Consider the following 144,179-nt stretch of genomic DNA (forward strand, 5'->3'; position numbering starts at 1 on the left):
CTACAAAAAGAAAGTGGTGTCAAAAATTTAATGTGCTGCTTCAAAGGAAGTTTGAATTCAAGCTCTTCAATTTTCTCAATTTATGACTGGTGTGCCTGTTAAAAAAAACAGAAAAGAAAACCTAAAAAAACACCAAAACCCTCCTTCCCTCCCCAAGAGAAAAACAACCAAAGCACCCACAAGATCAGTCAATACTTTTCTTAGCAGTTGTCTCCTCTTGTTCTTCAGAAAAAAATTCTCTTTAAAAATCTAGCTAGTTATGAAGACATTTTACATTTCTACCATACAATAATTATAGTTAGCTTAGTTTAACCTTTCTATGTCATTCAGCAACACTTTAACTACTGGAAGGCGCAGCAAACTGAGGCTCTAACAATAATATTGCTCCAAAGATGCTGAATACTTTTTGCTTCACACAGTATTTCTAGTAGACAGACTACAACAGAAGCATGGGCAAATTCCAAGGATTACTTTCTAAATGGGACCAGTAAACTGACAAGTCCATCCCTAAAAAGGCAGTGTGTCTTTGAGGCTTTTCCACACTGAAGAATGCCCCAACCCAAGTTGGCTGTCGGGTCACACACTGCCTGCTTGCTCACTCATAGTACTTTCTGTTCAGACTGCTCTGGTGCAGCAGCTGTGATGCAGACAATACTTTGTATACAAAACTTAAACAAAAAGGACTGGGCCCAGATAACCCAATTGCAGAATATAGAGCTATCTTGTGATTCCAAATTCTTGTGAAGTAAACCACTTTGTAGCCATTCAAGACAAAGCAGTACCCAAAACAGTGCATCTATAATAAATTGTAGTCCTCCACCCCTCCACCCCCCAGCACACTTTTTTCAATTTTCTATTGGAATGACGCTGAGATCTTTTTGCTAACCATGATCAGGGATGTTCAAACTCATCGAAAAATAGAAAACACTTCACCCAAACAACAAAAAAGAAGTTTGATGGGCCTGGGAGTTTTCTACAAACTATTCTGTGCAGTCATCTTCAAACCACTGGAGAACACAAAACTCATTTCTCTTCGCAAACAGATGAAGCAATTTGAAGAGTTGCACTGCAAATGTTCTTATAGGAAAAAAGATCAGTTAGCTGTTTGCTATCAATCCCTCCTCTCAGTAGATAATTCTGCCCAGCAATAATAGCTCTGCCTGCAGCAAAAAAACCTGGACAAAAGTGCAGGAATGAATAAGTAGCTCCTCTCAAAACTACTTACATTTTGTCCTATACTCAAAAGAAGCCCTGCTGCTGCTATAGGCAGTCTTTACAAAGCGCAACCTGTCCCTTAATGTAGTCCCTGCATGGGCAGATTCTTCTGTGGGTCGGGTGGGATCCAGCACAGCTGAACAGTAAGAGGTCACCTTGGAAAACACAGTGCTTCCTTCTTCCATCAAAAGAGGGGACCACAATATCATTTGCAGACTCAACGGTGAGACATTCGATGTTATGCCTAAAAAGGAAAGCAAGCCATCAAAAGTGGAGTGGAGTTTGCAGGAGTTGAGTACACAGTTTTCATCCTTGCTCACCACGGATATAATACTGCACTACAAACTAAGTTAAGATCAGAGATGCAGGTTTTCAGACACTAATTTCTTTTTGCTTGCACAGATTCTCTCTGCAGAGGGCAGCAGAGTCTTTTTAGCATTACTTCATGTCTTAAAGATTAATGAGAAAAGTTAAAAAGGGAAAAACATTATTCCTCAGATCTGATGTTTTAGTATACAATGGATTTCTAGTAAGACAAAACCAAAGAATCTGAAAGCAGGAGAAAGTTTCATTGATTTGAGCACAAATCACTGCCAGGCAAACCAAACCACGCCAGGCATCCCGGGCAGCCCAATGTGAGGCTGAGGTGCTGGTGCTGTGCTGCAGAAGAAAGGAAAACTCAAGTTGCCATTTTCTGACCACAAAGCTTAAAAGTATGAAGGTAGCAATTCCAGCAGAGTCTTTTTTCCAATTATTCTGGAAACAGTGGTGGCTTTAGAAGTAGAATTTAACAGACTTTTTGTCCACAGAAACACAATTTTGTCTAGATAGCTAGAAAAGAACAAGAGCTTGACAGAAACTTTTCATACGTGAGCTGCTTCTGTACTCCACTGGAAATTACAACTTTTCAAATAAAATATAAAAATAAAATCTGTCTACAAAGAATATAGAAAAAGGTGAAGATGGAAAACCTGTAAGGCACACTTGCTAGCAGCCATTTTGCAGCCCAGCATTTGAATGCTTTGCTTTCATTCTGAAAGGAACACAGGCATGTTCCCAAAGAAATGGCACCTGAAAGCAGCAATAATTTCCTTAATGCATAGCTGGTAAGCGCTGTAAAGTGGTACTAATACCTCTAAATGCAGCAGGGATCAGAAATCTTTATATCCAGGATGCTACTGACAAAGGCTTGCAGAGATGGCACTTGGAATCGTTAATGAATATATGTTTCTCAGTATGGATGTTAATCGTAACCAAAGAGGGAGCTCAATAAATGAAAGAAAAGCAGAATGAGGCACTACGTTTAAAATCATGCAAGTAACTGGTGGAAATCACACAGTGTGCAGAGAGTTTTTTATTTGCTGCAACAAAAGATTTAATTTTTGAATCATTCCCTCCACCGCACTGCCAACCATGGCTGGGATTAGTGTAAGGCACCACGCCATTCACTTGCTCTCAGGAATATATGGAAAAAGTAATACAGAACAGTGCACCTGATCAGCCAAGGCTGCAACATGCCCAAGTTTTACAAGCTCACTCAAACACAATCATAGTCCTGGCATCCGTGATACTGCAGAGTAAGCATCTCTGCTTGTTGCAAGCAACTCCATACCAAAGGGCAGCACAGCGTGCAGAGTGTGCATGTAGGAGGTGGAGGGAAGAAGGAAAAGCTGTGAGTTTTTGGCTTGGTGATTGCCTCTGTGCTGTATTCCTCATTGCAAAAACACATGCTGCATGGAGCAGTGCTGTGGGCACAGCAGTAACTCCAACCATCCGCTGCTGTGAAGGATGGACTGCTGGCCTCATGGGTTGCTGCTGCCAAAACACACAGTGCCTCTTGACAACTCCTCTGCTCACAGAATCCGTGCACTAAGCACCTTACGTGGCAAAAACCAGAGCTATAGAAAGAGACAAATAATATGTTTGTGCTTTTGGGTACTTACTTAAGCAGAGCTTTGTCCTTGTTAAGATGCTGGAAGAAGGAAGGCTCGCAAATGAGCTGGCTTTCCTGACAAACTTGTTTACAGGATTTTCCAGGTTCAGCAATTTTCACTTGAAGGGCACTTAGTGGGGGCCACATCACTTGCCCATGACAGAAATCCTGCAGTGACAGACAACATTTCATTGTGATGAATCCAGTGTCTCATTAGCACTTTTCTCCATTAATAAAGTAAGTGATTATTATTACAAACACTCATTTAGAGCTCAGTGTGGTTGCACTAAAATCACTATGACAGAGGATAAAAAGAATTTTTTGTGTGGGCGAATTGCCACCTTTGCTAGTTGAAATGGGGTGGTATCATTATTCCCAAAGCAGTTTCTTTCCCACCTTTAACTAATCACAAGTATCTGAATCTCTCTTTACTTCCACATACCCAACCCATATTGGCTCTGTGACTCCTGTTCCACCAGCTCCTGCTAGCAGAACTATTTTGGTAGCAGCACAAAGTCTAGGAGGAAGGTCCAGGGTCAGCTACCCTGCGAGTGAGACATGTCTCTGTGGCAGGTAGTGAGCCATCTGGGCAGGATCAGGGGAAGTCACAGCAACGCTAAGGAAGTGAACTCAAAAGACTGATGATTTCTATAAGGCAACCAGGGTTCAGAGAGTCTGTTTGTTCTCCTTGATTGAGCTGATAGTCAAAGTGCTCTGCGACAATGAAAGAAACTGGCCCTAATACATGCAGTCAAGCGTCATGTGCAGCAAGAGAGGGAAAGAAGAAATGGTATCCAAATACACCTGCTTGCAAAAAAGAAAGCAATAGTTTTTACAGTCTTGGCATTATAAATGAAAAAAGTAAATAACATTCCATTATAGTTGGCCATTACTTCAGTATTTGGTAACTCTCGTCAGATGGGCATCAGAAAGTTTGGGCCCACTCCATCACCATCATGGTTTGCCTTCTCCCGACAAAGCAAATATTTGTACTAACAGGTCCCAGACTGTGACCTAGGGCTTAGAAAGACAGAACTACTTCAAAATTTAATGAAATGAAACCTCCAAATGACAACCAATTCTTTTTTTTTTTCTCCTCTGTTTAGATTTCCTCTGCTGAAGCAGGAAGCTTTTGTACCCGCAGCTTTAACCATAAATTTAATATCCTAACTAATTTCTCAAACATCTGATAGCACATAGCAGAAGATCACAGTTAGACCTTATCTGTGTTTTATGACACTTCTTCTGATAAGCAATTTCATATAATCACTGTAAACGAACTGCCAGTTTGTACAGCTGCTTTATTTGATATCATTTTGATGAACCAAAGTAGCAAGAGGCACATGTACAGAAAGTCATCTAAGTGTGCCAGAGAAACAAAAGTGCTTCAGGCACAAATTGAGAAGAAACGAAAATTCAGAGAGCAAAAGTGATTTTTCATGAACTCCCATTGGGATTTAATTTTTTTTTTTTTTACTCATATTTGTCATTAATAGGTTGCATTAATTTTTTTGGTTTAGTGCATTCTATAACATAAAAAGAATAAACTTTCATATTTGAAAAAAATTAATTTTAATGGGTATTTTTGGCAGAATAATTTTACATAAAGCAGGTTAACAATAGATGGTTTAAGGTATTTTTTAATGAGACTGTTTCATAAAGGTTGCTTTGTTATTTGGACTCGTGTGGTCTGCTTATTCTGAACTTTTCTAAGTAAACACTTGATGCAGGAGGGAATTTATCTATTGTAAATATTGGATTCATAGTTTGTGAGGGCAGAAGGCAACGTTATTCAAAGACAAGGAAATGTCTTGTGAGCCTTCGCCATTTGCTGGAAACTTCAGCTTGTAATATGTCTTAGTGGAAATATTTCTCTAAATCTAGGCCAACACCAGCCTCCATTTCTGCTCCACAACCTGGTGGGAAGGCTTCCTCAGCGCTGCTGCCCTCACAGATACCAGCACAGAGCTGTGCTGTCAGTGGCTGGTTTACCTATCAACTGGGCAACCTAAGTTTGGTAACTTTGGCCCAGTCTATCTTGTCACACAATCCCACACACATAACATTAAAATAAATAAATGATGCTATTTAAAACCAAAGGTTAAAGTTCAGCACAGCCTGTGGTTATACACATTCTACCTATGATCATCATTTCAAGGTGAGGTGGACTTAGCCCATACAACAAGCTGCTGCTGTCCCTGCTCTTCCCTCCAGCTGAATGCCCTCATCCTGTTCTTTTTGCCAGCTTTGGTGCTCAGCTGGGTCAGGTCAGTTTGCTCATTCAGTAGAGAGCAACCACAAGTATTTTCTCCTGGGTTCCCAAGTACTCCTCAGCTGGACCACACTTCTCCAGGTCAGCGTGCCTGCTCAGTCAGCCCTGCTTGGCTCATCCAATTGCTCCGAGTTTGCAGCAGGGAATCCTGCAGCTGCTTTGGGAGCTGCTGCAGTTCCCATGCTGACAGCAATGCTGATCTGAGCAGTCCTACCCTTGGGTTTGCATCCTCTGCCGCCCTAGCAAAGCTGACACAACCATCTGTGGAGCCTTGGGGCCAATAGAACCAAGGGACCTGCTGAGCTGCTGGTTAGGCCAGGAAGAAGGAAGAGCCTGGAGTGAAAGCTGGATCAATCTGGCTAACGGCGCATTGCAAAGTGACAACGACAGCTCTCAGCAGCTCTCACTCCAGACCATAAAGACCTTCAGTTCAGCTGCTGGATCTGAAGAAGCAGGGAATCCATTATGCCTGCTGTGAGAATACTGTCCTGACCCTGACCCAGGTGGGGAATTACAGACAATTCTTTGAAATCCTACAGTTTCGCTGTCCCATAGGGTGACCTACGTGTTTGTATATCTGCCTTTTTCACATTCGCAAATCACCACGTAGACCACACGCACTTATGCTTAACACACCTTGCGACCTGTGAAAAAGACCAGCTCCTTGTGTTCAAGGCCAGGCTGAATGAGGCCCCAGGCAACCAGATCTAGTGCCTATTCTATGATATATCCATTCCTGTTCAGAGTTTCTGCTTTCTCTGTTCTACCTGTGTCCAACCACAAGCTCTTTAAAACATGGTCTTCACCTCTATTTTTGCTTCACCTGACATGTCAGGCATAGTGCTACGTAAATGCAGGTAATAACAGTACGGAGCATCCTGAAAGCTGTGAAGAAATAACAGCTTTTCACAATTAGTCAAGCAACGAACAACACAATAATGCTGTATTTAGTTCTGAGGAGGTGTGATAAAGGCAAGGTCTTAACCCTGGGGGAGGTGTAGAGGGCAAAGAAACAGCTTAGCATCTTTGGGGCAATCTCTAAATTGACTCTTTCTTCCCACATACTGAGCTCCATACCTCCCTTATTGACAAAACATCTCATTTACAGCTAACTTAGAAGAATCAAAAGAAGCAGAGAGACTTTTACCACGCTACAGTGTCAGTATAGCAACAAAAAGCATATTGTGTTTGTTGGCAGGAAGTTGGACAGAGCTGTGTTATTTTAACTAAACTTTTGATCTGAAGCCATGTTCTTCTTTATTACTACCTGTAATACTGTCATATTTCAGAAATACAGATACAGGAGCCCACCCAGTGTTTCTGAAAGAAATTCCAGAAGTTAATTGGCTTAACAGAGATATACGTTACTCTTATCACTCTTCTGCAGCAGGCAGAACAAAAGGCAAGATGTTGGCCTTTGCAGCAGATCTGGCATTGGGCAGAAGTCCAAGCACACATTCAGTTTCTAGAAATCAGGATCTAATGCAATTCTGTCCAGTTTATTATTCCAACTCAATACGTTTTGCTAATCTCAGCATGCAGTAATGCAAAAGTCCTTTAAGTTACAGGTTCCCAAACCAACTGAATATTTGAAAAAACTTCCAAGAGGTTTTAGCCTAAGTGTAGTTCTACTGCAAAAGCATCTCTGCATTTATTCTTTGTGGTTCAAAGGCTTTTTTTGTATGTGTACACACTGAGAATGCCAGCTGTAAAAGAAGTCACATTGATGCTGAAAAATTACTTTGCTTTTCTACTTCAATAAGTCAGCAGAAGAAGGTTCTTCACATAGATATCTGTCTATAGACACATACACATAATAGTTAAAAAAAAACCCTCCTTTAGCTCATGAAACACAAACAAGTATATCCACTTTTGCAAAGACATATTTTAAATCAGGCATTCACAGATGAACCAGAAAAGCAGAGTGAATATTCTGGTAGTCAGCACTTTGCCTTCACTGCTCGACAGCCTCTGCATGCACAAAAATCCCACTGGTACAGTATCACATGGGAGCTTCACAAGCCAGTGCACAGGTATCCATGCCTGCATCCAGGTGAATCCCATGGGAACCTCATCTGAGCAAGCAATTGTCTACCAAGGGCTGCACACTGTTTCCACCTCAACAGCAACAACATTAGGAGGCTGTAGAATTGCGAGGGTCCCCCCTTCCCAATGCAAACCAAAAGATTCACCCACAATAAAAGCTCATACCTGTCTTTCAATAAATGCATTCATCCTCTGAAGCATTCCCTCGCAGGTAAATTCATAGGGCAAATAAGGGTCAATCTGTTGAAACACAGTGCATTGGGTTAGGTGTGTTTTTGTTCAAATGAGCATTGCAGTGCACTGTGGTAGCTGTTTGTATTCCAAAGACCATATAAGAGAAGCAAATATTAACAAATCACAATTTGACAAAGTCATCAATAGTTTAAGCTGATTTCTTCTCCTTTGCAAAGGCTATAAAAGTTGCTCAATGATCACCTTTAAGGATATGCCAAATACTAAAATTTCAAGGCTTATTGCAAAGTAAGAGATACAAAACTAGCCTGAGACCCTGCTGGATGCTACTTTCAGTCCTGGAATTGAAGTGAAAAACAAAGCATTGAGACAAAAAAGGATGTGATACTTTCAAAAACATCTTCAGTTTTTTTCCCCTTTATTTTCTTCATAAAGTGCCCTCCTAGAATGCCACTCCATAAGTGTCCAGGCATTTCAGGGTTAGTTATGCTAAGACTATTGCATCAGCGAAAAGAGTTAAGCTGGTACTGGACAGCCCGCAATGCTCTATGAACAGCAAGGAAGCCTCAGTGAACGCACAACATATATACTGCTTTATGATTTACAATGAATTTGTATAGAAATGTGAGTTTCATCTCACATTTGTTTCATTCAGGTAAGATCCTGACTTACCCATCCTAAATCATGATTATCAAATACAACAGGGATAGAATGACAGCATTTTCCCCCAATAACCTATGAAGTAATTAAACTAACATTATGAGGCAGTCTACTGACGTTCCATGATATACTCTCAAGTGTTGATATCAAATTGAGAATACGTTTCTCACCTTTTGATTCAAAATTGATTTCACAGCCTTTTCCACTTCAGAAAGATCATGGATGTCTACAGTCCAAACGTGGGGCTTCCCAATGTAAACTTCAGCATAGGGATGCTGAGATGTTAGCTGCAAGGAAGAAATGGCATCGTAAAAATGACAGCGTTAGGATTGCTTTCCCCTCACTCTCTTCACCAGGTTTGGTGAATAAAACACACTAGTAGAATGCAAGAACTCAGCTACAACTGAACAATCAATTTCATTCCTTCTGAGCTCTCTTTCAGATTCTCCATGTTTAAATTCAGAGAGTGAATTGAGTAGGAAAAGTGAAGATCTGATAACAATGCAGCTCATCAGCAACATTTGTACACTTCCACTTGTGGCTTTGCTTCTCACAACATCTAACATTGCAGAATAATTGCTGCTTACATTAATTCCTGTTCGTGCAACCCAGTCTGCCCTCTGTGCTGGGCACATCTCCTTCGCAGAGCAGTGCCAGCTGTCACAGTTTGCCACTGCTGCCAGCCCAGGTTGGACCCGTGTGACTGGCTGCCAGAGCTGGCACCCTTGCCCTGTCTCTCCAAATTTCAAACAGTTCCAAGCTTCTATGAGCAGAAGTGTATAAAAGATCATTTCTATAACTCAGGATGAATTATGACTGCTATTTCTGTTGCTACTTTTACTACAAGCATCATTTGACATCGAGAGTGTTAACTACTATTTTGCTCAACCCTTGGTCAGAAAGCAATTTCAATAAATATTCCAGTAGATATCCAAGAAAAGTGATCCCAGAGATGGCTTGCTAGATTCCTCAGCTAGCAGGATGGCACTGCAAGTGAATTTTGTGACAGCTTTCACCGTCCTTGCTTTCTTTCTCACCGAAACACAAGGAGCTACTCAACTGCCTGAGTTCCTAGGACACTTCTGTTTGAACTTTACACTGCAGAAGCTGCATTTCTATTACTTTTAGTTCCAACAAAAAAATCTTCCACTGTGCCTTTAAAAACACGAGCATCGGCAGTCCTTCAAATTCCACAAAGCCTTAGGAGTCAGGCACTAGACCACTCTTCTTCTATCATCTCAGTAGGCAGAGAACAATGTTACAGCCAGGCCAGATTTGGAAGATGAACAACTGTACTTCCTAGGCTAGTAACTGTTTGAGTATTGAGAATAACCAACGTGTTCCTATTGCAGCAGGCATTCTACACCTGTACTCACAAAAAATTAGAACTATTTCTAATACTGAAATGCTTTAATTAGCTGAGGCTTGATATTTTAGATATTCATCTGGCTATAATTACGACTTATTAGAATACTTCTAAGTAGATTCAAAATTAATTTCTAATTTGAAGTCCTTTTGCTCCCTAAAAGCAGAAGATTATTTCTGTGGGGAAAGAAACCACACCCATCAAACGCATTTCAACTAGACTTACTTAGCATACAGTGCTCTCTTTTTCTTTTTTTTGCAAGGAAGAGAAATGGAGAGGAGCTGCCAGTACTAATACTGGTACCAAAGAAGCTGTTGGAAGGTGAATTTCTCTGTTGTTTCTTTTTTCCTTCCTGTTTCTCTTACCTGGTAGAGTGGAAGCAGGTAACTGCCCACCCCAGATCCGCTGCAAACAAACATGAACTTAGAACATGAGAAATAGCAATTTGCAATGGTTACTTTACTGTAGAAAATATAGAGTTAATTTTCAAATTGGTCAGTGGATAATCAATTAATTTTCAGAATGACACAAATGTTTGTTGTTAATACTTGAAAAAACTGGTAGACGGATGGCAGAACTTTTTTAAACTCAAGAAATCAGCACCAAGATAAGTGGATCTAAATGCAGTTGTGGAAACTAGTTACAACAAAGGTTGCTTTTATGATAGATCAACTGAGCACACGAATGGAGTAACACTGGTGAAGAACGCTCACGGTATTGTTTTGTACTGGAGCTGTCAGTAGGGATTATTCTTCTGTGCAGGTCAAGTGCACAGTATTCCTGTTACAGCTGACAGATGTCAGCAGGATTTAGCAGAGCATTCCATGCACTAAAACTCCTACTAGAGTTAGGTGGGTCACAAGCAGCCTGATTAGTTTTAGTATTTGGGCACAGAACAACTTTTAGAGAGACAGGTAAGGAACTTAGAAGGAAAGCTCTGAGAGGTGCCAAGTCCAAGGAGAAGGTTCGAATAGACTTCTTTTCATTACTGCTATCTCCTTTGGTGGTAGCAATGCAAACTGTGGGAAGGGCTGAGGTATGAAGAGCTGAAAGGTACCTACAGCCCTGGCACGCAAACTTATAATCAACTTCTGTTCATGGCTGTAAATAGGAAACTGTCCTTTGCCCCTCAGCTTGCTGGCACTGCTCAGTACACAGTTTATAAAGCCAAAACACAGCATCAGTTAGGAGATACTGCTGTGCAAGCTTCTCATTACCTAAGCATTCCTTCAGATAATATGTAAAGGAAATGCCTATACACATCTATGATGAAGTTATGGTCACAAGCAAAAGACTTGATATCAGAAAAGGCTACGTGACTACTAAATGCTTGCAGGTGTTGTAGGCTTGTGCCATAGCTGGCTGGCTTGCTTAGCCTTGTTCTTCTCTTAACAGAGGCTAGACACCCTGGCTGTTTTGTAAGCTTGAGGTTTAGTTTTCCTTTTATCTCAAATAGTCAGTTCTCCAAATTCATTCTGTGTTCAACTGCAAATAGAGTGTGTTGTTACCATTAATGGCAGTGCTCAACAGTGCTTGAATAGATTTTTTTCCTGAGAAAAAAAATAAATACAAAAACATATACAACAATCCTACAAAAGCTGTTCTAAGCATTAAGACATTTATTTAGTTCCTGTGAAGAACACAATAATATGTTTCTTCCACAAAATAAAAATGCTTTCCAGCAACACATCATATACGACCTGTTCCAGGTCAGAACATCAGCTGTACAAATACAGTTTAATTTATGGTCTGTGAATAAGAATTAGCAGAACATACACACAGACACAGAGGTAAAGCTTAACAGTATGTGAATAAGGATTGCTAATCCCACTGATGGCTAACGAAAATGACAGTTGTACATGTCTTGCAGTAAATTGTGAGCATTTATGCAACTTCTCCTATATTGTGTTACTAAAAAGAAATCCACACTCATTTTCAATAAAGAACCAATCAACATTAACAAAGCTTACCTCTCGGAGTGTTGGCTTGCCTTTGAAAAATTCTGTGTTTTTGCTACTTTTTGGTGGATTAAATCTTAAATTCAGAAAAGCACATCCATTAGCAATAGCCTCTAAAGGAGCAGGCCCTTCATAGGGAAATCCAAGACCAACAAACAACTGAAAAGCAGAAAAGAAGGTCTGTCTTAATGTTTGTTCTTTACAGAAATTGAAAACTAAGGCCTAACACAAAATAAACAATCACGCACTCAAAACATACAAGCCTGCAAAAAACACTAAGAAGAAAATGTGATTCAGCAGCTCACTCCCTCATACTCAAGCAGTAATGGAATGTCCTGTCAAACACATTTGACAATAATCTTCTGTAATGAACTAAGATGGCTTTTCATGTAGCTGAGGGAACAACAGACCCTTTCAATTTTTTTTTTTTTTTTTTTTTTTTTGGGGGGGGGGGGTGAAATCATTTGGTGATTTGATCGAAATTCAAATGAAACTCCTGAGCTGCCTAGCACGTACAAGTTTTAATGCAGCAACCACACTGAACAGCCACAGTACTGTTTTCTCTCTCTCACACACCAGCTAACTTGCTGAACATGAACGCTATCCTGGCAAGCCGGTTGAGTCTAATTAAAACGGTAGGTGGCAGCAAACATCAACTGAAGACACTAGCCAGCAGAGGTTTGCAAAGGATTAAATGGATTCAACGCCCCAAGGTACACTGCAGGAGGTAAACTGCATCGCAAAGCTATTCCTATAGTCAGCTTCACCACAAAGCTATTCTTATTGTCAGCTGAGATGACAGGTGCTCTAGAAAAAGCAGCGTTTTTCCTCAATGTGAAGAAATCTAGTATTTTGTCAGAGTTGCAAGCATTTACTTGTATCTTGATCCCTTTCTTGGCCTAGCATAATTCCTGAATTAAATGATTTTATTTGAAAGTATAATGGGAGAATGAAAAGCTCTGATGATAACAGCAACGTCTCAGCAATGCTTGGCAACCTTATGTACATACATATGTGTTTATATAGCTACTCATTTTTTCAGAATGAAAGGGAATCTTTGTAACTGTTAGAATACTGGAATTCGTGTATTAGAATTGTGATCAGAACCATGCATTCAAGGAATTCCAATGATACTTTTCTACTTTGTTTTCTGCAGAATGGAAATGAATGGCAGACTCACATTCTAGGAGCTAACCTTACCTCAACGCACAGACCTGTAGTCAGTAGTGCTGTGCACAGGTATTGCAGCATTGGCCCTCTCTGACCCATGACAACAGTATTTTTCTAGGTTGGCCATCCAAAAAGAAGGTTAACCTCACCTTGTTTGAGAATGTACAATTTTCACAGCATGGAGCTGAATGTTGGTTCTTCCGTTTTCAATTTTCAGGTTAAAAAAAGTCATCCACTTGCATAATGCTTCTCAGCCATCTTGCTGAGAAATCTTACAGGAAATGCTCCAGTAGCTGATAAAAAAAGATCTGAACAACTATTTCCACCAAAGCTGGATTGTATAAATTTGGGCTTTATATGTGGCATAAGATATATTATCTTACAGTTAAAAAAAAAAAGGAAAAAAAAAATCTAAATTTCACATCAAAAGAGGTTTAATTTAAAGGAAGGAAATCTTTTGAAAATACTAAATTAGATGTGAAACTATTTCATACAATCTACACGCAGGATGTTTGGCTTTTTGTAAAACTACTCCTTAGCTTAGGCAAAAAACCAGCTGAGAACCAGCAATTAGAACCATCTGAAGCATCAATTCTCCTACGATCCTGTGTTTGCCTGTTATGTAGAGAATGCAGGTTTGTTTCATTTTTCACTTTTTTAATAAGCTGCTGCTGTGCACTGTTGAACAGTTTTGTGTCTGACTGGTCCGTTTACTTAGGAGGAAGCTCCATGGGGAAAGAAACATGTTTTTATGTTTTGACAGCACAGAGCACACAGTCAACACTTAATCTATAATAAATAGCCTACCACCTGTTTCATATCAATTTTCAAGCCTTACTTCTAATCAGCACCATACCTTAATAAAGGAAGATGTTCCTCTAGCTCCCATAAGGCTAGAATGGTGGCCTGGTGTGCGTTGCCTGCTGGCTCAGGGCCACACACTGCAGCCCGGCTCATTCTTGCCTGCAGCCCCCAGCTCCTCCTTTCAGCCCCCTCAACTCTTTCAGCACTCTCCCTCACATCATCTTCATTAGCTCAGCTCAGATCCCCAAAGTGAATCTACACCCTGCTGCTGGAAACTGGCCTTACTGAGGTTCCTTGTTTAGCATGAGATAAAGACTGTGTGGAAGAGAAGGCTCTCACCCACAAAACAGAGATTTAGGACAGAATATATTTCTACATGTTTGTGACATAAAACAACACTGCTGTCTCCACACAGGACTCCTGACTACGGCTCTCTTCCCACACGCTGGGCCTGTGCAGACCCGACTGCTTCACCCTGTGGCTGCAGCTCCATAACGAAAAGCTTCACATTTGAGTGTATAGGCAGCGTGACTGTGGGCACACACCCTGGAAGGCCGGCCTTGATCTTGACTTGCTAGCTGGAGCAAAACTGCTATGCAAAGTAGAATTCCCTTATCCATCACTGGTAAGTTAGTGCTTGAAAGCATTTCATTCTGTATGTGAGCATTTTTCTCAACTTCAAAATGTTTTTGAAAGCCACACCGTCATTATTCACGCATTTCTTTAAGTGGGCACATGCCACAGTAGGCGGTGTATGCTTATACCATATGTAACGAGAAGATTGCCAGGAGGAGTTTACAGTATAAAAGTATATCTACAGGAGATAACAGCAAGATAAATACAGACGTAAAATGATTATTAGCATCATTTTTCTTTCGTTTCCTTTTTTTAAACCACTTCCTTGTTTGCAAGGTCTGGTACCCATGTGCACCTGCAGGTCTGCACAAATAAAAGACGGGGATTCAGATCTGCAATCTCACTTGCACAACTTAAACACACAGGTGTTGAAACCTTTACAGGAGTACTTTGGTTTATCATAAGGTAGGCTCTTCAGAAACCTTTTCTGCCTTTGCAGCGAAATGAACTCCTGCTACAGAATTTCAGGCTCTTGAGCTGGCCAGTGAGCATCACGGCACCCAAAACACCACTTCTCTGATCATAATGTCAGCATTTCTGTCATGGTGCAGTAGCTAAATGGAGACTTCTCTGGCATGATATCTGACATGACAAGTACTTTGCAACCACTGCCATGACAAGCAAATTTAAAATTATGCATTGTTTGAAATCAGTGACTTTCAGTTAACACTAAGCAATTTACCCATGGAATTTACACCAACATATTGGGCCGTTATTAAAATGAGTACTTGAATAAATAATCTAAATCACAGCCCTAAGTATAAAACTAGGGCTGAATTTTTTAACCGTATAATCCCAAACGGGGGAACAGAAATATTTCGTATTTCAGAGACTAAGTGCTGCAGTTCCATAAACAGGAGTGTTTTGTGTTTCTCTTTCCCTCTTCCCCTCCTAGCATCGGTGCACTTCATCTCATTGAGTCTGTTGGGCTGGTAGCTTATTGTTGCTTTTGTGTGCCTCTTTACTGGACTATTTTGTATATTCTTTTCTGAACTATGGAAAGAGAAGTACAGCAAAATCGGTAGTTTACTATCTCAATAGATTTTCCTCATTAATATAAAATGCCTTCTGAAAATTCTGTGCTTGAAATACCTTCACAACATATCCACTTTTTAAATGGCTATTCAGGTGTATTTTGATGAGTCTGGAAGTGAAAAGTATATTACTTCATAAAAGGCAATATCAAAAAAGGTTGAAGTTCATTTTCCTATTTATGCCTATCACAGAATGGCCAGGGTTGGAAGGGACCTCAAGGATCATGAATCTCCAACCCCTTGCCACATGCAGGGCCACCAACCTCCCCATTTAATACCAGACCAGGCTGCCCAGGGCCCCATCCAATCTGGCCTTGAACACCTCCAGGGATGGGGCATCCACAGCCTCTCTGGGCAGCTGTTCCAGCACCTCACCACCCTCTCTGTAAAGAACTTCCCCTGACATCCAACCTAAATCTCCCCTCCCTCAACTTAAAGCCATTAATCCTGCAGTTATCAACCCTTTCAAAGAGTTGATTCCCCTCCTGTTTGTTGGCTCCCTTTAGGTATAGAAAGGCTGCAATGAGGTCACCCCACAGCCTTCTTTTCTCCAGGCTGAACAAGCCCAGCTCCCTCAGCCTGCCTTTGTAGGGGAGGTGCACTACTTTCATTAATTGCCATTCCGAAAGCATAAATGACCGTTTAGTAGAAGAATTTGGGTTCCCTCAAAAATTTGCAAGAATAGGGAGCACAAAGTTGCATCTGAAACTTTCTCAAAAGGAGGAGTGTTTCTCAAAATCTCAGTGCTGGTTCTCTCAGGACAGACTGGTGCCAGCCCAGCTGTGAGCAGGAGAGTTGGCATGGAGGCTGCATCTTGCCTCCTTCTGTTGATCTGAGGTGCTGAATGGCTCCATATCTTCTCAGGAATTGCTGCATCCCTGCAGCTTGTCATACACCACACAGCTGAACTAGTCAAGATGGACGTTGAGTAGCACCCCCTGCTTATGAAGCACACTTATGCTGAAATGTATTGCTTTGTGATGTGCTCTAGGAGAAAATGGCAGCTGCATGCTTTTGAGAATAACTGTGTCCTATACCAAATACCAAATATGAACAAAAGCCTTGTCTGTGCTGTTACTGTTGGAATTTTCTGTTTAAGGGCAAAATAAAGTGCTGAAAAGTAAGCTGACAGGTGTGGGTCGCTGCAGTTGGGTGACTTGAAGTATTATTTAGCTCTGACTTTCTAAAACTAGATCATTTGCAAACTGACGACAAAAATGTGCTACCACAATGTTGAAATCATACACGATGAAAGAATCTTTGCCTTTGGATCTTGAAGTGTATGTTTAGAAAGAGAAATCAAACAGTTTTTGGAAGCTTAAAAGGAAAGTTTGTTGCTTAGAGACAGTGAGCAGCAGGCTAGATGGCTCAAGTGAGTTCTGCACGCACACATGTTGCCACCAGTGAGGTACAGCTCCTGTTGTTCATGGATTTTTAGCACACTATTGTTCAGTGACAAAAACCTTAACTAAATTCGTTATGGGGCCTGGTCATGTTGCCTGGCAATTAAAGTGATTATGATTAAAAAGTGTCCTTGGACATCACTGGATGCGTGTGCACACTCACAGGAAGCTTCTTAGGGCACAATGCTCCCTTTCAAGTCAGCTTGATTTCTGTGAAAACCCTGCACTGACGCTAGCAATTCAATGCCAGGAACTATTGATATCAACATGATGAATTCACAGATGTAGCAGATGGCCAATGGAGACAGGTGAATGGTGCTTTATACTAGGCTATGTTAAAATGTTGTCTCAAAGGAGATCAGAATCAGAAACTGTGAATGTACAGGCAACAAGACGACTTAGATCAAGCGTGTAGATTAACACTAAGAATCAACCATATGCTAAAGCAGAAAAGCCATGGAACTGATGAGATGCTAAACATCAGTTAGCAAAAACTAAAATAAAACCCCAAATACAAAAATCAAACAGGTCCGACTGAAAAAGTGCAATTCGATTAGATGATAATTCTCAGCTTCCACTTTCAGTATCAGATGCCACTGTTTTTATCTTGAGCTAGATATATTGGATCAAGAATTATACAGGGGTAATAACCAAAATTAATGGTGCAGTAAGACATATTTCTTTTCATTATCAGAACTACACTGCACTCTGTTTTGTCTGACAATAAAACAAACTAAGTATTAGGAGAATTGGATAGACTCCTAACTGCATATTATCAGGCCAGAGGTTTGTTGGCCTGGTTACATCTTTTAATTTTTCTGAACCACATCAGTGTGCGTCTTGGCCATCTGATAAAAAGAATGCAGAACATTTTGAAAGGATTTTCCTCAGTGTTAGGAGAAAAGCAAACCGACAATGCACAACAGCATAGAAAATCAAGTGCCTGTAGGACTCTGAAAAGAGTAGAGATTGAATCTACACTTCTCACAGAAATTCAGTTTGTGAGAAATAGACAACTTGCTGATCACAGGAGTACCTTGCCTTCATAAGCTAGTATCCTCCATTGGATCTCACTAGTCAAAGTATGGAGTAAAACTAGACTTGCTACTTCCAATCATAAAAGCCTGTGCTTAACTGTAAAACACACATTATTTTGAATTTGTCCTAAATTATATCTTTATGTTGCATCTTAGCACATAACAAATATAACCACTAACTGGAGGAGTTATCCCAGTTAATAACAAAAATAACATTTTTTAGTATAATACATTTAAGTCAGCTGATAATGAGTTAGAGATGAAGACTTACTCAAACATAACTTGTATTATGAACTGTTTTTTTTTTGTTTGTTTGTTTTTTTGTTTTTTTTTTTTAATTACAAGGACACCAGTAATTCTGCAGGGTTATCTCATTAATTTAGTTTACTATTCTACTCAATAGAACGTATTTGTTTTTCCACAAGAAGTCATTGTTTGTGCTTGGGGTTATTACAATGTCAAAATTCCACCCACATTAGTAATTGTGTTTAATACAGTGATTTCATACTCCACGAGGGTGAAAGCTGTGTAATCTCAATATTATCTGTCATGAATGTAAATGTTGACTTTTTAATCTGCAACATTATGTGTATCTGTATGTATGAAGTACATACACCCAGTGGTTGCCTTTAAAATGTCATAATTTGCCAACAGTTGTCACGCAGAGATGTCAAATTACCATCATTTCCCCCAGCATTCAAAAGGAGTTCTCTACTGTTATGTGGGAAGACTGGAAAATGCATTTGCTTTTCTTTTTTAATAGATTCTTCTGTGGAAGTGCACAGCAAGAAACCATCAACAGTGGAGATTAAGTTCTATATATTTTGCTAACCTTAAACACACAACCCCATTTATTTCACCAACCGAAAGCTAAACATTCTATTTAAATGTAATATACTAAGCATCTCAGTGATGTAAAATGTTCCACAAGGATTATGGGAATGGCAATGAAAATCCAATAGCATTCCAATTGCAGGGACAAAAGCTTATTTATTTAAGTGTATACATTGTCCCTTATCTTGACCTCCCTCGACTATGAAGCCACAGGCAAAGCGTACCACAAAAAGCACACTCTTCTGCTCTCTCTTGTCTCCGCACAACTGGAGCAGAGAGAAGGAAATGAATGGAGAATGAGGGACTTGCCTTTATTCTTTTCCTCCCTACAGAATGGGGTCAACTTCATGTTAAAGTCATTGGTAGGGCAGAGCAAGCATTCCCGTTGTACAGCTTTCATATAACGCTTAACTTTCACATTATGGGTCTAAAACAAAGTATTTTCTCAGCTGATAATCTCTTTGAGCTGAATACAACATTTGGGAAAATGAAACATGAATTTAGCCACGTTTTTCAAGCTCCTTGTTAAATGTATCCCCTAGATTGTCCCAATTTTCTAGTAATAGCTGTCAATCCAAAAAACACGGGCACAATCACAAATGTGTTATTAGCATATGGAAGAAAATTAAATCTCTTTTTTATTGGATCATTTATACTTCCAGTACTTTAAAATTAGGAGCACAGTTGTAGGAGGTGAAGTGCACCGTACTTCATGTACGTGATGCAGAGATACTATCTCTCTTTACCTATTTTTGCTATTTCTCCTTGACAAACTTACCTTGGTTTCTCTCAGTAGAAACTGCAGATCCCGCCCACTGAGTATACCATGGTTTTTTACATAACCAGGAATATAAATCGTGCTTGTCCCATGAACAGTTCCATGGACTTCCATATAGGTGTGAATAACATCCAGATAAGCCTTCTTGTCCTGTAATAGCAACAATAAAATATTTTGAGGCTTTACACATTTCAAACAGAGATCAAGATCAGATACCAAAATGACAGAAAGGGAAGAAGTTTCTCATTCTTACATTTTCTTGCACGATTCCTCATACAATCACTCTTACATTTTCTCTACGCGACTCATACAATATCCAACCTTTCATTAAATTTTTAGTTTTCTTTTTTATTAGTTTCCAAAAAAATGCAGCTTTAATATTTGTAATATATGTAATAAATATATACCAAGGTTCTATTAATTTCTAACTGGATAAAACATAGGTCACCAAGTAGTTGTACACTCAGCACTGCCTAAACAGTACTTGTCTTCAAATTGTGAAAACAAAAAACAGTAAAAATCCCCAAACAAGAAAAACTACAAAGGACTCATTGTGAAATATCAAATTGTCACTCTGATTTTCTTGGAGATGTAACAAAATAATTGTTCACCTTCTTTGTGAAGAAAAGCTCGAATCTCACCTTATAAGCTACGCTCCTGCCAAATGATACATACTCTTACCTAAATGTGTAAAATCTGAGTCTCATGACATACCTGTAAATACTCCAATTACCTGAAGTTTAAGAAGCACTTTGGAAAACACCCAGAATAAATGGATTCATACTGTTGCATTAAACAAAATAAAAAGCCCACAAGAAAACAGTATACCATCCTCATTTGCAAAGAAGAATTACTTTTAATTTTCATTACCATATGTTTTTTTGAGTTTTAAAGACTGCTAGTATTCTAAAAGCAATTAGCTAAAGACTGTATTTACAGCCAGTATGCAGCAGAGATCAGAGAATTCCCCTCAATATTTGCACATAGTCTTAGTAATAACTCTAAAATTAGGCAACAAGTTTCTTAACTTCTTGGCAGCAAGACAGTGTTTAAGAAGTCTACTTCAAATCACTACTTTTGTCATGTAAATTCTGTGCTCCGTTCTTCACAGCCCTGTGAGATAGCTGGCAACAATTTTACCAAAGTTCATTCAAAGGGCAAGTTAACTGGGAAAAACCTGTCTTTTCAATTCTTGGAGAAGCAATAAGGCATCAGGCCTGGAAGAATGATCATCAATACTTCCTAGAACATCCTTCCTAAATGAACTGCTGATATACATTCAAATGCACAGGTTATTTAATGTCACGTAATGACCAGCTTCTTGCTTTTGCTACCTCTGCTGCTAGGACTGTATTTGATGAAGTGAACTGCCCATGTCATTACTGAATCACTCTGTACTGGTAGGTCGGCCAAGACTGCACCATTCAATGTCCTGTGTTAAGCATTATGTTAAATAGGCAACAAATGGAGACAAAGGGTTGCTGTTATTTGTTAATTAATACAAGGCATTTTTTAAAAAATTAGCTTTTTGCTTCTATTTCAAATCTGAAAAGATGTTCCTCCCATTATTAGTAAAATAAAGTAACATCATTTGAAACTTAGAGAAGCACATTTTGTTCACATTTTGTTAAAAGAAAATCAATTCCAAAAGTTTGCATTCTTTCTTACACCTCAAGTCTTGGCTATTTTTGGAGTCAGAGAAGATAAATCTTTGATCTGAACTAGTTCTGCTGCCACCTTCTTCTTACCCATTATCTCATTTTCAAAGACTAACATAAAATGGACTGATACAATTGTCCTGTTTTCACCTCCTGCTTCTATATAATGACAATAAAAATCTAGAGGGTTTCTGAGAAACACCCGTGATGTCCATCACAGATTTTGTTGGAAACACTCTTTGATGCATATAATGGACATTGAATTCATCCTAAAAAATATTTCCCAAATCACATGTTAATAGCAAAGTAAATATTCCTACTGTGTTTATGTGCCATCTTCTATCCAAATTCCAGCAACTGCTTGCTACAAAACGAGGAATGCAGGGTTAAAGAAGGATACATAGGATGAAAAGAGTGGGCTTCCATGCTGTATTTACAGTTGTGCTTTTTGGGGAGTAGGGAAGGTCTTAAATGACAAAAATATTCTAAACACTTAGAACAATGAATTAGAAAATAAGAAAGCATAGGTATAGCCTTCAGAAATACAAGGACTGCAAGTAAATAAAGAAATGTGATGTGCAAACAAAATAAGAGCATTCCTTTCATTGTTAAACCACTTCCTGAATTTGTTTGCTTGAGTATGGATTTAAATTTTCCTTAATCTTAAAAAAAAATAGAAGTAAACTCCTGATTTTTACTCTACCTAAAGGTAATTCAAAGAGGACCAAAGAAATGCAGAGATTATGATCATGGGCTGCTGGCTATTAAAGCAATATCAGACTGCTCTTCACAGTCTGGGTCAAGCTGCATTATTCACTATATTCACTCTCTGCAATGCAATACTTAAGAGCATGAAAGATTATCGCGTCAAAATAGAGCAAATTATTTCTCCTCAGAATCAAAATGGAAGGGTAGTGGTAACGAACAGTCACACAAGTTCTTTCTGAAACAAGTTTTTAGCAGCTAAGATAAATTTGCCATTCAAGAAAAGCATATTTGTTGATCACTGAGTGAAGAACTGTCATTACCGTACATCAGTTATTTCCACCTACCTTCAAAGGCATTGTAAGGCCTTTCTCATCAAAGCAATCAAATGACAACAGGCTGATAAGTCTTTCCATAAGAAAATGCTGGCAGCAAGGTACAGCATGAAGGGCTGAAATTTTACATTTGGCGCATCAAAACGTAAAAGCATAAATGCAACAAAAGTATATGGCAGAAACATGATGCATGAAGAACTAAACTCTGCTTTTTTCTTGTCATGATAAAGGACACCCACATATTACTTTGTGATACACTTTGTCAGTGTAAAGTTTTCATACATTTTTGCAATTTTAGACCATTTGAGTAACCTCACGGAACATCAGAAATTCAGCAAGGAACAAAACCAACCACCACATGCACAGAACTGCAGGCTTATTACATTACACAAATCTTCATTCAGAGTCCCAAACCAGATGAAGGGGTTGAAAGTTCAAACTGTAAAACAGGCCTATAACGAGTCCCATCTTCAAACAATGAAACAAGTCAGAACACAATTATTTTTACACAAGTTGAGAAACATAATACAGAGAAGTAAGAATTACTGGAACAGTTCTTTGTGTATTTCTTAAGTGCATACTGTTAAGTCTCAAGGTTCAAACACCAGAGTGCTTATGTGCTAGAAGTCCAAGGTCAGCCAAAACCCAGTGGTATGTTCACAGTGCATAACTGAGCCTGATGCAAGCATAAGATGCTTAAGAAGCTTTGAAAAAAAAAAATCTTCATTTTTGCATAAGATCCAGATTAGACCATGCTTAGAAGATAGGTCTTAAGAGATCTCAAAAACTGGTCAAGGGATGCTTTATCAATAGGCAAGCAATCAGATAATTCCCTGGGTTGAAAAAAATCCGGAAAGAGAGAGAATATGTAAAGGAAGTATTATATAACCTTGCAGAGCTTTTGTGCTCCCTGAATGTCTGTTTATGAGCCTCTTGTTAGGCACTCGCCTCAAATACCTGTACAAAACATACACTGGCATGTACATAGATAGTATTTGTTTGCACATATATAGATACATATATATATTTGCATAAGGAATGAATAAAGCACTTCAATAAACACCAGTATTTATCTATGTCACTGATCATTTCCTCCATTTATTCCATAAATTTTTTTAAAAATTACATTATTATTTTTATCAGTGAGATTTTTAGAAGATTTGCCAATTTCATTGTTACCCAGTGCTTATTAATGCATAAACAAAGAATTTCCTGCTCTTTGAATACAATTTCCAGAACTAACAATGTGAAGTGCTTGTGCACTATAAGCACTGAAGCAGGAAAGTACAGGGGTACAAGAGAAATTAGCAAGTGAGACCACAGGAAGAAAAAGTTATGTTGGTTTTTTAACATCATTACTAGAGAATGATGTCAATCGGTACTGTAACACCTGACTAGTTTATAGAGCAGCTGCAGAGATCTGAGAAAAAGTGAAGCTGATCACTGACTAAAATGCCAGGTTTATTTCAGCTTGCTAAGTGCCATAAAGGACGGTGCTCCTGGTGCCCAGAGGCAGCAGCAAAGGATAGTTTTAAATGATAGAAAAGCTCACAGTGCTGCTGCAAATTTGAAGGATGAGAAAAAAAAACACTATGAGGTAAGTTTGTGAGTGCACTGAGCAGGTGAGAGAGAAAAGGTGAGAAGGATCTTTTCCCTTCCCCTTATGTTTCTTCTCCAAAAATGAAATGAAACATTCATCCGAAGTATGTTGCTAAATCTGAAGCACAAAAAAAACAATCAGAAGGAAGTGAAATGCAATGCTGCCAGCAGCAAAACACTGATCTTTGCTCATAATAGAAACATTCCCTAGAAGTGTAGTTTTTCCTGGCTTTGCCCCATCTTATTCTTCCCAATTCATCCAACATGGAATACAGCGGGGAAATTACACATGTCACATAGAGTTATAGAAGGGAAAGCTTTGTATAAATAGCCTTGGTTTTGTACTTTCCCAATAAAAACTGAAGTGTAAACATCTCCCACTTACAATTCTTCAAAACTTGCTCTGCAGACATTGCACACTTAGGAATACACATCTTGTCAAGGGGCATTAGCAACAAACATAAATTTGTCTTTCAACATAAAAACATTTTTAAAGCAACTTCAATGCACTGTAACACAATGTTTTACTAAAGCAATCATAATACAAATGTTAAGCTACATTTTTATGAGTATTTTCTCATTCAGGTCGAATTCTGCCCTCTCTCATGTCACCCTGCAAAACTAGAATTTAAAATGAATCTTGACTCTTCTTTCTACAATTGAGAGCCAAGTACTGGAAAAGTATGATGGGAAATGCAGGAAGAACAAAAAAAATAGACCTATAGGAGCTAAGAAGATGTGAAAGGCTTCAAGCACTCCCTTTTAATTGAAATGCTGTGTAATTAAACCCAATTTTGATAATGGAAGCTTATGTGTTTTACTCAGATTTTATTCATTCCTTCTACATCACTTAGACAGACAGAGGTCTCTCTTTATTCCTTAGTATTGCTAGAAATCCCAGATAAAAACTCTAACCTCTGTCTGCAAACATTCAAAACTTGGCAAGTGTTACCCATGATAGCTTATATATAGGGATAATCTTTAAAAATGCAGGGAAATTCTTCACGGCCTCCTATTTGTAATCCTCAACCCACTTAAATCTGATATATTTATCAGAAGGAAGTAAACAAGAAGACATTTCTTACAGTCTCTGCAGCACACATCCTTCTTGACCTCCAGCAAGACATATCTATGTTTCCGCACTGCAAAGTGGTACTAAGGCTACTGGTCTCAGGTCATAGGCCTGTATATTTTTCATACATTTCTCTGTATCCATCAGTGCTGACAGAACAGGGGTCACTATATTCCTCTTTCCACTGCTTATCATTTTTGAATCAGAATTTAACCCCCTAAATGATGTGGCAAGACAGAACACTGTCTGCAAGCAATCTGCTACTCTTTAGCTACAATAACCTTGTTAGTTTATCAGTTTAAGCAGATGGTCTGAAATAGCCTCATCACCTCTGGTTATGCAGCAGAGCTGGGAATAGGAGGATTTCTAGCAAAGATGAAGTGACAACTAAATTGGGATCTTTCTTCTACAGGCTTAGCTAGATGCAAAGAAGGAGCTGCAACCATGGTTATATGATGGAATATTAGTATTTCTAGTCTCTCTCCCAGGGAAAAGAAAAAAAATGAACTCTGAGCTGACAATATGGTCTCCCTGGTTCCATTTCAATCCATTTGGTCCAAAATTAAGCAAGCTATTTGCTACTAATATTCCAAAAAAACCCTTTCAATTTGGGAATCAGAACACTCTCCCCTTCACACTGTGCTTCTCTAATGACTGACCAGAACCAACAGTGACACAGTGGAGATTACACTTCTTGTTAATTGGCTTCATTCAGTATAAAGACAAGTAGCTGGACAAACAGATTAGTCTAGTTCAATACAACCATGGCGGCAGATGAAAAGAGCACTGAACAAGGAAAATGAAGGAAATGAGAAATAAGCAAATTACACAGACACAAGATTAATTCAAGCCCACTGCTGATGACAAGAATTGGATTTTGTCCATCCAAATAAGACATCCCACATGGTCACCAATTCAAACCCTGTCTTCAGTGATTGCACTCCACGTACCAATGTGGGCATGACCACAGTTACAGTTAAGATGTGCTTGGTGTACCAAGCCATCAGGAAGCAGTTTAATATGGCCAAAAATTAAGTCCCACATTTTTGGAGAAACAAGGCAGGCAATACTAATTGAAATGGAGCAGTGAGTTGGAAAGTAGCATTTCTAAAAAAACACGACGTGACGATCTTGGACGATAATTAATCTGAACAAAAGTTCCTAATGGTGAAAAGGATGTGTATAATAATGCATACAATTTTTGTTTTTTGTTTTGGTGCTAGTAAAGGGCCCAAATGCCCTTTGCTAGCATTCACATTTCTAGAGGAATGTGAACAATATTGAAAAGATTCAGAGAAAACAGATGTGTGAGAACTCTTAAGGCTTAGAAACCTCAGAGCTCTAGCAGCTCAATACATGCACATAGGCTTTTCAAAAGATAACTATGGGTTTCCTTTACCTCAACCAATATAATGGGTATAAGAGCAATATCATCAATCCAGTAGTAAAGCCTACAACTGCTACTAAGACTGGAAATTATAGTCTACAAATTTGTACAAGAATAAAAATAAATCACAGTCATAAAGGAGAAAGCAATTAAGAAATTAATCAGAGGAAGTAGTAAGGTTTCCATTGTGTGCTATTTAAAACTCATTATAGGATGTTCTTTTCCAAAAAGCCATGTTCTTGCTTTAATCAGCTCATGAGTATACTGTACGTCACACAGAATCTCAGACTAGACAATCACAAGTCTCCCCTCTGGGCAGATAATCTATTAATACATATTTTTGAATTAATGAAGACTGAGAAAGACATGTATGTCAGTGAAAAGAAACCCTCCACTAGTGACTAGCCACATCGCATTCCTTAAATCCAGCTAATGCTCAACAGGTTGTTCTACTGATACAAAGTAGAAATCAGGTCAGAAAGCACAGATAACTATTTACATGCAACTGAGAGACTGATAATGAGATCAGAAACTAAACGTGCAAGAGCTTCGGCCACAAGAGACTTGAATTTAAGGATCCTAGCTCTGCACTAGTACTGTGCAGGCAAAGCAGGCTGCAAACGGGGACACAGCAAGTCATTCTATAGCATGAGATCAAAAAGAATAACTGTCATAGTATTTGTATGATACTAAGTAAAACTTCCTTTTAAAACACCGATTACATGGCTTAGGGCAATAAACCCATATATAAACCCAAAGGATTACAACTGAACATGCACAGCTAATATACATAATTTTCTCAGCACAAGAACTAAGAAGCATTCAGCTTTATCTTTTTTCTTCTGAACATCCTGGCAACATTTTCCCATTCATCTTAAGTTTCTGTTTTGTCTAACAGTTATTAGACTGAATGTTAATTCTGTGGGTCAGAAAACTGCACAAGACTGATATTCTCATGCCAAGCAAGAGAAAAGGAAGGAAAATGTGAGAAACAGGTGTGCCCTCACTGTTCAGTCATTTAGTCCTATGTACAGCACAGTCTGTACCTATCAGTTCCATTTGCAATTGACAAGACTTAAAATATGAGGTTTTTTTATGCAGCCCAATATATGATACTTGGTGAAAATACGACCAGATCTCAGTGTTGTTATTCTACAGTACTTCTCTGCAAGTGGGAGAGACACTGCAGTAATTACAACACTAAAGAAACGCAGATCTGACGTTACATGGAAATACAATGAGGTTGCACACTTCTAGAGTCTTCAGTGAAATACCCCGACCAGTTCAAAATACAGCACACTTCTGGTTGTAGATATATAAAAATAAATCACTGAATGAAATGTTTGTACACGACAATGATTGAAGCTTACAAAGCTTCTTGGAACCTTTAATTTCCCATTGCTTCTAACAGCTACTGTATCTTCCAAAATTATTATGATATTAAGTTTACAAAAAACTATTAATCCATTAGTAGTAGGGTGTGCATAAATAACAACGGATCCATCTTAATCTAGACAGATACAAGTTTCCTCATCAGCAAGACTTCAAGATCTTCAATTCAATTCTCTAAATGCTGATTTTCAGACAAAGAACTTAACAGGTTCATAGAAAAGGAATTCCTCTAAGTTGAGAGTTATGTCTTATTATATTGATCAAAATAAATTTACTCAGGCAAATGACTTCAGAAAACTCACCTTCCAGAAATTATCTACTTTGCCATAAACAAGAGATTGATTCTGCCTTTTGATGTCATTAATGTGTTTAATGTCACTGGAATTCAAATGCTGCTCTACCACAAATCCAAGGAAGCTGTTATCTGGAGTGTGAGCTGTAAGAAATGGAGCATATTCAGAATCTCTGTAAGTATTAGTTAATGTTATAAAAGCATTCATGTTGCCAAGAAAATAGGCATAAGGAACATAATATTCAACAAACTACTTCACATTCTCACTGAGAGATACATTTGCTTACCTTATTTCTGAGAACAGCTCCTACTAATTTTAAGTCCTTCTGCACATGTCTACTGAAGTAAGCAGCTATATTCTGGCTCATTTCCTGTAATAAAATTTCTGCAGCTGGACCAAGGCCAATGATACTGACTTTTTTTTTGTGTACTCAGCCTCATTTTACTATTAGAGATAAGAGAACCAGAAGGAATCCAGCTTGACAATCCCAAAGATACAATACCATGTGATTTGAAGGAACATGGTATTTAAGCTTGTTAACAAAGCAGTATGTTGCTGAGTGTGATAAACCTTATTAAATTACTTGGGCTCACCTCCTATATTGAAAGAGTCAACATACATTCTATGTTAAGTATTAGCCTATAAAGTCACACCATGCAAATCAGAATACAAGTTTCACTGCTTAATTCACTCAAATATATGTTATAAAATAAAAAAGGGACAACTGAAATGTCAAAACTTTTGTGTTAGTTGCAAAGGATATACAATTTACTCTTCATTTTCTATATTACTTTTAGTTTTCATTGGTCTTTTTTCAGCAGTGACCTCCAGCAGCATTAGGCGCTTTTCCTCCTATAAAGGTAAAGAATTGTAGACTCATGGCAACTAAGTTAGTGGGTTTTATTGTCTATTTTGTGGGTGGTGTTGCTGCTGGTGCTTTTGATTGTTTGTTTGTTGAAAAGGTGTTCAATTGCAGGGATGAACTACAATGTTCAAAGCTTCTGGTAAGAATTCATCAGTACTGCACAACAACTACTGCAAAATGTTGGTTTTTTGCACATATTTAAAAAGTGGCACAGCCTTACCTGCCTGCATAGAAATATAGCTGCAATAAATCCTAGGTTCTCTATAAGTCCCACCTTTTTCTATTAATTCAAGTTGACAACTTGTGAGCACATTTTGCACAACTTAAAAAACAAAACAAAAAAAAAAAAAGAAAAAGAAGAAAAAGACAGCTTCCATACAGGTGTGACATATGCAATGTTAAACTCATAGACGAAGTTCTACAAACAAATTCTATTGCCATTATGAAGTTTTACTTTTTGATTGCTGAAAATCAGCCAGTGGGGTAACACAACAGAACAGAGAAACCATACACAGTGTACAATTCCCTCTGTTGTTATATTTAGTTTTTCACATGACAATTACTCTTTTTCTACCAAAAAATGCCTCAGCAACAACTAGGCACTCACTTAGGCCCAAGGACTTTTTAGCATTTAGCAAAGTAAATGGCATGTGGCAAATATGCCTGAAAAGGAGCTTTTTTCTGTCCTTTCATATTTTTGGATAAGAGACCGCATTCAAAGGACAGGCAAGGCAGAACACACTCAAAAGAAAAACCTCTGTTGAAGTTAGCACTTAGAACTGGTTTCAGTGCCTTAAATATCGTTCACAGGAAGCACGCAGATGGATTTTTAAACAAGATCATGCAGTATTAAAAGTACTAATGGGGTTACTTTGCATAATAGAATTTAAATAGAAAACATAAGAATGGGAAAAAAAACACCCTCGTGTTTCTGGAAAGCTCAGTGAACAGTCAAGCATGGTAATACACCAAAGATTTGAATACAGCTTGCTTGTTGCTCACTAATAATTTTCTGCCCTTATAATCAGAGTTCTCAAAACAGAATAGGAGTCTGGGAATCTTGGAAAGGCAACCAGGGTTCCAATTTGGCATAAAATCTTTACTGATGCATGATATGTATGCACTTTCAATCACAACCCAATAATGATGCTGCTATCTCTGCATCAGAGAACAAAATACAAAAATAAACTTTAAATATTGCAAAACGTTACTTTTTGGCTCCTATTATTAAAAAAAAAAAAAAGCTCTAAATCCTTGACCAATCTATAATACTGCAATCACTCATGCTTCAGAAAGCATTTGCTTGCAATCTCTTTGCCATGTTTTCTACAAAGGAAAAATAGCACTTGTTTCCAACATTAAAACCCAGAAATGCTTACTTATTGAAATTTCAACACAGTCATACTCTTCAGAAAAACTGATTATGAAGTGATCTGTTTCAAAGAACAGAATACAACAGTAGTCTAAGTTGCCTTACGTAACAGAGCTCTTCCCTAGGGAGCTGTACTTCTGCATTTCTTGGAATGGGTCTGAGGAAGTGCACACAGCTGTACCACAAGTATTCACGCAAATGCTTTCCTCAACCACACCATCACCCCTGGTGTTCTCTTGAGCAGGATCTCACAGTCAAAGTTCCTAATAGTTGAACTACTCAAATACACACACTTGAGCCTTTGGCTCCTTTTCCATGTATGATATAGACCAATAATATTAGCAAATCATGTGGATATAGAACAAGTTCTGCTCATTAAAGTCCAGTCACTAATTCTGCAACCACTCCCAAGCCACATTTCCCTACCACGCCTTTTTTAGTTGGAACGCCTCTTCAAAGAATTTAACAAGACAGCTAAATTCCAAAGCATGCCAGATAGACAGCAGTGTGTACACTTCTGCTACGAAGAGCAGAAAAGTTTAAAAGATGTGACTAAGTCATCTAATTAGAAAGAACAGGACGTGCCTTGGCCATAGCCTCAGGGACCATCACCAAACCTTGGAAGTCAGGCTGATCCCTACCCAGGGCTTCTTTTTAGACTTGGGCTGAGAACTCTAGCACGTAACAGCACACACTTTCCTCTTTCCTAAGCCTCACATACCCTCAAGCTAGCCGGCAGTGGTGAATCTTTCTGCACCTTTCAGAGAGAACAAACTTAAATTGCTACTATGTCATGCAAAAGAATGATCTTTTGAGCCTAGAACTGAGTACCGTTAAGTCAAGTCTCGTGACAGAGTAGGTCAGGTAATCATTTAATCTGATAAAATTTATATAGAATTCATAAGGAATTGTGCTGCTCAGTTGTATTTCTGCCATTTTCTCCTCACAACTGCATCAGCAGTACAGTCTATAACAATGCAAAAGTAATTCACAGAAGAAAAAGCCAGCCACCACTTTCCACAGGTAGCCTGAGCAGGGAGTTCCCAATCTTTATTCATATTGATGTATTTTTTTCCTGCGTGTGAAAGTAGGGCAGAAAATTTACACTTATGATTCTGCCTTTTATCTGCGTTATATTAAACCACAGAATTGTCTTCAATAATTCAAACATCCACCTCAATGATAGCATTTCATTATTAAGCTCCAAACTCTTCACAAAGCCAGGGATACTTACGGAACATTGTATAGAACTGCTGGGGATTAAGGTTCCACTTTCCCCATGGTGTTTTGTGCCCTTTAGACTGAGCATAATGGGCATGGTTAAATTCTGGTTCAGTTCCAAAGGAATCCAGAACTCTTAGCATACACCTACAACAACAAAAAAAGATTTTCTGTAGGTACACGTGCACATATATATATAAAAACATGTGTGCATATACACACACAGTTATAATTAAGAGGATTAAGAGGTGTTTTGTTTGTATTTGCAACTGAGAATAATTTATAAACCGAATGTACATTTCAATTTCAAACATTTCTGGTACATTCACAAAGACATTACAATCAGCAAGTTCAAGGATATTTCAAACATTCAAATAACAACCCTGGAGCTTGTTTTGGGGTTTTTTTTTAGTTCTAACAAAATGAAGTCACGCTTGAACATCTAAGTAGAGCTTATGGGAATGTGACTATGGTCACCTACAATCCAAGGCTCTGAAGTCGAATTTAGGCAGAAGAAGAGGATTCTTCATCTATTTTCTAATGCTCTAATGCACTAGTACAAAACCAGTGCCAAGGGCCATGTGTCGAGATTAGACTAGTACTTTGTCTTTAGACAATTGTATTTAGTCTCCAGATTCTGACTTCTGGGTCAATTAAACCTACCAGGGAAGCACTGAAGACTGCCTAATTTGCTGAAGACTTTCAGTGTGACAAAAAGTTTTATAAGCGAATGGCCTGAGACTTCTAAAGAAGTAAAACAAAAGTCAGAAGTCTTCAACAGCTAGTTTACAACTGAAAGAAATCTTGGCATTGGATTACTAGAAGTCTAGGTGAGAGATTTACACTCAGTTCTTTGCCAACAGCCCTATTAATTCCTTGAACAAAAATTAATCCAATTACAACTTGCTTTATTTAAAAAGAAAAAAGAGTCCACGGGACATGAAAGCCAGACAAAAAAATAATCTTAATATGAAGAAAATGGTGTGGAAACTTCAGATTCAAGAAGTTACATCTTGAAAATGCAGTCTGGTAAACCTTTGATAATGTTTAGACAGGAACTTTATTTGCAGCAGTTATTCTGACCATTAGGACCACTGGAAATAAATTCTATTACAGTGTTGACTCTCCCATTCTTCAGCTTTCCAGTAACAAAATCTGTCAGATAGAGTTATACAGGCTGTGTAGCATTATGTGGCACGCTGCATTATGATATAAAGATATGAACACTCACTACAGCACATTATGTCACTAGGCTTGTGTATGGTGCAAACCAGAGCAGTAAAAGTCACTAGTAAAGTAGCTGCATTTCCAAGTCTTCAACATACAACTTATATATGTCCTAAGCCCATATAAAGAGAAAATACCCCAATGTGACAGCATTGACTTATGACTTATACACTGCCATATGGAATGACACTGTTGCATACAAGAGTACAAATGGGGCCAATTTACTTTGTTTCTGAATCTTCACGGAGATCTTTCAAGCAAAAAGCAAGTCAAAATATACAACAATTCACCAAGCAACAAAGCTGGCAGATCAGTTTCTTTGCAGTGTTTTATGTCAACTGTTCTCAATGAAAATATTTTACAATGGTAGCAATTATCTCTGCATTATACAAAATACTCCAGAAGAACAACAAAAAAAACTTCTGCAGTGATGACTCACTGAGTAATAAAAGCCCTCTTATTTCTTGGCAAGCCTTGAAACAGAATTCTTACCGAATGTACAGCAAACGGACAGGTACATGAGTGCAGAGAAAAAAGATAGTGAGTGAGAGCTAATGAAAAACTGCAATACTATTGGACTTTGTCTAATCATACATGTAAGGAGCAAGGCATTGCAAGCCATCAACTCAAAGTGCTTTGTTTCTTCCCTTTCTCTTATATTCGGATGTAAGATATATGAGCACTAATATATAGTGATGAAGTGTAACTATGTCCAAGACAAACAGGGATTCTCAAGTAATAGTGTGAGAACTGCAGTGCAATGGATAATAAGCTCAACAAGGAAGCAGAGAAAACAAAATCTGTGTTTACAGTGTTAGAGTGTGAAGAAAATCTGAAAGACGAGAAAGATCACAGTGAAAATGATTGGTGTCAGACTGATTAAGCTATTCAAGGGCGCGATTGGTTGACTCACAGCAGATTAAAAACCAAGCTGTCACATGTCTCCTCTTTACAAATACTAAGCTGAACTATTTTTTAGATTTCACAAAGATAATGCTGGAAATACTGAGAACTAGTGTATTTTATAGTATGACATTTCTCTCACACCTAAAAACTGGAAAGCAAGGGGTACATCACTATCAGAGAGCAGAGCATTGTCTTTTGACACACTGAGTATTTTACAATGACTGTGCCAGAAAGCACTCTTCTTATCTACAAAAGACTTCTACAAACCATAGATGAGTTCTAAACAGAGGATAGGTAGATAGCAAACAGAAATAGACATTAACATCTTCTTTCTCCTGTCACTGATGTAAACACATTTTGGATTTATAAAAAAAAAAAAAAAAAAAAACAGAAAAGCAATGAGCTGCACTACTCAAACTATAATAAGATACTAATTTTTGTTACTTCCTTGCACATAAACTGCATTTAAATATCCAGACTTGAAAATTGAAAAACACTGCCATATCTAGGCATTCTTCTGCTTGAACATAATGCACACTCAAAAAATGAGATCGCTTTTGATATATTCATGCTACTTACAGCGCAATTATACCACAAATAAAACACGTACTACGTGTTAGAGAGGTGTTGGTGCTACAGACCTCAAAAGCACAAAGCAGTATTTCAGTTGCTCAGAAGCTCAGAAACACCTCTCAGAGCAGGTCATTCTTCTGAGCTAGTAGTTCTAAGAATCTGATTTCAGATTGCCAAAACCTTCTTCAGGGCTCAAGCCCTCACAAATACTACATATAGTACTTCCATGAAAGGGCTGTAGGCAGAAGTTTATTCTTCCACTTTATTTCAACCAGAAGTGAATAACAAACTTTCATTCACTTATAGTTGAGTCTGGTTTGCATGAAACAGACTGAGCTGACCAGCAGGTCTGCTGAAAAACAGATCTTCTGGCATGAAGCAGAACATTTCTTTCAAGATAAGGGAACAGTTTCTGGTATCATTACATACTAATAAGTGAAGAAACAAAGTATGTAAAGAACAAGGGCTTTAAGACAGCTACATGTATGATAACATTTACTTTACTGGAGTGAACTTAACACAAACATGTAAATAAGGTCTTTTATACCAGACTTACTCCCTCAACTTGAAAAATATTATTATTACAAACTTTATGAGGTAACTTACAATGCTGAAAAAAAAAAGTTTGCAATAGGATTCTTAAAAAGGAGATAGCTTGCTTGAAACTGAATTAATTCATCTGCTCTAATCAATTCTGGTAGTCTCTGGGAAATAATTTAGTCTCCAGAACTATGGGGGAATGAGCAGGAACAAGAAGTTCGCAACAAATCAGGTCAAGAAAGACACGTAAGTATAACTGTATGAAAGAATGGCTGTGGTATTTTTGGCAAAAAAATCACTTAAGAAGGATAAATACAGGTGATCTGTTTTTCAGCAACAGTGTAAACTAGATGAGCTCCTATTCAATCCTCCGATACTCAGTGCTGCAGAAGAGCAATTAAGTGATTTAATTTTCATCTTCAAAACCATATGAAAAACTCAAATACTACCTAAGATATTTATTTACAATTAAATTTAATTCTACTCTGCTTAAACAGAGCATTCAGTCATTACCACATATTGGGAATCAATGAAAAACAGACTGACTGCTAAAGATTTAATGATTCATGAAACAAACAACGAAAACTGAAGAGCTAAGGTGATAATCTCAACATCATGGCATATCTTCATATCTTTGCTACAGAATATGCCATATAGGAAATTTAAAAAAAAAAAATAGAAGAAACTTTTTCAATTTATACACATGGTTTTCTATCCTGACCACAACACTGTAATATTACCATTATGTGACAATTACATCTGGCAGACAGACAACCAACTGTAGCTCAGTGGAAAATGAGATTAGCTTTATTAGCAGACTCCTAGAAACCAGAATATCCATTTACTGCTCCACTTCAAAAAAGAGATTAGGAGTAATCTAATCTGCAGTGTTGATCACAGTACTCTCCTTTAAAATTATGCTGAAAAGACGCAAGGCTCTAGCAAATCCTGAGGCAGAAAGAAAACAATTCTTCCTTCAGAGAACACCTTTCAGTAGCATTTATCAAGTAGGATTTACTGGACTTTATGGATCATAAAAACAGCTAATTCAACTAGGAACTGAAACTTTAAAGTCAGTAATTTAGAGTTGGTTTTATTTCATGCTGACATAATATCAGAGCAACACAAATGAAGCTTACTGATTTCAAGTTACTCACAGAAGTAAATGTGGTTCTGTAACTGCAGACAATAAGACCATACTAAGTAATTTCTTATGACCACCATCTTCCATTCCTAATGCTATTAGATTATGGAAACATCAGTAAGTACTGTTACCAGAAGGTTTATTCCTTAAATCTACCCCTGAAGACAATTCTCTCCTCAACATTTTTGGGGATGAGACAGAAATACTAAACTGTGGTTGAGCAATAAATTCTGAATAGAAAAATCTTCGCAATCATCAATCCAGTATAGTTACAAACACTGACAAGGAAAACATGCTTGGGTTAGCCAACCAACAACAAAATTCAAACATCTTTCAGTCATTACGGGACAAAAGTTGAGGGTGTTGGTATAAAGAAGAGAGGGTAAGAAAAGATGATTGCTCTGCAACATGATATAATGCACAGAGATGAAAAATGTTTCAGTCTACTACAAGTATTCCAGACTTGGTTGGGAGAAGTGGTAAAGGGGGTATGCAAAGAAGTAACAGCTCCTTTATTCCAAAGAGTGAAGGGCAACAGAGAACTACATTTTTACTTTTAAATAATTTCCAATTCATGTAAATGTACTCACATCGGTATTTTGACATGTTATTCAATAGCAGCTCTTTAACAAAGCAGTTAAGAGGTCAACTAACTACGATACTTACTGGTAATGCACCCATGACGGTCCAAGTGTTTTCTTAAACTGAGTGAGTCCCACTATATCAATGTAGATGAGTTCTACAACTTTATCTCCCTGGGTAGGGCAGCCAGATCTGTTACCTACAACCTTCTTCATAATTCTAAACAAAAAGAGAAGGAACACGGAAAAGTATTACTTTCAGAACTACCTTGATTTCATGCTATTTTATTATTTACACAGATAATTCATCTTTCCAAAAAAGCCAGTCTTTTCCTTTACAAAACGTTAGCTATGTAACTATATTTAAGTACCCAAGATCCTCAACATTCACTGAAGAGCTGTTTATACATCAGTAAGTTGCTAATTTTTGCTAAAAGACTCTTTACTTTAAAAAAAAAAAAAAAGTAACATGGTCAGAATGTTTAAAAATTGTGTGTTTTGAAAGTGATGGAAAATAATTTCAGACTTCCATTGACAGCTCTATGGTGTAAGAGCTAAAAATGATGCTGTTATGTTTATTATAAAAAAACTGAAAAGCCACAGAAAAGGTGTACGTTCTCAAGCTTAAAATAGATTAATTATGCTTAATGCTGTCTGTCTAATGCACAGCAAAAGAAAGATAAGTGAGGCAGCAATTTGACCTAACATAAGCAATTAACTATAAAAAATATTTTAAAGTATTAAAACCTGTATTTTAAAAATCAGATACTGATTGAATAATAGTATAAACTGAAGAAGAGGACATCGAATTAGGTTAAAACTTCTTACTGCAGCTGGTTAAAGCACCTGGGATGTTAAAGAATAAGCCGCTTAGTTTAAATTTTACAACATTCACTTATGAAGTCTCAGGAGCCTGAAGCTACAATGAAAACACATTATCTTTTTCATAGCACATATATTTAACTCATGAAAACAATCTTGTCTGTTTAGTGAATTATCACTTTCATTTTATCCTTCAAGAAATTATATGCTCTGCTAATAGAAGCTTCAAGTGTTTACAGTTTCCCTTTTTTTTCCCCCTTTGTATTCCCATTTCAAAATTGAAAGTAATCTCCTTACTCCTTCAGCTCTGCTAGTGAAGCTGAAATCCTGATATCATGGCCCAGTAAGTAGAGAGATGTAATTAAATCACTCCATTGGACTAATTCACCAAGCGGGCCGCCACTAAACGCATTCTCAGCAATCTTGAATCCGGACTCTTTTGTTAAAAGCCCAAGGTGAACAAGAATCTGGAAAGAAAAGTTGTACGTTCCTTAATGACATTAAACATGCAGATAACATACTTCACAGCACTTTCTCTTTAATTCCAACCATCTACAGACAGAAAAAAAGAAACAAAAAGAAACACGAAGCCAAAACAAAACCCAACGATCAACAACAGCAATCCAACACCTCCACCTTAATCAGAGACCTTGTAAATAATTTAATTCGTAATTTACCTATAGTAACTGTAAGAATGTTACCATATTACTTGCATTATTATGTGCCAACAGATCAGTAATAACACGCCAAATTTGATATTATTCACAAAATTATTTGTATTCTGATACACTTATGCAATAAGACAGTTCAGTTCACGTTGTCATGAGCAAGCCATTAAAAGCTAGGAAAGACTTCACAAGAGTGACACCGGAGGAGAGTTTTCTCTGCAGCTCCTTGAAATTTGTGCTTAACTTTCTAAGTAAGCTCAGCTCGGTTCCAAACACTTCAACACTTCACTATGTCTCTGGACTGTTATTTGAGTGTTGGTACATATAGTGCCAAGCACAAAGCCCCCTGACATCAAAACACTTCTCCTTCACTCTTTAATGTAACATTCATAAAAACATTTTACTCTAATCCAGAATTGGTCAAATTAACATGAAGTCATCATGCGTTTTGTAGAGCAATCTTAAAGAGCTTTTAAAAGCATAGAATAAGCACTAGAACACCCCATCAAAGCTGCCTGAACAAGACAGTACTGCTTCTGTTTCTTTTTATGCATTCTGAGATGCTATATTTCTTTACTAAGCAGGCTGGATTGCTGCTTGAAATGAGCAAAGCATTGACAGAGGGTGAGCCTTCTCAAGGACTGTGGCATGTGACAAACCTGAGAGCCACAACATGGAGTCTATATCTCACACAGGAACTGTGAACCTCAAGCGAGAAGCCAACCTGTGGTAGGATCATGACTGCCTCTCAGGGTTGGCTCCAGTCAGCATAGGGCAGGAAGGGAAATTGTGTTTACAACTGTTGGCTTTATTTTAACAAGTTGAGGTAAATATGAAATAAAAATTAAAAATGAAAACAAAATAGAAACTTTGATTTCAAGAATATCACAGACTTTAACCTGGACTCACTAGAGGTCAAAACAGATCCAATCAAAAGTTGTGATCAACTCAAAGTCTCCTCCAATCCAAAACAAAGATGCCATTTAAAATTCTGCACAACTGTTGTTTTCTACAGATATCTAAAACATTCCTGTGTAATCAGTTTCTGTTAAATTCACAGTTCCTCTCTTTGGAACCTTCCGTATAGTTTTTCTTCAAGTGAAGATTAAAGAGATGAGAAAATTTTTTTCAACGGCTACCTTACTAAATGTTTATAAAACTATGTGTAAACCACCAATGGAAAAATAATTTAAAAAAATAAAATACCCTTTGAAAAGGGACCGACACGAGCCTCTTAGATGTATTTGATCCTTCTAAACCAAAGTTGCTTTTGGAAAAGTAGCTTAAAAGCGGGCTAAATGATTGCAAGTGTCAGGAGTGAAAAATGTTTTAACTTACCTTCTTTCGTTTTCTATTCTCCAAATTTTGTTTTTCTGCAAGTGATTTAATTGCTTCGATCCAGGTATCAGCCATTCTTCGGATACGTAACGTCATCCATCTGAATTCCTCATGCCTCGACATCATTTTGTAGAGAGGATCAAAGTTGATACGAATTTCAGCCTTCAATAAAAACGTTTAACAAAACATACAAAAAAAAATACTAATGTTATTCTTCAAACTGTGGACCTTCCAGAAGTGATGAAAATTCCCAAATATGAATTCTGAGCTTTACGTTACTTGTTGTTAAAGAGCAGAATGTTAGAAAAAGGTATACTAATTATGTTGAAGCAAAGCTGAGATTCTAGTTCAAATATTTAAAATATCTTTATTTAAATAGATGTTTCTAAGCCATGTAAAGTAATTATTTTTATTAGTAGTACTTAGTTGCCTTTGAATACATTTGTGGTGTTTCAGAGTGTATCTATTTCTGCAATACAAGAGCTGGTGTTTTTCCCATGTTTGCACAATGAGGTTAAAGCATCTTTAGAACAAAATACTAATTCAGAAAGTTACACTGAAGATTCAGATATGTTATGGATCTTCAAAATGCAAGGAAATATCTGATGATATCATTAAAGCACAAACTTTACTACAGAAATGCTTCAAACATTACTACAGTAATACTATAAAAGGAAATACTAGTTTTCAAGCTAAATTGCTAAATCAATCTAAAACCAATTGGTTTTTAGACCATATGTCAACCTATATCTACATTTTATAATCAATGGTCACACGCAGCTCAGCAATTATTTAAAAATACTTAAGTGCTAATAATTAGACAAAAAGAATTTAAAAACTCAAGAATATACAAGGTTGTTTCCAACAGAAAAAAAAAATCAAAATGTTACAAAACTGAAATCGACATAAGGCTCTTCTGTTACAGTATTGTTATATATAAATCTCAGATTTATGGGACAGCAAAAATGGGCAGTTTCACAGATGTGTAAAGGAGCAATGGTGGACGTGACGATATGGCTGCTTATTACTGGTGAAGAGTCTATTGGAGCTGTATCTTAGTCTGTGCACAGTGCTTCATAACCTAAAGTATGTAAATGTTTTTAGAGAAAATCTACCACCAAGACTGCAGCATGATTGAAGAAAGTACATGATGAGCCGCATATGCATACGTGTACATATATGCAGTCAAACATTCTTCCCTTCAGCTTTCAGGAACTGAGGAACAGCAATGGTAAATTCTAGTCTCATTAGCATTTATGTGAAACAAGATTCCAGAATCTTTTGCAGGACCAACAATACTGAACTGTTTTAATGTTTTTCTTACCACTGTCTTTTGATCAGTTTCTTCATTAGGATTTTTTGCTCTCCAAGGTAAACGAGGACACCAATTTTCAACCTGTAAAACAATCAAATGAAAATACATCATTCTATTCTACTTTCAGCTCACTTATCCAGCTCTGACTGCCTTTATATTACACTTTCCTGCAGTTCAAATAAGACATCAGCTGATCAGTAAGTCACTGCAAGGTAAGAATGCCTTTTGTAATCTGTCTTTCAAAATGGCTTTCTGAAATTCATCACTTTTCACCTTGCAACAACCAAAAACAGCACTTAGTCATTAGTTCATAATAATGAATGCATGAGAGAAAACTCAAGTCAGAGGTCAGCTGTTAAATGCTCTAAATGAGGTTTGTCTGAATAGTTTCTAAATGCTTTCAAAAAGCACTAAGTTTTCTACGCTTCTAGAACTTCAAAACTATATTTTTTTAACATTTTGCTGTCTCCCTAGGATATGTTTACAAAAAAAAAAAAAAAAAAAGATTGATAAAAACATGGAACAATGCTCTGCCTTGTAGTAGTCTAGGCAATTTTTTTAAAAAGATGAATTAGAAAAATTCCTAATTATTAAGTAATGTAATAATAACACAAGTATTAATAGCCATAATTCTGACAGAAACAAGCAATGCAAATGCAGTACTTCTCCTATCACCTCTTCTAGAAAAAAAAACCCTCTACAACAGCTACTGGTAGGAAAAAAACAGCAAATGGAAGATAGCCACCAAAAGTGCCTGTGCTATTTCTAGAAACATCACTTGTCCTACTAAATCTGCATTATCCATGTTAAATGATCTGTCCCTTTATTTCTGTGAAGAAAGAATCTCACTGTTGGAAACAAACCCATGAAAGCAAAACAGAAGCATAACTTTATTGTTAAATGGCAAAACCAAAGTTATATGCCAGCTAGAATACCCCATCACGAATGGTTAAATTCACAACTTGCAGAGAATCAGAAATCAGTGTTGCTCATAAGGGGCCCTCCAGTCACAGACCTGTCAAAACACCATTTTAGCTTAATCATGCTGCAATAAGCCTGAAGTATTAAAGATTAAGGGCTTAAGATTGTACCGAATGATTGCCTAGAAGAGCAATTACACGAAAATAATAAATTAACAGGCATCATAACCTCATTAAAAACAAGAAACATAGCAAGGTTAAGTTCATCGGACAAATTATATAAAAGCCTTAATTTGAATGTTACAACTTAATCTACTCAATATATTTAATGCAACATTTGATAGCAATGACCTGATCAACTTGGTTTGAAATTCCTGATTACTCACTGGTCTCCAGCTCTGCAAAAGCTGTAGAACGTGTAGCAATTAAGAATCCTAAAGCAAGTTGCGAAATACTGGTAGAAAGGAGTTGCAAGCTCCAAATTACAAACCATGCATGGTCCAATCTCTCTTTCTCTCTGTGTGAGTAATCTTGAATTTTTCCTATCATTAAAATTGATCTAGCAGTCAAGACATTTCAAGTACAATTGTATGTGCTCTTTTTCTGGCTGATATTTCACACTGCACCATCACAGATCTAAAACTGAAGTTTCCAAGCTGAGTATTTGACTGAGAAACAAACAGTATGTCTGTGCTTTCAGAAATATTCCATTGTCCTTCTAATTTAAATTAAATTGCAGTAATTCTGTTCACAGAAGCACTTCAGAAGTAGATATAAAGAATGTGGTTGGTCTAGTATTCATTTTTTTGTTATGGATACTTAAGGAATTCCTTTTCTCATTTTTGAAATAAGAACGAACAGCTTAACTCATCACCAGATTTTTAACACATGCTCTTCAAAGTCTGCTTGTTTTCTAATTTCAGCACTAATAAAAGTGGTAGGAAGCATACTAGGCTAGCGGCTCACGAACTTAGAGCTTTGGATGTTAAGATGGTCAATAAAGATCACAGGCATGCATGCATCCAGAGAGAATATTTTATGATGATGGAACCAGCCAAAACGCCGTTCCATTCTTCAGAACATGAGTTAATTTTACAGATAATTAAAAAGTACTGGAAATTAATGTGTCATGGTTTGAGGAGAAACAAAAAGGAAAATCAGATCATCATTAGAGTGACAGCAAGAAGTCATAAAACTCAAAACTCAGTAGTGAAGCTCATACAACAGAAGTCACTTGTAGAACAGATATTATCGTTCCTTTGCCAACTTCTCTTGCCTCATGTGATACTTAATGAATCAAACTGAGCACTTTGGCATTTCCTGATCAAAACACACAGTTTCTCATTTTTAATCCCATGACCTACTCCTAATTGCAGCTCTAATTGCTGGAGCTACGGTTTCATGAGAACTTCACGTGACCTAAAAAACAAGCATCTTTTTCTCTTTCTTTTTTTCCATTAAATAAAGAACCAAGTATTGTCAATTCAATTAATGACTTCAGGGTTTTTCACACAGAACACCACAAGGATTCCTATACCTAAACATGAAACCTAGAGTGGTTAAGTAATTTTCCTGGTTGCCTTGCATGACTAAACATGGCCCATAAAAGTACTCATTTCTCAACAAGGCTCACAGTTGCTCTTTTCTCAGCTTCACATGTTAACTACTGCCGTGTTAACTTTTTTTGTACACAAAGATAAGTGCTACATTTAATGAAAAAATGCAAGAAGATGCTCATGAAACAATCTTTCTGCCAGCAAATACCAGTGAAAATTGAATGCTATTTACTCCAGATTTATTGACATAACACAAGTGCATTCTAGGCTTCATTATATTGAGTACTAATTTCTAACTACAGATGTGGTGATTAAGAAAGGTGAGGAATTACTAACCAGTTCAGATTAGCTTGAGGATCTCCTTGGCTTTCAATCTCCTTATTGCAGTAAGTAACCACTGACAGTATTACAGTATGCTCTTCGAAAAGATGTCATGCTTGGAACTTGCTTCTCCTTCCCTCGATCCCCTAATACTCATAGGAAGTTGCTCTGCTAGATCTGGTGATCACCTTTCATTGAAACTATTAGGGAAATGGTGGGATATAGTGGGAAGGTGAGGGGCTGAATTAAGGACTTGTGCTGCACAACATTTCCTGGAAGCTGATACAGTGGGAAAAGAAAAATACTGCCTTGATTAATTTCATACTGCATTGCTAACTAACAACAAAAAGTGCGTGGGAAATGCAACAGCATTAAAGTATATCTTGTCCTTGACCAAGAAGCTTTTTGATTATATCACATGCACAACGGAAGAAGTGCATGTGGATAAAGACATACAAATACACATATGTATATATATAACTATAAATAGCGAGAAGTTACAGTAAATGCCTAAGGCTTCATTATGAAGTCAGAAATATGGTATGGTGCCACACTGTTACAGAAGTTCTCCTTATCATTATATCACTAGTGTGCATAGATGAAACCTCCATTAGAAGTGTATAAATACTAGAAGCTTTGTATTTGTTTAGGTACAGATGATCACATGGCCAAAAGCCAGAAGTTTGAGCAAGATGAAGGAAGGCAGCAAAATGTGTTTAGATCTTATTCTTCAGCTTACTTATGTATTTTATTTGATTTTTTAAGGGAAAAAAAAAAAAAGTATAAACTAAGCTGTGAAGAAGGAACTGGGACTTTTCTCCCCACTTTCCAGGGCTGTTTCTCTCACAGGGTTTGCAGCAGTTCTTTTTCCATGTTATTCTCTCCATAGCAACCAACTGCTACACTGCAATACACATAATTTGATAGGAAGGATGTGGTGTCAGAGTACAGAACAGAAGTTAAAGAAGATTGTTGGGAAACAGCAACTGCAGATTCAAAGACTGCCCTTTTTTAGATGAGTGACAAGCTATTACTCAGATCAGAGTGTATTTATTTTTCTTGTGTCATATTTATGAATAAGAACAGCTCTGTCTCCTGTAACTAGTGTTGAAGCCCAATCAAATGCACTGATTAATCTCTTGAGCATGATCTAAGGTTAAGTTCACCAGAGAAGACCAGCATTTCCTGCCTGTTCTGGCATCACAGCAGACACAGCACTCTCTATAGCACAGTAGATAGCTCCATAAAATTAGGATGGATGGTACTTTAGAAGCCCAAAATTTAAGTGGAACACAATTGTGTAGATTGGTGAAGTGTTCTGAACTTAAGCTGTCCTACATTTTCTCTAGCCCCCCATCATAGACAATCCACTTTCAAAGTGAATTTACCTTCATATAGCATGCTGATAAGTAAGCTAGCACCAAGAAAAGACCACTTCCCCAAACAAACCTAGGAAATCAGAAAAAAATGTGTTTCATAAAGCCTTTGCAGCTTCTATCTGTACCAATAATTTTTCCTTAGAAATATCATGAAACAGGAGAGAAGTCAAGACTGCAGTGCCAGCTACACAATAGACAAAGAAACTTGAATATACTTGTAATAACCTGGCAACTGTCTGCAGTGTGGCCAGTTTGGGCACCTTCCACTTTGAACGAGTGCTCTGCCAGAAGCTCTCCCACAATTGCAGAAAGTTCTTTAGTGTTCAAAGAGTAAGAGTTTAACAAAGCAGAAGATGAAGGACACTCTCTAGACAACTGGCACAGTCTTCATCTTGGATTCCTCTGCATGACAGGTGCAGCCCATTGAAAGGGTAACAAAACCCAGTTTCTTTGCATTTCAGATGAGTGGTTATTGCTCAACATCACTGAATCTGTGGTGAAGCACTGCTATGAAGTATCTCACGTCAATTCCTGAGCAGGAAATAAACAGTGCTGCAACAACCGGTGAAGGACAGTTCATCTTTGAATTTATCAGATGGCATGCAGAGCGCTCAGCATTCACTTAGGAAAGCCATTTATGAATCTGAGGCAAAAGAACTGTTCCCATCAGGAAGCTGACTTTCCCCACTCTTCCAGAAGCTGTAATATCTCTGTTCTGTCAGCATTTACTCAGTGCTAGGAAATCATTTTGACGATGGGAAAAAAAAAATCTCTAGTACAAGCAGACTGCTTGTTTGTTCAGAGAAACTGAGAAGTGAACACAGGTAACATAGGGTGTTTTTTTCCACAGGCAAACCCAAACGGGCTCTTATCTAACTTCAGTACTGTATGCTTAGTTTTATTCCTCTCTTACATTGGCATCTAAAGCATCTTCCAGCAAGACAGAGGAATGCTAATTCCTTTGTAAAAAGTGCACAACATAGAAAAGATAACAGCCCCAATCTCTGAAATCCAGGCCAATATGCTACTAGATGACTCAGAAACAAAGTACTGAACATCATCAGCATCTCTATTTCTTAGGGAGATGTGTCAGATACTGAAGAAGTTCAGGTTTCTGAAGCTTTACATTTCAGACAAGGCTTTTTGTCCCTTCCTTTCCCCCTCCCCCCAACATATTGGTGTAGTTCATGGATGTCCAACCTTTTGGCTTGCCTGGGCCATGCTGAATGAAGAGAAATTGTCAAGGGCAACAAAAACAAAAGACTAGTGGGTTGGACATATATGGTGTCTAGTATTTAAGACAGTTGGTTTACTGTTAGGGCCTTAATATTTAAAGGGAGATTATAAACAGGAGGCAAATTAACTTTTTAGTGATAAGACAAAGGTAGATAGTTATAGGACAAAGTAGAATGGTTTTAAACTGAAGGAGGGAAGATTTAGTCAGGGGGAAGTTTTTCCACTGAGATGATGGTGAGCTGCTGAAACAGGTTGCCCAGAGAGGTTGTGTATGCCTCATCTCTGGAGGTGTTCAAGGCCAAGTTGGAGAGGGCCCTGGGCAATCTGGTCTAGAACTTCATCTAGAGGATGGCAACTCTGCCTGTGACGGGGGGGGGGGGGGCTGGAACCTGATGATCTTTCTAGATCCCTTTGATCCAAGCCACCTGTGATTTTATGTTACGTTGCATTGAAGAAATGCAAAACATTGTTAACTCACCTAATGATTAAAAACTATGTAATGCATGCAGTAGCAGCTGGAAAATGCATCTAATACATACTAATACATCTTCAGACTACAGTTTGCATTCTGGGAACAAATCCACATTCAAAATCACCTTCAGTTTGGATTTTTCTGCCTCATCCATCCCACAGCAAAAGTAGCAATGTAAAGAACAATACTACTGTAAAATAAACAAAACAAACCCAAACCACTTGCATTCTGTTTCTTTGAAGTCTGAAGAACTAAAATAAGACTTCTCCCAAGTGGCACAGTAGGAACTGCGCAAAAGCTACAGAAGTTCAAAGACTGGTCACTGAAGCAACTTTAGCCTTTTGAAGTGTTGAATTCACTTTGAAGAGGAAGACCAAACATTGCACTTGTACCTGAAAGGTGAGTTGGAGATCCAAAGCCTGGGATTTTCATGAAACCTTCATGAATTCATGCCCAGCTCCAGCATGCAAGTCTCTCAGAAATTAACAGAACAAAAACACAGAGGGAGCTCCCCTGAGCTGTGGAACCTGGCACCACAGCTGCTCAGCAGCAGTCCCACCCATGTGGCAGGCAGTCCTCTCAGATATTTTTTAAAGTTTTGTTCTTCAGCTGCAATCTGATATTTTGCAGTGAAGCATAATTTTTGTTTTTTCACATCCCTCCCCTGAAGCAATGTCATCCATTAAATGTGTAACTGTGCCAATGGCAGAGTAGTGTTAAACAATTGTTTAACTATTATAATAGTTATATATAGTTACATATATAACTATTATAACTAAATGGTAATTTTAAGAGGAAATAATTCTTCTCAGTAAGTTTGTATCATAGTTAAAAGGAAAACAGGTTCCAAGTATTCAGAAACCTGAAGAGTTAGCTTACCTTCAAATTTCACCAATTTTAATCCCTTCCCTTCCTCTATCATTCCAGAAAATACAAGTCTGGCTTTGCTATTCAGAACATTCGTATCTCCTCTGGTCTTTCAGAGGCTACAGAGCGCTGCACATCCTCCACCAGGAGTGATCTGGTGCCTCCAGCAAAGCAGTAAGCAAGAAGTTCAAAATCCATGCTGCATTATTTGTGAGTCTGTCCAGAACAACTTTAAGTAAAAAAACCTAAACCTGAATGCCCTATCTTCCACGCTTTGCCAGTCTGCTCAAGCAGCTAAGGCACAAGCAGAAAAATGGAGAAAAGCTGTTAAACTAGCTGTCAATTACTTGTACTGCTGCAGGACAAAAAGCAAACAAGAACTGCTAGCACTTGTGGAAAAGCTCTGTGGAAAAGAAAGCTAGTTCTATTTTACAGATATACATAGTGATAACATAACCAGGGCATATAAGAGTTACTCAAAGATTTGAGTTCTACTCCTAACTTTGTTTCTAAGACTTGACAAGTTACTTTGTCTCTCTGTTTCTGATCTGCACTACAAAACAAAATGTAGTATTTTGTGCTCTTTTGTTTACAGTTTTGAAATTGATTTATAACAGAGTGATGAGTTTAATATCCTAAGTTAGTTATTTCAGTAGAAAAAGCAGATCTCAGAAGAGTACAGAAAGGTATACATGCTTGTCATAATGAATTTGTAGATAGGATCACAAGAGCAAAAGTAGGCACACGTAATCTGATGCGTACGCTGCCCTTTCAAACAGAGGATTTGTACACAGCCATCTTATTCCTAGCCTGCTACTTTAACGAGAAAAATCCTAACATTAATATCCTGCTAGAGCCACAATGCATTTTAATATTTTAAATGAGCAGTTTTGACTTGAGAGCTCTGTAGACACATTTATCATTCAGCTGCACAATCACACTATGAACTGTCAACTCCTCATCTCTGTCCATTTTGACAAATTACTCTTGCAGCAGCATTTCCAGTTATCCTTAGTAGCCAACACACCTCATAAATCCACATCATTGTAGTGTTATTAGAATTTCATTTCATGCTTGCATTTGCAAGCATTTAAGCTTTCAAGCTCTGCTGCTGGGCATTAATCATGGAATTAATCATAGGATTAAGAACACCAAATTTAAACTCACGGTTAATAACATGCTCAACCAATATTAGTTTTACATTCTGTCACAGGGACAAAACTTAAATAGATAAATATAAGATCTTTGTCTGAAGTTTCCAAATAAACACACAGATGAAGGTATTTATTGCATTCTTGTTTCATCATGAAACAAGAAGTTGCTCAAATTCTACATTTCTTCTTAAAGAAAAATTCACATCCCTACACTCTTGAAAAACAATTTGGCCTCCATAAGCTGATGAAGTCTGTACATTAGAAAAACAATACATCCTTTATATCACCTTGGCTTAAAGTTTATAGAAATACTATGAATCCCCTAAAATATGTTGGCTGGCAGATTAGACAACAAAAATGTACAAAAAATTCAGAAACTTCTAGGAGTATAATATCTATAAGAGCACTTGATGCAATCTTACGCACACAGTTAATGCAATTTAGAAAATATCTCAATATAGACTAGCTTATTTCACAGCATTCTAAGAAGTGACACCTAATGAATCCTCTTATTCCATTTACCAACTAGAAGATGTATTTCATTCACCAGCAAGACGAGAATGGCTTCTTCATGCCTCTTCTTGCTAGCTGTGAACTTACAAGCAAAAAAGCCAACGGCTCATAGCATTTCCTAAACGAATAGGTGAACTGCTATTTACTAATCCAATTTTTCATCCAAAAGGTTTAACGTTTACTAACATACATGATGTTTAACATTACCAAGTAATGCATTTCCTGAATGCAGAGCTTTAAGTGGTAACTTTTCTCTGCTTCACCAACATCCTGAAAGTTTGATTCAAAGTTTCCCTAAGAGTCTTGAAAAGTTTCAGCTGAACAAAAGAATTTGAATCCAACTTCCACTGTCATAAGTGAGTTCCAGATCAGAACACTGTTAGTGTACTCATCCCTATAGACTTGGAAGTTTATTTCAGGAAGGTACTATGTATTTGGCATGCTAACATATGAGTACAATGGTCCTGATCCAAGACATAAGGTCCTGGCTACTGGAACAGTAACAGCTACCACTTGCAATAAAAATTGAAGAAAAAGACTGGGGCAAGAAAGAGTTCACAACTTGCACCATACCTTCAGAATTTTCATTTGTATGTGAAAGAACAAGTGCTTATGTATATAGGAAGATGTCATGTTTCTAACACAGTTACATCATGCTATCTAACATGAAGCTTTATACTCAGCATCCTTTCTGGAAAGCTGAAGCACTTCATTTAGGACTGGAAGAAAACAGCAATGAAAATGATGCACCCGAATGGTGGTTATCTGCATCTGTACAAGCAAAATTGACATTCTGAAACATAAGATGCATCAGGATCAACATCTACTCACATTTCACCATGAGGATGAGCTGAAATATCAATTATGAAAAAAGACTAACAGCATCAACAAAGTTTTCAAAACTGATGATCAGAGAAGATTGTCACAGAAAATACTGTCACAAGAATATAAAATATTTAATTTGTCATTTAAGAGCATCAGATCCTCACATTCAATTGACAGGTACCCTCACTTCTAAGACACATCTGCATTAAAAACATGAAGCATCAGCTGGCTGACAGTACACTGCAACTTCGTAATACTGATACAAATGCAACTTCACTAAAACATAACCTTTCAGTAGAAACTTAGATCAACTTCAGATGATTACGAAACTGTATATTCCACTTCTATAATAAATAAAGTAAATAAAACAGTAATCCTGTGACTTCTCTATCTTAGCTTCACAGCCCATAAGTTAACACGAAGTGCTAGCACTGGAGTGAGTCAAATTTGCAGGTAAAGGCAGCATGTTTTATTCCTTTGGATAGGTGTTTAGATATGCATATAACTACTACTTCTGCTTAAAGCAATGCCTTGAGAAGTTCAGCTACCATTAAATGAGTAACCAAACAGAATCTGCTTTCACTACAACTGAGTTACTTAAACAAAAGACTTACTGTTGTAATCTCAGATACAGAATTTAAGAACTCAACCTATTTCCCCCCAAATCTTGCAGTAGCTACACAATTAAAGCAATTTCACAGTTCTACAACCACATTAGTTCTCCAACTTGTCTACAGGTAGAAATTCACCATGTATCTATACTATTACCCAGAACCATTGCTGTAAGTTAGCAAAATTTTACTAATAACAAGGAAAGGGTCAAGTGACTAAATACACCTGATTATTTCTGGTACGTACACCACAAGCTGGTAACTGAGCCCACAGAAAAACTCAATAAAATTTCACCTTGGAGAACAAATATTATTCAGGAAACAGGAAATCCTTGAGAAACAAGCAAACTAAAGTTTAAAGGCAAGCCCCCCTACTCAGCTGTGTACCAAACTAGGACAGACACCAAAAACTTTAACCAACATTATCTGCAAATTCACTCAAAAATAATGACTTTTGGGGGTTATTATTTTCTGTTAATAGCTTCTAACTTGTTTCACTTTCCAAATTTCACATTCCAAACAATTCCCTAAAAATTCCTGTCTATTGCTACCTCAGGAGCTACACAGAAAATAACAGAAAAAGTATTCAAATGTGAAGATCTATGACAAAGCTTCATTCTTCAGTTACACAGGATGTCTAGTGAAAACTCACTGAACAGTCACTGTTTACACCAATTCAGTTATAAATATTAAGATTCTCCACGTTAGAAACACCTGGAGGATCTAAGAAAAATAGCAACACTTTTTAATAATTCTGTTCTAATTGTTTTCTGAAGAAAATCATGATTTGTTTTGAGAAGTTGCTTGCAAATAGTTTCCAAAAACTATGGAGGCATCTAATGTTCCGTTTAGATGGACAAAAAAATTACTGACCTCACTGAGGTAAATAAAAAAGGAGCATGTGGACCCATCTACACCATAACTTGCATAACAGGGATCCGATCGCCACATATCTTTCATCCACTGAAACAAAACAAAGATACAGTCTGTTAGGGTTAAGCACCACATAATAACTCTAAATTACACTATTTCACACTGAAGTCAAAAATAACAGAGGAAAGCTGTGAGTCACTATATCCAAACAAACAAAAATTACAAATAACCAAAAGGAAGTTTAAGAATATTTTGCAGCATGCTGCATGTCAGCATTCAACTACACTGGGGAAGTAATTACATACCAAATTTGAGTATGGTTTATACAAAGTGATAACCACGCAAACAGAAGCAAATATCAAAAAGAAAATATATTCAAGGATTCACACATGTGGGTGTGGCTGGAGTTGACTCCTATTGCCCTGTTACAGCTGCTCTGGAATGTAACAGGCTGTCTGAATTACAAAGATTGGAATCTGCCTGATTCTGGCAAGAATCTGACATTTCTGAAGCAGCAAATGATTCATTTACAGTCTTATTTTAGCAGTCGAATGATGTATTACATAGCCACTTCCCAGCCAGTATGTGAAAATGGACCAAAACACAGGCCAGAGAATCAACAGTTAGAGATTACCTTTAAAAAACATTAAAAACTGAAACCCTCCCCCCCCCCAAAAAAACCCAAAAATGAGTCAAAGAGTTTTTATTTGCAGTAAAAAAGTAACAAAACTCTGCATGGAATTCTCCGGTTGTGTACACCTTCAGTAAAAAAGTAATACTTGATAATTATATGTGAACATCCAGCAATTTTCTTTTTAGTCCAATTATTAACCACAGTCTCCTTACATTTGTTGAAATATTTGGGAAAAAAAAAAGGTCAATTTTAGTAAGTTTATTATTTTTCTTTTCCAGTGGATGTCTGATGATTTTCCACATTTAGTCTTTCCAACTGCAATACTAGTAAAATGTATGATTTACAGAGAATTAGATGTATATCCTCAAACCAGAATGGAATGATCTTGTTTTATTTACATTTATTTTTAACTATCTTTTTAAAGCTTTCCATCTAAATGAAGTTTTAGGGTGAATTGATAGATGTCATCATCATGAACAAGACAATGGCTTTGTGTTTGGAAATGGAACAACTTCTCTGCTGGGAGCCTAAGTTCTAAGTTTGGTAGTGACGTGTGCTCCTAAACATCATCTTTTTGACTCAACTTTTCTTCCTTTACACCACTGAGTAGTGACTTCTTGCAACAGATATTCAGTTTTTAACAAAATAAATGTAACAAATTAAAAACAGCTCAGAGTTACCTTTATTTTCCCTTCACAGTGAGGAAAACCATCCATAGGAGGCAATTCACACTGTTCTTGGGCTCCATTTATGAGATCTAAAGAGAAACAGACCACAACTGAATTTTATTTCACAGTTCTAACAGCCTAATGAATCCCTCCTTTTAAGAATCCACATCCAGACACAGCTGAAGACTCCTACTATGTAGCATTTGTTATAACATTAAAACTCAGAAGACAGCTCCTTTACTTGTCCTTACTACATTACTACATTATCTGTTTTGAACTACAGTTGGAAACAGAGTAAACATCCTTGTAAGCTATCAGAAGTGTAAGGTAGGGCACTATTTCCCAGCATGTGTAGCTCAGTGTGCCCATACTGCCAAACAAGCTTACTCCTGCTTTGTTCCCAGGCTTCCACCATCCTTGTTACTGTTAGAGCTTTCTCCTTTGACTGGAACCAGATGTGAGTATATCTTATGTATTCCACAGAAATTTGGGACCATCTCAAGCAGGTACCAGCAATGCATACTTTCAGATAGATTACAAAGAGAGCACGAAGCAAATGGAACACTGGGGATGCTTATCTACACATCTTGATCTTCCAAATCTAGATAGAAGTAATGGGTTGTTTCCAACGTGGAAAAACACACCATTAAGTCTGACATAAATGCTATTTTTGATGGAAAACAGTATTTAAGAAATTACTTAGATTTTTATCCTTAATTAGGATTTATAGCAATTAATTACAAGGCCTCTTTCCAGCCAAAGCTTGGAACTTCAAGCCAACAGTTAGAAACACAAGAACTGTCAAATCAGTACAGAACAATACTAGATAAGACAATTCTTTCTTGTAAGCTTTGAGTCACGACATTAATTTCCATTCCACAGACACTGAGGTGTTTCGAACCCAACTTAATTCTTACTGACAGGGAATTATTAAGCATCCCCCTAACACATTAGTACATTGAAAGTCAATGGATTGACAAACTGAAAACATGAATGTGAGCGCATTATAAATCTATGAGCTCACAGATGCTTTTTAACGCAGCGCTCTATTAAGTGAGGTCCTGAGACACTCAATACATCATTGCAAATCCATCCTGATGTTCAGACAGCAGCCATGTGTTCACTTCGCAAATGTCTGCGGCTGTTTAAAGATTAACAGCTCTGCATCAGAGATTGCTGGTGCACAGCAGGTGAAACTGAACTTGTGAACAACTATGAGTTATTTCAGTGCAAAGTCTGGCACGTTCACATGACTGACTTGGCAGATCTAAGCTAAGCCACCTGACCTTGCACCAGAAAAGGTACTTCTCCTTCGTTGCTGTGCATGAGTAAAGAGAGATTGGGTAAAGTTACACGCCTCTGACATTGCGCTATTTGAACATCACAGGTACAGACCTTCATTGCTCTCACAACTAATCACAGCGTCAGGAGTTGTTTGTTTTACTGAAGCTTCATAGCCCCCAAGAGAAAACTATGGCTCAAAGAGCAATCTGCAATAGGAAAATGATTTTTTGTTTGCTTGCTAATCACTCACTAACAGAACAGTAAAAAGCAGGATCAGTGAGTGCTACATACATGTTTTGTCCCTTTGCTACACGCACAGCCTTCAAAGGAAGAATTTTATGAGAGGCATAAGAATTATTGTGCTGTTCTTTCTGTCATACAGTTAGAAAGACTGGAAACAATTCATAAAGATAGCAAGCTTAATAATAGTTACAATTAATAGAAACAAAGACTCAAAAGAATAGTTATTTAATAGTGATTATTGCTTGGTAGGTATTTCATTTGTCATAAGTTTTAAAATAGTTCTATTAGTTAAAACAAATAAAAAAGCCACAATAGTACTGAACTTGCAGACTGTGATACCAGCAGCCTCTCTTCATTCTTCAGAGAATACAAACATCTAAAGAATTTAACATGACACAGAAGCTTGTACACTTAGGAATACTGAGGCCCAAACCCTCATTCCTAGACTAGAGCAAAAAAAAAAAAAAAAGCATATAAAAAATCCCGTGATTATCTCTAGCACAGATAATGCCTCAACTCAAAGCGTTCCTATCAGTTTTCACAAAAGCAGAATTCTCCTTAGTATCAAAAGGACAGAGTAATCATCTCTCTTTTTTCTGCTTTTGATCAATCAATAAATGTATTATTCTTACTTCAATTCACGTAATCTTCTTTTTGCTTCTATGTCTGTCCAGAAATCTGGCATTTAAGGTTAGAAGCAACACTGCCGTTAAAAGTTTTTTGTTTGTGCAAGATCTCCCTTCCCTTCTCCTCTAATTAACACATTCTGAATTTAACTCATATTTTCCTCTCCAGCTGGTAAGAGAGAGAATTTGCAGTGTGAGCTGAAAGAACTATCAATGCATTCAAAGAAATCAACGAAAGGTTACAATAATTTTAAATGCAGAGCACAAAATGCTTCCTACTAACATTTTAGAATCTTCAGTAGCAAAAGCATTGGTATGATTTAGAGAAAATTAACTTTCCTACTGCTAGTCCATCCTCACACCAGCTGTGCTGCTGTGTTCCATTAACACTACTGAAATTGATGCAATGTTAGGAAATTTCAAGTAGCAGTCAAGTGGTTAATCAAAATGCAGCCCAGGGGACCACTAACAGCCCCTTTCAGCATTACTAATACAGCTTAGCACTGCAGTGGAAAATAGTCATGTGTGGTCCTCTGCACAGTCATTACACTGTGCTGTAATGGTGAGGCTTGAAAACACACAATTCTCCTTAGCTCCATGTGCTGTTGGATTTGCAGGAAGCAAACTGACAGAAAAGTGGGAAAAGCTGCTTGCTATTATATGTTGTGTGAAAAAAGAATACAGTGGATAAGGCACAATAAATATGAGTCTAAGCAAAGCATTACCTCAAGAAAGCTATAATCTTGGCTATAAGAATCAGTGCAGCCCACATCCTATTACATCCGGTACACCATAATGTTTTGTGAGGACTAGTTTGGTTTTCAATGCAGCACCATGGATAATATTGTACCTGCTATTTTAACTGAAGAAAAGCCCTCTGTGGTGCTCTCAAGAGGACAGCATTGGAAATTCAGAACAACAAGCAATACTTGGGCTTTTTTTTTTTTTTTTTTTTAAAGTTTGTCTCTGCAAGCACAGAACTATGGGATAAGGTAGAGTTGCAGGCAGTTAAACAAACCTCTCCTGTGCATAACGAAGTTCATTGTAAAGAGCCATAGAAATAAATCAACTGATCATGAAGTTATCCGATTCTTCCTTCCCACCTAGAAGCCTTCAGCACGTCACCCCAAAGCACGCAGGATGAAGTGCATGGAAACACAAAGACAAACATTCTTTTCACCATAGTAACATTAAATAAAAATGCCTGTTTTCAGCATTGCTGAAACTGACTTGTCAGTCTGCCTTGCTACATGTTCACAAAGGTGCCAGATATCTGACAGGCATCCATGCCATCATCTCTTAGATGACAAATACTGAAGTCTGCAGCCAAATTAGTCTTAACATCTTTAAAGTCACTCGAGTTGTTAAAGAGAATTCAACAGCCTATACATCAGAACATGTTCATGCATAAGCTAGAAATGCTCTGGAAGCTATGAATAGATACAGTGAAAATATTCTCCTTTTTTGAGTACTGCAACAGCTCTGCAAGAACCAACCATGTTCAAAGGGGAAGTAGGGGGGAATTTGACATTAACCTTCATTTGCTATTTTTATGGGATTAAAGACACACTTAAGATCTTCCTAAGTCATATTTTTCAATGCAAAAGAACATTTTGTAAACAACCAGACCGGCACAGCTTTCAGTGCTATTATACCATCTAAGATAGTGACAATTACAAAAAACATTTGTTCTTTTACTGAACATGCACAGAAGTACAGCAAGGACAATGGTCGCAGAGTACCTTCACCCTTAATTCAAGTCAATAGCTTTATTTTAAAAAATGTTTTGTAGCATGCATATTCATTATTAATACCATTATTGTTTAGCAGCACTCTAAAGAATGAGGAATTGTAACAGTTTCCTTAAATTAGACTCAGCTATCTGAAGTACAGAGCAAGGGTTCACAGCTAAAAACAAAACCTACATCACACAAAACTCACATACTGCTTATCAGAAAAAAATCCCATGAAGAAAATAGGGCAGACTTTTTGATTATTTTTGTGCAGGGAGATTGTCTTATGTGATAAAATATGCTTAGTGGAATTCTATCCTACAAAGCCATCAAGCTGAACGACAGTTTATCATAGAAAAGCCCTAATGTCAAAAACCAAACTGCCTAAAAGAAGTTGATCATCTGCCTGTGACATAGATCCAACCACTCAGCTGCAACAGAAGCTGCGCTGTGGAGAAGCTCTGCTTGAAAGTGCAATGATTTCACATTTATCCATTTCTATTTTATCATCTTAGAAACAGTAATTTAAGATTTACCTAGCTTGTTATTATTGGCAGTGTCTCAAGGCTTCCTGTTTAAACTTGAGAAAAACTCTTATCTGCTATGCACCTATGTTTAGATTGGTACCTGCTTATGTAAACAAGAAAATATTATTTGTCTCAAAACCAGAGAAGATGGCTACCAAATCTCTCTAAAGCTTTTGTCCAAGTTTTTTTGAATGAAAGTAGAGGAGATAGAAAGAAAAAAAGATTTCATTGCATCTGTCAGTGACCGGCTGAAGTCTTGTAAACACCTCTGTTAACATTTTACTCTTCCATAAATCTGAGATTCTGAAAAAGCAGTTGAAAATTGTCAGGGTCGAATCAACAAGCTTGCTTGACATTTTTGAGGAAGGAAGAAGAACAAGGAAAGCATGCTTGTAATTTTACACAAGGACCTAAGAAGGGAAAAAAAAAGGAATACAAACTCCTACACAATCTGCTACACAGCTTTGCTTTTTAACATCATCCATGCAGTCCATCAGCTCACGTCATCCTCAAGTAGAGATCCCATGCTCAACTCCTTTTGGATTAGGATTAAAACTATTTGAGACAGAAAGTGCTCCTGCTTCATTATCCTCTCACTCAAACCAAAAGAAAAAGAAACTAGTTTGCTCCTAGAATCACGGTATCACTCAGGTTGGAAGAGCCCACTAAGATCATTTAAGTCCAATCATCAAACCTGACTTCTCAACGAAAGATTCTACAAAATTAAGAGGAAGAAACCAATGTAGCAACACACTACAAATAATAATCCTAAACAAAATATAGATATGAATAGTCAGGACATTCTACATGTAAGTAAACAATATAAGTTGTCTAAAAATCCAAAGGGGAAGAGAGAGATTCTTGTCTCTAAATTTAGAGAACTGAAGAATGAATCAAACATAAGCTTGAATTTACCTACTTCAGAGGGAGCCAAGCTACAGTCCTTGCTAAATCCTCAACATTTCCTCCCACCGTTACCACCTTCTTATCATGAAGAAGTATAATCCAGATGGATTTTCCTCAGATCATTTAACACACCAAGAACTTCACACATCACTATGAAGTGATATCTTCTGCTGCAGATTTCTCCACTGCTGTCTCAATTCTACAGCACATTTGACAGCCAGAGGTGGAACAATGAAAAAAAGCAAAACAAAAACAATAGAACACAACTACATTTCTCTATGCCTTGCCAAATAGAGAGCACAACTGATAAGAGACTTTCAGAAAGTGATGAATTGCTAATTCCACATGGCCCCTAGATTTTAAATCCTCAGTGCTATTCCTAAGTTGTTTGTACATCTGCCCCAAAGCACAGTTATAAATATTGTTCAAAGCATACATTTTACTTATGTTAAATAATGTCCAAATAGCAGCCTATCTTGGGTTTAAGCATGATAATGAGACTGCTGTACTAAAACTCATGGGCTCAGTGTCAAGTAATATCTATCACACAAATTTAGGCTCCTGTTGTCAAAGCATAGGCTAAAGGACTGATCAAAACTGTTTTAGGAAGCCACAAACAATTCTATTGGGCTGCTGTTACAAGAGATCAAGAGCCACCAAGGGTGCTGCTTTTTCCTTCATTGACAGGCTCCTTCACAGAAAGCATTGCTCAATCCGTTATGAGGTAACGATAATTTTATGATGTAATTTATTATTTTTTGCATAATACACCAAGTTGTAAATCCTCCCAGTTCAACAACCATCTGGACCTCTGGACTCTGTGGCTCACATTATCTAACATTAGATACACAGGCTACATTGTTTGTTGAACAGTGGTTTATTATATTTTATATTGAATCTTTGTTGCCAAGATACTGGATGTTTTATCTCTTCCTAAACAAATTCACCTACTTCATCATTTTCATACTCATACTATCACTTACTTTCCAAGAAAACCTAAGGAAGAAGCTGATAAAAGCTCAATATGACCTTCAGTTGCCCTTCAAATAACCTCATACAGTAGTTCCAGTTGTTTTAAAAGTAGCTACAAAAAGCAGCAAGGTTATGTATTAGGTCTCTCCTCATTTATATGATTCAGATGACCTTTTCTGTCTGTTTCTTCATATTTGAGACTGTAAGGTCTGCGTACGCCTTTATTAACCCTGTCATAGAAGAGTTATAGGCACCTGCTGCCCACTAACAAACACTGCAGAGCTGTTCAGGCACCTGCTGGGACCATTCAACATCTGGATATGTATACCCACAAAAGAATATTAGAAAAGCACATCGAAAATTTGTAGGGCTTTTTTTTTCCCCACTAGAAAGATGACAGATTCAACATCAAGAGAACGTGGTAACTTCAGTGCATTAGAAGCAACCCTGCAAGTTTCTCAGTTACACATAACAACTTTCCTGGACCAACAGATATCTTACAGTCAGCAGGTGTATGGGCAAAACTAAATATCCTCTGATCTCAGCTCTTTGAGAAGCACTGCAGCAGTTTTAAACAAGATGATTTTTCAACTACTTTTTCAGCAACTGCAACTGGCAACTATTTCTCAAAACACGTCCTCTTCAGCACTGTGTGGACTACTCACTCAAACACAAACTTGCATCTAGGCTAAAAAACAGGAGGAAGACAAACATACATTTTAATATGATGAATGGAATTCTATTTCTGTACTGCCATTCTGGTTGTCTGTATGGACATTGTGGAAAATTAAAAAAAAAAAAAAAAAGGAATTCCAATGTGGTCCAATTGGCAGTGCCTTAATCTGCCTTAATATACGGAGTTGTGCAATCCATAAATCTGAGTCATAGCTACATTCTTGTCATGTTTATTACAGTCTGATAAAATCAACTAAAAAAAAAACACCCCAGACTAATTCTAGTTACTGGACTCAGAAACCAAACTAGAATACTTCCATTCTCATGCTCCGCTGCCCAGCATTTAAAAACTTACAATTGTTCTTACAATTGTTTTCTGAATTTCAGGCATATACCTAAAAAAAAAAAAAAACAAAAAACAAAAAAACAAAAAAAAAAACAAAAAAACCAACACTTGAGGACAGGCTTTGGAAGGAGAAATGCCCACTAATCATTTTTCTGTTCCTCCTAGCTTGCAGATAAAAAAAAGTCGTTTTTATTTTCTAAATTAATGAACATGTTAGCAATACCTAAGATCAGCAATTGCAACATTTATTTACTAAGTTTATTTTTGGAATTCCATGCAGTAACTATGTAACTTCTAGAGCTTGTTACTTTCAGGAAACGACTGTGAAGACAGAAGTAGAAACAAAATTTTCACTTCCATTTGGAAGTGCCTCCACTTTTTGCTTCAAGTGGACAAATACAAGCACTTTAACTAGCAAATACACAAGGATAAGCCATCAGTGCTACCCATCCTGGAGATACCTGAACAGTGACATCATCCAAACAGTCACCAGAACAATATATAATCAAAACTTAAGCAGCTGTCTCTTAAAAGTTTTTCTGTTCTTGCTATTCACTACAGATACTTCAGACATTTCAAACTTAGGGCATCAAAAGTCAAAACTTAAAACTCTAAAAAGGCAAATAGTGCTCTCTGCCACAGACCAAGCCCCAGGCAACAAAAAGCTACATAGATACAGAAGTCTGAGAACTTCTACCAAGCTTCTTAAAATTTGCTTGTGAGTATCAAAACTGTGATAGTTGTCGACTCCAGTAACAACCAAATTCATTTGTCCTAAGCACTGATTGAATGTGTTTTCTGGTCAGACAAAAATGATGGCTCTTTGCTTACAAATGAGGAAGCAATAACAAGAGTTATCTTCTATCACTTATCTTCAAATCTACTGAAATAACAGCATCAAATCTCTCTGTTGTCAAACTATAAAAGGTAAAATTAAAAATGACCTTGGATAATTTATAACTTTGAAACTATAGCAATATTATACTAGCTCGCATTCTGACGATTAAGACGTAGTGGTGCATTCCTTGTACTAGCAACATGGTTTACTCTGACAGCACACTCCAAGTGCTATATTTCTTTAGTTTCTAATCTGTATTCAGCCTAATGAAGACTGAAGACTTGGGAAAAAATAGTTACTGCAAGGTAAACAGTAGTATAAAATGAATGCAAAGGGCTTGCTAAATTCCTATAAGCGTACTTCTACATTATTTGGCAAATGAGACAGAGAAGACCTCTCTCACCGAGAGACAGTAGGTGTTGAATATCCTAGTATGAACAGAATAGGATAGAGAAGTGAACATTTAGGTCTGCTGGCATGTTTTAATCATGTCATCATTTCACAACCACTTTCCCTGACGTCCTGACAATGGCACTTCCTACCAAAGCTTACATCTACTCCATTTTACAATATCTGAACACAATCCCTCAAGATTAGTATTTATTTTGCTAGGAAAGCCAAGCGCAGGCAAGACTTATGTTGGCCTGACTTCTAACATATAATCACTTTAAGCTATGAAATATTTACTATTAATGAAGTAGACTATCCCTGTCTGGCAGAGAACATCATTTTCTGCAAGTCACCACAGAAAGTCTTCTCTGAGCTTGTAAAAGATCAGTGCTATTGAGTGTAATTGATTTGGATTAGACTTTTGAATTTTGCTTTGTAAGACATTTCAAATACCTGCAACTGAAAAAACACACAGCATAGAGACAGAAAATACAGATCTTGCTATACCCACCTGCTACATTAAGCTTTTCGACTGCTCCTAAGCTGGGAGCTGGAGTGGTAGTATTGTTGGTAGAGTTTGCTCCTGTTCCATTAAGTACAAGATTTTCCACTTTGGACTCCAGTTTCCCAATACGCTGCAAGATATTATCCAGCAAGACTGCAAGTGTTTTCTTCAAATCTACAAATGAAAAGTTAGACTGCTTAATAACGAATGCATGCTATCAAAAATAGATATGAGATTGAGACTGGAATATACACACACACTTTATCAGTGCACTATTGCTCCCTATTTTGCTTGGCCTTAGACACAAGCTTTCCGTGATGTGTAACTGGTCTTTCTATGCACTTTATAAAGCACAGTACAACTCACAGATGTATCCTACATTCAAGGAGAAATGTGAATGTAAGTAGGATAAAAACAGGAAAATCAGAAAAAAAAAACAACACATGTTTTCTGATAGTTCAAGTAATAATAAGTTACTTAAACAGCAATGAACGTCTGCATTTTACTTATAAGCACCCATAATCTGCCTTCAGGTGTCATTCTGGAGCTCTATATAAACAAACATCTTCACTTTACCTAGAGACACACCATACCCTCTCTGATTGGAATGTCCTAAGAAAAACAAAAGAACTTGACTCTACTGCAAAAGCACATCCCAAATCATTCAGTTTTTGCAAAACTGCCCATCCAATCTACAAAAATCAGCTGGACATTTCAAATTAAGCATCAAGTAGAAAGGAAAAAAGAGAAATGAAGGACAAAGTACTTTCATTTAAAAGTTTAATTTAAAATTAGATTTGACTGAGATACTGGACCTGAAAGTCTTTGCTGTATTACCCAACTATTTCAATAACAAGACCCTAATCCATAATAAAGAGCTCTTAGAGGAACAGAATCCAACATTCTGTCAGATTCTCAGTCACTTGGAAAATAAATTTCCATTTCCAAAAGAAGGGAAAGCTTTGAACCAGTACAGAAACCTCCTGCCTCTCTTCCACCACTACCAGCTTTTACACTGGCAGAGTGTTGAAATGTACAAAACACCATAAAATCACTTGTTTCTTCAGTCCGTGACCATGTCTACTTATCTGTTTGATCAGATGTAGCATTTCCATTTGCAAGGAAACCAAAGGGTATTTGGAGTTTGCCTATCATATAACAACCCCAAAAGTGTTTCATGATTTTTTTTTTCTTTTCTATTTTTTTTTTTTCACTTCAGTTTTCTCAAGATAATGCAAACACTTGGGTAAGCTAAAAGAATTACAGGCAAGAGGAAAAAAAACAGACCACTATCATGTTAAACGTTTATAATTCAAGTGGCAATAAGCCAAACAAGATGAAAGTATTGTTCTTTGTTCACTTACCCTTGTCTCAGGATTAAGGAATTTGGTATGATGAATTTACATTATTTTCCCACATAATTACATATATATATATATGTAGAATACCCCTTCTGCTTTCCACAAAGTCAGAATCAGATAACTTTCTGATCTGTAAAACAAAATTCCTCCATACATTTGATGAGATTAATCTGTCCCAACATCAGCTGTTGTTTTGCCATTCTTTGTACTTTTTCTTAGGAGCAGCTCAAATCTTATGCAAATGTGAGAGTAAATAAAGGAAGGCCGTTACACTTGGAAAGCTTATGATTATTTTCTCCTAATATAAAGAAGCCCTTTTTATTCAGCGAAGCCATAAAGTTTTTTTTTTTTTTGTAATTGTGTTTTCTTTAGTCTGCTGAAGACTGGAATCTTATGTGCTAATAACATGGACTGTCTTGATATAATTTTAAATATTGGCATGGTGCAACAGTGAAGGATAAAAGAAGCATTTATGAAAATGTGATGTTTCTCAATGGGAATGCAGAACACAGTGGTAAGTCTGCAGAAGGAAAGAGTGGAACAGGGATTTAACACCAACAAAAACATGGAATAGAGGAAGAAAATCCAGGAACAATGGTAGAGTGGAATATTCAGGAAAAAAGAGGAAGAAACATAGTACACAAAGGCATACACAAAGAATCAAGAGAAAAACAGCTAACATTGTAAACTTTTCATAGTAATACCAAAACATTGATATAAGACGCTTCTTGTCAGAACAAAAAAGCAGTTGGAGGCCAATTTGAGAAAGAGATGGCCAAAGCAGAGATTCAAATTAATTTTTGCGAAACAACATTTACTACTATAAAAATCCAATACTTAGTGTATATTTGAAGTACAACTGTTTTAAAGAATGTGTTTGATCCACTGATCTGACAGGCCAATATAAAGTAGAAAGAAAACAGAGAAAGCAAAGAAGCTGCGCGATCCAAATTGATGAATGACTGAACAACCTTTGAGTGGGTAAGAGCGGCCAAAGCAAGCAAACTTAGTGCTTACTCCTGAAAACAGGAATATGACTGTGCTCACTAATAGCAATCAGAGGATAAGATTGAAAGAAATAAAAGGCTAAAAATCAAGAGCATATCCTGCGCACTCAGACCTATCCAGGGCTCTTTTGGTTGGCAATCCTGTGTGAGGCTGGGGGAGAGAGAGGGAGTCTTGAAACCAGGTGGTCTTTGAGGTCCTCTCTAGCCCGAGTCATTCTGCGACTCTGTAAGAGCAGTTGTCATAGAATAACAAAGCAGCTTCTACCCATTACCATTAGACAGTAATGTGTCTATTCCTAAACAACTAATCTGATAATTTGCTATCAACAAATCATCTGGTGTGCCAAGGAGTGACTAACTGGCTATACTACTCAATTTAATACAGTATTATATAATCCAGTGCCATCCACTCATCATAGCATTTTTCCCGCTGCATTTTTACACGACTTTACATCATTAAAAACAGTTTAATTTGAAAAACCTTGTCTAAACTCATCTTAAAACTAAACTAAATTCTTTTTCATTCAAAGACCTTGAAATTTCCATGCAAAATTTAGCTTTAACTTACAAAAATTTTACGGAGTTATTTCACACACCTTCAAATGCCTTTAACTTTTCAAGTTTTTTCAAGTTCCTGGGGAACTTGACCATTGCTTGGCAGCAATTCAACTCGTTCCACAGCAGAATTTAGAACAGGAAATAAAAGTCACAGGTCAAAGACTGCAGGGAGAATTCAGATTAAGGATATCCTGTACACTCAGGCCTAGCCAGGGCTCAGATTAATGCAGTTACCCTTCAACTTCAGGAGAAAGATGAAGTTTTTTTGTTTTTATTTTTTTTTCTTCATCAATCATCCTTACAAGATAACGGAACACTGATAATTGTTAAATAGCAGATAGACAATTCACCAGCTGTTCAAGAGATGCTCCTTTCTCTCTACTCAGCAATGGTGAAGCCACATATGGAGTGCTCCCCAGCAGAGCACCAGCAAGTGATCAGTGGACAGGAGCATCTCTCCCATGTGAAGAAGCTGAGAGAACTGGGAGGACTGCTCACCCTAAAGAAGCAAAGGATCAGGAAGACTTTATCACAGTGTACAAATAACTGAGGCAGGTTGCAAAGAGGACAGAGAAAGCTATTTTCAGAGGCGTCCAGGGCCAGGATAAGAGGCAATGTGCACAAACCGGAACACAAAAGGTTTCATCCAAGCATCAGCAAGCACTGCTGTGCTGTGTGGGTAACAAAGCACTGACACAGGTAGCCCAAATAGGTTGTGCAGCCTCCTCCTTGGAGATCTTCAAAAGCCACCTGGATGCAGTCCTGGATATCCCACTCCAGATGCTGGGGCAGAGGTTGGAGAAGATGGGCCCAGAGATCCCTGCCAATCTCAAACATTCTGCAAGTCTGTGAAAGCCTTAAAGGACCTCTACTTGCTTGGAAGGCTTCAGTCCAAATATTTATCTAGAGCCACTCTATTTAGCTTGCACTGCTCCGTAAAATTACAATACCAGTATAGTTCAAAGTGCAAACACACGTCAGTAGAAGTTATTGAAGAACTCAAGAATAGGGACTCCCTGTTAAATTTAATCAACAAAGCAATGTAATTGTTAGCTAGGTTACAATGATACTCTCAGCCTTACTGGCAAGGACCTTTTCATGAACTCCAACATTCTTCTGTTCTTTTCAGAGGAAGAAGTGGTAACAAATGAGAAGTCATCCAGTACAGTATTTTCATTAATATATTAATAAATATTATATTCATTTCAAAGAGAAATGAGTGAAAGAGAAAAAGACAGAAAATGGTGCAAATATGATCTGCTGCATCCTAACCATCATTATTTTCTAATCCTACAAAAAACCTGATTTTTGATAGCAGAATATTAAGACAACTTTAGAAGAAAACGGATCTAGATGACCGATTTTTTATTAATTATCCAGATAGTCTCAAAGTGCATGGGTAAATAGGAAAGAGAGTGAGCTTGAAAACAGCTAAAAAGGTGTATGATGCGATTCTATCAGATTAGAAAGAAACCTCACCTCACATAATATTACATTTTTGTTTTCATTTTATTTTCTAAAAATGCTTCATTCACTTTTACATGCTTTGCTTCATGCATACACACACACAAACTTAAGTGCCATCTTGTATGAAATGGACAACAGGAAGTCCTACAGACTGCCAGACACAGCACTGAAATTCATGAAAAGAGCTTTCTCTACTTCAAGGTAAACATATTACACTTAAGCTTAGATTTAACCTTAGGACGCACACAAAAGCTTAAATGCTAGGGAAATTGACTGGACATAAATGTGCAATGGAAAAGAGAAGATAAACAGAGCAGGTCTCTGCTTCATCAGCAAAACAAGATATTCTTGTACAAGGATTCTGGCAACTCTGACATGCCAACTGAAAAGTCTCCTAAGGTTCTCCCTAACAGCAAAACCACACATTTTTTAAAATCAAGTTCTAACACGTAACTTGAGGCATAACATATATGGCTACTAGACAGATGTAGGGAACAAAAAAGCAGATAATTTCATTTCCAAGTGACTGAAAATTTAAATTTTGTCCCATTTCATAACTTACGAGAAAAAAATGTTCTTCTCCATCTGTGCAGAAAACCTGCAGTATGAAGTACTATCAATTGAGCAGCGTTACAAAGTACAATGTTTGGACATCTTAGAAAAGTCCTTGATCAGATTATCATGTAATCTAGAACACACACTTACCGTATGCTGTCACTGTTCCAACATAAGGTCCATCAACCACATTTTTATTTTCTTCAGCTAATGCTTTGATGTATCTTTTGCTGAGATCCAAAATTTGTTCACGCAGGACCGAACTGCTTTCGTGTTGTGTTTGCTGCTGAATAGTGAAATGCAGAAGCATCATTCCCCAAATAAAACCAAAAGTCACCAGAAAAAAGCCAAGTTTCTGAGAGGACAGCTTCCATGGAGAGAATGCCATGATTCCCAACAGCTTCTCACAGTTAGTACAAAGGTTCCTAAAGCACAAAGCCTAAGAGTAAGTTCATGGTCCAAGTATACGCAGATCACAGAGCAGTCAGGTCTTATTCCGACTCCTTAGTCAACATATGTCTGTATTTCAGCTCCATCCTGTTGCAAGAGGAAAGAAAAGTAGTAAAGTTAACACAAAATATTAGAAATTTTTATGAGCTACAGTAAGTCTTCATCATAACTAGTACTAAAAGATGTAGATAATATGCTTTTTTCCAACTGTTTGATTCGTATGCATCAATATTGTGCTGAGTTACTCAGAGCACAAAAACTAAGAAAAGCACTGGAAACAGAACAAAGAAAAAGCGATGTGCCTGAGCAGGTGTAGAACACCTCTCAATATATGGATCAAGTTCAACGCTTGAAGCTGTTTCCAATCTAAATTTCAAGACAAGGTTGCTTCAACGTATTTTTATTTTTCCTGTGTGTACACAAAACTTCATGATGTTGCCAATGCAGCAATTTAAGACAATTCCTAATGCAATTCAGTTCTCAGAAAACAAGTAATTTTAGCTGGCAGTGACACTGTTAGGAGATCCTGGCAAGAGCTATGGCATATGGCTAGATAGATGATCAGGAAATCAGACTCCCTCAGGGGTAAAGAGCAAGAAAAAGGAAAAAAGAAATCTACATTATTTAAACCAATACACTCTCCTGGCTTACACAGCAAGTAGTCAGAAGGCTGGAATAATCTCTTCTTGCTCTTGTGTGGCCTCTGCCATGCATCGTTACTCCTTATACATAAAATGTAATCCAATGAGTCTGCACTTTACAGCTAAATTCAAAACACGTATTATTTCTGAATGCTACAACACATCTTTTGTATCTAAAATTAATATTCTCAGTGCTTTTCCCACACTAAGGAAAAAAAGTTGGCCAGCTGCCTTCAAGAGAAACAGTAGGACCATCTTCTCACTGTAAACTCAAGATAAAACCTAGCATAACATATTCAAAGGCTCAGTGATGAGGGCCGGAGGCAGGGTCTTTAGCATAAAACCCTACCACAGAAGAAAGGTAATTCGAAGGTAATTAAGTGTAACCTATCGTGTTAAAACACAGATTTGGTAAAATGTGATCCTTTTAACTTCATAATGCTCCCAGACAGGATTAGAAAATATAACGTTCTCCTCCATTCTGCACATGCACAGATAATGCAGATGTTGCTTTGTTTTAATAGGATAATTACACAGATGCCTGCTGGCAGTACTCTGGTAAAATTCCCTTCAGATCTTCCCCTTTCAGTTCAACCAACAGTTCTGCAGTAGGACAGAAATGCCTTTGGACTACTCAACTTCCAACACAACTTGTGGGTGCACGTAGCATTACAGATTACTACTGATTGCCAAAATAATTGCGTTAGGCAGAAAACTAAAAGCAGAACAGAAAGTAACTGTAGCATACATTTATGCTGCTAAAAGAACAATCTGTAGCCATCTGTTGCTCAGGAAGAATGGCAAAGAAAAATTGAGACATCACTGAAAAACATTACAAGAGATTAAAACTGCTTTCCATAAACGTAAGTCAATTTCCCAAGACAACACAAACTTCACTTGTTGCAATTCACTTCACTATAGTCTAGGGACACTCTTGGGCTGACTGCAAAGTAGAACATTATCATTTTACTAAAAACTGAACGCTGGAACATCTTTTTTGCTTGCAACATCTGATGTGGAAAAAAAAAAAAAAAAGATGGATGATTAAAACAACATTGCAATTTCAAAAAGAAATCTGAAATATCCAACATAATTCCATCAGTGACTTGGTTTCATGAAAGAACTGACAGCATAACTCCATAACAGTAGGACCTGTAGTTAAAACACTCAGTATTTCTTATCCCCCATTATCAATTTTACATGAAGATGAAGACACTGAACAAGAAAGTAAACCTACCAGCAGACATGTGCTAACAAGCTTTTTGTAATTAATTTAAGAGAAACCACAGTTAATACTAAAAACAGCAATTAAAAAAATGCAAGTATCATTTTTTATCTGGCACGCATCTAACCTTATAAGCATTCTCTACATAAATAAAGCTGCTAACTTTCCTATTCTGTTCATCAACAAACAGGAAAAGAATCTTAAATACATTGAAAAAAAATAAGAAGGTAGTCAGGAAATATTGAAGTTTTTCCATGAGAAAGAATCAAGATACTCTGGCAAAGGGAAGAATGGCCCCCACTACTTTGAGTCATAAAAAAGAAATCAGCTCTTATGGAAACATATCTGCATGTGCCTCTAAAGTGTAGCAGGCTTCTTTCTTATTACTTTTTAAAGCTTTGGAAAGAGGTGGTGTCACTCTAAGATAACTCTTCAAACAATTCCAGCACCTCTCCCGATACGTCCTAGTTGTTCAGTTTTATGTGAAAGTGGTAGGAAGGTGATTCATCCTGATTTTCTGACAACACCTAATGTATTAAAACTAAAAGTCAAGTGAGAAAAACAAGATGAAAATAAAAAGATATACAAGACAAAAAAACCCACACTTTAATAAAAGATCAGTTTTGTTTTGTTCTTCCTTAAATTCAACTCCAACCATTCAAAATCTCATCATAACCTAATCAGCACACATTTTTTCCTTGTTTCAGATACATTTTATTTTCTCTTTTAAACAGATGAGTTCCACCCATTGCAATAAACATAACTCAAAATAGAACTGCCACTGCCCATAACACTCATAGTTAGCACATTTCTTTGGAATAAAGGGCTAACATTACACCCATTCTACACAGGTATAAGAGTTTCAATTATCTTAGTATTTTTAGTATTTCAGTTTCATTAAAGCACTTTTGTGGTCTATATTTAATAAGCCACTGTTTGGTAGCTGGACAATTTATCAGTTAGAGAGGATAATACTACCATGCCACATCATCATAACCCCAAACTCCTCATATGCTATTTAGGATACCAGGAAACTAATATCAAAGTGACCCTGTGTATTGGAGATGCAAACCACACATTTCTCAGCATTCTCAGCCTTAGTATTACAGGTGAGCTTGCTTTGTTTGTTTGAAAGCTTAAAATACAGTACAAACTGTTAACGATCATGTGAACAGATTTTTATGTTCATCTACAGTACAGCTAGAATAGATTAAGTAAAGTCTCTGTAGTATGTACCTATAGAAAGATTAAAGCTCTCTGTCCAATCTACAGCTATGTAAGGAATGAAGTCAAAGTAAGCCTGGAACTGCACTATCCTCAGCAAAGATTCCAGGGGAAATTCCACACTGTTCATCAACATCTCCACAGCTATAAAACCTTCATTGTTCGTAGCCAAAGCAGTAGCATAAAAGTAGCAGCAGATAAACATTATTTATTATTAATTTGTTATGAGCTCAAACATGAGCATAGTCATATTGCATGACTAGTAAACAGTGTATAAGCATTTCTGTACCAAGTGGCTCAGTGAAAATAGCACCGCTGCTGTGAGGAATAGACCTCAGACCTTCCACCAACTGCGAGGCTGAAATGGCCACCTGAGAGCCACCCCTCGACAGCATCACAGGGCCCAGGGCTAGGAAGCACCCACAGACACAAAGGTCTCGCCATCACAGGATGCAGCTCCCAGTGCTCCACACAGCGTCAGCTCTGCGGTGCTGCGTGCTCATCTACTTACATAGAGATTGTTACAAATTGAGTGCTTTGAAGATGCAGTGACAGTGATGAGGAACGAGTAAGAGATAAATAATAGCAATATGTATTGTTAACAAGTATCAGTCTAGTGAAGTTCTGTCTTCAACTTTTTAAATCTGTAGAAAGCAAGCTTCCCAGTTTCTTCTTAACCATCATCCACAGCAATCCCTAGTTCTCCTTGCTTCTAATTCTCCTCTTACCCACATGCATGCACAAACACGCACTCAGCCCCAACATCACACCACCACGCCTAACTGACAGATTTTGCTACTGCATCATAGCCAACTCCAAGAGGTTCTCTTAGAAAACCCACACATTAGGATCCTAATGCAAACATTGATCTGTTTTCCAGACTGTTTGCTGAAGAGGCCATGCTGCACTTCTGCTTGCAACCATCTGATACTGTAGAACAACTCCTAACAGGCTAACAGAGGACAAACATCAAGATGTGAGTTTCCTCCACTCTTACAGAAAATACATTAACCTAGAAGTTAATGACAACTCAAGCACCAATTCAGTGCTCTGCCAGCACACCACAGCCACAGCCAGAAAATAGTGGTGAGTGAAAACACTTGCCACATCCTCACGCTCCTCTGCTACGGTGTGCCAGGAGAAGCAGATGTAATACATCTTAAGAGACAGGCAACCCTCTAAAACCTCCTTTCTAGGAGAACTGAGTGCAACAGGGATTGTTAGGCTTTCATAGTTTAGAACAGACAGGCTCCAACATACACATACACTAAAATTCCAGGCTAATGTTAGCTCATCTCCTCCTTCAGCTCCATTGCCTAAACAGATGTGCACTATACCCCAACTGAATGCAAATTAATGGATTTCCTGGTACTGAGGCTTTCTGTTCCTGAGGGAGCATTCCAGCAGATGTTCCAGCCATGCTGGCCAGTCTGTGTTCCCAACCGTTACCAAAGTCTGCCTGCTTTTTCTTGCTTTATAGTGCAAGATGACAAGTTTCTTCACTAGTGTTGAAAGCTGAATCCATCTTTCCTTCTTTCAAGATACAGCATTAATAATGCAATATACTACTACTTACTGCATGTCAGAGTCATGTGCTGTGATCAGAAAAGACAGGAAAAAAACGAGCCAGGCTTCTGATAAGAATGCTTGCATTTGAACACAGCTTCTAATTTGCTCGTACCACGTATGCTTTGACTCCAGTACTGACATGTCAACAAAACAAACTCAGGAAATACCCTCTGATAGCACAAAACCACCACACATATCTAATCAAAACCCAATGCCCTTAACTGCTATGTTGAAGGTTCAGATTCAGCTTCATTGCCATTTTAGTCACCGACCATCTTAAATGCAAACAGCACAGGGCAGACAGCAAATCCAGCTCTTTTCACACCTGGTTACTCTGAAGTGAGGAAATATGTGGTCAGATCAGAGTTAGTCCCCTGATTTCAGCAACTAATCAGAATTTATTTCAGCTGTAATTCCATTGTATGTGTACGAGGGCCCACAGGTATTAAGCCAACTCAAAGGATTTTCATCAGTCTCAACATAAGCTCCCAACACTTAGTTGTGGTCAGTCATGTAACATATTCCATACACACCTTAAAGACAGTTTCCAAGCCCAGCTACTGAGGAAGGAGAAGCAGCTGAAAAAAAAGTCATGCAGTTGTACCAACCTTGTCTAGTAGCAAAAGCATGCACAAATATTTTGCAACTGTACATTCTGAAACAGACGTTCCTTACTATATAAAATAATGCAGAAAAACATTTCCTTGTCTGAACTACGAAGCCTTCATTCTGTTCTTCCTTCTACTGCTTAACTTTATTTTCAGCAGTGTTTCTGCCAACGAGTTCTTTTCCTTTAGCTGACAGATGTCACTGCTTCTTTTCTCTCAGCCCCCCCACCTACAGCTGAAATGGTACCACGTACTGTTCTGAAGAGGCAACTTGGGATGCAATACCATGAAGTGAGAAAAGCAGAACAACACTGGGTCGCAACAGTGAAAGCAGACCAGATGGACTGAGGGAGAATAAAAGCATAAATACTGAGTTTGTTTTTTTAGGCTGGGGGGACGTGTTTGCTTTTGTGTGTGTGCGTGTAGTAGAAATTGGCAGGAGGCAGTGGGATGAAAGTGGAAGGAGAGAAAAGAAGCCTTTGATAAGATGCCATAAAAAAAGTAAATTTTCATCTTGAGCAAACAGCTCGCCTTCACTTTCAAAAATAAATTTCTCCACATAGAAACAGTTTGGGTGGCAGCTCAACAAGCATTTCCCCATGTGGGTCTGTGATTTTACAGAGCACTCCAAGATGTTTCCAATTTTCCACCAAGCACATAATTTTCTGCAGTTTAGTTCCTACAGAAGTTAAATTGTTTTTTTTTCCTCCCTTTTGTTTACTTACCCTGATATTTCAGGAAGGGAAGAGGAAAAAAAATTAACAGTTACACAAAGTGATTACAATGGCAAACCTCCCTGCAAACACCTTGTCAGCCAGAACCAAGAGACAAGGCAAGGATACACAACACTACACCCAGGATGTAAGAACAGTCTGCTTTTTCCCCTCAAGGTGTGCAAAAGGATCACTCTGCAGCAGTCAAGCAGTGCCACAAATGTTATTCCTTTCTTTTGCACACTGAGTTCTTACTGCTAAATACCATTCTCCATTTTTCTACCCAAAACCCTTTTGGAACTCACAAACTCTTACAGGTGTTTTAGACAGCTTAAACGATTTAATATAAAACGTTTGGAAAAAAAGTAGCATCTCCAAACTTCCTGTTCTACTTAATTCATATTTTACTGAACTTTCTTTGAAGAATTCATAACAAAGTTTTAATAGATGGGAGTACGCTAAGTTTCAAGAGAAGATGCATATGATGGGGGTTGGAGATTCATGATCCTTGAGGTCCCTCTCAATCCTGGCCATTCTGTGATATCAATCAGACAATTCTGGAGCATGGATAGAGTGAATGACTAATAGAATGAAAACAACTACATCAAAATACAGCTGACAAACAAGACAATGAAAAAAATACTGCTCAGGCAGCAGACCTAGAGTTCAAGAGTTCTCCAACATTAATATCAAAAAAGCTCACAGCTGAGGATTTCATATGGAGAAAGAATAAGACAAGAAATTTTGTATGATCTCGTTGTTTTTAACTCACATGGATTAAAAGGAAAAAGGATAGAAGAAAGCCTAAACGGAAGAATTCTTATGAAGTTCTTATGATTCAAATAATCCTTATGGATTAAAACCACTCCAGACAATGCATTTAAGGACATAATCACAAACTGTCTTGATCTTTTAATAACAGTGCTTAGAGATTAAAAAAACTGAACTAATTTTAGGATTAGGAATAGGAAGACTTCCTCCAACTTTAAAGTTGGAGAAATACAGAACAGAAATATTCCTGGCGTTGAACAAATGAAAGAAATTGGAATTTTTACAGCTATTTACAGGCAAATTGTAAGGTAAATTACTTACATTTCTTCTCATTTCATTAAAGGATTCCACAAGCTGCGTTTTTTAAACTGAAAAAGGATGTTTCAGCATGTAGGCATGGTGATCAAGGGATTAGGAAAGTCATTTTTCACCATATTTTGCAAGAAGGAAACTTAAAAAGTAGACTGAAAGCCCCAGTCATCCTAAGACTTAAAAGAGATCCCCAAACCCAGCAAAAGAAGTACATAAGTGATTTTCACGCTTGCAAGAGTCCCTTGTACAAACAAATCTTAACATGCTTCATTAATTTATGTAAATTTAAAAACAGATAGCATGGATAAGAAGTTTTCTAATGTGGACATAAGTACATAACTTTTTCTCCTCCTCTCCTCACATCTACCCAAACGTGACATCCCTCTCTAAGCCTAATATATCACACCACCTTAAGTCATTCTCAATATTACATTTGGCCACTGAAAGGCATAGCTCTGGCACTTGCTAAGAAACATAGTTTCATACTTTTTAGATCAACTTTTTTCCAGTTATGAACAAAAAGCCTTTCACTGTTATACAGCAATCCTGCACGTGCAACTTGGTTTCAGGGAATTCTCTCCTATCTCCTTAGGACACACTATAACTACTGTAACAAGAGTTAAGGAAAATTGCTTTGAACTTATTCAGAAAATATTTTTAATGAAAAAATAGAATTAACTTCAGCTTACAATCCAAGAAATATTTATTATATAAAAATTGAATCTGTTAGCTCTTTTCATGCATGAAGCAGATACTTCAGCCTCTCTTGCTGCTGTTAACCACAACCCAGCCTGTTACATCACCTCTTGCAGTCTGTCCAAGAGAAAAACAAGCAGCTCTCAACAGCAGCCCTGTCCAGTTCACAGAGGAAAACCAAGAAGTGCTTTGTATTTAACAAGAAAGCTCTCATCAATGTGGATGCCTAACTACCATCTCTTGTCAACATGATCTTCAACACACTAAACGTAGTCTTTAGACAGCTGAAAATGCAGTACAAGGTTTAAGGTAAGATCCAAACATGTTCATGCTCAAAATTGTCATTACATCTCTCAGGAAAAGTTTGTGAAGAATAGAAGACAGTTAAGAACATCTGTGTAAGAAAATTAACTTGAATTTCTTTAAGACTTTGCTGGAATGGCAGAAAATTAAAACAAAAAAGCAATTCTCAATAAACTGGGTTTCAATAGATTGCAGGTTTCTACATCCAAATTTTCCATAAACATCACAACAGAAGACAGGAGAGTTGAGTTACAGTAGAAAGAAAGAAAGAAGAAATTTCTAAGTATATGTTATTAAGTAAGAATGTACCATATAACTGGGGGAAAACAACCCAAACTATCTAAGCTGAACATTAAATAAAGTCTTAAGAAATATTTTTTTCTAGTTGCTTTAGAACATGTTGAACCTGGGTCAAAGTATAACATTTCTTCCTACAAATTTGTTCTTGGCAACCTTCTTGAATACAATCCAATTTAGGTGGCTAGACAAATGGTTGAAAATACAAGCTGCATCTCCAAAGCAGAGTATTTAATGGAACTAAAATTTCAACAGTCACCCGTTTCAAACAACAGTGCTGTTTTATTCCATTGCTCTAGTTTCTGTATTTAAGATGTTTTCTGTATTATCAGAAAGGGTGAGATTGCAATTTGTTTGACAACTAATTTGAAAGAAAGACAGCAAAGCATTTGAACACATTTTGTATCTCCTGAATAAATCCTGTTTCCAAACATTGCTAGTTACCAACCGTTGATACAGTTAGATGAGCACTGTCACAGAAATGAAAGTTGCTACTGCTACTTATAAAGAGAAATAAGAAACAACGGCATTGCAAAAAAAAAAGTGCTTTACATCTGAAGGCAATCAAACCCATTCTAGCTGATGAGTTACTAACAGTTTTACTGAATCAGCAGCAGCACCACAGCTACAGAGCTGGTATTTTTGTTAAACTATAACAACCTCGTGCCACTAAAACAGCATTCCCACCACCAAAATGCTTAGAGGGATGTATATGTAGTTCTCCACACATTCAAGAAGCCCCATTGCTTGTCACATAAGACAGACCTTTACAGCAATAGTAGTGCTTGAAAGCAATGCTGATGCTGTGCTTTTGGAGGAGAAAACACCTGAGGGGAATCAAGTCACTGGGTAAATGCTGAATGGAGCACCAGACAAAACCTTCACTACATATGCAGTTCTCAGCTGTCCAGCCAGTTATGGATAGTAATGATACAATCCTTTAAAACAGAACCATTTCTCCCCGCAGACAATTCTCACAATGTGCTATGAATGATACGGCCACAACCACAGAAGTATCTTCAAAGGAAAGCCAGCAGCACGACACTAAACGTGGCACCATTCTCACTTGCTACATGGAATATTTTATAACCACGATGGACACAGGTGGAAGGCAGTCAGCTTTTCAGTTCTCTGCGAGATTCAATAAAGTAAACAAGCTTCCTTTACAGAAGTATGAGTTGCACTTAGTATACTGTAGGGCACAAAACTTATAAACTATTTTGAGTAGGTGGAAAACAGGCTCTCTTTTTCCAACATCCCTTGACAGCTGTAGAACAGCTTGTACTGGCAAACTGAGGAATAGTTCTACTTCAGCTGTGGCCCCTTGCAAAACTAAATGAAGGAGAAAAAAAAAAAGCTAGAAATGCAGAATACAGCCAGAAGCAGCAGCATAAGGAAAGTGAATCAGTAATACCATATTGTTGCTCTCAAATTCCAAGGAGGAGACAGAAGACGCACACACTGCCCCCAAATTCAGGAAATAATATGAAGTCCTGAGCTGATATTCTACGTAAATAACAGTTCAATAACCTGCTAGTACTGAAGGACAGCTGAAGAACCCAAGAAGCTCTCCTCATGGCTTATACCCTGTCATTAACAACAATGCACATGTTTTTCAGCCTCTCTCACTCCCAAGGTCCTCTCGATAGCTCTAGTCTGCCTGTACCAAAGAAAGCTTAAAGTCTGTTGGTTCTATTCCACCTTCTTCAATGACTCAGTGCCTTTTGTAAATCACCTCAATTGGTGGAAATGCATTCTTTTGCAAAGTACATTTTCTAAAGGCAATACTCTCATTCAAGGTTTGTTAGCAAAAGTAGCTTCATTTTCAGTGCTGAAAGCAAACCTTTACTCCTTCTGCAGTGCAGCTCCAAAGTAAATGTTAATATCTTGGCAAATTTAATTATTTACAACATTAAATGCTTTAATTTCAGAGTTGTCATGGATTTGCTTTCCCTTCTTGAAGGATGCAGCTAGAACTTACACAAGCTACTTCCTTGCTGAAGTTATCCTTAAATGAACCATGAAGTGAAGTCTGAAGCCTGCCTTCAGCAGACAGAAAATCACACCTTAGGTCTCAAAATCTCTGTTTATGTCAGCATGCAACACAACAGAACAGCAAAACAAAACGATAGGCTTTGAGGACCTGACGTTCATACCACAGGCATTTCAGCTCAGCGATGTACGGGCTGTGCATATTAATAGCAGGGCACAGTGCTGTGCATTGTATCTAGTCCACCTTACTGACTATATGCCAACAGTCTGAGAACATTTCCTGCATTCCTGGAATGTTTTAATTGAAAGGGAATCCAGTTTGTGATCTCCAAGGTACCCTGCAATACAAGTTGAAGTGTTACTAGCAAGGTTACAATTCACTTCAAAGAGCAGTTCACATCAAGGCAATGTTTGGGAACATCCCATACTATCCTGAACTACCAAACTCACCACAGAAATGACCAGAAAAAAAAGAAACAAAACATAATTCAATTGCCTGCAGTTACCCTCTCAAGTAACAAAATGGAAATTAATGACCAAATAGGTGTACAAAAAGCTATACTTCCTTCACAAGTGTTTTTGTTATAGAATGGCACAGAGCTGCAGATTTACTAAGTCAGAATATGCTTCCAACCAGAATTCAGCTTGAGTTTGAATGAATGTAACTATATCAAAAAGGTTGCTGGAACTCCTGCAGCACAGTAACATGTTAAAGCTGCTCAGACCACATGCTGTCCATTAACCACTGCATTCTGAACTTATGAAGGAGAAAATTAGGTGACTTGTTTCACTGGGAGATTAGACTAGAAAAATGAAAGAGGCAGCAATTTTGTATTCCCATTTTAGGTATAACAGGTTAAAGATAAATAACATGATCCAATAGGAAAAATAAAGCTGAGATCTTCTAATTATAGGTAAGAATTTGAAAAAAAAAAAACAAAAACAACCTAGTAACTCATCCACATTGCAATTTACGCACTTACAGAGTAACAGATATGGGAAGGAAGTCGTAGAAAAAAAAAAAAAAAAACAGTAAGAAAGGGGGGGGAAAGAAAACCTGAGAAAAAAAAAAATCACTATAACAGAAAGACAGAAGCATTAAGTTAGTCAAGAAATTAAAAGGCGAGAAAGAAAACAAACGCACCAAATGAAGACTTGAGGTAGGAAAAAAAAATAATTCAATGCAATTCCAAGGAAGAGTCAACAAAACACTCCCTGGACAGACAACAAGTGCTAGAAAATTATCCTGAAAAGACAAGGGCTTAAATAACTGAATGGCTCAACACACCAGTTCATGCAAGACTGAAAAAAACCACCAGATAAAGAACAGTAAATACTATTAAATCAACATTATGATTGACACGTCAACAGATAAAAGTGAGTTTTCATGGCCAAGCAACAACTAATAAATTCTCATATACAAATTGGACTGTAAGCATCTATTGAGTAAAACTGCTTGTCAAGGAGTTTTTGGCATTTCCTGATATTCTTAGAAGTGGCAGAGCTTTCACCCTGAGTGAGAAATAAGTTGAGGTTTTCATTTATGAGAAGCCTACAGCCAGCGATTAGCCTTCCCGTTTCATGATGTTTCTTCAATAAATTCTCCAAGATAACTGGAAACTCCTGCCCATAGCACGACAAAAAGAAGTATTCCATTACATGGGCATACATTCACATGTATAATCAATTCTACAGCTTTCCACAGTCATTAGAGACAAGATACAATGCTACCTTTGCACAAGACACTATGGGTCTGTGTTAAGGGAGTATGACAATGCTGGAAGCAACATCTACCATCTCATTAATGACTTAAATTGGTGAACAACACCGAGCACCAATTCAGAGTTCTTTTAAATTTTGCAGAACTTTAATACTTTCACATGTTCCAAACAGCCACTGTCTTCAAAACATTTTGAGCACTGACTCATGTAGACAGAGATACTAAGAAATACTGTACTTCCACATATCTAACCACAAATGACAGAAGAGGTACAATTAAATATCCTTAGTAGACTTCCAGTAGTTACTCCACGTGTATTTTGAGAACAAACTCCTCTCACTGCATTAGACAATGCATTAGGAAGTATGTTCATTGATACTGAGTTTAGGCTACTAGCCAAGTGTTCTTGCAAAGAATGTCATTAAGCTTTTCTCGTGCTTTTAAATCAAAAGACAGATGGAAATAATGTTTGTAAACCCAGCCTTGTCCACATTTGTAGATCAGAAGTACAAAGGAAGTGAAATTTTCCTGCAAGAGCCACCTGGCTGGTCTCCTGGCTCAAGCACAACTCTATTTTCCAGCCTATGTACTACTTTCAAAGTTCATACACACTTTTTCAGGCTCTCAAATCCTACTTTGATAACAAAATCTGCTTTCTGAAGGTTAGCAAACACCAGAAGCTGCAAAGCTTTCATATCTCGTACTGGGACTCATCCATACCGTTATGTTTTAACAGGTGGCTGCGTAGTGAGTGTCAAACTAAGAAACACTGATTTGCATAACATCCCTTCTTCATTTTTATATAGCCACAAACCAAGAAGCACATATCATTAGAGACAGAATGAATTTGGTGTGCATCAGATTTTTTAGATTTTCTTTAATTGAGTACAATTTAAATACTTCAGCCTTTGTTTCTTCCCCTTTGCATTGGAACTTTAATCTCCAGAAGAAGAAAACAACCCACCAAATACTTGGCTTAAAGATGGAACAACTTTTCGGGGATCAGCTGAAAGAGCAAAGCTTCAGTTTATAAGGTCTGCCACTCACAAAGTTTCAGCCATGCCAGGCCAAGAGAAAAGCTTCCATCCAAACACCAGAGTTACTTTCCAGTGTATCAACTTGATGCTCCCAGCTTGCACTGACTGCACCAGCTTGTTGTCATTGATGACTACAAACCAGAGGTCACAGAAGTTAAGAACGAATGGCTTGTTAGGCTCTAACATAGAGTTTGTTGCATACTACTAAATTTACTGTGCTTTCATCACATCATGGCCTGATTGCTTGAGGTTTTCAATTAAAACAGGATGAAAACTCAATTTTATTGAATGCCAATGAAGAAAGAAGCCTAGTAGATAAGCATCTTCCCCCTCTTCAATTGACCTTTCAGTCTTTGAAGGAGACAGGGAGAATTACTACATGATTTTCTATACTTTCAAAACAAAGACAAAATCCCATACAGCACCATATACTTAAAACCCAACAAAAAGAAACAAAATCCAACAAACTTATAATGGTAAATCTGATCATCTAGCTTTTGAGCAATATGATGCACTAGATAAAAAATTCCATAAAAAGCATACAATTTTCCACTGAAGCTGGCCACCTCTGTGACAACCATCAACAATTAAACAGAACCATTTTCAGCAGTTAAAAAAGCTTTGTGGAGAAAAAAAAACATTACGTGTATTTATGAAAAACATGCACAACATGAGACAAGTAATTTTCTTGTAAGTGCACAGACATTTAAAAAAAACATACAGGACTTTTTGTGAAACGTGCTTTACAAAAGCACAGAAGCATTTAAGACTTCTTAAGTAATGAAACAATCAGCTCTTAGATACCTTTCCCTACTTCAGCTAAAGTTTCAATCTTTTTTGGGAATAGGGGAAAAAAGGAGTTTGAAGGACAAAGGTGGGAACCAAGAATAATGAAGATCTAATATTAGCGGCCACTGAAGGACAAACACCTAAAAAATTTCATGAGCAAACTGAAGTGACATTGCAAACACTGCAAGAGAATAAACATCAGAGGTTAAAATGGAAACCAGCAAGCCTTAGAGAAGTGTCAGCAAAAACACTAAGACACTCTGCACACTACAGCCAGCTCCAAGGAACAGATTTGCAGAGAACAAGAACAGATAATTATCCCCTTTAAAAAATAAAAAGGGGGGTGAGGGCAGTAGATGGGGAGGACAAGAACCCCAAGAATCTTGACAATAATTCATTTGTAAGCTTAACACTCCAGAACTATGAAGAGTCAACCACTGAATTCAACTTACTTTACATAAAAATACATTTCTTATTTTCCCTCCCCCACTGAACTGTTCCATTTTAACATGGTGAAAGAATTGCAGAAGACCAGGTTTGGAAAGGCAAGTTAACTAAACACCTGTTTTGACGTTTTTTAAGAAAAGCAAAATCAGATAAGCTAATTGAGCCCACGTGGAAGAGTAGCAACACCTAGGTTTCAACAGATTGTGTAATCGTATGTATCAATGGAAAAAAAAATTAGGAGAAACAAAAGGAATAATAATATTTATAGGGAGATATGGCTTGTTACAAAATCCAATGAAACCAGATTGTCCATTTAACTGATTTAAGTTTCCAGTGAAAGCAGGAGGGAGAATTCAGACATCTAATAGTACCACTGAAGACATAGTACCTCAGAGGTTGCGAGTGAATATACAGCATTAAGGGACACAATACAAAACTGCATATATTTAAACAAGGGAGTGATACAAGTAGGAATAATTCACTAACCAGTATGTCATCTCCCCCTATTAGACTTCAAATCTTAAAAAGTGGCAGCTTGAGTGATGAGTAAGAAATGAAATGTCACCTAAAAGAGTGGAAATGATTAGGTTAAACAATAAGCAGGTTGATCCTACTACCTACCATCTGTTAGTGACAATGCTGTTTGTAGCTGTATTCATGCTGAAGTGCTATTGGAGAATGTGTGACTACATAAATCAAATTCCCAACAAAATTGTGAAGAGTCCAAATTCCAGTAATCGCTTTTGAGAAAGTCAAACTGCAAGTCATGTATACGTGTTTACGGCTAGAAAGTTAAATTCTAGATATCTGAACACATCAAACAGAACAAACAACATAGCCTGTAGAACATAACAGGGGAGAAAAGTCCTTTGCTTGAATTTTAGTTTATCATGGAGGTTAAAGAATCCCACAGGAATCCTTTATTTAATGCAAATTACTGTCCATGACAGTTTTCACCATTTCTACTCTTTAGCCCATATCATCAGGATTTCTTATAATTCACCAAGAACAACAAGGCAAGTTCTATAAAAACTCCTGTTAATTATGGCAACTGTCAAGAGCAAAAATTAGGAGCATTAAAGAAATCTCAATAGATGCTCAAAGAGGCATCTGTGAGATTTCTGAATACATCCAAAAGCACAATTCCCACTGCACCTAATGAGACTCCAAAGGTGTCTGAACATCCTCTAGAAATCAGCCTCTGATATGTCTGAGAATACTTTGCACCTGTAGCTCTCTCATCAACATCCACTTGGCACTGTGGGCTTTTAGCACCTCTAAAAATGCCGACACATTAAGTCCCTTCTGATTATCTCCATCTGTGCACTCTTATTCTTGTATAGAAGGATCTCATCTCTGTTCATAATTTAAACCACAAGCCTGGACGTAGGGCTCACACAGAGAGACAGGAATACTAACAGCAATTTATAGAACAGTAGGAGTGAGGGCTGAATTTTCCAGCACCAGCTTTTTCTTCTTTCCAGAACGACTTTTCTGTCTTTTCAATACTAAAAAAAAAAAAAAGAGACTTTCTTTCTGATTTGGTACATTGTACTTGCTACAGTGATGAAGCCAACCTAAATCACACGTGTAGCTCAAGCATACACAAGAAAAGAAAGCTTTTCTGTGGGTTTGAGAATCAATAATAAAAACTCATTTTCACCTACTTCTTGTTATCTACCTAAGTGTAGGAAAATCCTTATTTTAAGTCTTTCATATTCCTTACTGTCCTCATAACAAGAAATCATAGTTTACTGCTATGTTGTTTATATTGTATTGGTTTTCCAGCTGAATACAGATTTTCTTTTTTATAGTCACATACTATATTTTTAAGTTATGAACTTAAATACATTCCTGGCATATTCAATATATACATTCAAATGCAAACAAATGTAACAACAGTTCTAATGCCAAATAACATTCTGAATGGAATATGATTTGACAACAAAGGAAATACATACATGACAGATGTCAAGGGAAGTCACTTTCCATGCTACATTTCTTGAGATGGGGCTCCTTAATTTTGATATTCAGGAAAATCTGATCATCTAAGGACTAGATATGCCCAGAAAAGGTATGTATTTTAATAATCTTTTTTAATTTGGCATAATCTTCAAGACGCTCACAGTAACAGATGGAATAAAAGTTGTGGCTCATAGGTAAGCCAGACTAAACTTGTAGGACAGTATTCATTTAAACCACAGCCAGGTTGGCCAGAATACTTCAAGGGCGCTGCAAATCTCTGACACCAGTTAGCTCAGCTAAAGTGTGTCTGGGTCAGTCACTCCAACCCAAAGATGTAACAGCGCTATAACTTCCTCAAGTTTGGCAGACTCTAAGTGAATTCAGTAACCGTTGCCAGGATTTCTTTACCAAAATGTGACTAAGCTGCCCCGGTAGGGGAATTTGTTGCTGTTCTACAAAGTTAATCTTATCGAGAAATGTGGCTCCCTGAAAACACAAGATTGATAATGATCTTGCAGGAGTTGCACCAGGCACAGACTGCTATTCTGTTCTGCTGGAACTCATTAGCATTGCACAGCTGATGCCACACAATGACAGCGACAGCCTCAAGGGATCTGATGAACTGTACAGGTTGCAGTGAAGGTAGGAAGAAAAAGATTCAAGGACAAACTTTAAAAAGAGAATATAACACAAGTAATGCTTTGTAAACGGAAGCAGCTTTTGTGAAAAGTGGAAGCAGGAGAATGTTTTCTTCTCCTGATAAGTTCTCCGGCAGGCTTACCTCTGAGAGCTCAGTGCATGTCACAGTGAGCCTCAGCAGAACAGATCAGCTCCTAATTACTTGAACAGGGTACAGCACCCTCAGCATTCAGGTATGAGTTCCAGCCTAAGCTGCTGGTAAGTAACTGAAGTACTCCTATCCCTTACTGCCACCAGCCCTGCATACAGCCATCACAGCCCTAGCAGAAGCACCAGCAGTCAGAGCTCATGGTGCTTTCCTCTGAGCAACAACCAACACGCTGAGGCCATCTTACACTTCTGGTTTCTGAACCAGTAGAACGGTCTCCTATAACCCAGTTACATGAATGTCAGCCTCAACTCCTTCTGTGCATTCCACCAGAGGACAGAAAACAGAACACAAAAGCTATCTAGAGATGTAAAATCTTGATTTGAGGTTATATATATTTATTGTTGGATTACTTACAAATAATTATGGATATACACAGTTGACTTCAAGAGCATTAAAAATGCATCTGCTATTTTTCCAATATTCCATATGATCTTGAATATGGGAGAATTATTAATGTCAAGTGCTCAGGGAGAGGAAAGAAAAAGAAGGCATATAGCTGGTATCAAGTAAAAACTCAATCCAACATAGAAGGTGGTCTAAGGAAAAGAATTACACTGTTAACAAAAATAAATAGGTTACAGCATTGAGCAATTTAGGAAGGACTAATTTCCATCATTCAGAAATCCAGCTTAATGATGCTTCTCAACTTAAAGTGCATTTGTCTGCAGTACTGAGAAAATAAAGATGACTATAAAAATCATCTCCACTCACACGTTTTCTTTTTCTAGTTAAGTAATGAAAATAGCAGACTTTCATTTAGGAAAATAAAAACATAATACACTGAGTAATTGCATGGCTAACACTTGAGAAGAAAAACCTACCACTGAATGCAGTTCAGGCTCACTTCATACAAAATTATTAGCAGTATACCTTCTTGCAATATCTGAAGTATGGCCCAAAAGCAGTAGCTCTCTTTTTACATTTTGTTTTCAGCATGTACTTGATACATACACCATCTTCAATTCCTACTATGATGCCTGCTTGTGACCATTTGTTACATCATTGCAAAGTGACCAAGCAAGTCTTTAAATTTTTTTATTAAGTTGGGAATAATAATACAAATAACTCTTTTCAACTTCCATACTGCTAATATGCTTGGATGAACAAAGCACTTACTACTACAAAAACTGCACTTCATTTCAAACACCTGCTAGGTGGTAATTTATGTAACAGAAAGATCATTTTTTGGCAATGTACGAGTCAGTGTCTGGTCTTTAAAGCAGCAATTGGCATTTCTCCTCTTGCACCTTTTAAGTACTTAATGGCCTTGGTCTACTGACACACCAAACCACTTCAAATTCATTATGTAAATCCCACACAACACACAGGCAGTACATCAAATTAAACATAATGAGGATCTGTGTTCTGATTTCAGATTTGGATCACGTGTTTTTGTCCACTTCTGTAATGATTACATTAGGCTTTACAAGAGATTGGTTTCATTATCTTAGGAGTAAGGCCATCAAACAATTCATGCATATACAACAAGATTCGTAATTGTACTCACAAACATAGTGGTAAGTACTGAATGTACAAAAAGCACACTTAGAGCACTAGATGCTCTTCATGATACTTTTTGAAGTAGGAAAGCCCTGATTATATCCATCCACACTTTCCCATCTTTTCAATTCACCTTAGCATACTTAAGTGTCAACAACAGTTGCCAATAAAAATTCGAAGCAAATCAGATCCACTCCTGGCATAAATCTCTGGTTTTAGTATTGCAGTAACTTGCTGATCAGCTCTTTAATGGTTGCACCATTTCATTCCCTTCAGAAAAAGTCTTTTTTATAGGGGTGGACTCCGGGGACAGACAACTTGGATCCTATTCAAAATGTAACTGACTTTGCTACTGATACCTGTGAGTCAGTAGCTCTATGGGCTGGGTAAGTCTGGCACTTCCAGCAGCTCCTTAGAGCTTTGAACACACCTTGTCTCAATGCCACACTATACACCTTCTCTCTTTGCCTTCACCTAGCAGGTCTGGTGGGTTGAACACCTGCACTGAACACAACCAGAAGTATCCTTAGAGTGTCTCCTACCTTCTCCCTTAGCTAAATGCAGACAACTTGCCTATCTAGATAATTACTCTAGTTCTATGTGAACACTGCCAGCATAAGTAACCAGGTTATTAAAGAGCAGAAAGCTGAAGTTCTTTCTGATTTATGCAACATTCAGAAAAGATGAATATAGATAATTAAATAAAGTTTCAAAATTTCTACAACTTCAGCTTATTCAGCTTTAGAGGTGTTTCATAATTTAATCAAATTCTGCAAATAGTTAATACTATCTATTATTTTATATTGTGGAAGCAAATAAAAACCACGACTAACATTCAGAAACTGGAGAGGAAAAAAGATAAGGAAGCAAAAATGAAGGAAAGGTAATTGTTAAGACAGTTCTGTAGGAAGCACAGAAAGCTTCAGTGAAAGCGTTTCATACACCCAAACATCTGTTTGATGACTGGTAGCTGAATCAGTTTCTTCCCTGAAAGCACCATAAATAACTCAGAAAAGTATGGATGGCAAAAGCAGGAGGGGGAGATAAGAGCTACAATGTGCTGCAGAAATTGTCTTGACTTGTGTGGGAGATCTCTTGAGAGTTAGCTGCTCTCTTTCACCAATAACACTGCCCACAGAACTGCAGCCTCCTCTGCTGCCAGGAGACAAGGGCTTGATTCTGTGTGCTAAGAAGCAGGGATGTCTTGCAAGGCGTGACATCGCCCATATGAGTGTGACAGCTCCCCTCCCTTTCACTTCAATCCCCCATTAGCTGTGAAATGAAGACCTCACCAAGCCATCATGGGAGTCTTCTGCATAACCACAGTAAAAGAGATTTTAGTACACAAAGGATGTACTGCAAGGGCTCTTAAGAGGCAGTAAATTGGAGATGGTGGTAGCTGGAAATTAACTAAATCAAGACTTTAATCAATATTTTCCCTTTCACTAAAGGGGGTGGAACATGGCTACATCAGCAAGCGAAACTGGCAACAAAACCCCACTGTTTAATTTGAACCAATTATTTCAAATTACATTACGACAAAAATAACATTAAACGGGTGTTTAATATACTTTAATTATCTTTTAACAACTTAAGTCAGCCTTGAAGTTGGACGTGGTCGGCAACAGCCTCTGCCGTAAAATTCAGGCTCAAAAGTAGCTCACAGTAGAACCTTAGCTGTACTCAATCCTGAAAGTCCTGCTCACATTCTTAGTTCTAACCTAGCAATCCTTCATGTAAAGGTCATAGTACCTCAACTTAACTGGGGTACTCTCACTTCACCACTTGCATGCAAGACTCTACATATGGTAAAGCACACATTCAATTGGAAGCAATGGCATTCCATAACATCTTCACGTTGGGTTTGGTCTCCATGAGTAACACATTGAGTTCTAACTGAGATACCAATATCTTGAATTAGAATATTTTCAGTACAGGAGAGTATCATTCATACATATTATTCTTCCAGTCCAAATTCTCATCTCTCCATTCACTGTGGCCTCCCTTCCCACCAAGGCATACAACAAAATGGAAACAAAACAGCTACAAGACATCCAAGATGTAACAGCCTTTATTTTCCCCGCTCCTTCACCTTTTTAAAAAGTTGAATTAAAAGTTCACAAAGGTGGCCTCATAGACAAGACTGGGATCATTCTGGACTCAACCTTTAGAAACCAGTGACAAAATGCTTCACACACTTACCTAGCACACATAAACACACAAAGCAGGTGACAATCTCACACTAAATAAGAGAATTAAAGAAGGGTTCTTCTGCCATAGGTTACAAATATATGAAACTGCTAACAAGGAGAAAACATCCAGAAGACAGTGTTTATATAGCAAATAGAACTTGGAATTAAATGTTAGTTTATCTACAGTATGGCTGTTATGGAAACAGCTACAAAGCAACCTGAGAAAAGTCCAGGAGGAAAAGCTCAAGACACCTTCAAGGGCAATATGCATGCAATGCTTTTCCATACCTCCCCTGGAGTATGTGCAAAATTAACAACTTAAATGGAAGATTTTCCTTCTGTTCAGGCATGGAAGAAAAATATCACTCTTCAAACACATGCACACAGAGAATTATTAACTAGATGACTGCACCACAGCACAAGACACTCTGAAATAGGCAATCTTTTTTTGTATACTTTCAATTTGTCACAAAGTGAAACAAGAAGAATATAAGGACTTGCCACAGTTTTCAGATAAAAATCCTAGTCCTAAACAAGATTAGCTGGTAGCCTAAAAATATCAGCCTGCAATCTCCACAAGACACAAGCTCATGTACCCCAAAGTCCTATACCAATCACTAACTAGAAGAAATTAGGTCAAAATCCAAGTCACACTGGAGCATCAATCTTTTTATTTCAGAGCTGTCACATTTTAAATCTTTCATACAGTCTCCAGATAAATTATTAAAAACAGATCTTTCTTCAAACAGACTAATCAAAAGTGACATTCCAGTCTAATTTTACACTTAAAAAACCCACAAGAGCAAAACCACAACAACATAAGAAGTAGTTTTATCTTCAGTCACTTAAGGCACATCTCTAAACGTATGTAAACATCCCTGCCAACCAACCAGCCAAAAGATATCTACCAGACTGCTTTAGGGTTTCAGTACAAAGAGCTGGGATCAGGTGGCAGTACTTCTCACACTGCTATTTCTTTCTTGACAAAATTCCATGCTTCACTAATCTCTAGCAGACTGACATACCTTACTCTCATCAATCCCACTAACATCAGAGAAGCTGTTCCCATTTTAATTCTGCATATCTATAGACTCATCCCACAGCTGAACTGAACTCTGGAGCTTGAAAGATGTAATATGAGATTTGACTCTTCCACTGAACTGCCATCCCTGTATGTTCCATACCTAGTTAACTACATACTGAATGTGACAAACAACAAATAATTACCCCTAATATTTGAAATCTATTGACCTAAAGCCATACAAAAGCCATTGACAGATGTAGGGCTGTCACGACTAGAACTCATGCTACTGTATATATCAAGATATTTGCCTCCTGAATCTTCTAAAATAAATCAGAACTTTCAGCCTCTAAGACTTCTATTCAGAATAATTGAAATTTACCAACAACATAGATCTTGTACTATATCTTCTGGTGTCACCAAAACACATTATTATCACAACCTGCTACTCTAAAGTATCTAGATTTTTTATTACCTTATCAAGTGGTCAAGTGACTTATGCAGACTTTTTCTGTACTGTATCTACCTTCCTTTCCACATTGTCAAAGTCTTCTGAGATGCAGATTACAGGATCTCACCTAAAAATGAAGTATTTGAGTATTATGATTTGCATCTGGAAATATCAGCTGCACTATTAACGAAGTGGCTACGTCAGCTCGCACTGCCACGTTCCAGATCTTCACTGACTGTCATTTCCTCAAAGAACAGAGATTCACTGAAATCAGGGCACTGATATTGGGTTCTCAGAATCACTGACAAGATACAATTTTCATTATTTTTACAGTTGTGTTTATTGCTTTTCAACCTGGCACAGGATATCAACTCACACTGCTGACTAGGAAAGGTAGGCAGTAGATATGAACAGAAAGAAATTCCAACTACAGCTTTTAGATACAGGCTTGTCTCTTTCCTTAATAAAAAGCAGCAAGCTCTCCAAGTCCTGACATCTTCAACTATAAAATTCACACATTATCTACAAACTCATCACCAAGACTAAACCAACTGGATAACTAATGACAGCAAGACACTTTAACACTTACTTTGAGTCATTTTAATGACATTTATGAGCCATAATGTGCAATATGAATCAGTGGCATAAACCTACTTAACATGTAATGAACTAGAGGGCAAAATAAGTAGCTCGATTGCTAATGAAACAATACTTAATTTTTTTGCCATACAGAATTTATTATTAAATATCATCATTTTTGACTCATTATGGAAGAAGTTTCCATGCCCCCTGGCTGACTTACAACAACAATCACAAGCCGATGGCAATTCCTTTGAGATGGGACACCTATTGAGTGCTGCTTGAGAACATACAGAGAATAAAATGGGAAAAGCTAAACAAAACCTTCACTCCTCACAGATCCACAAAAACCACCTGATCGATGATTTAACCATTAGCTACCGCAACCACCTTTGCTGGAAGACACAAGCTTCCCTCACTCATGTCCTCTCAGTCCTCCAAAAACTGAACAGCATCATCAGCACAACCCAGAAGATGAATATATACTCAGTGACCACCAGGTGCAACCAGCTCAAGAGAAATGGAAGTACTTCCTCAGGAGCCCCCTGCTCACATCCGGATAGCACCACACTGCTCAACTCTGAGCATGCTGACAGAACCATGTTGCATATTCACATAGTAGACAACACAAAAATCTGAGTTCTCCTCATGCCAAAATCTAGTAGAGCTACATTAAAAAAAAATATATAAATTAAAACCAAATTCAAAACCAACAAGCATTGCTGTGAAGGCACCATAAGAGATTCATATGCTCCCTCGTGGAAGGATATCATGGACATGAAGAGATGAAGCAAATGGCAAAAGCAGCCAACATGGCCTCAGCTTGCAGGCAGAGCACAATAAAGAACTGCAACGGCCCCAACTCATACCGTGTATCACAGAAAAGAGACATGAGGATTTCTTTCTGGCAAGATGGTCTGACTGAAAAGCTTCCCAGGACAGTTAGCAAAGCAGCCATCATGCTACCACAGCTCGAAGAAAACTCCACCTTTCACTTCTCTTCAAAACTTAAACAAGTTCAACAGAAAGTTTAACTTATCTCTTCCACTCTTTTCTCTCCATTTCCCCTGAGGCTACTAAATAATCATACAAGGTCAGGAGCTTTAAAAGCCATCAACAAGAGAAGGGCAGGAATATGATTAATTAAACCCAGCAATCTAGAATTGCAGGCAGGCAATTGAATACAGTGTTCCAGCATTGACTTCAATATAAGCAAGTTTGCAAGAGCATCATGTTACAATTCAGGTCTAAAAAGCAAGTTTCTTTAATGCATATATCAAGACTTTTACTTCCTAAAGCAGGCAAGAAAACAGTCCAAAGCAGCAGCTGAAATGTCATCGTTCTAGTAATCATCTAACCTTTATCAACTGTTAAAAGTCGGACTGGAACCATTAATTCCTCTTTAATGCTTTTTTATCTTTATAAGCAACTTCTAAAATATCACCTTGTCAGCTCAACTCAGTATTAGAAAATAAGCAGGTGATTTTTTTTCTATCAGAGCTTCTCATTCAAATTTCAGAGCAGTGCAGACCCCATAATGCTAGAGGTGCTACTTATAACTTCACCCTTAAAGAAAGTACTGCCAGTGACACAACTGAGAGAGACAGCCCTAAAACATCCCCAACAAAAAAAAATGTAACTATTGAAGAAGTGTTATGAATTCAAACCTTGCTGCAAACATCAGAAATTACTTTTGACACTGAATCCATAGAACTTAATTAGACCTTCACTACTCTATCAGCTTTCTGATTGACAAAATTTAAACCAAAAAATGTATTGTTTCTACAAACCACTGATATTCCTTAATAAAAGTCAGATAAGTCAACTTATAAAGACCAGATAATCAAAAATGTATCAGTATACTGTGAATTTCTAAACCTGAAGATACATTAACAGAGGTGTAACAGCTCCGCTCCTAAGAAAAACACTGTGCAAGTCACAGCTAAGTGACTTTTTAATCACCTTCTTTCTAATCACCAACTCGCATCCTCCTTAATTCCTGGAAATAAGGATTCCAAACTGAATTGAGGGGTGAAAAAACCTGTATATGATTGTTTTTCCATCAAGGGCAAAGCATCAAGAGATCTAAAAACAGGTGACTGAACTTTTTAGAGGAGGAACCTCAAGGCACATCCAGCAAAATCCACTTAAAATTCAGAAGTCAAAGGGAGCTTCTAAAAAAAAAAAAAAAAAAATACAAAAAACCCAAACCAACAGGGTAATTACAGAGGAAACATACATACACAAAGGGGAATAAGAAGGGAAAGAACATGAAAATATTTCTCAGAATATCAAGCTCTTAAGAATTAAACCGGAAAAATACATTTTCTTCATCTTCCTCATTCACCTTAAACAGCCAATGAACTGCAATGTATTCTATATCCTTGTGGTACTGCTCTTTCAGAGCAACAGATTAAACCTTCAGCCTCAGCAGCAGGGCTATCTCCTGTGAGCCAGGACCTTCTGTAGGGGCACAGGAATTTACGACCACTTCTCAGAAGAAGAGTTTTTTTTTTTTTTTAACTAAATAGGATTTACCAAATACATAATCTAATATTAGATATTTATTCCAATATAGCTGGCAGAAAGTTAGAGTCAGCTGGTAGTTTTGCTATCCTCATAATTAAGATCCAGGACGTGGGAGAGAAAAAAAAGCTTTTTTGTAACTAAAACAACAGTGACGTTTCTTCTACGTGTTTCTTTAGAGCTCATCATAGTCACAAGAGAGTTTCAAGTTACCTAGGTTAAAATCTGATTAATTGTAAATAAAGATGATGACTGCTTACATCTGAGCTGAAATAGTACTCTGGAAACCAGTATGCATCCACCATCTGGCACACAGTAATTATAGAAATTAAAAATGCATTTCTGTGGCCTGACTTTAACAATTTTTACTGATACGGTAATACTTGATCTTCTTAGGTAACATAATCTAAATTCATGCTGCTAAATGATCACAGGACCATCCTCTGTATGACGTAAGCAGTTCATTAATCTGGAATCTTAAAAAAAAAAAAAAAAAAGAAGAAGAACAAGAAAAAACCCTTACTTGTTCCCCAGTAATAATGGAAACTGTTTCTGTAGTTTTACGTCATGCCATTAAATTTAATCCACAATCAAGGCAAGTTAATTTCACACCTGCTGAGAGATATCCTGATGGATGCCATCACAGCAGGTCATTAATTTTCTTTCCTCGTGATTAATTTCACACCACACACCGGAAACAGTCTTTTGAGTAACAATGTCTGAGAGCACCGTTAATCCTTGTAAAGGGCTAAATCGGTTTTGGATGGCATGCCAAAATGCAAAGAGCCCAGATGTGACACAAGCAAAAGGAAGCATCAGCAGCCTTGGCACTGGACCCACACATGCTGTAGCATGGCAGGACTACATTCTAGGGTAGAAGTGCATTCTTCTTGAGAATAGCCTCAAAACAAAAGTGCTGGATATTCCTTACTTCCAGGGCGTATTTTCACAAACATTCTGCAGCACCAGGATTGAGATTACAGTAACATGACTGAAACAACTGAGAAAGTTCTACCAACACTACCATGTCTGCCGTTTTCAAAGAAAAGCTTGCAAGAGGCAAAGAAAGATGAAGGAAAAGGTAACATTCCCAGATCACAACAGCAAAGCCTGCTGCCATCAGAGCAGTGAGAGGAAGCTGCAGGGCACTGCACAGTTCTATAACCACTGAGTACAGGTGGGAGAGGCCCTGAGCTCATGCCACAGCCTCCAGGTGCAGGAGGCAGCAGAGCTGATATCTCGCAGCTACATGCTGAGCCCTGTGCTGCTCTCACCTCCTGCTCCTTGTCTGCTTCTCCAAGCTGCTTGCTCTCGCACCCTGCTTTGTGCTAGATGTGCCAAACCAACAGATCCCTCAATGAGCTGTTCAGATTGTGAAAACAAAAGAAGCCTTTTTATTATATTAGCTTTCTGGTTGTTTTGCAAACCAAGCTGTCTACCAGATGAGTCAGGTGCATATCACAGCCAGTGAAAACAAAAAAGAGGAATTGTATCTTTTGGTATTAAAGAGCTGTTCAGCTTAGCCCTTCTTCCTCTTCACAGGAATGACACAAACCAGTGGCTTCAAAGCCTCACAGTCTGTACTGTCCTTCCCAATCTTAAACCAGACTGTGTTTTTACCTCTTGTTTATCCTCTCCTCACATTCCCCAGTATTCTACACAACAGTGAATATTAAGGAAGCATTTCTGCTTGCAACTCATTCAATGCTTTATACTTTCTGTTCTTACATCATAATAGCGTTTCCCAATATAGTATGAGCAACTTCTTAACCTCTTCCTGACCATGAGGGAGAACAGTTTAGAAAACAAGCAAACATGTTCATGTGCCTCCCACCAACCACTTTCTGGCAACCGAAGCTATCACAGTGAAGCTGAAATAGAGGAGAGAGAAAAGAGGAAAATGATTACAGAATCTGATGAATGAAAATCACGTGGAACACATGCTTTAGTATGCCCTGCTCAGATTTCTGAATGTGACATGCTGAGGCCAGGCAGATACAACCTCTGCCAGATCAATCTGTGTCAGCAGAAATGCTACTACTCTTCAAGCAGAAGTCACTGCCTTCTCACATCTGCCCATGGAATTAACTTGAATGAGCACTGCCTAGACAATTCAGTCAAAATAAGTTGGATAAGAAGCAATTCGCTATTTAAACTGCAAAACTCATCTGCCTGTTTTGATTGGAATAGCTCAGTGAGAATAAACTGGCCCCTCACTGAAGACTGCAAGAATATTTACTACTATCACTCTGTTGTCTGATACAGACAGTGAGATATGATTACCTCACTTTCAAATACACGACCAAAGGCTCTGCATAAAACTTGAAGGGAGAGATGCTCATTTGAGGTTGTTACAATGGTTACCTCTTTGTTGGCCAACGTGCTTTTCTCAGCATGCACTGAAATTTTTTACTGTCAACTCCTATGAAGAATATAAATATAGAATGAATTAGGAGCTGGATTAAAAGGATTTACTTGCAGATTGGAAAGTCAAAGTAAATTAGTCAATAATTAGAATTTGCAAGGTTGTCTTTTTGGGCAAAACTCTCATGACTAGCAACTGATTATGCTCAATCTGAGAGTTAGGAGTATCAAAGGAACATCTACAGTCTGAACACTATTTGAAGCAGTATTCCTCATCACTGTTTGGTTTTCAATTTGAATGAGTGCACAATCAATGAATATACAGATGGCATAGTATATCCAGGAGTTTGTCTGGCGTAATTATGATACTACAGTAAGGGAAAAAAGATACTCACCCTATCCAGGGCTCGCATAATAAACTCCAGTGGAGTAGCTCTCCAAAAGAGATCCTTCCCCACTGGCAGTCAGCTCTTAAATGGGTCTAGGAGGGGTGGAGCCTGGCTCCCCCCCTTCCAACAGCAGGGGTGAATTGCCTTCACCTGTGCTCCTGTGGCTGACTCATTGTTTGCCTCAGGTGATCAATCAGAGGTTCAGGCCGTGATTCAACAGCCCGATACAGTGGGAAAGTAAACATTTTGGCCATTTCTTCAGTTAACTAAAACATATCATCAGAAGACTAAGAAATAATCAAATTTTTGATGTCTGCATTTTCAGATGTCTAAAGAACACCTAGGTACACTTTCCTCTTACCTCTTAGTTCTAACAGACTGCTGAAGAAGCCACTCTCTACCTAAAATCTCTCTAGCTGCTGTCTCTCAGGGCTCCTCCTCTGACAGACATGCTCTCTCTCTAACGACCGTTTATGAGGGTGGAGTGATAGGACAAGGGGGAATGGTCTTAAACTAAGACGGGGAGGTTTAGATATTAGGAGGAAGTTTTCAACACAGAGGGTGGTAACACACTGGAACAGGTTGCTCAAGGAGGCTGTGGATGCCCCATCCCTGGAGGCATTCAAAGCCAGGCTGGATGTGGCTCTGGGCAGCCTGGTCTGTGTTTGGTGACCCTGCACACAGCAGGGGGTTGGAACTAGATGAGCATTGTGGTCCTTTTTCAACACAGGCCATTCTATGATTCTCTTCTCAGTCTCTTCTTTAGAGTCTTCTAGTTGGTGCTTGAGAAAGAACACATAAACCAAAAAACCTCAGCAAAGCCACAGATTGTGGCCCTCAAACCCAGTCAGCATTCTCTCCTCTGCAGAAATAATAAAAACTGCAGTGCATGGGTTAATGCTTACAAAGTCCTTTTAATTTTGTATGGCACTTTGTATATCAAAACCAAGGTGTAATAAAGAATTCATTTTAAATTCCTATGTCTATATTACTATTAATGTCATCGTAGCATGTAACGCAGAATCTCTAAGGTAGATCTCAAACTTGCACTAACCACTGAAGGAACACGATGGAGAATAAAGCGGACAAGCGATATATTTAGCTTCATCCTATCTTTGTCCCCAGAGGAAAGTGTTCTTCCTTGTGTGAGAAGGAAGGAGAAAAAAACATTTGCTATGTTTTAAAAAAAAAAAAAAAAAAAAGCCTAGAAAATGAAAGCATATTATCCCCAACACTGATGACCACTTTAAACAGTCTCATACGACTACAAAACGGTATTATTTGCCTTGGATTTAAGCTCATGTTTTCCAGTCTGACCAAATCAGAGGGTTATTTTCTTCCCAAACCCACTGCAGTATCCTGAATTTTTCAGTTTAAGTAATTCTGCCCACTCCACCTTTTCAAATCATTCTAAAACACCTGAAACAAATCTGGTAGGGTAATTCTGCACTTGGCTGAATCTTGCCTGCAGATTATATAATTCTTGTACATTTCATATCTCTTGCCCTGCTTTTCAGCTCTCACCAGATCAGGAGCTCCACCACACAGGCTCCTTGTCATGTTCCCAAGCACACAAATTGAGCTTTACTCCCTCCAGTGCTCAGAAAACAAATCAGTTCTTAGCAAACACTTTTAGAAAACCTAAATCATTGTTATCAAATGAAATTGCCTTCCAAAAATTACCAAGAGTGGATCCACTTTACTAAGCACTTTCTACAAGGGCACAAAAGATTTAAATATTACCAAATCTTTTTGCTGCTGCAACAGGAACCAGTTATGGTTCCTGTTATTATGAACAGGAGATATTCAGAGATGGAAGAGGAGGGGAAAAAAAAAAACAAGCCTTTGCTAGCAGAAAATCTTGTAGGAAACCCACTAGGAGACTTTACAGACTACATAGGGATTAATATAATTTGAGTATCTTTCTACTGTAGTTGCATCCTAAATTCTTGGAAACATCAAGTAGCAGGGACAACGTTTATTTGCCATACATCACATGCTGCACCTCAAGTTTAATTAGACAAAGGGCTCTTAAAGACACCTGGTATTAAAGGTGCAAATCAGCAGTAAATGCACATACAAGGCTGCCAAAAAGACAGTCTGCAGCTCTGAATTAGATTTAGATGGTATCATAGCACTGGCAGAGGGGAAAAGAAACGCCACTATAATGACACTACCACAGCCAAGTGGATTTCCTTACTGGTTAGTCAGAACTGGGGAAGAGAAAAATGTAGAGACACAGAAAAACAGATTTTCCAGTATTATGAAAATACTCATTCCTTCTTACTCACTAAGGAAATGTGCTGGCAAATGCATCTTTAAGAGCTAAATGGGTACAAAAAGCCTCATTCTGCTTAACTGTGTATCACGAGGCTACATAGATTTATCTTTGTAAATGCAAGGATTTGACAGAACTTGCAGAAAACTATAAAAGGCATTATCTTAGCACATTTCAACATCCAGAGCAGTTCATTTTCTTTGAAAGCTACAACCACTGATATCAACACGGACTATCCTACCAGAGTGCCGTACCTTAGCCAACTGACTTACACCTGTATTCCACTGCAGAAAGTAGGTAAACCTGTATTTGAGCCATGTACATGCAGATCATAACAGCACCCCTAATCAAAGGAGGGGAAAGCAGAATCTGCCATGAGTCAGTCATTCATGTTCATTAGCTACGGTCTTAAAGACTGGAAATGTTCATACTCACAGGCTGACAGAAGAAAGGCTGCATTTATTCAATATCATTACCCTATATATTTGAGGAGGATATGATATTTCCCACTTAAGCTTTAGAATCACTCAAGAGCTTCCAGGCTTTATTCCAACTTAGGCTGCTGTTTCAATTCTGAGAAAAGATGTACCCTACGGTTTAGAACAACACATGAGTTAAGACTCAAGTCTAAAGAGTGCTTTGGAAATCACTTTTGTGTTTTTGCAACAGATATTTAGATCACAAATTATTTTATACTAAAAAGCGTAACACTTATTTTGGTGTATGACTTTCAAGTGGCCTTCATTTATTTCCCAAACCTGAGAAAACACCTGGATTTTAAGGCAATCAAGTAACTAAGCTTTTTTTCCCCAGGCAAGGTTTCACTGTATATGGGAACTGTTGAGTCATGGCCTGAACCACTGATTGAGCACCTGTGGAAAGGACCAGGTCAGCACTGGGAGCACAGGTGAAGGCAATTGATGTGTGTGACTGGAAGGGGTGAAGCCTGGCTGTGCCTCTCTTAGACCTCATGAAGGGCTGACTGCCACTGGGAAGAAAGTCTTGTTAGAGGTCCCTTCTTGGTGAAGCTTTTCCCTACAAACCTGCAATCCTCTTCCCTTCCTTTATAGCACCTTTCTACTGTGTTGGTCCTTTTCTGGTGCAGTGCTTTTCCCATCATATTGATCTGTCTAATTGCCAAACCTTTCTCCCAAAACCCAAACCTTTCTCCCACTAACTGTATGGTTACTCTCCCTACTCAAAGTTTGTTTTACCTTATGGTGGGAAGTACTCTATCTTAACAACATCACCACCACATCCTCTCACTGTTGTCCTATAAGATTCTTAAGAACTGTAAGGTGTTCCCTTTGCTTAATTAAGAAATAAATAAAAAAAAACAAATGAAGAAAAATCAACACTGCTTCATGGCTGCAAGCGTCTAGCTGCTACAACACTCAATTCTACATTAGGTGCCTAAAATCTGTATACAACAAAATAGAATCACTGCCAAGAGGCACTCGAAAAAAGCCAGATTTTCTGTAGAATCAAGCCTTGTGCAACATGGGCAGGGTTAGGTCTTTAGTAAAAATGGCTCAATCATTTCCGACAGTTGCTTAAGGTCAGTTGAAAAAGCCACATCAGACAAAAAGACAAGGAAGAGAAACTGCATGAAGAGGTTCTTGACAAAGAACTCTTTCATGAAACAGGAGAAACAGATGCATGATCCACACGCCTTGGAAGTTTGTGATTCTTGCTTGAAATCAGCTGATTTGATAATTAGTTGGTAAGCAAACTAATAGAGAAGTTCCAGTTTGTCTAGATTCAGCCTAACTACATGCACACGTTGAAAATTTCATTAACTTCTACTTAATTTTACAGAAAATAAATCCATCCAGATTTGTTGACTGGGTGGGTAAGGATGACGAGATCTGTCTTAGTCCAAGTCTGAAAGTAAATGAGTGCAGTAAATATTTCCTATGTTACTTAAAAAGGAAACAGGTTGTATAAACATGAGAGAATTTCAGGAGTACACTTTGGGAGATGGGAAGAAACACACAGAGTAGAGCTTAAAAGTGGGGGAGAGGGGGAGAGTCAAGTCATCCTTGAAGATGAAATGTCTGGGGAAGAAAGGCGAAAACAACTCCAAAGTCTCTACTGTGAAAGAGATTTTTGCCTCTTCCAGAGTACTGCAAAGATCCTCAAAAACACTTCCTAGAAAAATGAAGTCTCAGACAACTGACTTCAAATTCAGCTATTTCTCAGTGTTGATGCATCTGTTGAATAAGATATTTTATTCACTAAAATCTTGAGTCTAGCAGAAGGCTGCTTCCAGTGGAGAGGCAGCCAGGCTGAGAACAGAAATGCTTACATTGCCTGCATATCTTCTGAAGGCCAAATAAAGAGAGCACAACAGGATTCACCCTTCAGTCTTTCTAGGATATAGAACAGAGAGTAGGAATAGCAATAACTAAGGAGCAGTGACAAAAAACACCAGAAAACATGCTTCATGTTAGATGAAACAGAAGAAAGGAGACGGATACAAGCCAAGATGAAAAGGAGGGTATGGCCAAAACCCCTACACCTCTCTAGAAGTATTCTGGAGAACTTCTAATGCTGTTTCTTTTTTTCCATCAGTTTTACATCTCAAACGCTGGTGTACTTTGTAAAAAAAACATCCTTAAAAACATCAAATAAGGAAATAAAGATCTTAAGATCACAATAACTGGACAGCTGTCATCAGTGCATTCAGCCACACACAGTCTAAATGAGAATGCACTGGCAAATTAAAAAAAGAGACATAACAAATTTTCTAATCATTTCAAATAATAACATTTGACAAATTTCTCATTCTGTTTGTCAAGTCCAAGGATGACAGAGCTGGTCAGTACAAAATAAACAATAAAAAGGGTTTTCATTTCTATTTTTGTCAACGTGACACATCTTTATCCTGAGCAACTACAAATCAGGCAATTATGCTGATTCCCATCCCCGCAATAAAGGCAAGGTAAAAATACTGAGCATTTTATGGTTTGAGTAACTTCTGCCAAACTACAATATTGCATCAGCAGCCTTTCTAACAAAATGTCAATTTTTGGTTATTTAATGAGGTGAGTGGCGTACTTAAAAATACTCTACAGCTTGTGAAAGAGCAAGAGTTTACCTCAATTAAAAAGCTCTTTTCACAACACACATCCAAAATCAACAGCATGAAATCTGAGAAATTCATGTAGGGAAAAGGATATTTTTCTCCTAAGTAGGATAAGCACAAATATGTATATTGATAGTACTTGGAAAAAGGAAGGGTTTTTGTTTTTTGAGAAGGATCATTAATCTGTTAGATAAAACTGGGAGCACTTGGCCTAGTGGACAGAGCATTAACCGTCTATGAACCCAGCATTTTAAGTACTAAGAACACAATCTTTTAATGAGGCTGACGCTCCAGCAGTCAAAGCCAGTACTGTCACTGAGAAACAGCTTTATTCCCTTCTAAGCTCCTTCCCCAACTTACAAAGGCAAAAGGTGAAGCTACCTAGGGAACATTTTCATTCTGGGATGTGAACAACCAAACACGAAGAAGCCATCCATGGCCAGGCCACATCAGATTCTCAGCAGTTCACTGCACTGCCACAGAATGCTCTGACAGGTACTGAAGAGAGACAGGCATGGTGGCACAGCTACATCTAACTACAGCCTTTGGGGAGACCAGGAAAACTAACGACATTCCCATGTAAAACCTCCAGTGAACTCCAGGGTAATTTTCTCTGATCAAAGCATCACAGAATGTTTGCTAAGCATAAGGTACAGGAAATTATAAAATGGCATTTGAAGACCTTTGGATTACAGAATATTGCAAACAACACATCTAGTACCTAATTATGAGTTGTGCAACAGAATTCAAGTATGACGTATTCAGCAGACAACTCACGTTTACCATATCAACTCATAAGATCAGAACAACAGTCTGAAGAGAGGCCAGAGCAGTTCTAGCAGAACACAGAACTAATGGTGCAATAATTCAGTTGGACAGGACGCAAAAAGACCATCGAGTCCAACTTCAGGACTGATCAAAAGTTAAAACATGCCATTGAGGGCAATGCCTCTTGACCACTGACAGGCATGGGGCATCTGAAGGAATGTAGGAAGCCTGCTCCAGTGCCTGAGCTCCTGTTCTTCAAACTAGACAAACCTGGTATCCTCAGCCTCTCCTTACAGGCCATGTCTTCCAGCCCTTCTATTAGCTTTGTTGCCCTATGTGCAAAAATAAGAAGAGAGTAAAAGACAGTTGCCCAAATATATGAGATGCAACAAACTTGTTCTTGAAACATGCATGTGAAAGAGAAAAGACTTGGTTTTGGTTTGTTTTTTTTTTTTTTTAAACCTAATTTATGAGAAATTAGATTATTTGGATGGCCATCTACCCCACCTTTTCAGATCTAAGAAATACAAATTAATGTAGAACAGATCTTCCTCACATATTGAAAGTACAAATTACTTTTTCAACTACAGTTTTCTTAAAAGGCTACCTTCTGTCTGATTTAGCTCACTACTTGTCAGTTTCTCAGTATGCAGGGAAGTGCTCTTAGACACATTTTAAGTAGTTTAATATTGGCATTCTTCTGTAACATTCTGAAACAGTGTGCAAGATGTGTAACCAGGACACATGGAAGGTACTACCCCCAGAAATGAATAAAGGTCCAATGACTTTAACACAAGCTGAACAGAAATGATATCTGTTACAAGCTGATACTTTTTTTTATCAGTCACTACAGCTGTCAGAGGGAAGTTTAAGAGCACACTTGGGCCTCACCATAGTAGTTTCAGCATGTAAAGACTGAGGTTTAAACTGCATCTACTCAAGTAGGGCTTATGTGAATTTCAGCATGCCTTTTAAATCAGACAGAACTGTACCCGCTGTGCAGAAAGTCTCCTTACATCATGAAAAAAAGCCCCCTCCTTTCAATACAGGCCAGAAGCGTGCTACCAACGATGCTGTAAGCTGCTCCTTCATGGGCTGCTCAGTAGTCAGTGTGGATCAGCCAGTGAGATGAACTACTGGACCGATGGCAGGCAAGTCCTATTGCCATGGAACTTCATCTCAGCAGCTAGCTGGCAGCGGCCAAAACCGAAATGATCTTCCAGTCTGAAACTCTTCCTTGCTCCCTATTTAATTTACACCATTAAAGAGAATTCTGAAATTCCTGTTTTACTATCCAATTTAACATGACTTTCAAAACACTGACAAAAACTGGGAAGTATTTCAGCAAGAACTACAGATTAGTATTTACTAGGGGCATACACATTATATTTGTCTATCAAGATAAGTTGTAATATCAGAGCAAAGATTATTTCTAGAACTGATTTATAAGTAAACTTGGTCTCCAACAAAATGGCCAGTAGAAACAAAAATCTCACTTTCAAGTGTAGCAATAACCTTCATTTAACTTGATTAAAGGCTTCTAAAGTATTCAGAAATAGTTGATTTTACATATGGTAAAACAGCTGTAAGGTTGAGCAGAAAAATACACTGGAAGCATTTGCAGGACTCTCCCTTTGCATGCTTTCTTTCCATTCTAGTAACAGAAAAGTAGTTGCAAAGCATGGATGGTTCTACAGAATAAATAGAATGATACATTTCACTACCTAGTTAGAGAATCAATAGTGCTGAAGAAGTGATTGAAACAACATAGCTCTAATAGCCTGGTCAAATATCCAGTACAACTGCTCCTGAAGTCTGAGTGCTGAAGACTGAGAATTGTTATTATTTTTTTTTTTTTTTTTTTTTTTTTTTTTTTTTTTTATCTTTTGCCTACACAGAGCATTCCACATCCTTTTCCTGTGCGGTCAGACCAGGAAACACAAATACTGATTTCACTGACAAATTCTCGTCAAAGCACAAGAATTCATCTTAATTAAACCCAAGAGGAAAGAAAATTGTTTTCTCTCTGATTTTGCTTTATATCTGTTTAAAGTTCACACTCAATTTCTGACTTACAAACACCAAACTTTCAGACAACAACTGAGCTCTTCAAAAACCTCTCTCAAAGCCATTTGCTTCAGTTCTTTGAATATTTTTCCAGATTCTTTCTTGCTAGAACTTGCTAGAACTTTCTCCAGAATCCCCCCAAATAGAGATACATATTTTAAATATTTTGCACCTGAAGTTCCATCAACACACAGAGATTGAAAGCACTCTTCTGCTCCCTTCAGTACTTGAAATCATCCCTCTGTGACGCTTACTGCCTGAGCAATGAACTGGTACCTCACTCACACTGTTGAACTACTTGTTTTTTAAACACCTCATTGCTACCTAAGGAACGGCCCCCTTGTTTTGCAGCCCCTCCTCCTGCCAGAACAACTCCTGAATGCCCTGTATGATTACCATTAGTGAAATACATTTCTGTAAGAATTGTCAGTGTTCCAAAAGGAGAGATGCTGAGCATTTCAGAGCTGTTTCTTGGGTTCTTATTTTTAAAGTGTGCTGAGCAGACAGGAAAGCTGTATCCACATACAAGGTATTAGTATGCACAGAAAACAGTGCTGTGAAGCTCCTTTATCAAAGTATTTGCAAAGGACCTATGAAAATGTCAGTGTAAGAATATTTCAGACTTTTCCCAGGCATGATATACATACCGGCTTAGTTTCTTTTTCCCCCCTCAGGAAGAAGGTTCCTTGCCAGGTGGCTCAAATTCCAAGATCAGGAAACACACACACAGCAGACACAGAAAGGTAATACTCTGATCTTTTTAGGAAAAGAGGTGGTGGTGTCCATTTTCACGTACAATTTATACCAAATATAAACAAAAAACTGACAGTCTAAATAGGTGAAGGTGTGGATGCTGCTGTTTGCTTAATACTTCTAAGCAGCTTTTACATTTTCCATATTTATTACTATTTTAATTATTAAAACCAGCAAGTTTAACAGTATCTAGGTAGAAATGAGCAATTCAAACCAACTTCAGGAAAACTACCTGACAGTTCATGTTACTTAGGGTACCATTTCCAAGGCATTTTAGTCCTACGAGCATTTTTCTTACACAGACGTAGTCTTCTCACAACAAGGGACTGGGAACAGTGTGGGACGTTCACTCTAGTTAGGCTTTGCAAACAATTTCATTCAGCTTTCAACACTGAACACTGTTACAATGCTTTGGTGTAAAACAATCTAAAAGCTGGATAATTACCAGATTAGAAACATTCCTCAATTTTATTCCTTTTTTTTTTTTTTTTGTCTTCCCCTCAAAAATTAAAGAAAAGGAAAGAATTGCAGGTTTGATACAGAGGGCAAATGGTACAGCACAAAACTTTCTCAACGGTATCTTAACTCCAGTAACTTTACTCTTCTTTGTCTACAGCATGGAAAATCAAATCTATGCATGCACGGCACTCAAACAGGACCCATCAAGATAGAGTTCAAGGGCAACTTTCAAGGAGTCACTAAAGCAATTCCTGGAGATTTGTATTTTCATTCTATCCGACATACCTGTGGGCAGGGAAGGAGAAAAGAACAGCTCTCTGCAGCAAAGGAACAAACATGGAGAGAGCAGGGAGGGGATAAGGAGGAGGAGAGAGATAAGAGACGGCGTTTTAAACCCAAGAGAATTGCTGCCCCGGTGAAATGTATGCATATAGCTCTGCACTACCAAAGATCTGCTGTAAGAGTGTTACTCCACTGCAGTCACACCTTACAGACAAGGACTATCACACAGTGCACTGGTGTGTCAAGGTTCAGTCTCTTGAGACATCACACGGTCAATAAACCTCAAGGCCGCAGAATATGGCAGGAATGAAAATTCACTGCAGCTTTTACCTTTAATGACAACTTGATTAGAAGCTATCTGAAAATGCTCCAAGAGGACCTCAACACAGGTTACATAAAACACTAATGCACCAGTCACAGTGCTTGTGTGATTGGTCTGATTCATAGGGAAGAAAGGAAAAGCAGCCTTAACAGGTGACAGAAAGGAAACAGCAATAAGCTTCATTTGCTAGATTTCTAACAAGGCTGAAGAATGAGTTTAGTTATAAAGCTACTCCAAGGAAATACAGCAAAAAGGAATATATTTTACAGCAAAAAAATTTACATGAAGAAGGCAGCAAACAACACGATCCAAGAACAACAGCTGGTAAAAGTGAAATCAGCTCTTTCTATCAGTATGGAACTCCTCCTCTCTTATTTAAAGAAAAATAAGTCACCGTAAAACCATCTGCCTGCTATTTCTTACCTATGAGAACTCCTTTGTCAGGGGAATGAGGTCAAACCAAACGGTTGATTACTGTCAAATATTATTGTCTCTTATCAGGAAATAAAAAGCAGTAAGGCAAATAGCAGTTAGTTGGACTAATAGTCAAGGTTAAACATTTTGGAATGCCTGTGGGATGTGTGAAGAAATGTACTTAGCTAATAGGAATAACAGGACCTTCTGAGACTCAAAGAAGGGCAAGGATCACAGGATTCTTAGCTCATACAAACCATGAATAATAAATCAAATGAATCACATCATTGACTTACAATCTTCCTCATGAAAAGGACTTTGCTACTTAGAGCATTCAACGAGAGAATTCCTGTCCCTCAAACTAATTTTCTTTGTTCTGTGCTTTGTGTCTCCCTAGTACACAAGGTGTTACAAACATAGGCAAATACCACCATTTTAGCAGAAGTTCCTGGAAGGGGCTTGATGGAATGAATACAGACCTTGGGCTTCAAGGCTTCACCTGATTAAAACCAGCAAGACAACATTTGCAAGGCAAAAACAAAACCCTGACAATTTATCTCAAGGTACAGCTGAACTATTACGTCTGCAACAGAAGAGGGAGGCTTCCCACCCTGATGAAAATTTGCATTGTCATGAAAAGCAGACGCCCCATAGCCGAGGGGCTCTAACAGCACTTGGGCCACCAGTTCTCCATAATTACAGTCCCCAAACACTGTCCAATTAGAATGCCTATCTCAATATCCAAATCCATTCACTGAACTAATGCTGGTTTGCATAAAAACCTGTTTACCTTCTTTCCATGGCTATGGATTACAGTAACTATAAAATAATAATAATAATAATAATAATAAAGAAAAATGACAAAGGAAACACAAAAGTAGAGAAAGTTAAAGGATGGCATTGTAGTACTCCAGTCCCTTGAACTGAAGGCATAAAAACAGGAAAACTGCTCAATTTCTGAGTCTCTCCTCATCAGATTCCCCAGCCAATTAGCCCTGTGCAGCACACTCACCTTCTTCAGCAGCTAGTCCTGATGTTCATTGCCAAGTGGCTGCAGCAGTATTGCTGTGGTTCCAAATCAGGATAAACAAGTGACTTCTGCTGGTACTTTGGGAACAACGTGACGTAAAGGAACCTTATGAATAAATAAGCCGTATCAGAACCTGATTTTTTTTCCTCCCCACCATCTATTTAATAGACTAAGTATACACTAAATTAGACCATGAAAGCATGTTTGCCACTATATCTCCATTACCACTCACCTCTTCTGCCAATAACATTGAACTAAAGCTCCCATTCTCTCATGGGACACCTAGGCAATCTTATTTAGAATTCCACCTGCTCAAAATACAAATACTGCATTTACAAAAGTCTCCAAAATACCTACCACACCGTTATAATCAACTTACCCTGTCAGTGCAGGGCACTTAATAGCAACAACACCTAAAGTGTTGTTAAAATGTGAAAGCTTACACAAGGAGGAAAACTGTACATTAAGTTATCTTACAGGGCAGCAAAATTGGTAGATTACAGTAGAATTCAATGTCAGAAACAACAACAACAAAAAAAAAAATTGCAAGGATGTAAGTAAGACTGAAATTAGTAGGGCTACCAAGATGCTACACGTTGACTCAAGTACAGAAGTTGATGGTATAAATCTTTTAGTATAAAAGTTACATGTAAACCTTTATACCAGCCATAAAGCTTTTAGTTGTTTTTTGTTGTTTAAATCAAGGAAAAGGATTTTGGTTGGAAGAAGATGACTTAGGACTGACAACAGCTGTCTTTATTCTAAATCATTTTAGGAATCTAGAGCACTTCAATATTTTGCCAGATTCTACCTCATGAAGCAGATTAAGGATTTTAGATGATCTGCACTCTGGGTTGCTGGCTGCTTCCCAAGTTTTAGGCAGTTTAGTTTCTGGACTTTAAACAACCTGATCTTCTTATATTCACTATTCAGCCACTTTGTCTTTCAGCATCTTTTCAGTTCAGGCTGTACAAGCCGGCTTCTTCCTAGTCAGCAAGATGGATTAACGACTCGGGAAAGGGAAGCATATATTATTTAATCCTTACACACTCACACAAAACAAATTCACATTCTGTCTAACAAAAAGAGGAAACAATCCGTAAACCTTAAAAAAAGCACTGAACAGTTTTCACTAAACACACTGCTTCACTTTAAATTACTCCCTATATTCTCTCAGACAGATACAGACTAGGAGGTAGTATGGCAAGTTATCTTATATGCAATGAAAACACCAAAAAAAACTAACAACCTATGAAGGATTTTTTCCTATCCTTCGGTTTGGCAGACACAAGTAACTGAGTGAACTGTGGGTTTTGCAGTAAGCAGAATTTCTCACAAAGAACAGTCATTACACAGAGAGGAAGAAAGAAAAAGGTACGTCACCCATTTAGACTGAAATGGGCTCAATGTCCCCAGGCTATATAGTTTCAGTAATAAACAACAAGAACAAACTAGTTCCTCCTTTTAAAAATGGTTTTCAGCCCTTCATGAAATGGTAAAACTATTTAGAAAGAACCAACATTATCTGATTGAATTGGGAGTGAAGGCAGAACTCCAACAGGGAAACAACCTCAAATGCTGTCCTTCTGAGGACAAAGATTAGTAGATACAGCAAGCGACATTCCCTCCACCATCTCTGCATTTTCTACACAAGGCTGTTTGCTGAGATAAAGCACTTGCATTGTACTAAGTCAAAATTCACTCCTGTATTTAGGGATATGAGTCACACTGTTGAAAAGGCTATCATAGCATTTCATGGGGAGAAGCAACAGAGCTTGTCAGGCACACAGGGTTGTAAATTCAAGTAACACAAATCTCAAGAGCAAGCCTTCATTTTAAGAGTATTCTATTCCTGCTGTAGGCATGGAGAGAGACTGTCGTATCGAGACCTAACAAGAAGGAACCCTCTGAAGTTTCCTGACCTCATTGCCTGGAAGAGAAACCTGCCTTCAAAAGGTGAGATCCGCGTTACACCACATCTGGAAAAGATGGAACCTACACTCCCTACATTAGCATTTAAGAAAGACTCACCCTAGATTAGCTCCTGAACACAAGGGGACATCTGTCTTCCCCCGCACGTACGGAAAAGTTAAGTTCGCCACGGGGAGATGACACAACTCGGGGCAGGCTCGGCGCGGTCTCCCGAAGCCGCCGTTCGCGCGACCGAGCGCACAGAGCGCCCCGGGCCCGCCGCGCCCTTCGCACGGGGCCGCGTCCGTGCGATCACAGCGCACAGCGCCGACGAGCGAACCTGGAAGCGGAGCATCGTTACACCCAGCCTCTCCGCCACAGAACCTTTGGCCAAACGCTGCTAGCGACAGCGCGGCGAAGCCGGCAGGCGGGTGACAGCTTTCAGGAAACCTTTTTCTCTCCCTAAAGGCTTGCGGATCCCCGCCGGCAGCACGGACGTTCCGACGTCCGCCCGCCGCCCCGCCGGCACTTCGGCCCCGCGGCAGCCCGTCCGCGGCGGTGCCCGGGAAGGTCGTTACGCAAGGTGACGGGGACGGCCGGGCCGCGAAGGCCGAGCTCCGGCCGCTCCTCGCGCCGCTCTCCCGGCCGGGCCGGGCCGCCCGAGGGCTGCGAGGGGCGATGCGGCGCCGAGAGGCGGCCGCCGCCCCGCGCGGCCGCGGCGAAGAGGCCGAGGGAGCGGCCGCATCGCGACCGCATCGCCGCCGCGGCCTGAGGGAACGGCGGCCCCGCACTCCCCGAACCGAGAGCCTCCCGCTGCGCCTCACCTCCTCCGACGCCGCCCGTGCGCCGCAGCCCCCCGCGCCGGGAGGAGCGCATCGCCCATGGTCCCTCGGCGGAGGCCGGCGCGGGCTGGGCTGGGCTATGCAGCGCCGCGCCGTGGGGGCCGGGCCACCCGAAGGCGGGCGGGCGCAGGGAGCGTCTGCAAAGTGCCGGCCGCGAGCCCGAGCGAAGCGACAACCGCGCGAAGAGAAGGGCGGGAAGGAGCGCGGCCGGCGGGCCGGAAGCGCTTGCGAGAGGTTGAGATGCAGGCAGGGAGCGCGTGCAAAGCGCGCGCGCGGCGCTGTGAGAGCCGTTAACGGTCGTAACGGTCGCCCCTCAGGCAGCCCTCACGGTGCGGCGGCCCGAGGCGGGTTCGTCACTTCAGTTAGGGCTTTTCTGTAAGCGCTGCGCCGTAGCGCGGATCGCAGCGCGCGTCTTTAAAGCGCGTTCCTTAGAGCTCTTTTAAACGATAGCAGAAACGGAGCTCAGGGAGCTGTCGGGGCCGAGGACGCCGCTGTATTTTTATCAGAGGACGCCCACGCTGCGCGAGCGGCGAGACGGGATGTCTGCGGCGCGGGGCAGCGGCGGGTGGAGGGCGACACCTGGTGGGCGGCAGCGCCTCCCGCTGAGCGACGGGTCCGGCCGAGCTCCGTTGTGGTTTAACCGCAACCCCGGTAAGGAAAAGGAGGGATTGGTACAGACTGCAATAAACCCGTATCCGCGTCCTTTACAGCGATCTTCACGTGCCGTAGAACCCTAGTTCGCCTTTGTTCTATTGCTGTCTACCTGAGTCAAGTGGCTCTCCCTCCTGCTTGTAAGCTTCCCTCTGGCACTGGATGGCCCCAGTGAGGTCTCCCTGGAGCTTTTCCTTCTCCAGGCTGAAGAAGCCCTACCCTTCTCAGCTGGCTTTCGTAGAAGTGCTCCAGCTCTCTGAGTGTCCTCGTGGCCTCCCCTGAACTCACTCCAGCAGCTCCACATCTCTCTTGTGCTGGGAGCCCCAGGCCTGGATGCAGCATTCCAGATGGGGCCTCAAAAGGTTGAAGCAAAGGGGGATGATGCCCTCCCTTGCCCTGCAGCCACCCCTCTTGTAACCGAGCTCAGAATGGATTTGGTGTTCTATGCTGCAAGCACACATTGCTGGCTCAGAATTATCATAAAATGGTTACACCCCCCCCCCCAGTAAATGGATAAATAAAATCTAGTAAGCTAGAATGGTTTTGGTAACAGTTCCTCCAGATCTTGAGCTTGGGTTGAAAGCAGCCTTAAAGGTTATCTAGTATATCTTTGCTAGTGTTCAGTGCTATTCATTTTGGAAGACAGAAGTTCATAATGCACATAGCACACGCTGAAGGACGCTTGTTTGCACCCACAAACATCCTGCAGTGTGGCCATGCAGGTCAGTCTCCCTTTTCACCCAGCAATATGCTGTGTTCCTGGCTGTAGGCTCTCCCTGTTACTTAATGAGAGGCTGGGGATTTGAACATCTTACAAGGCTTCCTGTGATCAAAGCCTTGGGCCTCTTTCTGTGTAAAATGAGTAATTTTTTGAAAGAGCCACTGTGATTTGCAGTGTTTGTGGAACAGGTTCTGGTAACAAGGAAACAAAGTTGGTGAAACAATGCTGTCTACTGCACTTCAGTTCTTTTCTGTTTATATTAGGCTTATAATTTAGGATGCTCATACAAAACAGCTAAACTCACCTTGTATTCACTTTGGGGTTTGATATTGTCCATTATTGAAATATACGCAGAAAACAAGGAGAACTCCTCCCTAAGACAACAGTAAATCTGACTAGCTAATAGTTTTCTAACCAAAGGATACCAACCAGATCCTCTATACAGCATTAAGAAATTACACTGTACATTTTGCAGTAATTACATCTGACACAGCTGAATAAAAAAAAATCTAGCACAGGTGAGCAAAACAATTGCCTTAATTAAGAGAGAACGAGAGAAGGTAGTAGGCGCTCTATTCCTTCCCTAGTAAAAGAAGGGGTTCTTAGAGTGTAGGAAGCAAAAGACCAAGAGGGAAAAAAAATATTGAGGAAAATATTAAGAGAATCTGAGAATAAGTTGATACTTACTTGTTTGTTCCTCACTTCAGCATTTAACAAGTGAGGCAATAGTTATTCAGATTTAGCTTCCTCAGGCCTATTTTATACTCAGTGTAAAACTTGCAACAAAGCCTTCACCAATGTGCTTACTCATTCTCTGCATAAAAGACTGTGGGTGGTGAAATCACCAGGTGAGCCTGATTAGGGCCATTATGAGCAATTATTGCAATCAGGGCTCTGATGCCGGCATCTCATTTTGCCTGTTTGCCTCGTGGAGTCACAAGTTCTCTTTAGTTTTAGGATGTTGTATGCTAAGCCTGTTACCTTTATGCGTAGAGAGGAATTTAGTAGAATGCAGTACAAGTGCCTCTGATGGGCATCTACCTGATCTGCAAGCTGCTGGGAAACATGCTTCTGCTATGTGATGCTGTGTGTGTTCCTGGGTGTAACCAAACGTTGATCTGCAGTGCATGCAGACAAATTCATCCTATGAGCCAACCTTTAGCAACTGAAGAAAGTACTTGGTAGGTCTGTTGGATGTGTGAGAGCACCTAAGCGTTGTGAAAGGCATAGTTGTTAATGGAGGTCCTTCATTTTACTTGGAGGTCGCTCATAGTAGCGAGGAAAACATGTTCTGGTTCAGGTATTCTACGTAGCAATGGTGATACTGTTTTTCTGCTTTGTTTCGTGTCTGAGAATTGGAGGTACAGCCGTGCCTAGAGTTACGTCATGTTATCTCTCACCTACCTATTTTTCAGCCCTACTTGTTTGAATAATGTAATACTCTAATATGGGTAAACGTGTCTAGAAAAGAAAAGGATACATGTTGTAAGAGTTTGTGATTATTTACAGGTAACATTACATAAAGCCTTTAGGAAGTGTGTGTAAGCTGTGTTTCAATTTAACTTGTAACAGTGCATAACAAAATTACAGCATGTGTACTTTATCTTAGCATTTAGTTTGCCTTTTCTAATAGCAAAATCTAAAATGAAATATATGTTATTAGAGAAAATATGCATGTAAAAATCTTTCTATATAGAAATAATTGCATCAAAATTCCTGCCTTTGTTCCTGCTGACAGCTTTCAGTTGTCTCAGGTAGATTGATACAATGTTACGTCATCTTATGCTTCTGGGATGAACACAGCAATGAAACACTTAAAATCAGAACTAGAGGGAATTTATGTTATCATCTGCATCTCCTTTGACTTCCTGTTGCCTGGTCTCTAGAAGGTCTCCGTACCTTCTCTCTAGGGTTTCTTACCCTCTTTCATAAACCTCCCAGAGTCTGAATAAAGGGTTGGTAGTTGGATTTGCAGACATTAAGGGGACTCTCTGCTATTAGGCCAGATACTCTGTTATTAGTGTTGAAAGTGACCTCAACAGCGTGAAAAAGAATAAGAGTAGGAAGAAGAAGGAAAAAGTACTTGAGACAAAGAGAAAATAAGAGATCTTCCTGAGAAGCATCTTTGTCTCTTTATTGTCAAACACAACAGTGCCTTGTAGCCACAAGCCACAACATATGCTTTTAAAGGTTTCTTCTGTTTGAGGTCTCCCTCAGCTTAATTGATGCAAAGGAATTTACCATAAAATCCAGCCTCAATGAGCAGAAAACATATGTGGTCTTATTCAAAGGATATATCCTGGTGGTTTTTTTTTGTCTGAGTACGGTTTGCTCAGGATATTCACTGTGTCTCATGATATTTTTTGAATATCGGACATGACTATTTTAAAAGGTGTTGTAAACTCTGCTCAGCATGAAATATCAAGCCCATTATTATTTGACTCTTGCCTTTGAGGATTTCATTGTGCCTTGTTCATAGATATAACAACTGAGTTATACAGTTTTGTCACCAAAAAATTGATATTCCAACAGATCTTCCCATTACTAGAGGCATTATAAATATAAATTGTATCTGAACAAATATTTCTAATAACTTTGAATTAAGGTATCACACTGGAATTAAACCATTGCTTTTAGTTACTAAAATAGTGATTTCCAGTAGGTATTGATGGGTGCAATTAGTATATTAAACAGCTCAGTTTCTCCAGGATAATTATTTGGTGTTTATTTTTTTCCATAGTTTATGTTGGCATTTCAGTGCGAAGTGACATCAAATGGGAAAAATGTCATGGGTACAGTGTAAATCTGATAGATCTGATTCCCCAGATCTTATTCTTTATGGTAGTTAGTAAGAATGGTTATATTTTACACCCACCTCCCACAGGTTTGAATGTCTTCTCTAGGCAGAAGTGATAATCTGCGTTCTCATGTGAAGGCAAGCTGAGTGGTTTATTTTAGGAATTTCATTGGACCTGGAGGAATTAAAGATGTTACTGACCATTCAAGGAGATCTACTAGGGAGACTTTGTGACAGATATGTGATGAAGGCACAGAATGAGTAAGACTGAATGAGTAACCACAGAATGAGGAAGAACAAAGGCAGTAAGAACATAATAGAAGATTTGGATGGGTTATTTGTATTGATATTCACTACTGAGGATGTCATTCTGGGAGTTTCTGGTCCAGTATAATAATTGTGGAACAATTGTCTCGAACTGAAAAATAAGTAATTCTTAGATTGAATTAATAAAGTAAATAGTGCCAGGGCTAGGTGGTGTTTTAAAGGAATTGAGGTAGGGAATTTCTGAGCAATGATCTCTGGTATGTTGCCTACTTGGTCTCTTTTCTAATTATCAGAGGCTCGAATGGCTTAGTCTGACTTCTGTCCTTGATGAATTGGTTAGCAGTATAGAAATGTTGTGTGTATATGTATTTATAATAAAATCAGTCCTCTCCAGAGATAAGCAATATACTCACAGGTTTGTTGGCTTTTTAAGAAGTCTGTAACTATTTCTCTGATGTGGATAGTGCTCCTTGTTCAGATGTAAGTTAACTTTTTAACAAAATCTTGAGCTAAATTCGAGTGACTTAAAGAAATCGAATCACCATCAGATGTATCTTTTGAAGCTTGAAAGAGTGGGGTAGGAAAAAAAAACCCAGTGGAAAACAAAAGCAGAATTATGAATGCAGGATTTTTTTTTAAATTTTTCTATTTAATTTTTTTTTTTTTCAGTGGAGGAAGTTTATCTTTGGAATCTCTCAGGACCTTGTTTTGTTCCCTTGCTTTTCAGCATATTTGTAAATAACCTGAAAAGGGAAGGAATACTGGGGTGACAACCCAAAGTGATATAAAATTGCTAAGGATAGTAAAGCCTAAAGCTGATAGCAAAATGTTGCAGAAGGGTACAAAGATACTATGTGACAAGTAAATGGAGCAGCACGTATAATTCAGTGTTGCCACTGCTTTGGATGATAAATGAAAAAATTACACAGTGACAACCTATATAACTACAGGGATGTCTGATGTCACTAATCAGGAATGAAATTATGAGATATTTTCATAGACTCTTCAAAATATCAACTCAGTATTCAGGTGATAAAAAAAGAACGTTGGGAATTATTTAGAAATGATAAGAGAAGGTCTGTGAAAGCCATGAAACGTTCCTGTGTTCGTTCAGATCCATGGCGCGCTGATTTGATTCCCCCAGCAGTTTTCTTTCTGTGCCTCAAGGAAGTCACAGGAATGGATGCTGTGACTGACCAGAGACTTTGAATTGCATCATATGAGAAGAGACTAAGCTAGATGAGAAGCTAAATGAGAAGAGACTGAGCTAAGAAACTAGGGGAGAGGAGAAGCTGATAGTGGTGATAGATATTAAATTAAACAATACAATAAAATCACAAATCAGACAAACATGAATGAGACAGGATTGTTCAGTATTCTTCACTGCATAAGAACCTGTGATACTCAATAAATTCTGAACAGTGGATTTCAATCAAACAAAACACATTTTGCATGGACAATAATTTTAAGTTACACTGCGGAGTCTGCAGGATTTTTGGGATGCCAAAAATACAAATGACTTCAAAAAATGGGTTTAATAGTTCAAGGATAAGAGCTCCTTTACCTGCTGCTGATTTGCTAATGACTTCAAAGAAGCCTGTAACACTCTGACTGCTGGTAAACTGGGAAGATGTTCCCAGGGAGGAATCATTCTGTTTCTTATGCTGCTCATCGAAGGGTCTCCTTGTGCTCATTCTTTGAGGTGCTGAGCAGACAGACCTTCCTCTGGCTCAATGCAGCTGCTATTATGTTCTTATTTTCTCACTCTGCCAGGGAAGCGCTGCTTTGCCGTGTGGTCTGACTGCCTCACCTGAAAAGAAATGATCTTCAGATCATTACCAAAATGAAATTTAGAAGTTAATTGTTTTTCAGCTTTAAACTAGTTAAATTTTATCTGTATTTCTTACTCAAAGCGAAGATTAGAAACCCAATTAATTTTCAGTCTGTTTTCATTAGGGTACTAATTGGGATTTCTGCATTCTACTTTTTACAGTATTAAAAGGTAAAACGCAATGTGTGTAGTAAGCAACTTATTTCCTACACATTTCCAGGACTTTTTGCCAGTTTCACAGTCTGGATAGTGCTGTTGTACATCAGTTTTTTTAAAGAGGTCTTGTTCTTTATAATATTAATTGTTCATTTAAAACTCCAGGTGTTTACAGATTCAGAAGTATTTCTTGAAAGTTCACTCTTTTCTGCTGCTGGATGCATTGTTGCACAGGAGTGAAGAAAGCACATCATGCAGGCAGTTACTGAAATTGCTATCTCAGATGTTCAGGTGACATTTCATGTACAGGAACTGTTAAATCTGGCTGTTGAAAATAGATTTAGTTTACATTCTATCTTAGAAAGGAACTGTTGTCTCTGTTTTATTAATTAAAAGTTTGAGTGTGGGAGGTACTTGATTTAGTAGATGCTAACATGGAGTCTGCTCTATAAAGCTTTAAAGAGGACTGATTCTAGAACTTCATAAAGAAACTGCTTTCAACACACAAATGGGGATGGATGCAACTTCTGTTATTAGAAACAGACTGAGATTTAGATCAACAGGTTTCAATATTCTTATCAGCTGTCCAAAAGAAAGAATTTTTTTGTAGGATCCCAATTTACTGTAATGTGGCCTTTGGTCAAAATCCTGGAGTATTTCTAAGCTCTGTGCAATTGTTTACAGTAGATCATATCTGTTAATTATGAAATGGGCAATAAAGTCGGGATTCTTGACTGGAGAACTGCCGCGTATGAGAGTTTACCTGTAGAATTTCTTCTACTTAAGTGGTCTTGTACTTATCATTCATTTTAATGTGAAAGTCTAAAAGATTGAGAGTCCTGTAGTTGATTAATTCCAGGTTGATGTTATATTTATAGTTACTTTTATTACTAGAATTAATAATAAAATAATTCAAGTTGTTTAAAATCTGGGCAATGCTGGTATGCTTGTGGTGTTTGGCAGTAAATGAAAGCGTTCATGGAGCTGAGTTTTGTAGATTACCCTGAGTGGTAAACCTTAGCAGTTAATGTCTCAGCTTGACAATGTCAATCTGATATTGGTGAGAATCTTTTAGATGCTCACATTTCTGTGGAATGCTGATGTTTTGCAATCCAAAGTCCCACCAAGTTTGTGCAACAGAGAATATAGATACAATCTTCTGAGCACTGCAGTAGTCTTGGAGGAATGGTCATCCAACCAGAATGTCAGAGAGCTTTGTGTCTCCTCATTTGCTTATTAAATAGTTCTGGGAATTGAGAGCCTACGAACAGGATTCCCACTATAAAGAGAGAAAAAGCACCAGTATTTTTATGACTTTCTGATAGTGATGCTTGACTGTGTAAAGGTTAGCCTAATATCAACATTTGCTTAATGTGCTTAGAATTGAAGAAACACAGTGGAGTTCTTAAATTGGCTCTTGCAAGAATTTAGTAAATTAGAAATGTCTTTGCTATTTATTAGCAGAAATATCACATCTTCTCTGTCCAACCACTGCTTTACAGCTTTCATTTTCTGCTTCCAAACCTTGTTATTTTAATGTATTTTTACTTTCCTGAGGCTGAAGATCTTTTAAGAAAGGTGTGTTGTTTTTTTTTTTTTTTTTTTTTTTTAAATACGTAGTAAGTGTACCTTATGGAAATGGGTTATGCTGACTGCAAGGAATCTTAAATTCACCAGGCAAACTGCTTTCTCTGAGATGCTTTCCTGGATCCAGGAATGTTTCTTGCACTGCAATAAGAAAAAAAAAAAAATGCAATGTACAGGTATTTTGAAATTGGTTAGAACTCAAAACTGAATGACTTTTATTTGCTTTTTGGCTCACGAAAGAGAGTTAATTGCTTAACTCATCAAATACGTAGTACTAACAGAAAAGGCTTCATACAAGTAGGGAAAATTCTTATTTAAGTAACTAGTTCTGATTTCATCTTACAAGAAGAAGACTCAATGTCAAATAAGTTTCTATTTTCTAACTCTTCTTAAAGTCTTTGACTTTATCTTCCAACTTCATTGAGTCATTCCAAAAACTTCTGTATTCTGTCTTCAGCTTTCTCTTTTGCTGTTGCTGGAATTTGCCACCTTCAGAAGAAATTCTGTGTTGTATATGGCTGATAAATCCAGTTTTCAGTGAAAGAATTTACAGTGTAGCTTAACTTTTTAACGTAATAACATCCCAGACAATTCAAGACTTCATAAATGTGATAAGAAAACACCTGCAATTGGAAAGAAGCTGGGAAGGTGCTGCATTGATCTTACTACAGCTTGTCCACTTAAATGGACATCGCTTCTATATAGAAAATATACAGAAAATGGGCAAATGTAGATGTTTTTGTATAATTCAAGTGCTATGTGAAATAGGAAATGCAGAAATAGGCTTGTATCTTTTTTCCTCCATTTTCTTAGTCTTTACCATTATTACACAAAAATCAAAAGTGGCAAACAAAACTCAAAGGGATTCTAGTTCCCATGTTACTCTGGTCTTTGACTCGTACCAATTCCCGCAGGTAGGAGAAGCATTTAGATGTACTGGTTATCCCTGGAGTTAGATCCAAATATTGAGCAGATCAAGCTTTTGAGTTTTCTAGCATGGCTGAGAGCCTGAAATTGTAATGTATTCCTGATCAGTTAGGTCCCTGGCTGCAAATGACTCTACTCTCTGGTTTCCTTAGGTATTCTAGAACATAATTCTCATAGGAGCAGGGTACTGAACAAGCATGAGATACAAGGAAAGATTGGGTAGATTCATCCAAAAGAACGGGACTGAATAACAGCTGGATTTATAGCTGGGATAATATTTCAACACCCAATTTTTAAAATATCTTTTGTTACAACTTTCCTGTAGCTTATCTGGCTAAATAATACAAAACTTGTGGTTTGAAGATGTTCTTTAAAAGTCATTAAAATTTAGGGTTATTGGTAAGTGACAGAGGTGAAATTTGATCAGGAGAGATGCAGTTTGAAGAGACATCATTTGTTTATAAATATTACAGGGAGATGTATCAATGAGGTATAAGATACCAGCATGAAAGAAAGATTTTGCATATGCTGGCGATTTACTACTGGTCATCAACTAAAATGTAGCACAGTTTAAGTTTCATCAGTATGTCAGATCAGATGGATAAAACATTTGTCAGTAAATCTGATCTTCCCATTTCCTGCTGAAGCTGGGGCTGAAAAGCAAGGATGGCATCAATAGCGTGGTGGCTACCAAACCTCTCCATCAGCTCAGGCAGGGGTAGCTGCAGATGGCTGTGGAAGGCATAAAGCCTACACTGCTCTTCCTTTATAAAGGACGTAGGCTTAAATTCTTCTCTATTCTTCTCTATAATGCTGTTTTGCTGTAGAGAAGCTTAAAACCAGTCGTTTCTGACACCATACACACAACTCTTAGTTGTGTATGTATCAACATTGCTAGATTTTAATATCACTGAAAATGTCCCACGTAATCTCCCCTGGCAAAGAATGAAAACAGCTGCTGAAATACAGACTATTTTCACAGCAAACTGTAGACAAACAATCCACTCTTGTAAGTACAGAAGTCTGTGGATGTTTTCCTTTCAGGTGGCATTTTTGTTTTAGAGACACATACATATCACAGAGAAGCCAACGATATCATGTTAAAAACGTTTGTTTTCCTGTAAGTTTTGTGAATTAATTTCTGTACCTACTCCTAGATGTATTCATTTATATGCGCTCAGATTCAAAATGTCAGATTTTTTAATTCTCCTATTCTATTACTCACGTGTACAGACTTAAAACATAAATAGAGAAGAACAATCAGGGCTGTCCTGTTACGAATGTGGAATCGCCTTCTCCCACGTAGTGATGTTTTGTTTTTATCAGTTCTGAAGCATTTTCTGAATTCCTACACTTTATTGAGCTTAGTGTATTTATCTAACAGCTCTATTTTCATAATTCTTTCATTTTTTAAAAAAAAAGTTCAGCTTCATATGATTTCATTTGTTCCCATTTACAGAACTCAAAACAATCTGCTGTATTTTTCTGTCTTCCAAATGTTTTGGGAAATAACATGCTGTAGTATAAATTACAAAGCTAAAAGCCTTCAATGTGCTGCTAATTTGCCCCTGAAAACACACTTGTTTTTAATTTCTTAGTCTATACAACTGACTTTTTTCTAGTTCTTTTCTGGATATTTTCTTTTTTTTTTTTTTTTCCTTATTCTGCTGCTCTTCCTTTCCACTGTTGACATCCAAATGTGGCTGGGGTAACAGCTGATTCTTTTCACAGGAAAAGACGTCAGACTTTGGATAAAAATAAGGTTCCCAAAGAATGGAAATATGAAAACCATTAATAGAAATGAAATCTGAACTCGCAGTCATCTGACTCACATCTCAATTATTTTTGTTAAAGTTACAGAGTTCAGATGTTTTGCTGATCTCTGTGGGACATTAGGCATAATCTACTAGAAATTATAAAGAGTAATTGCAAAGTAGACTGGAAACTGCATAAAGTGAGTTTTTCCAAGCTTAGCAGATTGAGTAGTAGAGCCAAAAATGCTAGAATCATAGAATAATGGGATTATAGGCTTTGATGCATTTCAGTAATACATTACTGCTACCCTTTTGGACAGTCTTTCTCAGGGGAGCAATTACTGACATGAAAATACCACTAGGAAGTGGGAATGAGAGCAATATGAATGGTAACTGTCATTAAAGGCTAGCATTCAGAGTTTACTGCAGGACTGCAAATAAATATGGGTTACAAACTCTATGGCAATTCTGAATGACTTCTGACATACAATGCTAAAACTTGTTTTGGTCTCTCATGAGTCATATGTGAATCTGAGATCACTGGGCTGATTGTGTGAAAGCTTAAAGTTAATACCATCGGACCCAACTTTTCCTCTGTTTCAGTCTTAATTTTGAAAACCGTTTTACTGTTAATCTTGCATTTTTATCTAATTCTTTTTTTTGACCAGATTAAATTTTGAGTCTCTTAGCTGTGACAGTGTCCTGTTGAGTATCAGTCATAAGGAAAAAGTGTCTGTTATACACAACATAGGAAACTATTTGAAAGATAATAGCATCTTTCACTGCTGGGTATTATTTGATTGCCTAAGTGGGAAAGAAATGTTGACCTTGTGGGTATCATGGAGTAATTGCTTATTGCATTAGGCAGACTTGCATTTTCCTTTGAGATACAGTAAAGACAGAATGTCAGTCTTGATGGACCAGGAGGCTGATCTGCCATGACAACTCTTTCTGGTACATGTGACCTGTCAGTGGCTATAGTGGGAAGATAAGAAATGAATGTATCGGTGACTAAAGGCTAAGGCAAGTGGAAAGAGATTTCTGAAGGAACAGTTTTCCTTTGTTAGAATGCAGGGAACAACCATTGTGGAAGTGGAGCAATGAGTGACAACCAGTTATTAGGGACAATTTACCAGAACTACTAGAGTTGGGTTATTTATTTCCTTAACTATATAGGAAGCCCTGCTATATGAAATAAATATGACAGCTATTTTAGGGAGACAGAACTTCTACTAAGAAGCTATTTGGGGTTGAGGTAATTTACCAATGAGCTGTAGTTGTACAATTGATAACAATTTTCTTTACTTCACTGAAAATGCTTCTAGAATACAGGGGGGGAAAAAAAAGATTGACAGGTCTTAATATTGTATTATTTGAGAAAAATGCATTTAACGAGCATGGAAACTGTTCATGTAGGTAGAGTTTGGTGGACATGGGTGCTTATCTCTGGTAAGAAATGTGATGGGCATTTGTAAATGGAATAATTGCATAAATGTACACACAGACGACTTCTTGAAGAGCCCAGTTCTGTGAGATACTAAATGCTGTAAGGTCCTGTCAACCCTCAGCAAGGATTCCATAGGATTTACATCGGTGGTATTGTCTGATAAAAATAAATATTTTGTGTAAGTCTCCCACTCCAAACAAAAGCAAAAGACTCCATACCTTTCTTGGGTGCATTATTTCTTGTTTAGGTTAAATGTCAGTGGGAAGTTCTTCACTATGAGATAGGTGAGGTGGAACAGCCTGCCCAGAGAGGCTGTGGATGCCGCGTCCCTGGAGGTGTTCTAGGCCAGGTTGGATGGGCTCTGGGTAGCCTGGTCTAGTATTAAATGGGCAGGTTGGCAGCCCTGCATGTGTTGGGAGGTGTTGGAGCTCCATGATCCTTGAGATCCCTGCCAAGCCATTCTGTGATTTTTTCACGCTACCTGATAGCGTGGAGTCAGATTCAATTCCAGCATTTCAAATTAAGCAAATTAAATAAACAAAAAGCTCATAATTGTTATGCTACTTGTTATACCACTGTTATACCTGATTTTACTTTTGAAGTCAATAATTTTAACTGTGAATAGAGCAGAATTAATTTAACATCAGGTACTGCATCAGATATCATGTTTCTTAACAGCTTTAGCTTGTGTTATCTCCCCTGATTTGAGGAAAGAAAATGGAGTCTTCAACAACAAGAATAAATTGCAGATACAAATACTGGTGAGAAGTGATTCTTATTTAAAGCTTTAGTTTTACTCACTTTTCAGAAAGCCAAAAATGTTCTAATTTATCACAAGAGATTTCCACCAGATACCCCCTGTTGCTGTGACAGTTCATTTCCTTTTGCACTTCAGTTGCTTCAGTCAAATAGCTCATGCTTTGTCCTGTCATGTCCAACCACAGCTTCACTGATTCATAAACAGAACATGCAGTTGCCTGTTCTGGGAAAGCTTATGTGCCAGAAATGATGCTTAAGAAGGAAGATTTGTTTTCAACTTGTTCTAGCACATATTTGGCATGATTAAGAAAAAAAATAAGATGAAGAATATTATGATTTTCTTTCCAAGCGTGTACATTTGAAGTTGTATTAAATGAGGCAGTTCTACAGTATTTACTTCAAAGTGAATGTTTTTACACATAAATGATACAGGTGCTTGGATAATATCTAACAGGTACCATCAAGGAATCTGAGCTGTTTGCTCTTATTCTTTCTAGGTTTTACATAACAAAAAAGTCTTTTCGTATATTACTAGAACTCTTCATTAATCTTTTTTATCACATTACCTCAGTGCAGTAAAACCACTGTTACAGAAGTAAATGTTCGTGGTGTATTTTTGCTTGGATTTGGGATAACAGGAATGCTTGTATGAGGCTGAATACTGATGTAGTTTGGATTCTAGAATAATGGAATATGATGCTTACCTCTTGACCTGAAGCTATGTATGTGACCTTTATTAAATCAGTTTGATCCTGGCCCAGCAAAAAGCAGACATTTGTGCAGTGAGAAACAATACCTGTGTTCTTGAAGTCCTGTCTTTTAGGCATTCCTCTCATGGGTGTTACCTGCACGATGCCTTTGTTCCTCTCTTCCTCTTACCGTAGTTTTTTTGTAGGTTAGATATGATAGCCAGAAGAGTTTTCAACATGTGTAAAGCATCTAACACAGCACAGTTGTTGGCTTCAAGGAAGTGCTATTACGCATCCTGCTCATTGTATTCTCATTGACCTTAATGTGAATGTCTGCATGAATAATTGAGCTTTGCATGTGAATTCACATAGATAGAAAAATGATACTGCCCTGGGAAAAATGAATGGGTCCTCCTTTCTTTCTGCATGTGCCTTCTTCATTGTGAGAGTTTTGCTCCCTTAGTGTTGCTTTTTCTTCTCTGACTTCAGTGACAATGAGCTTATTCTTTTTTCCGGATATCTGATGCAACCAATGACAATAGAAGTCAAATGATGACATGTAGAATTCTATCAGAAGCCACAGGAAACAATTCCTTGAGCTCTCCATTGGCTTGAACAACTGTATAAATGACTTGTCAAAAGACATCTAATTAACTGCTTTAAATGTGAAATCATCTACAGCAGTAGTGTCTTGTGATCCTGCTTCATTATCTCAACAAATACATTGTTTTAGTGCTTTATTGTGTTAAGGGTGTATGTGCAGTTCAGACCATCATAAACCTGATGATCTCAATTAAAGAACTAGTGAATAGGTTGTTTGAATACATACCATAAAATTTTATATGCTATGAAGTATTTTTTATGAAAGTGAAAGAAAACAGAAAAATCAAGCAGCGCAATTCTGTTCCCAGCTCTGTTAAGAAAAGAGGTGGTCCAAAATGTCATTGAAATGCTGACAGTTCATGTTTACAAATTTCAATTCTGTTTGAGGTTTCAATTTTTTAATGTACTTTTACACAAAACTTCCCCTTTTAACGCCGTCTACTGTGCATAAACATCTATATGTATAGAATAGCTTTGTATGATATAAGAAACTCTCTTCTCAATCACTATATTTACAAGAACATCTTAGTGACAGCATTTGCTGGGTCAGAATTTCTGTTTTCCTGCAGTTGTTGTCTCTTTGGGGCAGGATGTGTCGTTACCAAGGAGAAAGGAAGTAGCTTCCAGGAAACAGCCACAGCTTCAAAGAAATCTGCAGTGCTGAGAAGAGCAGATCTAAACACTGCTTTCTTCTCAATACAGATGGAGAATTCTCATCTTACAGTCATTTTCAGCAGTCCTTTCCATGTGAAGAAAACTGGTATTTTTGTGGTTTGGGTTCTGGCACTATCTTGAGAGAAAAGCAGTATTTACAGTATAATAAGAGAAGTGTACGAATGCCATTGCTGCAGACCTGGAAGAAGCTTGAGAAAGGGCATGTTAGCATAATATAAACTTACCTGTTAGAAAATTTTAAAATTGGTACTAATGTGGGATTATAAGCCTACTTGGGAACTGGTCTAGAGGACCACAATTATTATTACTGGGAGGTTATGCTTCTGGAGGAGGAATAATAACAAAGACTCCTCAGTTGAGATGTTAACAAATCTTACTTCGTATTCTTGCCAATAACTAAATGGTAAAATGATGCCTCAAAGATAGAAGAGATTGCACTCCCCAAAGGGACTCATGAATGTATGAGAAGAGCTATTCTACCTTACCTGTAAAAACTGTCAATTTAGTGATATAGAACACAGTACCTGCACCAGATGCAACAAGAATGTCTGCTATAAACTGGGAGATTACCTGTCCACAATGACAGTAACAGGGGAGGTTCAATTACTAGTAGCAAAATGACTGAGCTGACTCCACGAAGCAGCCATGGAAAGAAATATCTTTGAGTTGGGTGGGTAGAAATGAGGGTTCATGTATTTTTCCTACAAGATACAGATACTGTATACTGTTATCTCTGTATACAATTGCTTTTGTTTAAAAAATATAATATGTAAGAAATATAAGGAATATGAGACAAAAAACTACAAGGATAAGCAGTCTAGGATGAAGTCTTTTTGTCCTAAGAAAGGAGGAACAGTGTAATTTTGTTTGTTTAGCCTAACAAAGCCAAGTCTTAGAGGAAATAAAGTTAATACAGATGTATCTGTAGAAAAATAGTAGGGAGGGAAAACAACCTTCTTCCCCCCAAATAATTAAATGTGAGGATAAATTGGGTCAGTGGCCTTTAGGCAGGAAATCAGAAACATCTAAATGTTAGGTTTGAGGTTCTGCAATGTTCTTCCAGGAAAAATACTGAGTAAAATTTTTCTCCCCTGCTGGTTTTAGGGAAGTTGTTTAATCAGGCTATGAAGGCATTCTGTGACATAGCTGGCTAAAGCAGGGAATGAATTCATTAATTTGGGAAGTCCATCAGTAGCATCTTCTGATGACCAGAGGCAGGTATGCACACTGCCAGATGTAGGGAAGGTATTTCTACTATTTCACAGAGCAGTGTCATGCTGTCAACATTTTATCTGTAATGAAAACACTCATCACTCAGAGATCTAAGACATGGCAGTTTCAGTATTCGGTTTTCCACCACTGGGAAGTGTGCCCTATGGAAACTTCTCAGAGTCTAAATACTATGTCATTTCTCATTTTTACTTTTTTTTTCCTGAACATTTTGGCATTTTCACTCTGTAAGAGACAGTGATGCACAGTGGAAGATGTGAAGTCCATATTACCAAGAAGTTAACTGCAGCTTTCCCAGTTAGTATTGTAGTCACAGTTTTCCTTGGAAGTTTTCCTTAAAAAGCACAAGAACTTTTTTTTTCTTTTTATGTAGAAGTCTCTTCCCTGTATCATCGCTACTTGGTAATGTTCTGAAAGGAGCAGATACTTAAATAGAGGCATTAACCTAAAGGTACTTAAAACTCCAAGGTGACTGAATACAGATGCTCTTGGCTTACTGTCTTATGTCTGCTTACTTAATTTGGTTCTTCTTGCCTTTAAGACATCTTTGGCATGAGAAGGAGGATTCCAGAACCGATAGCACGTCTGGAGTAAAGTCTTAGTCAAGTAGCACTTTGAATATTCTCCTATGAAGAAAGGCTGAGTGAACTGGGTCTGTTCAGCCTTGAGAAAAGAAGACTGAGAGGGGACCTGATCCAGGTCTATAAATATCTAAGGTGTGGGGGGCAGAATGGCGAGGCCAGACTGTTTTCAGTGGTGAGTGGAGACAGGACAAGGGGAAACGGCCGGAAACTGCAGCATAGGAAGTTCCGCACAAACATGCGCAAGAACTTCTTTACAGTGAGGTGACGGAGCACTGGAACAGGCTGCCCAGGGAGGTGGTGGAGTCTCCTTCTCTGGAGATGTTCAAGACCTGCCTGGATGCCTACCTGTGCGACCTGCTGTAGGGAACCTGCTTTGGCAGGTTCCTTCCAACCCCTACAATTCTGTGATTCTACATAGAAATTATCTTCAGTTACATAAAGGAATCAGGGAAAGCTTAGGAGTAACAAGGCAAAGAAATGATGTTCATTGTTTGTCCTTTCTGCTCACCATTAAAATCAGCTGTTTGCTTTCTCCTTTTTTCCCCTCTCTATTAAGGTTAGCTAGGCAGATTGTAATGTAAGCGTTTTTTATTAAGATGCTTGTGAAAGTTTTCATGAGTTTATGTCTGAGGAACGTAGAAGGTGTCTTTGCAGGTCCTTGTCGTGAGAATCTGCGATTCTTCATTTGCTGTTTTCCTCTGTCAGGCTACCACGTATGACAAGAACCAATTCTTTTGCTCTTTATTGAAGTTGCACTTATGGATGTCAGTGACTTGTCACCCACTGGGGTAACTTACTCTTTAGATTAAGTTGCTAATGGCAACTTTGAGTCTAGAAAGGTTTTCCTAATATATATTTCCTGATTATATATTTTAATAAGTAGTTTAATAAAGTTTTAGTTTTAATAAAGTGGTGTACTTTTGCAAGGGGTGAAAGAACCCTTATACAGACAGGTGAAGTTTTTTAAAATACAAGCTTTATTGTTAAGTAAAAAAATACAGTGGCTGTAATCATGAAACACATCGCTAAACAAACAAAAATGGACTTGTAAGCAGGTCTTTGGAAGGTCGTAACTCAAGTGACATTTATTATTCATATCATAATAAAGGCTGAAATCTGCATTTGGAGATAAATATTTCATTGTGCTAAACTCTGCACAAGATTCTGTCTCTCAACCACATTTTAATCTAATGAGAAAAAGTATGCAGCATGTGCAACAAAGAAACAATGGGATTTCACTGTAACAATGAGCAAATTGATATCATAGCTTCAGGATTGTGAAGACAATATGGCAGCACTGAGATTTGAATTTCAATACTTCAGGATGTTGTCTGTCCTGCTGGTAATGTATCTTTATTTTACAGGAACTACGCAAAATGATGGGCAGGTGCAAACATGTTGGGTGTTTTCAAACATTGCCTGCAGAATCCCTGTTCCTTTTAGGTTGGGTTTCTTAGACAAAGTTCCCATGTATTGGCTTTGTTTACATTCGATATTTAGCAGTCACTTAGATGAGTTTCCTGTCTTTTTGAATCTTTCTTATATCTGAGCGCAGGTAATGCAGAGAGATGTCATGACCTCTTGACTTGAGTGGCTAAAAACTGCCACTGGCGTAATCTGGCAGTCAAATAATTTAATTCCTGTCAGTCATTTTGTGGCCTGCTGGATGTTAAAGCACATGGAAAAATAAGAATGAAAGGAGATAAAAGCTCTCATGTCAGTTCTGGTTGGTTGTTTCTATTCCTTTCAGCTGCTGCTCTGAGTACCTTAATATTCAGCCTAGGCAGCAGAGACTTGTAATCTTGGATACATCACAATGGAAGATTAATGATGTACAAGAAGCATAGGATATCACCAAGTGTGTATTCTGTCTGCATCTATTAATATAGGGAAAAAAAATATGGAGAAGCAAAATGCTGTCTCAGTTTTGCCTGGGAAAGGCAAAACTTCTGCTTTGGGAAAGGTGTGTCAGTAACCTGATCTTTGTTTCTCTTAGTGGACTCAGGACAAAATTGAAATTGTCAAGCCTACTAAAACACAGTAGTCTGCCTAGTCTGTAGGCCTATGTGAGTAGCTGAAATATTTCTGAGTAAACAAAACTGCAGTTTTACTGTCCTGTTAGTAGTAGTGGTGGCTTGGGAAGGGTAGGTTCAGTTCACAGTACCATTTGGTATCAAGGCATTCCTTCTATTGATGGCAGAGGAGGCAGAGATTACTTGAGCAGGAAAATGAACTCCTCTCTTAATTGCTGCACTTAGTGTTTCTCTGGGGCACTTAGCACTAGAAAGTTCAAGCTATAATCCAGGAAATACAGGGATATAAATAAATCCCTAGAGAAAAGTTTTGTTACTATTGTCTGCAAACTGCACTATTATCCATAAATGGAGGCAGCAGATGGAGGATGCGTGGCTGAAATGCTTTGTTTTAGTGCCATTTATGCCTATTTTTTTTCCAAATTCTTGTAGTGATAATTTCAAGGAGCTACTATGAATGTGTCAGCAATTACAGATATGGATTTCACTGGGGTGAGAAGTGATGTTAAACACTGATCACCTGGCTATCAGGTGTTTACAGTCTGAGACAGTGAAGATGTAAAGATTTTTTTCTTAAAGCAGGACATGAGCATAGCTGATACAAGAACATGATATTAACTACTCAAATGGCCATAGCACCTCTCCAAATTCCCACTTAAGGAGCTCTTGCTTCAGTTCACGTAGCTACGTATTTAATTGGCTGTTGTTAATTAGATCAGTAACTCTGTGCTTTTTCACTGTATTTTTTGAAGGAGAGGCATAACCACTGCCTCCAGAAAGTTTATTTTGCTGCACTGATGCTGCAGTTTTTTTTGACTTGTCAAAATATCTGTGGCTTCAGCACCTGCAGGCTGTCGCTGATTGGTGTCATGAAATACACAGGAGTGATAACATCAGACCTTTTCTTGTTTCTAATTTGGAAGCAGAGTTCGTGTACTTGCACACGTCCTCTAATATTTATACCTTCTCACAACTATAGAAGTTGTTTTCAGTTACATCAGACATGCTGGTTTATGCAGGATTGGCATGAAGCCTTTTGAGTACAGTCTTTTGCAACCATTTCCAGCTTGTTTGTTGTTCCCTTGTAACAAGCAGAAAACAGAGCAAACAATTTCCAAGCACTCTAAATGTAGCAAGGCCATCTGTTGTCTACAGAAACTATCCTAGTGAGAGTGGTGTTTTTTTCTCTTATGTATCCTGAAACTAGCACATGCTTACATTTCTTTTTTTTTTTCATCTTATTTACTTATTTAAAATCTCAAGTGACTTCTAATACTTGTATTTTCATTTTGAATATGTGTAAAATGTCACTTCTCAGGGTCATTATTGCTGCATCTAGAAAAGGATATAGAGGCTGGGTAAGTGGGCTATGGAAAGGGGAGAACAAGATCAGTGTCACTACTCTGGTTTGTAAAACTCTCTAGTCTCTGTTTCTTATCTGCCTCACTTCTGGTACAATGTCACTGGGCAGAAGCTGAGGAGACAGAATGCACAGTACTTTATTTTGAGTCAATGGGCTGGTGGAATCTAAAACTGCATTATAATTAATAAAAATATTTTTCTTTTCAGAAGCATCAATTACTCACAGCTTAGTCACTCCTCGGGAAAAGACGAAGAGAAATGGACTCAATTTATGGGAAGCTTCTATATGCAACTACCACGAACAGGAAATGAACGGAACATCTGTCAGCAAAAAGGCATCTTGGCTAACTTCTGGATCACAATGACTGTAACCCTATACAGAACTGATTTCCCCAATACATCTGAAAAGGAAACTTGAGAAGGAAGAGGAGTAGGTACGTGATTTTGGGGCCAAATGTCACAGAACACTGTTGATAAGAGGCTTGGGAAAAATTTTAGACATCCTGTCATCCTGAAGGCAATGAAATATCAATGAGGATCGAGCAGTAGAAGCTGTGGCTGGAGAGGAAAAAGAGTTTTTCATTCAAAGCCCTAAGATATCTTTGCTATTAAAATTCAGCACACTTTCAGAAAACAGACTGAAGGAAGAATCAAGTACAGTTTTATGACCTCGTAAATTTTACCAGTCTCTTTTAAGCTCTCCATTATTATTCACTTTTCAGAGACAGTCTATGGCATTACAGACTATCAAAGGAGATGTCTGGAAAAGTAAGCTTTGAGAACCAATTACTAGAAAGTGTTACTACAAAATGCTTTTATCAGATAACTTATCAAGATTCCAAAACAGGAATTGATTCAGAGAGGATCAGAATATCTTTACCACAACATTTACTGATGATGAATCACCTGTCAGAAGTCCTTGGGGAACACCTCTGTACCTAAAATTGGTACACACGTCTGAGTACTAAGATGCCTGTGGCTCAACTTGGCAGAAAACTGCATACTTATAATGCTGCAACTTCTGAATAAATTGGGGTAAGTAATACATAGCTGTACGCCCTGGAGTTCCAGGTAGTCTGAATAACATCTTGTACTATACACAGCAGCAAATGTCTCTAAATGAACTTTGTGGTATCTTTCTGTTTCTCTTTTTTGGGGGGAGTGGAGGAGCAAAGTGCTGCTTGGTGGATTATTACAGGATAAGATTTTACTTTGGTTTTTTTAACCACTTTATTTTTGTATACATGCTTTGCTATAATGCTTGCTTTGAACAGAAAATTTCTTTTCCACCTCAAACCCTGCTTAGTTGGCCCTGTAGAAGCCTTAAAGTCTGGGAAACAGGGTGGTGTTCAGTATTGCAAGCAGTTCTTGTCATAAGTGGACTTATTTAAAGGAATGCTTGCCTTCTCTAAGGGTGCTTGGTCTCTGAAATCAACTAATCTCCCCTACAATATCCAAAGCTTGATCCTTCTGACTCATGGTGATCAATCCTTAGCTCTCATGTATGTCACACTGATCTCTGAAGTTGGTATTGTAAGTCAGCCAAATGTAATCTGTAGAAGAAAGTTCGTAATAGTAAGAAGAGTGAGGTAAGAGTATGTATGAGTGAGGATGTATGTGTTGTGGGAATAGAATCAAAGAAATTAAGTGATACCCATTCCCCTGTAATGACAAGCAAATTGTGCGTGACTCAGGAGCTACTTTCCAGTCCTTTCCATATTCACAACTTAGATGGCAGCTGTTATCTTTTATTAAAAAAAAAATTGGCATAAGTTTATACTTTTTTTTGTACTGACACATAAACAACAATTGTAATAGCAACTTAGCCAGATGTGTATAGACAGTGCAGGCTGCAGTGACTGACAAAAGGATTAATTGAAGCAAGAAAAGAGGCTGGGAGGAAAGAATATGTGAATTAGGATTTTTGATCCAGTTCTCCCGTATCTAAAAGCCACTAACAATCCTTTTGGTAGCGTGTACTGATGGGGCATGGAGGGAAGGAACACGCTGAGGTTGGCCCAAGTACTGTACTGTCTGTAAAGCCATACAGCACTGGTTGTTGGGAGGGCTCTGTGAGCTCCCCTGGAAACAGCTGAGGCCCTTGGAATGCTCCTAGGTGAGCGTGACTCAGTTTGTGGCCAGTGTGATGCTTTTATCTTGCTTACTGCTGCTTCCCTGGAGGAGACAGGGAGCAGCTGTTTCAGGGCTGAAGGTAGCCCACATGGCTGAATCAGCCATCCTGTGCCTGCCACAGACAGGCAGCAGTGTCTGCTGCTGCTTCTAAAGGCTTTTGAGTGCCAGACTTCTCACCGTGGCAGAAACAGAGGAATTCATTTGGCATTTGCTGCTAGGAAGGTTGGGGAGGTGTGGTGGGTTGAGGGTGGAAGTGGATTTAGTGGGGCTCAGACAGGCATGTCTGTGGCTAAGGTGGTAAGAGAAGTGCCATTTTTCCCAAAGCCTGAGTTGGGCCACACTAGTTTTGAAGGCTAAACTCCTCTTTGCAGTGTCAAGTGTGCTTGAGGGGATGTTGTCATTGTCCTCACATCACATGGGCCTGCAGGATTAACAATCCATAATAGTAAGAAGCAACTCCAGGAGGTAAGTCTTGAAAGAACTTTGAGTTCACATGATCACTACTTAAGTAAAGGCCATGGACTCAGCCCTTGTGCACAATCTTCATGAAAGCAGGGGAAAAAAAGATTTGACTCCCTGCTTTTTCCTTTCCTACAGTGTGGCTAGGCTGGGAGAATCAGCTGCTAGAATGGCTTCTAGAAGGAAGAATTTACTTGTCATTCAGAGATCTCTCCATTGGCTTCTGGGAATCCTCTTTTTTGTTTTTCTGCTTTCCTACATTTGTAATTGCTAAATGCTAGACTGTAAGAGGAGGCTGTTACACTAAGAACTGAATTTGGATTATTCATTGTGGATTTAACAATTTCTTTTGGAAGCCATGCATCTCCTGAAGCTATAGACTGTGGTAGATAATAATTAATTAAAAAATATGAATCCAAGACAAATATTTCTTTCCATTTGCAGTCCTGAATGGAAAACTAAAAATGCAAATAGAAGAGAAGATACTGTTTTCCATTTACAGACAGGACAGAATAATTTTTTTGTTTGTTTGTTTTAATGTTAGGCTCTTATTTGATGCAATTATTTAGATTTTGTGTATTAATATTCTCCAGATATTTCTAAGCCTTTCAGCAAAGGGTTTGATTGCAGGTCAGTTTTAATAAGGGCTCTGACAAACAATAAGCTTGGGCAGTGGTTGTATGAAAAATACAAAGCCCACCATCTATTAACTTCATATAGTTTTGTGTATGTGATCAACCCTAAGCCTTTGCTGTATGCTTATATCTGCACAGATAATCTGTATGTACATAATTTGTGATGTTACATCTAATCACCTTTCACTAGAGCAGAGCTGAACCCATAGTGATAAGTTCTGCTTCTTGTAGCAGCTTCAATCTTTTAAAGAGTTTTAAAGAGTAATGTGAAAAATTTGAAAGGCTTGGTCTTTAGACAGAGAAGGAAAGAAATTAAAAATCTTTTTTCTCTCTTCTCTCCCTCTCTTCTGTCTACTTATTTCCAAGGGTTCATATTCAGATTGAAATCATGAATAATCACTCCCTTCTGCCCCCAGATTACTCTGTTCCCTACACGGTGGCATCTCAGAAGCCTGAGAAAAAGTGCTTGCATTAAGTTGTGCTATGAATTTTGTTGTGTGTTTTTTGTCTAAACCAAATTTGTTGTTTTTTTTTTTCCAAACCAGTGTGTTTAAATCCTGTATAATTCATACCACCAACGAAGCAGACAAGTGATTACTCTCTACCTTATTAAATAATTTAGAAATCATTCTATTAACTTCAAACAGTAACAGTGCCTTCTGCAAACAATAAAATCTCTTTAAAGTGCCTTTGGGAATATTTCTTAAAGGTTTAGCTGTGTTAGTTACTCTGAACCAAAAAAAAAAAAAACCCTCCCTCTTTTACTCATGAAGAGTTTTCACATTGAGTAATACTGTAAGCTACTTGTAATGTATGCCAAGACTATTTATATAGCAATGACAGAAAAGAATTACTGTTTTCTTAACAGAAATTAAAGCTTGTGTCTATGCCGAAAATCTATTTTACATTACGTAGACAATGTTTATTTTTTATGTAATAAAGATACTATAACCATGTCACATTATTCTAGGGTTCAAAGACAGTAATTTATGCCATATATTCAAAAGAAAGGCTTGATGTGATGATTTAGATAGAATTAATACATCTTTTTAGATCTTGGTCTCTAAGGACTTAACTGTAATCATGTGAACAGTCTTTGTAGCATTTATATGGCCAACGAGCTTAAATGTTACATAGAATAATTTCATAGTATTCATTTTCATATGTTTTGACACCACAAGTATAGCACACTTAAGGATTGCTGTTTATCTTTTCTCCTACTTAATATATGCCATTTACTGGAGTAATGACAGTGAAACCTAAATTTTCCAAGATTGTTAACACTAAGGCGAACTTGCCAGTTAAACTACTTCATGCTTGGCAACCCTGAGAATCTGAGCAGACAGTTTTTCCAGACATCTCTGGATTTGCATCAGGAAGCTTGAGAGCCCAGTTCTAAGTAGCCAGTAACGTAATGTTACTGGCAGCAGGTAGCATATTTCATGCGTGTTTCAAAATGCATTTTATGATTTCTTAAACAAAACTGCTGTCAAATATCTATCCTTGATAATTCTTCTATTTGGTCCCAATGGATTGAAATCTTGTTTCAGAAAACATACTGAGCTGAAGACTTTGCATGTAACAGAATCATTCTTTTTCAGTCTGCTCTGTTTTCTGCTTTGGAAGGAAATACAGCTGTGCTGCTTAAGTCTAAAATCTCCCATTACTAAATCAATTGTGTCATCCACACTGGACATATATTTCTTCCGATATTTAATTAAATGGTTATGAATTCTTTTTCAATATCTTAAGCTTGAAATGCTTACATTTAAAGAATCTGTTTGATTTAGTACTAGGGGACTAAATGCACCGGTGACCTCATGAAAGCAGTCCCTTATGATCCCTCTGTATAAAATCTGTACTTTTCTCCTGTGGACAATTCTGTGTTTCTTCTCCACCTTAAAAATATGTACTCCATACTCTGGGAACCAATACTGTCAGCCCAATTTTTTTTTCCTAACTCATTTATCATTAGTGATTCTACTTAAAATACATAAAGCAAAATAGAGTGTAGCTTGCTGTGCTAGCCCTGGAGGGTCTGACAAAGGTTACTAGCAAAAAGGTAGGGCTCTTGTCTTAAAGCTACCTGCTCACAGGCTTCTGCAGAGGTACAGAGCTAAGGAGTGAAAGTGTCTCCTTCATGTACTGTGCTGCATTGGGTGCTGTGACATGTAGTTCAAAAGAACAAGTGATTTAGTCTACCAGTTTCTTCAGCTGTCTGAGTTAGACTTTCTATGCAATCTGTGGTGAGAAACAGTCCTGACATCAAAACTAAGTGAGCCAACCATGCTGCTCAAATTAGGCACTCCAATCTTACAGCTGAGCTCCCTCTTTATGAAGTAGATACAAATATACTTCTTGTAGATTTTATTTGTATTTTGGAGTCTATACTTTTTAATGCCTATGAATTGCAAAGACAACCTGCTGAAAAGTTTGTACTTCAGATTGTTTGTGAAGTCTTCTAAACTCCAGTATTCAAACTTTTTTTTTTGTATATATCATACAGAGAGAAGAACAAAGAAATGCTGTGAGAGTTGTGATCTCTTTTTTCAAGTTCTGGTATCAGTCCTGCGGTCCATATACAGGCAGACTTCTAGTAGTTTATGTTCATAGGCTGGAATTCAACTTCAATGAAGATAAAATGCTCCTCTGATACAAATTTAATTATTTTTGAGGGACATAATGTCACCTTTCTCATTGTTCTCCTCAGTACAGCTATTGCAAGCTCAAGTGATTTTTAATTGTATTTTGAAGTGAGCTAGGGAAGAGCACAGAGAAAATGTACATTAAATTTTAAAGTAATGTGAAAGTAATTAATGTTCATATCATTAAAAGTTACATTTGAATTTATGCAGAGAATGAGAATCTCTCATCATGGAAATAGATGGTGGGTTTTGTAGCATCATGAGACTTGCCTGAAATACAGTCATGGTGCAAGAATCACTTAATTTTGATTAGTTAATTTTGAGATTTTTTTAAAAAATAGTAATATAGATAGCTAGATCCAGAAACAGAATCCCTAGTTCCTCTTTTCTGTATTAACACAAGTCTGGTAAAAATCTTGAGATCAGTGGGATTTCACTGTTGGTTGCAGTATGGGTGTGGATTTGCCCCTGCTTCTTGCTGCTGAAAAAGGAATATCAGTGGCAGTGAGTGCAGGGGTTGGGTCTGCCTGACAGTGGCTGCTGGAGGATTTTTGTGAACTTTGAGCAGCTGGATGAGAACACTCAGTGAAGAGGAAGGACTGGCAGAAAAACCAGCATCTGGTACATTCTGTGGATGGATGATGAGATGGGATGAGGAAACATGGTTGTTGTTGTTGTTTTTTTTTAATCAGAAATGAGCCTCTTCCTCTACAGGTGGGAGCACAGAAAGAACAGGTTTGTGAGGAAGAATAAACAGTAATTCATGGCCTCTACAAAAAGGGGATAAGCTGAATAGTGTGATACAGCAACGCATATAATAAATTAATTAGAAGGAAAAGAAGGCAGAAAAACAGGTCCAGTGCTAACTAGGCATTGGTAAATGCCTAGTTCTGTTGGGGACTAGAGCTATGAAAGATGGAATTTCTCTCTCTTATGGATTTATATTAGCAATCCATCACAGACTGTTTCATATGGGGGGGGGGGGGGAAGTAAAGGTCTGGTTTTTCTTATTTTTAATAAAAAACAAAACAAAACAAAAAAAAACCAGCCAACACTACTGCAACTGGAAATCAAAACCACAAGAAACTTCCTTTTTGTCTTATTAGGATGAATAAAAGTTGCCGCCTCTTGTTGAACTGGATCAATATTAAAAAAAAAAAAAAAAATCACAAAAAAACAACTCTCCTTGTTATTATGTAGGGGATTGCATGGGAATCCCATTCAGAATCAAGATAGAAACTAAGATTTCTGGCTAGCACTTCAGAGTGAAAAGGAGTAGATAGAACTGTAAACGTGATAGCAACAAAGCTGTGTTTTCTGACTGTTGGGTTTGTTATCCAGAGTGTTGTCTCAAGAAGGGGAAAAAAAAACCTGAAATACTGTAGCTTCCCCTAATGGGCATGAGACACAAATGTCTGCATTTCAGGTTCTCACAGAGTGCTCTTGCTGGGTGACTGTTGACTCCTTTTAAATGATCCAATTCCAAGAGTGGCTTTTGTTGGGCTTAGAACGAGGACAGCAGGGCCAAGGTGAAACTGCTGTAAATGTAGAGTGGAACTCGGATGTTTGGCACAACACCATTGACTGGTTGCTTGGTTTCCCGCTAACATTCAGTATATAGAGAATGTTGGAACTTCAACAAGATCTGTGATTGGTGCCTGCAGCATTTGATGCACAAACTTGTTAATGACTTCCTGATACCAGAATGCTCTTTAAGGCTTCGAGATGTTCTGGCACTCCACGTGAAGCACGCACCGCTGTGGCTGAGAGCTTCTGTGCGGTGTGAGTCACGTTTACTGACAGCTGTTTTTTTCCCTCTGTTGTCTTTGACACATTATACGGTGACATCTAGTGACGAGTTGAGTTAAATGCAGATGTGTACTTCAGGCCTCGTTTCAGTCGTTCAGTTAGCTCTGCATTACCTCCAATGTAGTTCCCTGTTATCAGGACACTCAGTGCCTTCTTCCTTCCCTCAGGTGAAGCTAGCACACTGGCAAAGAGCTAATCCAGGAGCTGCCTTGCCCACTCCTGCCATCGTCTTGTCTTGTACTCAGGAATGCTTTTCTGTCAGCCTGTTCACCACAGCAAACTGTTGGTGTACAGCAGGGATGGAGCAGCGTGTCCTTTGTGACCTACTGCGTGTTGCTTTGCAATTTGTGAGCTGAAGTAAACTGTTTGAATTCATCCCAGTATGAAAAATGGGTTTCTTTTTCTCATCAAGATTTTAGTCCACGTTTGTTTGTTATTGTTTATTGCACTTTAATAGGGATAGGGCTGAAACATAGCAACTTGGCATGCATCTTGACTGTTCTCTAGAAATAAAGGAATGAGTGTTACCCATGAGCAGCCCTGGGGGTAATCACATTGACAGCATGTTGTTTTTTTGCTTTTTTTTTTTTTTTTTTTTTTTTACCATGAACCATATATCTATCACTCTTAAATTTATTTACCAGCATCTACATGTATAAGGAACCAGACAGAAATAGAATGCATCTTTATAAATGCAGCCCATTGTGTTTTTTTAAAGTCTGTGTGTTAGGGTAACATACAAATCTGTGCAGGTCTCTCTCCCTCTAGTCTCATATGCTGAGGCTGTCAGAGCTCTCAAGCACCAGCTAACAGCTTTTCAAAGCTATGGGAGCACTAATTTTCTAGTTTCTAACAGAGGGTGCTTATTATTATGAAATCACTATTTTTTTTTCAGACTGCCTGTAAGAATTTCTGATCCAGTGACATCAGACATAATGGTAGCAGTGTAGTGATCTTGTCTCTTGCTGCACATTTAGGAGTGGGAAGTGTTATGAAAGAAAGTTAGGGACAAATGCCAAAATGGAAGTATAATTTAGCCTGGTATCTCAGGTGTGTGCTGAATGCAGAGAGATTTGGAACATCTTTAAAAAACAAAAAAAGTGCTGTCTGTATCTGAGATCTTTACCCTTGTTTAGGAAGGTTATAGCACCTGAGGCAGATGCTTTGAGAACTGGTGCACTCGAGTCCACAACTCTGAGTACAGCTGCCAGAAACCCGAATGACTGTGAATTCCCATTTCTTTCTCACCAAGGAGCCTCCCAGAATTAGAGTGTAAATGGAGGGAGAAATCTCTTGTGGCCAGTTTGAAAGTGGGTCATTGTGCAATCGGCCAAGAGCTGATGAAATAGAGATGAAAGTAACTGCAGCGTCTGTGTTCGAGGTGCTTGGCAGGAATGGGAAGCTCCTGTGTCTGGTGTTTGCTTTGAGGTTTATTTACTTTTGTTTTATCTAATGCTTGTTTAATGTAAATTGTGTGCATGAAATTGAGAGCTGGGATTAGAAACTAATGAAAGTTCTGTTCCTCCTAGCTTGCCTCTGGCTCTGTCGCACAAGTTCAGTGCTGAGCTGCATAGGGCAGGGCAGTCCCAACTGTTTGCTTTACACAGAACCCTGGACGTTCCATAAAGTATTGCTTGAAAAAAAGACATTTTTTGCTCCTGATTGTTGAGAAAGGTGTTCTGTGTTGTGTGAGGATTTTGTTTTGCATTTCAGCCAGTAAAATCCCTTGTCAGTAAACTAAAATCTTGCCTTACTTAAGGTATATAAAACGTATGCATCAATTCCATCAAAACAAGCAAAGAAGAAGGTTGTATCCACAACAATTTCTCAGGCTCTATCAAAACTTCATTTACTTTCTATAGACTCTCACTTCACTGAAGCGCAACACAAACTAAGATAATGCACTGTGGGTTTTGACAAACAGAAATTTCAAAAGAATAAAGAATGCAGACTAATGATGAAAGGGCTTTTGAAATGCTGTATCAGTTCATAAATCATCTGCCCATTGGTCATAATGTACAGGCAAATTAAAAATTAGCTGAAGGTTATTAATTAAAGCAGATTAAAAGGAACGTGCTACTTTATCGTGCAAGAGAATGGAATTTGGTCTTTGTTGAAATGCCTCTAAATTCCTGTCTAAATACCTCTAAAACTTCAGTACGTATATAAGCTTATGGTGTATTCTCCACTCGTTGCAATTCAAGCATTTTTGAACCAGCAGGCTGTGCTCCAGAGTTGGGGATTTCTTACAGCACTGAGATTTTCCTTTCTGCCATTTCTTTTGGAAGTGACCAATCAAATTCAGAGCTATGGAAGTGAGAGATTTTCCAGATAGATTCTCAAGATTTTGAGAAACAGAAGTTTTATGTCTGTAACCCAATAGAGAGATCTGTGTATACTGGTGGGTATATTTTCTTTTTTAGAGAAGCTCTTAAATATGGTGTTTGGAAGCTTTCTGTTCTACTGTAATAAAAACTAACAATTGTTTTTGTTGCTAGGAATAGAACATGCTAGCTGTTGTATGCAACATCTATTTGGTTTTGGATGATTGAGCAGACTTCTGTTTGATATCTCTGTTTGGTTTTAAAAGTGCCCTGGTGATGTTTGAGACGTGTTGCAAAGGTGTCCTGGGTTTACAGTCTCCCAGTACTGTGTGAATGAAAGTGTTACCTTCAGGTATCTTTCGTTAAATCTCCGTATTGTTGGTAGGAAGGAAAATCAATTTGAGGAACCACTTATGAAGAATGGGAGAGAAGAAATGAAGTCTCTTAGCATCTTTCTTTCTAACGGAGTTACTGTAAATCTTTCTGAGGAGAAAAAGATTCACATTTGTTTTCCATTCAAATACTGAAAAATATTTTGTAGGGCATAGTACTCCACTACTAAAAAAAATAATCTCATACCTATTATACTTCAGTGCACCAGAATCCAACTCAAATCTTCAGTGCATTAGATAATGAGAGAGGCTGCAATATATAGCCCAGCTACTTTTCTATACTATACTTTCTATATATTTCTATATATTTTCTATACTATACTTTTCTATATTTCTAATGTGTCTCTGACACATTTTGACTTCTTAGAAACCTTTGCACAAAGACAGTTGGTGGCCCCGTCAAACTGTAAAGTTTCAGTTCTGTTGTGACTGTAGCAATAGACCAATGGGAAATCAGTCAAAAAGGCTATGTGTGCACTTGCTTGTTTCACTTTGCAAGCCTGTGCAATGTTTGGAGTTTATGTGCAGAGCTGTATGGCAAATAGGGTTCAGAAAGTGAACCTAGTTTATCTAAGGTTTTGGTGGCATATTGCAGCAGTCATGGCTGGCTTTAAAAAGGCATTTCTGTTTATTTCCCATTTGTGTGGCAGTTGTACTGGGTCTGAACAGTGGGGGGGAGGGGGGGAGTGAGGGGGGGTGGAGAGGGGGTGTGAAAGCTAATGGAAAGGAACCCTTTCCTTGCTAAGCCTTTTTACTCTGTAATTGCTCACCAGGAAAATATATTTGTAGACAGGACTGGATGCCTCTGCAGGGTGAGTGAAGGATGGGCTGCCTTGTAAGAGGGGCTTGTTTTCACCCTGCTTTATATACTGTGAAGAGCTGGATGGCATAGAAGGCTTTACTGCTGGTAAAATCTGAAAAGGAGAAAAAAACACAACGGAAAATGTGAACAGGATAACATTTCTTGACCCGGATATCTGTGACATCTGTCTCATTCCAACATGTATGTTTTGAGTACACAAATACCTCTCCTGCCACAGGATGTTGCCTGATGGCAGAACCAAGATGTTAAAAAGATAAATGAATTTTACAAGATTGTGCAGGAACTTGTGATTGGATAGGGATTTGAGCTTAACTTTCCTGTGTTCCAGGCTAAGAGTCCAACTGGTGCCCTGTGCAACCTCTCTGGAAGGAAAAAATTCTGCAGATAGCTCACACAAGAACTTCTGGTGTAGGCACACAGAATAGTACCTCTGTAACTATGCTGACTCAAATCAGGTCACTCTTTGCTTCAAACTAAGGTTCAGGTGCAGAGTGTGAGCTCCAGCAATGTACTGATTTGCACTGAAGGAGAACCTTTTTCTGGACTCCATCTGCCACTACTGGTAACAGTCTGTGGAGGCAGAAGGGTAGTTACATGTTTTCCCATTTGTCTTTTTCTCTGGTAATAAATCACTGAGAAGTGCAATGAATCAAGAGCTTAGCTACAATCACACAGCTTTCACAGTGAGTTTTCTGCAGTCTGCTGCACTGACATAGCTTTGTGCTAGAAGAATGAGCTGTGATGTGCAGGGACATGTAAAGCATGTTGCTGCTTCAGAGGAAACAAATGTGAGAAAGTGTGCATATGTATGATTTGGATGGGGTTCCCGGATATCCAAGGAAGGCAACAAATGAGTGGTAAAGAGAATATTTTCTACAGTATTTGTGGCGTCTTGGAGAATTTGTTTCTCTAGTGATCTTACCATAATTTAATATCAGCACTAATGTTATAACCTAGGCATGTTGAGCATTCATCCCACTGTAATCTTTTGCTACTTAAAAATACTGATTTGAATGGTCAAGGCATAACTCTGGTTGCAAACATGTCCGTGAAATTTCTGTAAGTTATGTGTTTTGATAAATCTGAAAGCCATGTAAAAATACAAATACTTTGCATGGAATATTGGGAATGCTAAAATATTTATCTCAAATAAAAATCAAACATTTAGCAGTGTATGGGAACTGCTGAGTCACGGCCTGAACCTCTGATTGATCACCTGAGGCGAGCCATGAGTCAGCCAGAGGAGCACAGGTGAAGGCAATTCTCCTGTGCTGCCGGAAGGGGTGGAGCCTGGCTGCACCCCTCCTAGACCTATTTAAGAGCTGCTACCAGGGGGGAAGGATCTCTTCTGGAGATTGCCTCTGCTGGTGTTTTGTGGGTGAGCCCAGCATAAGGGTAAGCCTTCCATTTATTCTCTTTTGTTATCATAGTTTACTTTGCCAAACTCTCGTTTATTTTGTCATTATAACAGCCTAATATTCTTTGATTATACAAGCAGAGAATTCTAAAATTTCTGATTAACCAGAATGGGATGAAATTGTCCTGAAGTGTCCTCTTACCAGAAGGACTTACTGTTGTCTGTCTGGGCTCAGAGCAGGAAGATGTAGATGACTGAAAATTGTGCACTGTTCAGGCTGTGCTGATGCTTCCTCCTTTCATTCATGAAAAAACTTCAGCTTTGACATCTGTCTTTGATCTAGACTTTCTCAATGCCAAACATGTATCATTAGTCTGTGCTTCTTCCACTGAAGATTTAACTCTGGAATAGCAGTAGAGTACACTTGTACACAAAAGTTGTGACTGCAAGCTCAGCCACACATTTATCATCAAATACACAGATATGTTGATAATATGTCTGCAGTATTAGTTAGGAAGTGGTTTTGGATCAAAGCCTATCACTTCTTTAAATGACCTTCATTTGTTCCTAAATCTATGAACCATTTTGTTCTTTTCCAGTTCAAAGAAAAGCTGGCTGTTTTTAACTATTTCTGTTTGTGAAAAGCACTGTTAGTGCTTAAAAAAAAAAAAAAAAAAAAAAAAAAAAAAAGAGAGAGAGAGAGAGGAAGGATCTTCTGCCAGAAGGAGTAATCACTTCTCTGTGAAGGGAATATATGACAAATATGTTGTCAATATCTGTGAAGAATCTTATAGAGTTGCTTATGGTTATCAAAAACGGTCAAATTTTGTGCAGGCAAGGACTGTGCAGGTATGTGATCAGTACAAATGTACTTATTCTAGTGCTCAGTACCTCTGTGGGAGTTTTAGGAAAAGCTTTGAGCCTTTTGTTGTGTAGCTTAAAGAAAGCATGGATAGCAGGAGCAGTGCCTCCTGTTGACATATACTGGACTAAGCTTAATTAGAACTATACTTAAAACTGAATGTTTAATTCATAGCAGAATCAACCCCAGTCAATCTTGATTTAAAATGTGAGATACTATATAGCCTCTGAGTGATAATTTCAGAACTTCTCCAGTTATTCTAAAACCTTTTCATTTTGTCATAACTAGTTTTCTTCTAGCTGAATGAAGTGCAAGAAGAGCCAGTATTTCAGAAAGAAGTTAACTGGTCTAGGTTTGCTACCTTATGGACAGGTTTTAAGGCAGGTCTCATTCTCTGTGTTGACCTCTGGACATGTTTTGCTTGGTGTTATGCCATGTTGGCACACTGCTCTTCAAGTACGCAGAGAGCTGAGATGCAGCAAAAGGGCAATATGGGCAATATAAGTAAAAAGATCCAATCATTACAGATGTGTTTCTGCTTAATTTTGTGCTAGCAGGTGAATCTGTAGGAAATTAATTATGGCAAATTAGAGGATCCTCTAGCTGTGATCTGGCTCAGATTTAGTTATTCCTCTCAGGTGAGGTTTCAGAAAGCACCTCTTTGAATAAAATCTGGCATTTGAAACAGTTACATTTTTTACTTATTTATTTTTATTGTAATGCAATCACAGTGAATTCCTTTGGTAGGAAAATCAGCATGAATCTTTAGGCTTTGCACTTGTCTTCTCTGGATATCTCAAACAAAACTGACAAAAGGCAAATTGTAGGAGGAGCTCATGTATCCTTGCGTTTGTCTCTTTGCTCTTCCTAGCCATTTAGCACTTCTGTTACAGTGCTTCTGTATTGATTTCTTTGCATGTTAAGAATTTTCACAACAGTGAGAAGGACACAGACCTTGTATGGCAGCTCTCATAACTGCAGTCCTTTACTACATGGGGGGGGGTGCTACCATCACTATATACCGCTATTTTGTTTCTTGGGTCCAAAAGCCACTTGAGCTCACATCATGATGGCTGGGAAGCTGAGCAGAGCTCATGAAGTTCAGTTGTTGCTGCATCTGTAATGACATGATGCCCATTCCCAGCTGGCTGGCTGCTCCACTGCAGAAACACCAGGTTTAGATAAGTGATGTATCTACTAGCACAGGTTCTCTTTACTTTTGCTGAGAGCCCTTCCTTCCTTTTAGCATTGTTCTTTTGACACAATTGTATCCATGTCTTTTACCTGTGCCCTGACAGCAACTGAAGATGGAATGCATTAGGCCTCTCTTTTGACAGAAAATGCCTTTAAAATTCTTTCTAGAGATCATTCACTTGGTTATGAATTCCTCTTTTACCAATGAGGTGCATGGAAGCATGGAGCCTCTTTAATGCTTTCTTCTCTTCTGTA

At 38.2% G+C, this 144,179-nt stretch overlaps 1 protein-coding gene across 1 annotated transcript; it reads right to left on the minus strand.

Moving 5' to 3' along the window:
• Positions 1–1,260: 1,260 nt before the first annotated feature.
• On the minus strand, positions 1,261–66,761 carry MGAT5 (alpha-1,6-mannosylglycoprotein 6-beta-N-acetylglucosaminyltransferase; the record flags this gene model as incomplete). The annotated part of the gene is made up of 16 exons (XM_079538749.1): positions 1,261–1,459; positions 3,159–3,316; positions 7,632–7,706; positions 8,489–8,605; positions 11,655–11,801; positions 19,339–19,488; positions 27,789–27,922; positions 31,251–31,384; positions 36,294–36,428; positions 37,328–37,497; positions 39,037–39,198; positions 40,361–40,432; positions 51,079–51,168; positions 52,393–52,469; positions 61,432–61,599; positions 66,524–66,761. The coding sequence occupies 16 exons, from the start codon at positions 66,759–66,761 to the stop codon at positions 1,261–1,263; spliced, it is 2,226 nt and encodes a 741-aa protein (XP_079394875.1).
• Between the last annotated feature and the right edge of the window lie 77,418 nt (positions 66,762–144,179).

Source organism: Tetrao urogallus, assembly GCF_951394365.1.
Source record: "Tetrao urogallus genome assembly, chromosome: 8".
Classification (NCBI taxonomy): domain Eukaryota; kingdom Metazoa; phylum Chordata; class Aves; order Galliformes; family Phasianidae; genus Tetrao; species Tetrao urogallus.